At 38.2% G+C, this 120558-nt stretch overlaps 16 protein-coding genes, 2 long non-coding RNA genes and 2 pseudogenes across 29 annotated transcripts; 10 read left to right on the top strand and 10 right to left on the bottom strand.

Moving 5' to 3' along the window:
* Positions 1 to 811: 811 nt before the first annotated feature.
* On the bottom strand, positions 812 to 8375 carry LOC137949052 (BEL1-like homeodomain protein 7). 2 transcript variants are annotated; one of them, XR_011111680.1, is made up of 6 exons: positions 7670 to 8375; positions 5508 to 6656; positions 2998 to 3377; positions 2424 to 2484; positions 1205 to 2340; positions 812 to 876 (listed from the first exon to the last, which is right to left on the bottom strand). XR_011111680.1 is itself a non-coding variant. In XM_068795312.1 (5 exons), the coding sequence occupies exons 2-5, from the start codon at positions 6531 to 6533 to the stop codon at positions 1681 to 1683; spliced, it is 2127 nt and encodes a 708-aa protein (XP_068651413.1). In that variant the 5' UTR covers positions 6534 to 6656; positions 7670 to 8375; the 3' UTR covers positions 934 to 1680. The 2 variants fall into 2 exon arrangements, 1 of the variants encoding a protein (XP_068651413.1); XM_068795312.1 differs by lacking the exon at positions 812 to 876 and having other exon boundaries at positions 934 to 2340.
* Positions 8376 to 10867: 2492 nt separating this feature from the next.
* Positions 10868 to 22470, top strand: LOC137948125 (folate transporter 1, chloroplastic). 2 transcript variants are annotated; one of them, XM_068794083.1, is made up of 11 exons: positions 10868 to 11085; positions 11177 to 11253; positions 13707 to 13783; positions 16837 to 16933; positions 19102 to 19195; positions 20593 to 20666; positions 21332 to 21445; positions 21599 to 21670; positions 21764 to 21784; positions 21860 to 21927; positions 22193 to 22470. In XM_068794083.1, exons 1-11 carry the CDS (start codon positions 10989 to 10991, stop codon positions 22323 to 22325), a joined length of 924 nt encoding a protein of 307 aa, XP_068650184.1. In that variant the 5' UTR covers positions 10868 to 10988; the 3' UTR covers positions 22326 to 22470. The 2 variants fall into 2 exon arrangements, with proteins under 2 accessions (XP_068650184.1, XP_068650185.1); XM_068794084.1 differs by having other exon boundaries at positions 21335 to 21445; positions 22193 to 22469.
* Positions 22384 to 28668, bottom strand: LOC137948123 (uncharacterized). 4 transcript variants are annotated; one of them, XM_068794080.1, is made up of 11 exons: positions 28625 to 28635; positions 28329 to 28471; positions 27939 to 28036; positions 27319 to 27415; positions 27073 to 27201; positions 25934 to 26042; positions 25692 to 25836; positions 25149 to 25191; positions 24615 to 24788; positions 22842 to 22973; positions 22384 to 22589 (listed from the first exon to the last, which is right to left on the bottom strand). In XM_068794080.1, the coding sequence occupies exons 2-10, from the start codon at positions 28458 to 28460 to the stop codon at positions 22860 to 22862; spliced, it is 1041 nt and encodes a 346-aa protein (XP_068650181.1). In that variant the 5' UTR covers positions 28461 to 28471; positions 28625 to 28635; the 3' UTR covers positions 22384 to 22589; positions 22842 to 22859. The 4 variants fall into 4 exon arrangements, with proteins under 4 accessions (XP_068650181.1, XP_068650180.1, XP_068650182.1 ...); XM_068794079.1 differs by having other exon boundaries at positions 28329 to 28668; XM_068794081.1 differs by having other exon boundaries at positions 27969 to 28036; positions 28329 to 28668.
* A 2290-nt stretch (positions 28669 to 30958) lies between these two features.
* Positions 30959 to 32200, bottom strand: LOC137948448 (uncharacterized). The gene is made up of 4 exons (XM_068794532.1): positions 31916 to 32200; positions 31628 to 31810; positions 31301 to 31539; positions 30959 to 31202 (listed from the first exon to the last, which is right to left on the bottom strand). Exons 1-4 carry the CDS (start codon positions 32198 to 32200, stop codon positions 30959 to 30961), a joined length of 951 nt encoding a protein of 316 aa, XP_068650633.1.
* Positions 32201 to 35447: 3247 nt separating this feature from the next.
* On the bottom strand, positions 35448 to 36568 carry LOC137948447 (uncharacterized; annotated as a pseudogene).
* An 849-nt stretch (positions 36569 to 37417) lies between these two features.
* LOC137948430 (chlorophyllase-1-like) lies at positions 37418 to 39002 on the bottom strand. Its single transcript, XM_068794514.1, has 2 exons — positions 38618 to 39002; positions 37418 to 38438 (listed from the first exon to the last, which is right to left on the bottom strand). Exons 1-2 carry the CDS (start codon positions 38825 to 38827, stop codon positions 37764 to 37766), a joined length of 885 nt encoding a protein of 294 aa, XP_068650615.1. The 5' UTR covers positions 38828 to 39002; the 3' UTR covers positions 37418 to 37763.
* Positions 39003 to 43358: 4356 nt separating this feature from the next.
* LOC137948275 (protein LIFEGUARD 4-like) lies at positions 43359 to 45283 on the top strand. The gene is made up of 4 exons (XM_068794301.1): positions 43359 to 43836; positions 44405 to 44518; positions 44709 to 44866; positions 44952 to 45283. The coding sequence occupies exons 1-4, from the start codon at positions 43584 to 43586 to the stop codon at positions 45156 to 45158; spliced, it is 732 nt and encodes a 243-aa protein (XP_068650402.1). The 5' UTR covers positions 43359 to 43583; the 3' UTR covers positions 45159 to 45283.
* A 230-nt stretch (positions 45284 to 45513) lies between these two features.
* On the top strand, positions 45514 to 47604 carry LOC137948404 (protein LIFEGUARD 2-like). Its single transcript, XM_068794492.1, has 4 exons — positions 45514 to 46185; positions 46566 to 46679; positions 46972 to 47129; positions 47223 to 47604. The coding sequence occupies exons 1-4, from the start codon at positions 45933 to 45935 to the stop codon at positions 47427 to 47429; spliced, it is 732 nt and encodes a 243-aa protein (XP_068650593.1). The 5' UTR covers positions 45514 to 45932; the 3' UTR covers positions 47430 to 47604.
* Positions 47605 to 51806: 4202 nt separating this feature from the next.
* Positions 51807 to 56589, bottom strand: LOC137948489 (VAN3-binding protein-like). Its single transcript, XM_068794574.1, has 7 exons — positions 56208 to 56589; positions 55210 to 55335; positions 53579 to 53999; positions 53250 to 53456; positions 53104 to 53153; positions 52628 to 52685; positions 51807 to 52539 (listed from the first exon to the last, which is right to left on the bottom strand). The coding sequence occupies exons 1-7, from the start codon at positions 56496 to 56498 to the stop codon at positions 52337 to 52339; spliced, it is 1356 nt and encodes a 451-aa protein (XP_068650675.1). The 5' UTR covers positions 56499 to 56589; the 3' UTR covers positions 51807 to 52336.
* An 884-nt stretch (positions 56590 to 57473) lies between these two features.
* On the bottom strand, positions 57474 to 72858 carry LOC137948700 (uncharacterized). Of its 3 annotated transcripts, none has more exons than XR_011111642.1 (7): positions 72495 to 72858; positions 62548 to 62594; positions 62310 to 62436; positions 60388 to 61321; positions 60086 to 60279; positions 59855 to 59968; positions 57474 to 59743 (listed from the first exon to the last, which is right to left on the bottom strand). It is a non-coding gene; the product is annotated as an uncharacterized lncRNA (long non-coding RNA). The 3 variants fall into 3 exon arrangements; XR_011111643.1 differs by having other exon boundaries at positions 57474 to 59968; positions 72495 to 72618; positions 72694 to 72858; XR_011111641.1 differs by having other exon boundaries at positions 57474 to 59968.
* A 558-nt stretch (positions 72859 to 73416) lies between these two features.
* LOC137948814 (uncharacterized) lies at positions 73417 to 79079 on the top strand. Its single transcript, XM_068794990.1, has 6 exons — positions 73417 to 73608; positions 74098 to 74619; positions 76041 to 76351; positions 76445 to 76501; positions 77401 to 77819; positions 78468 to 79079. Exons 2-6 carry the CDS (start codon positions 74216 to 74218, stop codon positions 78831 to 78833), a joined length of 1557 nt encoding a protein of 518 aa, XP_068651091.1. The 5' UTR covers positions 73417 to 73608; positions 74098 to 74215; the 3' UTR covers positions 78834 to 79079.
* A 342-nt stretch (positions 79080 to 79421) lies between these two features.
* LOC137948177 (probable ribose-5-phosphate isomerase 3, chloroplastic) lies at positions 79422 to 80608 on the top strand. Its single transcript, XM_068794160.1, has one exon. The coding sequence runs from the start codon at positions 79526 to 79528 to the stop codon at positions 80363 to 80365; it is 840 nt and encodes a 279-aa protein (XP_068650261.1). The 5' UTR covers positions 79422 to 79525; the 3' UTR covers positions 80366 to 80608.
* Positions 80609 to 81472: 864 nt separating this feature from the next.
* Positions 81473 to 83482, bottom strand: LOC137949042 (uncharacterized). 2 transcript variants are annotated; one of them, XM_068795301.1, is made up of 7 exons: positions 83378 to 83482; positions 83113 to 83235; positions 82850 to 82996; positions 82389 to 82472; positions 82144 to 82269; positions 81945 to 82043; positions 81473 to 81824 (listed from the first exon to the last, which is right to left on the bottom strand). In XM_068795301.1, exons 2-7 carry the CDS (start codon positions 83231 to 83233, stop codon positions 81748 to 81750), a joined length of 654 nt encoding a protein of 217 aa, XP_068651402.1. In that variant the 5' UTR covers positions 83234 to 83235; positions 83378 to 83482; the 3' UTR covers positions 81473 to 81747. The 2 variants fall into 2 exon arrangements, with proteins under 2 accessions (XP_068651402.1, XP_068651401.1); XM_068795300.1 differs by having other exon boundaries at positions 83113 to 83482.
* A 6511-nt stretch (positions 83483 to 89993) lies between these two features.
* LOC137948446 (S-locus-specific glycoprotein S6-like) lies at positions 89994 to 90788 on the top strand (annotated as a pseudogene).
* Positions 90789 to 90868: 80 nt separating this feature from the next.
* Positions 90869 to 92168, top strand: LOC137948445 (wall-associated receptor kinase-like 20). The gene is made up of 2 exons (XM_068794531.1): positions 90869 to 91340; positions 91450 to 92168. The coding sequence occupies exons 1-2, from the start codon at positions 90869 to 90871 to the stop codon at positions 92166 to 92168; spliced, it is 1191 nt and encodes a 396-aa protein (XP_068650632.1).
* Positions 92169 to 92728: 560 nt separating this feature from the next.
* Positions 92729 to 94305, top strand: LOC137948950 (G-type lectin S-receptor-like serine/threonine-protein kinase At4g03230). Its single transcript, XM_068795181.1, has 5 exons — positions 92729 to 92895; positions 93059 to 93269; positions 93365 to 93602; positions 93696 to 93846; positions 93920 to 94305. The coding sequence occupies exons 1-5, from the start codon at positions 92746 to 92748 to the stop codon at positions 94220 to 94222; spliced, it is 1053 nt and encodes a 350-aa protein (XP_068651282.1). The 5' UTR covers positions 92729 to 92745; the 3' UTR covers positions 94223 to 94305.
* A 646-nt stretch (positions 94306 to 94951) lies between these two features.
* Positions 94952 to 96116, bottom strand: LOC137948951 (uncharacterized). The gene is made up of 3 exons (XR_011111671.1): positions 95863 to 96116; positions 95504 to 95767; positions 94952 to 95362 (listed from the first exon to the last, which is right to left on the bottom strand). It is a non-coding gene; the product is annotated as an uncharacterized lncRNA (long non-coding RNA).
* A 950-nt stretch (positions 96117 to 97066) lies between these two features.
* On the top strand, positions 97067 to 99748 carry LOC137948981 (protein IQ-DOMAIN 19-like). 2 transcript variants are annotated; one of them, XM_068795228.1, is made up of 3 exons: positions 97067 to 97797; positions 98432 to 98668; positions 98815 to 99748. In XM_068795228.1, exons 1-3 carry the CDS (start codon positions 97291 to 97293, stop codon positions 99508 to 99510), a joined length of 1440 nt encoding a protein of 479 aa, XP_068651329.1. In that variant the 5' UTR covers positions 97067 to 97290; the 3' UTR covers positions 99511 to 99748. The 2 variants fall into 2 exon arrangements, with proteins under 2 accessions (XP_068651329.1, XP_068651327.1); XM_068795226.1 differs by having other exon boundaries at positions 98806 to 99748.
* Positions 99749 to 102798: 3050 nt separating this feature from the next.
* On the top strand, positions 102799 to 112106 carry LOC137947823 (protein ROOT HAIR DEFECTIVE 3-like). The gene is made up of 22 exons (XM_068793618.1): positions 102799 to 103121; positions 104120 to 104186; positions 104340 to 104442; positions 105369 to 105439; positions 105611 to 105674; positions 105774 to 105839; positions 105924 to 105971; positions 106056 to 106118; positions 106626 to 106682; positions 106884 to 107042; positions 107134 to 107202; positions 107300 to 107391; positions 108369 to 108447; positions 108749 to 108914; positions 109229 to 109353; positions 109778 to 110040; positions 110146 to 110242; positions 110535 to 110702; positions 110823 to 110927; positions 111110 to 111204; positions 111413 to 111509; positions 111698 to 112106. Exons 1-22 carry the CDS (start codon positions 102974 to 102976, stop codon positions 111992 to 111994), a joined length of 2499 nt encoding a protein of 832 aa, XP_068649719.1. The 5' UTR covers positions 102799 to 102973; the 3' UTR covers positions 111995 to 112106.
* A 515-nt stretch (positions 112107 to 112621) lies between these two features.
* LOC137948222 (serine/threonine-protein kinase Nek2-like) lies at positions 112622 to 119057 on the bottom strand. 3 transcript variants are annotated; one of them, XM_068794227.1, is made up of 15 exons: positions 118932 to 119057; positions 117480 to 117614; positions 117327 to 117393; positions 116814 to 116879; positions 116223 to 116269; positions 116086 to 116131; positions 115867 to 115947; positions 115721 to 115763; positions 115587 to 115636; positions 115432 to 115513; positions 115293 to 115363; positions 114286 to 114359; positions 114100 to 114151; positions 113601 to 114017; positions 112622 to 113511 (listed from the first exon to the last, which is right to left on the bottom strand). In XM_068794227.1, exons 2-15 carry the CDS (start codon positions 117563 to 117565, stop codon positions 112927 to 112929), a joined length of 1767 nt encoding a protein of 588 aa, XP_068650328.1. In that variant the 5' UTR covers positions 117566 to 117614; positions 118932 to 119057; the 3' UTR covers positions 112622 to 112926. The 3 variants fall into 3 exon arrangements, with proteins under 3 accessions (XP_068650328.1, XP_068650329.1, XP_068650330.1); XM_068794228.1 differs by having other exon boundaries at positions 114100 to 114148; XM_068794229.1 differs by having other exon boundaries at positions 115293 to 115342; positions 118932 to 119056.
* Between the last annotated feature and the right edge of the window lie 1501 nt (positions 119058 to 120558).

Raw genomic sequence — 120558 nt, 5'->3', positions numbered from 1 at the left:
TTCATCTCCTATTGAGATGCAATAGGATGGAAGCAGCGCCCATGGAACCATCACGATCATTTCCAGAATGAGGAAAACCCTTCGTTGCTCCTTCACGGGACCCATCAAGTTCTTTCCCTTATATGTCTTCCTTCTTGATTATTCTATGTGATCATTAATAAGCTGTAAAGAAAGATCAGATCACCCTTCTCATCGAAGACGAATTTATTTTCCTCTTCTTCCTTCTCATCAAGTTCTTCTTCCTTTTTTGTTCTGCAATCTCGAGCCCAGACGTTTATTTTTGTAGAGGAAAAAGTAAGAGAGAAAATGGGGCGAAGAACGAAGAAGCTGAGATGATACAGATTACGACGGAGAGACAAGGACCTTGGAATCCAACACTGACCTTGATTTAGACCTGTCTGCCTGATGCTGCTCACCCACCAGGTGCCAGATGAAACTCGACGTGAGACTTCAATGAGTACGAGAAGACGCAAAGGATTGTTTTCTTCTTTGATGCCATTGTTTGTTTAGCTAATCAGAGACAAGCATGGTACGCGCCTTGCTCATATCAATTCGTCCTACAGGACTCTTTCGTCTTCGATGAGCAGAAAAGGAAACAAAAGCAGGGAAAAGAGAGAAAAAGAGAACCGAGGAATGATGGCAGTTATTTTATGAACCGGCACAGTGCAAAGATGGTGGGCTTTGTTCCAAGAGAATAACGTCATTCTCAATAAGTGCAGAGATGCATTAAAACCAGATTTCAAGTACGGCCCCATCGATGCATTTTAAGAAATGACGGGACCCTTCCTAGAGAGAAGTGCATCATCCCTCTTCAATTTCCTACGTGAGCTTGCAACCGTTTAATGAATGAAGGCAGAACAGAACATTTCTCTTTCTCTGAATTCACAGAAAGCATAACATGAATAATGAATCAGTTGAAGGCCAACAGCCATGAAGTTGTTGGGGAACCGAAAAAAAGAAAGAAAAAAAAACATGAATGTGATCATGGAGAGTCCAGAAAGCAATAATTCAGTCAGTCAAATGCCCATTACCCCTGAAAGAGCTTAGAAGTTGGCAGAGGTGTATTATTAAATGATCACTGTAATTGCTTTCTGGGATATGGATCCTGTATTAAAATGCCTATTATCCCTGAAAGAGGTATTAAAATTGGCAGAGTTATATGACAAAATGACCATTGAAAGAGAAGTTTGTTTTTGTTTCTTACCCCACCAACATCATATCATCAGTCAACAAACTGAGTTGGTAAGACTGTTCCAATATAGCATCATTTCATATATCACCACCATCATCATCAACAACACTCTGCTTCAATCCAAACCTCCAACATCGCCATCTTTATCCAAAATGAAAGTCACCATCAAAGATGCCATGGGTTAGACGTTACACCCATCTTTATCCAATACCACATGATATATCTTTCAGTCAAGTAATTTTACATGTTCCCTTCTTCAAGATAGTACAACAAAATTATGAATTCTATCTTTACAAATATGCCAACCGAGTTCTACACAAATATCTGTATATCCTTCCCACCATTTTATCTTCTTATATAATACAATCTTGTTCCTGTTCTTGTCGTGAAGCAGAGAGCCCTAACAAATAGCTTCTACAGCCAGCTTATTCTCAAGAGCTTAAGCTGCCCAACTGCCATTAACAGTTCCCCATTTTCACCCACCAATCTCAAGCTACAAAATCATGCAACAACTGTGAGGATCCAAACCTGTGCTGCCGGTTTGCCAGATTCAAACAATCAAAATTGTCAGAATCTGTGGGGCTTACAGGAGCAGCTGAACTATACATGCTGTCCCCTCGCATAGTAACAAAGTTCTGCTGACCCGCAGTGACGGGTGTCATTCCACCATCACAATGCTGCAATCCCAGTGTTAGTGAGACACCCCCACCACCAAACCTGCCTAACTCAGCCATCTGATAGGCCATGAACCTTCCATTTCCTTCACGTTGAAGAAGAGCATCTTGAAGAAGACTACAATCTTCAGTATTGGGTTTCATATCCCTTGGTTTCACATTCACATAACCATGGTCCTCCTGGCCTCCACTGTGGTGGAAAACAGATGTTGTGACAGACATTTCTACATCTGAAACATGATCAGATTTTGTATCATTGAACTGAGAGGTGGATTGGGAATTTTCAGGAGCTGAGGACTTCATGCTGTGGTTATCTTCCCTGTCCTCTGAGTTCCCTACTTGCTCCCTCCCTTTGGATGCATTTTCAGATGAAGAATTTGAATCCATCTCTACATCACCAATTTCCTCTTTGTACATCTCCTCAACCATGGGCTTCCACAGACGCACGCGTGCATTTATGAACCAGTTTGAAACCTGAACCAAAAGAATAAATCTTAGAAGCTTAAACTGTCAAAGAGTGGAAAAGAAAAGAACAACAGGTTATGATTATAAGTTACCTGACTTCTGGTCAAACCAGTCTGCCTTGCCAACATTATTTTATCAGAGTCCTTGGGATAACTGGTAGACAAAACATACCACATTACAAAAGTGAATTATCAAACAAGACAAGGAAAGAGATCTAGTCTCTTAATGAGATCAAACTAGGTGTAGGAAGCGAGGACCCATCACTTGATGAGCCAACACTGAAATGTTATAAATTACAATCGAGAAATCAGGTAGCCAGTTAAATTGTCAGAAAAAATAATGCTATATTATGTACAGAAATGCTAAAAATCAGGTCTTCTATGTATTACTCTATGGCAAATGTTAGAAACCATGTTCCCTTTCTAGAGAAGGTGATTTCACTGGACCAAACTCTATCCTCTAACTGAAAGTATAAGAAGAATATGAAAAGAAGCCTAGTTAGACTTTAAGTTAGTATTTTTGGAAAACAAACAAAAAGGCTGTCTGCCTTAATGATCCTGGCAGTTTTTCTCCTGAGCCAGGTTCTGGCTGTTCGTAAACATGAATTTAATTTGTGCAGCCAACAACTTGCTCAATTTGGACAATAAAGGTTTCTTCAGGACTTACGGGTGAAGGAAGTGCTCAAATAGCCAAGCACGAAGGATTGAAACTGAGCTCTCAGGCAATCCACGCTGTGGCCTCCATGCATGCTGTTGAACCATACCAATCTGCTGCAAGGCCCGCTGTTGCCTGAGCTGCTGATCCACAAAACGAAGGCGAGAGATCCCTCCACTCCCCTTGCTGTTTAACCCTTCTTGCTCACCAAGGCTTCTGCGGGCTGCTCGGATTTGACCATTTATTGCATCTCTCAAGCACCGGAAATGGCGAGAGATTGTTTGGAGAGCAAGTGCTGTGTAAGGTTTAGCAGCCCCAGCTCCCGCTATTATATCAAAAGATGAGACTACAATTTGCATCTGATGGAAATATTGCTTGTATCTTTGATCAACCTGCAATGAGTAAGCAGGATTAGTTATTCTCTCAGATGAAAATAGTAACCACATGACATTCATCAAATGAGAAAGTGATACCTTTTCCCACAAAGATTCCACCTCCAACAGGTAAATGGAAGCAGTCTCATTTTACAGTAGAGCAAAAAGAATCTTGATAGTATTTTAAGAAGAAAATAATAATGTTGTTCATTTATGCAATGAGGACATAGAGCTTGTACAGAAAAACATGTAAGTAGCCTGAGTTACAAAAGGCATATTACATATTCAATCTGGATTGTGACAGGTGAGTCTCACCAAATCAGTAACTGCTCTATAATTCTCAACTAATAAGGTCACCACATATATTCCACGACCTTACAGAATTGAGAAAGAACCTCTAGTCACAATTAATGTAAAACCAGTTTCCCTCATCTAAGCATCTGAAGCTTTAACGTTTTTTTTTTTGGTGTTTATATTACAACGGGTTTATACCTGGTTATAGACTCAAATTCGATACCTCTATTCAGAAAACCCCTCACAAGACCACTGAACCACAGCCTGAGTCTCATTTGAAGTGTAACTTTATAGCTAACTGAAAAGCATTTCAGAAATTTTAACGAAAGAGTGTGCCAAGTGAAATGGTATTAGTACCTACTGACCAGAAAAGGTTAATTACCATTTCTTGACTTTTCTAGAATAACTAAAGTGGCATGAAGGAGCCTAAAAAGCAAATGCCCACACATTCAACAAGTGATTGCTTCCACAGTTTATCATCCATGCGTATCATAAAAATTCTATGAAAATAACATGTTCACTGATTCTGGACTCACTTTTCTCGGCACACCGAACTTCAAATTGAACTTCACAAGGCTGGTGAGCAAATTAAGCGTCTGATTAGATTCAACTGAAGTTCCTTTCCTAAAATCTTTACTTTGTAGAAACTATCTAGTTGATCTGTTTTTCAAACAATGTGACTGTTTGAACAAAGTCTTGGACAGCATAGCTGTTTATAAAACTCTTGGCCCAAGAAAACCATATGGGACAACAACTTAGAAAGATTACTAAGTATAATTTTTTCTCCTATTAAAAATAGTAAAATTTATTATGCTTTTTGATGCTCATAATACTTTATTACTGATCTCACAGGTTAGAGAAGAAAGGAAAAGGCAAAATACTTCAAGTGGTTTCTCCAATCATATTCAAATCCATGTACGACCAATTAAAAGTTTTTTGTTCCATCTGATACTGGATATATGAAAGGAAAAGGCTAGATCTTAACTGGAAAAAAAAAAAAAAAGTGTCAAAACATGAGAGCAGAAAAGTAACGAGTTCGAGTGCTTAAAAGCTAAGACATGATAGGAGACTGACTAAAGACTAAAAGAGTTGAGTCTTGCAAATAGATATAATACAGGGCAACACATCTTTGCATTTGACTATCAGCTGCTCCTGAGTTCGTCCTTTTTATTCAAGACATAAATACACCAAACTGATAAAAGAAAAAACAGGGAGGTATCCATACTTCTTTAATTAAAGAAGAAAAACAGAAGGTTGCTTCTTTCCGAGCTGTAAGAGCAGAAACTCAAGAAATCTTCTATTATCTCCTTAAACTACTAACTATTTTACTCTTTACCCTTTGAACTGCAAAAGAATTTCCTTTACAGCTAATTATAGTAACTCAGTACATGCTGTTGACTCAAGAATTTCCTTTACTTACAATGTTTATCTGACTACGTTGAAGATAGAAAATGTCTTCGACTCAAATAATTTTCATTCTTCTAGTTACATTGTGAACTTATTTCCTGACTCTCTCCAACTCAAGCACAAAGCGACTCCCAAATTACTGCCCATTTGCAAACCAAACATATAAAAAAGAAGCCAACATTCTAAGACCTCTGAAGAGCCAATAGGTTTTCCTTTCAAGGGATGCCCACAGCAATTTTCTATTTGTCTTCTGATGATCCTCTTTCATTACTTCTCATGCTTAACAAAAAAAATTGTGTGAAGCTATTTTTTTTTTCCAAAACCAAATTTTCATGACAGGATGCAGAGAATAAATAAAGTATGCGATACAAGAAATTGAGATCCATTGTCCAAAGCCGGATTACTAAAAGTAAAGAAGAGAATTCCTTATATAGATGCAAACTTTACCTCATCTAACATTGCTAAAAGTTTTGACAACTTGTTCTGCAAATCCTGCCTTTCAGCTGGTGATAGATCAGTCATGGAGTTGGAAGATGCCTCTTGAGGGTTTGAACTCATTCCTGATGAAGATGGTAATGAACCTCCACCCTTGGATCCTCCATCAGACTCTTTCAGACCCTGCATACCAACAGACATAAAGTTCTGATGCCTCTCTCTATCCTGCTGCAGAGCCTTCCTCACATTAACTACTTCATCAAGCAGCTGTTGAGCTGCTTGGAGATATTTTGAGTTTGGAATTGTGCTTGTTAATGCATATTGATTTGGATCAGAATTTATCTGTTTAAGAGTGGTGGAATTTTGAAGATTATTAGATACATCTCCTTTCATTTCTTGATCAGAATAAGCAGGAAGCAAATCAGGATGCCTTGGCTGTTCGCCCCGAGTAGTAGTGTCATCTCTATCACCTGAAGTTGACTGATGTAGTCCCACAAAAGATATGTCTGTGGTACCTGGTCGGAACTGGAAAGATGACATTTGAAGGGCTGATGGGATTTGGGTGCCGAGGCTAAGAGATAAGCCCTGCCCTTGAATGGCTGAAACATTAGGACCACCATGAAAAATTCCCAACTGTGTCTGCATATGCATTGGGGTATCAGCTGCACTATGCATCTGTGGATCCAAAGCTTGCACATTCGATGAAGGCTGCATGAACAGCATCTCGTTTCTCCCATCCCTCCAAACTCCATAACCCAAATTAGAAAGGATTCCTTGATGAGTCTGTGTGGATTCTGAAGTCCCTTGTGATGGATCTTGTGAGAGCATTGCACTGTGAACTGGAATATCAACACATGTTGGCTGGGATTGCGAATTTCCACCTATATTATCTGGATGAGACCCAGCAGATGAATAATTCATGTAAACCATGTTATTGGGAACAGAAGATGACTCAGGATATGAAGTAGATTCCGGTTCCCTCAGGTAAAGGGTTGGCATGACATCTCGTTGATTGCCTGAGTTGTAGTAAGTCGCCATCTCAATGGTTTGGGTAGACAAAGTTCAGTTTTGACTAAGAATTCTGAATCAATATCCTGTCTCTTCTGGTATACGGTACTGAAGAAGTTCTGAAGAGTTTTTCCACTCTACATGAAGTTTCCACTGCATGAAGAAATAAGGATTCATGATGAACTGGAAATACAACGATCAAGATTGAATTTTTCAAACAAAATTTGATAAAACAAAAAGCTGCACAAGAACTCAGCAACATGAACAATTTCCCGATCAGAGGAAACAACTTGAATGTAAGCTTTTTGCATCACCTTCAGCTGTGAGTTAATTAACCAGAGCACGAATACGTTCGGACTTTCTTACCAAACATCAGGCGTTGTAAATGAGTTATTGTTTAATGTGATGGAAAAACTGTTGCGTCGCTACTAACCAAATAAAGAAGCATTAAGAGCGCTCATCACGAGAAGAGAATACATAAAAGATGGACCAGAAGCGGCGACCAACTGTCACCTTCTCCTTGCTTAAAGCTTCTCATACAGAAGCCTAAGCTGCAGGTAGAGAAATCTATTCACAGGAACAACTTCAACTATCCATCTGGAAATCAAATCTCCTCTCAAAAAGACAAAGTAACAGAATCCTTATTTTAAATAAGAAAGCAGAAAAATCCAGACCCACAAACCCCAATCCTATAATCGAGACAGATAAAACCATAAAGCAAACAAGAAAGCACGTCACATATAAATAAGAAGTCTAAACCACCACAGCAGCAAATAATTCAACAATCCCCAACTCCGAACAGGAACGAAGTAGAAAGCGGACATGCAATATCAGGAGAACAAACTTCCTGTAAAACCAAGTAACTGGAGAACTGGAAAGAGCAAACAAACCCCAGAAATCCACCTTTAAGAACCAAAAAAGCAATGAGCAATAATCAAATGTCAAGAAATATTGGAAAAAAAAAAAAAAAAACTGACAGACGATAAAACGACAGAATCCAAACTCGCATATAAGTCGCAGACTGTAACTAAACACGATGACTCTTCTCTTCTCTCCCTTTAAGTTCCGATCACTAGATATGCAGGCGGAAACACAGCCAGAAAAAAGAAAAACGAAAAACAAAAAAAAGGGTTTCATCTCAGGATAAAGTCAATAAAAAACAGTACCAGAGACAGCGAGCTCGAGGTTGTGCCTGTTGTGGGGAGCAGGAGAGCTCGAATTGGCATCCGATCCTCTGGGAGACAAGCCGATCCCGAGATCCGAAACAAGCCCTTTTCATCGGTCGAATACAAGACCCAAAAAAGTGCAAAACAAACAAAGAAAATTTTATAAAATTCTCACAAACCTATTTCTCCCTCAATTATTTAATACTCCTTCTCTCTCCCCATCATCAGACGACCCAACATTCCATACTCCCACGTGGAATCTCTCCCCACCTCTCTCCATCTTCCTTTCTCTGAAATTGTGCTTTTGATGCTGCTGCCGTTGTTGCCTTGTTGGTGTTGTTGTTGGTGTGGTTAAGGTGTTCAATCTTGTAACTACCAGTTGGTAGACCTAAACCTCCCTTAAAACCCAATTTCCTGCCATTCATCCCTTCTTCTACCTCCCTCTCGCTCTCTTCCTCCTGCCACCATCGCAGATCAAGCTGAACCAAAAAATCAAAAAAGCAGAATCAAGATGTACCATTCATTCTACCACACAATCACTCCATCAACACCAGATACCCTTTCCCGGTTCCCCCAACCATTAAAATTTTTTTTTACTAACCGACATTAAATTATCCGGTTATTTAATGGCGAAGGGACCCGCTTGATTCAGCTGATCTCCGCCGTGCCGTGTGCCCATTCAAATCCAACCCGGCCTTCATTTGTATTTTCCGTACCTTAGCGCCGACGTCGCGATACCCAAACCCGTCCAGTGGTCCTCATGTCTCTTTTGAGCTTCACCTGAAATCATACTCCCCCTTTTGTAAAACAATCATACACGGAAGGTCCATCATTAGTGGCAGTTCCGTGATAAATAGAAACTCAAGGGGTGAATTAGGGAAGGACAGTTCATTTTTCGAATTCTGACAAACGGAGCTGTATCTCTCGCGGCAGCGGATCTAGAGACGCTCATTGGGATGTCCGATTCGCTGTTTTCAACGGCGCGCTCAGTCCATCTGGGACATCAAATGCACGAATCAAATACGGCCACGTCTACTTTTGTCTTCCCCACGTGACTTATTTTTTATGTCAGAAAATTTACGGCGGAAAACATCTAATCATTACTCGTGCTCCATTGAGAATGTAACTTTGCTCTAATTAATTAAATTAAGTTCAATCATTGATTAAGAGACCTGACGTGTCAAAAATAATCCACCCATGCGCTTCAGCCTCCGGTCGATTAAGTGGGCCAGGGGACATGTCTGGTTAATCGGCTGATTAAGTTATAATATGACGTGCCGTCGACCTTCCAGTTGGTAAGATTAACGGGACCGATCAAATCGAGCGGCCACGATGAGATCAGTTTTCTTTATATACAAGCAAGGAATTAGTTAAGTGACCTAATTGGGTTTATTATTTTTTGGGGTTAACCATAGTAGGAGCTGATGATAAGATGACAATGATTGTCTAATCACCTTGATTTGTTCTTAATTAAAAAAACTAACGGGACCCACCAAAATCAACAACTTTTATCACCTCACCCCCTGCCACGTATTTTGGCGGGACCCGCATCGGAAATTATCTGAAATTAATATTTTCCGTGAATCTCACGCGATGTTTAATATTTTAAATTAGGGCTAATTTTTAAGTTATTTATGCGATCGAGGTATTTAATAAATCGAGTAGGTGGCATAGTTAGCAAACCAACTTCTTATTATAAGGGCTGTAGGCCATTATACCGGCCGGCTTTAGAATATATATAAAAATGCCATTAAAAATAATTATTTTTATTTTTTATATTAATTAAATAAAGATACGACGACTATTAATCTGCCTAATTAATAACAAATTATTTATTTATTAATATTATATATCTAGTTTAATATCCACCTACACCGAAGTCATGGTACATTTGGCGCTCGTGCCGTGACTCGTGTGGTTAGATCAAAACGTGACGGTCGCTCCTCTACTGGGTAAACGAACTCGAAGGAGAGAAAGACGGGTTGCTGGTCCAGTCGCGGAAATGACGTGGTCAATTACTAGAAGCGGGCCCACTGTACCTACGAGTCGTGGATCATGCTTTGTCTTATTTGATCGGTGTTTCTTTTACTCTCCAACGCGTTGCTTGTACGTATCCGGTGCTGTGTACGCGGGCGGTTCGCTTTTTTGCCCTAGACGGAAGCACGTGTGGGGTCCGCATGCACGGTAGGTTTGGGCCTATCCCTGAAACTATAAATGCATTTAAAAAAACAATACACGTTCTCGAAAAATAGGTTTAAATAAATTTATTTAATCATAAATTTTAAATAGAATTTTTAATTTACTATTTTTTATCCTATTCGTTAAGATTGATTTATTTAATATCTAATTTCCATATACGAAACCCAAATATCTTGAAATTAATGTACTAATTATCTATTTTAAATTAATATAATATTTCAAAATAAAAATGGCTTTGCCATGGATCCCTATGTGGTTGGAGTGAGGGAAATTTTCCATTCTTAAGAAAAAAAAACAAAGAGAAAGAAAATATTTATTTTTTCTTTTTGCATGTGAAATGGTGTTTTCTAGCACTTATCCGATTCGAAGGAAATGAAAAGGGCTTTATACTTTCTTTCACTAAAAAAATTATGTCAATTTAAAACATCTTATCTAAATGCCGCATGATAATGAGTAAAAAAATCGACAAAAGTGAAAGAGCATTATTTAATAAAATGATAAAAATTAGTTATTATTTAATATTCATTATTTTAATAAAAAATTGATCAATTTATTATTTTGATAGCAACATAAATATAAGAAAATTAGTTAAAAGAATTTTTTTATAAAGAAAAATATTGATAATAAAATTAGTTATTATTTTTCTTATAGTGGTTAAACCATTACACACCTTATACATTTTAATGTCATATTTAAGTATTTATATTAAAAGTGTTTCTATATTTATAAGAAATCAGTAAAAAAGTTGTAAAAATAAAATAAAATAATTTTAATAAAAATTGAAAAAAAAATTTAAAATCCATTTTCTTGAAAATAAAAAAAAATCCCATGAGAAAACTCATATTTTTTTTTTTTTGAAATGAAAGTGTACAATTTTTTTGATAATATTTGACATTTTACACTATTTCTTTACCGCCATATGCATTCTCATAAATGACAAAAATGATCCGGCAAAATCTCAGCACTAACAGGCGTTCCCCTCGCACTCGCAGTGTCCACTACCCAGCTGCTCATCTCTTAGAAGCGGAAGGCAGCTCCTTTTTGGTCGTCGAGTACATTAAGTTCCGGACAAACTAGTTCGTGAAGGATACCAGATCCCTAAATTCAATCTCGGTCAAAGATGTGGCAGTGGGAGAACGCGACTGCCGGTGCCATTGCTGGATTCGCCACTGTCGCTGTTCTACACCCGCTTGACGTTGTTCGAACCAGATTTCAAGGTATCTCTGTTCTTCCGTCTTCTCTTAATGTGTTTTTCATATGCGCTGGATGGAACGCTGAAAGAGGACTGTTTCTTGATCGAGGTCGCAGTTAATGATGGTCGTTTAATGAATCTTCCGATATATAAGAACACGGGACACGCGATTGTAACGATCACCCGGGCTGAGGTTAGTTTGTTCCGTTGGAAATCATGGGTTGCGTGAATATTTTGAAGCTCGAATCTCGTCGTCTTGGATCCTGCAAAATTTGTATGGTTTTGAAGATTACACCGAAACTCGAGCTTTTTTTTTTTTTTTGCTATGTATGGATTAACGTATTTCATTTTGAACTTCTCTCGATTTCAATTCGAAGAATGACCGGGGTACACCACTCATGTATCCATAATGGCGACTCACATTAATACCCTTCAAACTCTTGAATCTGATTTTGTAAGTCCACTTCAAATAATAGTAATGGTGCTTTGTCCGAAACAAACAATTAAGAATGTTCTATTTTAGGTCTGCACTTTGCAGTGTAAACAGTGGCAGTGGAACACTTAATCGTTTTAGCCATCGGTACTATGGTATTCCCTTCATCGTCTGTTTTGATTCATTGCTTCTGAAATTACTCTCTGGACAGATTTAGTGTGTCCGAGATGTTGCTAATGCTGGATCTGGAAATTATTGTACACACTTAAGTGGGTGAAGCTGCTATATCATTTGTATGAAGTGGCTGCAGGAGTTTATTTTTTTACTCGACATCTTTTTTTTTTTTTTTTTTTTTTTTTGAAATGATGCTGATTTTTACTCTATATCTTCAAAGTATAGGGTACACCTTCGTAAGTGATATCCTTCTCACGTCCCTATTGCTGACAAAATTTCTTAGTCACTTCTTTAGAAAAAAGATTTTTAATAACAACCAATGTGGCTTATGCCCTAATTGATAACTTCTGTAGAATTTCTTTTAGTTCAAGTAACGTTCTTTATCAAAATGTCACTATAGAGATACAGAATATACATGGATTTCTTTAGATCCTTGGTATTGAACTCTGGATCGGATTCAATGATTTGAAAATGGAAGAAACTGTAGCAGTCCGAAAATGTTGGACCTGTTTTTTGGTATGGATGAGATTTGGTGAACAGAATATAGAAGTATATGTCCTAAGGTTAAGCTCTATCTGTGCAAAGAAATAGCCAAGATAATCAAAGAAGAAGTCAACACTAATTTAGAAAATCCATGCTCACTTATTTAGTAGTCTAATGTCGTAGGTGTGCATGAGCATGTGTAAGTCAAAATGGTTGTAGACAACAATCAACATTCATAATGGCTTTATTGGTATTCCCTGTGGGTGGTAGTACGAGCACATTGATGGCAGCCATTTGGACATAGTGCTTGATTGGGAGGTTCTTATACATAAATAAGACATGTATCTTTTTTTCATCTTTTCCATATAACTCCTGTCAAAATCCTATTCATGGTAGAGTCCTGGGTTTAGGATTTCAGAGGTGAAAAGCAGTGGTTCTCAAAATCTAGAGATTTTTGAAAAATATGTGGTTTGGCCTTTGTGCAAAGAACTTATCTTTTTAGCCAGCTAAAAAGTTTCCAAAGCTCTTATTTATGGAGATACTAGCTTTGAGAATCTGTGAATCATTAACAACTGGCAATTTTTCTCTTAACCAAAATTTGTTTGATGACTTCTTAATGCATGATGTTCCAATGGTAGATCTATCTCTGTTTCCAGCAGTGAATGGGTGCATGGATTTGCTTTCTTTTGAAGGAGATGTTTTTACCAGTTAAGAAGAAGCTAGCTAGAGAAAATGGACCAAAGAAAAGAATGTGCAAGCTGCTAGAATAGGCATGATCTCATCCTACAAAAAGTTATTGCTTATTGACACCATCTGTAGCTAGAAAGTCTGCATAACCTTGCACAGTGAAGGCAGCGAGACCAAGTCTGGTTCTTGTTTTAATGTTATTAGTCATCACAGTACCAAAAGAATCAGAAATCCTCATTCTTGAGGGTGCTAATGGAGTCCAACTCTTTTTCATGTTCTTATATACGCATGCCACTATACTCAACTTCTGCTGTATCAATTGGTTTATTTTATGTGGAAATAAAATATACTACTCTACACTTGCAGTAAATCAATCATGGAACCTCCAAACTTTTAGTTCCAGAACCCCTTGTAGCATTTTTACTGGTTGAAATACTACTCTAAAATCTGTTATGAACTGTAGCCGATTATGTTGGTCATGTCTGGAATCGGCCGAGTGGAAACCTTGAATCTTGCAGATTTTGACACTCTTAATCATGTTGATGTGATTTAGATGGGTATACTTGGCATATGATATGGTGTTTTCTGATTCCAAAGGTTTGAGAAGGATTTTTTGTGTATCACCTTGTCAAGATTCTTCCTAGTTTTCTAATCATATCCAATAGCATAAGTGATTTATGGACATTGTAGATACACGTGCTTAACTCCATTTAAGGGTTACTGTTAAAGTTAGAACTTAGAAATTGAATATATCTATTCTTGTTTTCTTTGGCTTTAGTGCTCAGATTTTTGTTTACAGTGTCCTGTTAGGTTTAAACAAGGAAAGCTTACAGCATTCAAATACTAATTGTGCCTTTGAAAATTTGCAGGGTTTGAAAGGCCTTTATGCTGGTTTCTCTCCAGCAGTTCTTGGTTCAACTGTTTCTTGGGGTTTGTACTTTTTCTTGTATGTTCTGACAGTTCCTTTTCTGCTTCTTGCGTACAGCCTCTTTTTTTTTTTTTTGAATTTAATGCCTTCTTTAAATGGTTTCTTTTGTCCTTGTGTTGTTAATGGGGTGACTAGGATAAAATTCTTTCGGCAAGAAGGCTAATTGTCCTTGTGTTAGCAAAAATTTCTCATATTAAAGCCCTGTTAAATTTATTTGAACTCTCTTCTGGTCAGAAAGTTAGCCAGTCAAAATCCTCAATTACTGGCTTTAATATTGATCCTACTGTGTTAAATTCCATGACCCAATACTTGGGTTGTAAAATTGCAACGCCTCCATGTTCATATCTGGGATTGCCTTTATCACCTACATTACCCTCCAAAAGCTCTTGGCACCTTGTTATTGAGCGCTTGGAAGGACGTCTGGCCACTTGGAGAGGAAGATTCTTATCCAAGGCTGGTAAACTGGTTCTCATTAAGTCCTGTATGCGTGGAATTCCTTCCTATTTCCTTTCCCTCTATCGATGTCCTGCCTCTGTTTGCCAAAGAATTGAACAGCTCAAAAGAAAATTCCTATGGGGTGAACCAAATGGGGAAAGGAAGTACTCTTTGGTGAAATGGGCTGAGGTATGTAAATCAAAATCTCTTGGTGGGCTTGGGATCCGGGATACTATCATTACAAATTCAGCACTGTTACTTAAATGGATTTGGAAGTTTAACTTATTTCCTGAATTAATTTGGAGAAAATTGGTTGCGGCAAAAGCAAATAAATTGTTGGGTTGGTGGACTGAGGGTGGACGATGTAATAGGTTGTCTCCTGTATGGAAAAAAATTGTAAAGTTATTACTTGCTTTCAAATCTACTGTAAAGTGTTACTCGGGCATGGGTTTTGTGACAAGATTCTGGACCGACTGGTGGACTGGTGCACACAGCTTCAACAACAGCCACAACTTGATTTCAAAACTGGCAAGAAATATTGAAGCTTCTATTTTTGACATGCGAATTGATTCAGGAGGGTGGAACCTAAATCTCCGAAGATCACTTTCTGACTCTGAGGCCTTGGTAGCTTCTGACTTCATTACCATGCTCTCTTTGGTAAGTCTTAAAAAATCGCCAGATACTCTCATCTGGATGCCCAACTCGAAAGGTAATTTTTCAACTTTCACTGCTTATTGCTTCCTAAGCTCTACCAACCATCCACAAATCAATCATCCATCTGCCATTGCATGGACTTTGCATGCTTCCCCTCATGCTAAATTTTTTATTTGGACTGCATGCTGGAACAAAGTCCTTACTTCAGACACCCTAATTCGAAGAGGTGCCCATGTCCCTGACCCTCTTTGCCCCTTTTGCCAAACTTCTACGGAGACGCCCACCCACATCCTTCTACATTGCGAGTATGCCTTATCGTGTGGGCCAACCTTTTAAACAAAATCGGTCTCCAATTCTGTTCCTCTCAAAATCTCCCTTCAACCATTCTCTCAATTACAAATACTAGCCTTCCGAAACTTGGAAAATTACTAATATCTTGTTGTGTGGGGCATCTTATATGAGCATTATGGAAAGAAAGGAATAATCAAAAATTCAACCTAAAGTTTATTTCTAGAGAAATATTGGTTGAAAAAATTATTGGTCAAGTTACTTCGTGGATTTTATTGCGTAAGGAATTCCGTGATCTTTGAGGGTCAAACTTCTGAGAAAACTGGCGAATAGTAGCTGGAATGTCCTATCTTGCTAGGCCCCTTTGTATGGCAATTTGGTCCCCTCCCCCTATTGGCCATTTTAAATTGAACTTTGATGGTAGCGCGTATGGATGTCCAAGCCCTGCAGGTTTTGGTGGTGTTGTTTATGATGAAAATGGAGTTCTTCTCTTTTCCTATGCCGGGCCAATTGGAAATTCGGACTCTACAACTGCTGAATTAACCGGATTATTTAATGGACTTCAAAAATCGTGCTTCTGGGCCCCTTTGTATTGAAAGTGACTCAAAAGTTGTTATCAATTGGTGTGCAAATAATGAACATCCTCCATGGCGGCATTGGGATATGTTTTATGATATATGTAATTTAATTTCTACTTTAAATTGTAAATGGAATTGTATTACTAGATCTGCTAATCATTTAGCGGATGCCCAGGCTAAACTACGCGTCTCTCTCCAACACCTTGTTGTGGAAGGAGGCCCTGTTTAGCAAGGTATTGTAATATTTTTTTTTCTTTTTTCTTTTTAATACAGTTTACACATCTTATTTTTAAAAAAAAAGAAGGCTAGTTGTCTTCTAACCACAAGAATATTGCTTTGATCTATCAAGCTTTATAAAAGTCCTATGGGCTCTTTTCATAGAACTTATATTGTTGGTTGCTTATAATTTGGAACTTTTTTAACCCTTATTTGGTCATTTATCTATCTGGAAGTAAAAGTGTTTTATTTTAGTTGTTTGGACCATGTCCAGGAGAAGAGTAATTTCTTTTCTCTCAATGCTAAATTGTTTGTAGTAGTTGAAAAGCAAAAGCGTCATTGTATTAGTAATTTCTAAAAGCGTCATCAGCTTGTGTTTGTGAAAAAAATTTCCCCCTTGTCCTCATTGGAGTTGTTTTTGTAAAATTCAGGATCTTTCAGGCCCTTTTTGTAATTGACATCATGATCCTAGATCAGCTAATACTTTAGATGATTCTTTTGCTAAAGAGGGGGTTTTCCTTCAATCTTTCGTTGTAAGGGATTCCCTCATTTGACTTTTCTTGTAGTTTGCCTTTTGGCTCTTTATACATTCGCTTTTTCTTAAAAAAAAAAAAAGAAAAAAGTTGAAGCCTAGTGATATTGTTAGAGATGTCTGAGGGGTATTACAATTTACAGCAGACATCACTTCTTTTATATTTTTACTAGGCATTTAAATATTAAAAGGATGAAATATGCACCAGAAATTCATTGAGGCTTCAGGCAGTATTAACTCTTTTTTTCCTGTTCATTTCCATTTACCAAATTTTAAACCAGATAATTGTGTAAAAAAATGAGAATTTCTTTCACCAAAAAGCAAAAACGAATGTCAAAGTTTATTAATCATTTGTCATTCTATTGCAGTTATAATCGAGCTAAAAGTAGATACCTAAGACGAACTGAAAAACAGCAGCTCAGCCCGGGGCTTCATCTCATCTCAGCTGCAGAAGCAGGCGCTTTGGTGAGTAGTTCAACTGCTTCATGACAAAGGACTTCAATACAACACATTTCTGTTTTGCATGTACAATTTTCAATGAATTTTGTGCATTTTAAATTGCACTGACCCTCTTAACCCCTTTTGACTTTCTTCTAATTCATAAATACCTTTATTTTCTTTCATACACATCTTCCTCCCCACTGGCACTAATTAACTTTAATAATGGTTGAGAAAATGCTGAATTTTGTTAGAAGGATTTGTAGCTGAGATGCTAGCCTCCTAAGTTTTTTCAGAGAGACATGTTTTTAGAAAATTGGATGCATTAGTTCAAACAGTAGCTTTTCTGGAACATGCTTTTACGGAGTTGCACACAAATTAGTGTAGTTCTGGCTTCTCACTAATGATTAATGATGCTAAAACATAACCTCTATCATTTTGGCTAATTGTGGGTTTTTTATTAAGAAGTAGACTCATAGATCAAAGTGGCATAATGTTTACCACCACTTTTGACAGCCTTGTTCCTATTTGTACAAGATGTCCACAATCCTTTTCCACTTTAAAAAGTTTTGTTTAAGGTAAGCTTAAAGTGCTAAGCTGGAGGAAACAGTGCATCTTTATTTAGAATAGTTGTTTGTGTGTTGTATGACTCATTCTGTTTTTAAGTTGATAATTAGTATGAAACTGAAACAATGTTGTGTGATTTTGAAGCTACATATTTGTGCCGGGTTCAGATGACCCAGGTTGTCACTATGATTTTGCAGTAAAATAAGTGCTGTTGGAAAGAGTGGTGAAGATTATTGCAATTATAAGAACCTTTTCTTTAGGGATCTTTTACAACTGAGTTTCATAGAGATTGGTGAATATTTTTTAGAAGCTAGAAAATTGGTGTAGTTGTTGAGCTATTCGGTCACATTGTGCAAGAGGAGAGCCCCAAAGTGGGTTACCAACAAGTCAAATTGTTAGAGATTTTTTTCCAATCTTTCATTCTTCCATCTGTTGGATTTAGGGTTGGGCCTAAGTTGGGTTAAACAAGGAACTCAACCTGACCCGACTCGATTGTGGTGGGGATGGGGTTTCCCCTTACCCCGTGGGGCATAGACGGGGTGAGGGAAAAAACCCAATATAGATGTGGAGTGGGGATGGGTTTTCCCATCCTTGCCCCAAACCCGACTTTCAGGGTTTACTGAAATTGTATGTTTATATGATATATAAGTTTTAAAAAAGAGAACTTGTTATTGTTTTTGTTGTTAGAGGTCAATTTAAATGACATGGATCATTACAACAAACTATTGTAGGTTTAGTGTAATTTCAAATATCTTATTTTTCATCCCCAACTTGTGAACTTGATCTGAAACTTGTCCCCTCTAAAATCCATCCATCCCTGTGAAAGCTCATCACTTGTCCCCACTAAAACCCATCCCTGTGAAAGCTCGTCACAAAGGTGGGGATTGTGAAAACCCATGATAGGTTCAAGGGATGGGTTTTAGGTATGGTTCATGACGTGAGCTTAGGATCTAACTTTAGCCTTGAGACTACAAGGTGTAAAGTTGGATCCAGGTGAATCCCTAGATGATTGGCTGAAGTTAAGAGATCTATACCCAACTAATAGCCACAAGATTTTTCTGATATCTACCCATGTGAAATTATTCCTACTGAGACTCCTCATGTCTAGACCTACTCGAAAGACAATGGGCCTGAGACGTGAACAACACAAATGGGCAAAAATTGGGTCCATGAAGGCAAACGTCCTGCTTTAATGCCCATGTTAAAGTTAGGTCCAAGTCCATAAAAAATGACTAGTCAAAGTTAGGAAGCCTTTCCCAACTAATAACCACATGACTTTTCCTGATATTAGCCCATGTGAGATCCAGTTGATTTTCTTTTCTTGCAAAACAGCCTTCGTTTGTGTCCTTTACTTTCAAACAGCTTTGGATGTTCACTTTATTGGCAAGACTTTTACATGGTAGATTCTGTTTATATTTTTTGACTGGACATTCCAGGAACTGAAGTCTGTATTTTTATTAAGGTTTATCGGGCAGGAGCCTTTGAATAGCCAGCTTTGAGGAACTTTGAATTAATGTTTCTTCCTGCATGATGTTTTATGTTTCTTCAGTGTTTAATTTTCAAATGATGGAACTGCTACTAATTTTTTCAATTTGGAGCTGATGGCATTACTCTACGTTTGTTCAAAGGTATCTTTATTTACAAATCCTATTTGGCTTGTCAAGACGAGATTGCAGCTTCAGACACCTCTTCAACTGTCTCAACCCTACTCTGGGTTCTCAGGTCTTTTAAATTTCTCGCAATCAAATTATGCTTGCACCCCAGTTTCATGAGCACCTTTCCTTGTGGAACTTAAAATTGTAGAATAAAATCTCTTGGAGTTACTTACAGAATAAATTTGTTCAAAAAGCGTTTTTGTTTGATATATTGAGCATTCAACTGGGATCAAAATTCCACCATATTTTGTGGAAGTTTACTGTTTCCGTGGCATTATTGACATTTGATGATTGTTGTAAATTTCCTTTTCCATCCCAAACTCCTTTTACTGGATGGCCATATGGAGGTTTCCAGCTGGAAGTCTTGGGTTCAAGTCTTGTCAGGAGTTTCAGGTGTAGTATGTGTCTAAAATAAAAAAATAAAATAGATGCTTTCTGGAGTACAAGATGTTTTCTCCTGAAATTTGATTGATACACTTATAGAATTTTTTTTTTTTATGTTCATAGTTTTTTAATTGCTCAATCTTTAAAAAAATCAGTTTTCTTGGATCTGGCACTGAATTTTTGAAACAGTCATCAGTCTGAACTTGTTATATTCCAATCTTTATTTGGGGGAAGATACCCAGTTGTCAACAATGTTTTGGCAGATAAAAAATTTCACTTCATGGTGGACCCTGCCATTATGCATATCTGGTTTTTCTGGTGGGATGACAGCAGAAGAAAAATTTTGTGTGGGAAGAATGATACTCTCCTGCTGCATGCAACATATTTTAAGGACTTCTGAATTTGTATGTGACTAGGTTCTGGAAAACCCACAGATTAATCACAATTACAATAAGGTTATAGCATAAATGCAAATTTTTAGTGACTCCTAAATGATGTAACATATTGCAAATACTTGTTAGAAGAGAATTTTCGTAAGGATCCTATTGTGGTTCACAATTTGTGCATGTCATTCTCCTAGAATTATGTTGGAGTTTTTGGCTGAAAAATATTTGTTCCTTATCGTGAGTAGAATTTGTAAAACCCTTTTGTTATTATCAGGAATGTCTTGTAGAAGTAGTAGTTTCCGTTTTATAAATTTCAACCAAATATATATATTTTTTAATTTGAGTTTGATATTTGGCAGAGTTATCATTCAAAATAACCTTCCTAATTTTAAATAAACATTTTAAGAATTAAGTAGAATAGGAAATTCAAGAATTAAGAGACGATAAATTTAGGTGAATATTCGGAGAGGAAATTTTTTTTCCTTTCTTTTAATGTTTGAGTAGTAAGAGTTAAATGCAACCAGCTTGTGGTTTTATGATTGAAGAAAAGTGCAATTTTCTCTCTCTCTCTCTCCCTTCCTGCGAGTTTGTTTCTCTTAACAAATACCAGTATCCACAGACATGGAGTCACAAGCACAGACAGTGATAAACATATGATCATGTGTTTTCTAATATTTTTTTGTTTTTAATACAGATGCATTAAGAACTATTCTGAAAGAGGAAGGGTGGCACACACTTTATAAAGGAATTGGACCTAGTCTTTTGCTTGTAAGTTACAGATTATTGTTCAGCTTCTTACCACAATTACTACTATTAATCAGTCTGTGAGGCCCTTCTTTGTTTTAAAAGAATGAAAGTAAAGAAACAAATATGAGTCTTCAGTTTTTGGAAATCTCATTTTTTAATTTTTTTTCTTTCTGTTTTTGTTCGTTTCCTTATGTTTTCACTCCACTCTAGGTCATCAGATCCTGTTCATTTAGGGTGCCTTTTTTTTTTGTGATAGAAGCCATAGTTTATTGAAATCAGTAGAAATTAGCTCGATTAGTTTGTATGTCCAAGATAAGGGGCTGCAATTGTGAGAGTGGAAAGTTTTATCTTCTTGGCTTCAGCAGGAGGCTGTTTGTCTGGGTGAGAAACTTTGATCATCGACTTCCAGCTTTGGTCCATGTTCTACACCCTTCTCAATTTCGGATATTCATTGTTTTGGTGGTCATGCTTAGTTTCCATTTGTTAAATAAAAGTAAAAAAAACTAGAAACAAGTTTCTTTCCCTTTGTTTAACGATTTTCCCCATTTTATTCATCAAATATTTATGAAAGGACTTTTCTACCGAAAGCAATGTCTGATTAAATTAAACCTTCAAGTCGTTTTTCTCAATATAAAGATGTAATTCACATTGGCTCAACGGTTTTTCTTATATCGTTTAAATTATAGCAGGTTTCTCATGGTGCTATTCAGTTTACTGTTTATGAGGAACTACGTAAATTTGTTCTCCAAATCAAAAGTGACCGAGGAAAGGCTGCGCTCAGAGATCGTGAGAAGTTGTTGGTAGAATTCAACTCTTGCCTTTTAGAGTTTTTGAGTTCTGTGGCTAAGATGGCTCTAGATGAGTCTTATCTAATATGCGCATGGAACTTGTTGCACATTGACACATTAGTGGTTGAAATTCTGGCAATACCTTCATTCTTTTTTTGTACGCAGAACTCACTAGATTACGCTGTGCTTGGTGCCACATCCAAGTTTGCTGCAATGCTGTTTACATACCCATATCAGGTACTAGTTCCTCCCCCTTGCTTGCTAACATATCACCAGTACTTCAATTAACAAATGTCGATGTAGGCTAACGCTTTGTGAGTTGTCTTTCAGGTCATTCGATCACGCATACAGGTATGAGACTAATATTAATGAGAGATATTTGTACAGGTTCTCCGAAATTCTGATGCTTCTTCTTGAATACTGCAGCAACGCCCAAATACCGACGGAGTCCCAAAATACGCAAATAGTTGGCATGTCGTTAAGGAAACCCTAAGGTGAGACTTTTTCAGTTTGCTTTGTACCCCTCGAAATACATAGAACTCGACTGGTTTATTTGAAAGGGATCAGTGCAAGTTTGTCTCAATTGCAATGGGTACAAAAAGACTGCATGTATGGGTTATTTTTTCTTGGGTGTTTCCTATCCGTTATCTATGGCATTTCCTTGATCGAATTCTTGAGTGTTTTCTTTCAGATTGGGTTCTGTGTGGCTATCCCAGGTCAGTGAGTTTCAAATGCTGATCCTCTTCTTTTGTTTTCCAGATTTGAAGGCATCCGTGGGTTTTACAAGGGTATCACAGCCAACCTATTGAAAAATGTCCCAGCAGCTTCTATAACATTTGTAGTTTACGAGAATGTTCTCAACCTATTGAGATTGAGAGATAGAAACAATTGATTATTCAGCCATTTACGTCTTTTACGGTGTAAGATAGATTTAAGCGCATGGTAATTCATTGTTATCATGCTCATGCAATTTAAATTAATGCTGATCGTAGACTCAAAAGCAAATAAAGCAAAATGTTTTCAGCAATATTTTAAATTAAATTAAGCATTTTTTACTCCAATATCCTTGCAAGTGGCTCCATCATAGCTAAGAGCATAGAAGAGCATCAACCCAGAATCCTTTTCTGATGGTAACCTCAGTGATGGATCACTCTTCCTGAAAGGCAAAACAGAGAATACCATGATGAAAAAAAATGTCTGGTTCATGATTTGAACAACCAATCAAGACAAAAATAAACCTCCATATGTTATTTACTTCTGAATTGTATTTTAAATGTGAATTTACATAAGACAATGGTCAGAGCAGTTAAAATAATGTCAAAACAACAAAAATGGCAGTAAAACAGGGATTGTGTAATTAGTAATGTCACAACAACAACCTAGAAAATTATAAAAGAAAGTGGAATACCTCTCATAAGTGGTAAAATCAGACACAACTTGAATTATCATCAGTCTCAGCTTGTTTTCCAAATATTTTCAGTGCTAGTCCATAAACCGATTTCCTTTTCATGGAAGTTCCTTCAGAAACCAGCCTCACTGCCTATGTACAGCAAATATGTTAGACAATCACAATACTTCAAGATTATTTATGTTTTTTTCCTTTTTTTTTTGGAAAAATAACTCAAAACAAAAGTAATAAAAGAATAAGTTGATAATATGCTCCTAAGGTACTGGCAGTTTCTATTTTGTCAGACAAGATATAAGATGAATAATTGTTTGTTTTGCAGGCTGTAACACCATAAGATAAGATAGTAAGCATAGACTTTGGACCCATGATCAAATAAGACATTTAGTTGTGTGACATTGGATCAAGATTGAGAGTTTAGGAGAGAATAAAGGGAAGAGAGAATTCTAGGAATCTGTGTCAAAAAGAAGAAAGGAAGATCTCGATGAAGTCAATCCTCCTCTCATATGCTTTATTAACATAAACAACAGAAATGCTGTGAGGACATATTCACTCCTCGTTTAAGCAGTACACAGAATTCTGTTGCAGACAGGTGTGCCAAGCAGGGGGCCTCCCTCCTTGCCCCTCTTGTTAGGGGGGCGACCTGCCTAATCTTGTTTGTTTGTTTCTGGTTCAATAAATTCATCACTTTCTAAAAAAAAAATTAAAAAGTAAATTACCCATACTAGATATAATGACAATACTATTTTACAGTAAAAAATCCAAAAATACCCATGCTTATGCATCTAATCAACTCCTTTCGGACAGAATAATAAGAAACCAAGACTCATTTGGTTCATGACTCAGTGAACTCGTTTCCACAAGGGGTTATTGTACAGGTTAAATAACCCATACCATATTACTAGACATTGATAAGTCCAGAAAAATGGAAATGTCTCAAATACTGAAGGATTTATAAGCATCACCACAATTTTTCTTACCCAATTGGACAGGTTCACCCTGGGTATCTATGTAGAAAATGTTTCCTAAAAAACACTAGGTTTTCCCGTTTTCAAGAAGAAAAGAAAAAGTAATAGGTTTCTTCATGATCAGCAAGGAAGTGATCAGATGTGCACAAGTGCAAATTAGTAGATAGAGAAAATAAAAGAAAAAAGAGCTTTTCATTTCATAAATACAACTCCTGAAAAGCATACTTTTAGATTCAGGTATCCAATCACAAGGCTCATCCTTATAGCTTACCCCATTTGCTATGTCTATACTGCTCCAAGTGTGTTCTCAAGAGCAAGAAGGCAACTTCCAGATGTAAATTAGAAAGAGAATCCTAAACTTCTTCAATTCTACTTGCTAAACTTTGAAATGACTTTAGTTAAACCTCAAGCCGATATTAAGGGCAAGAAATAAAAACAACCAAACATGATATGTCAAAAAATTGAAAACATCCAATACCAAAATGCAAGTGGCCAAACAACTACTCCAGCAAAAGAGAAAATAACAGGTGGTTGACCTGTTTCGTTACATGCATTGATTTATTTAGGATATCTCAGTTCTTTTGTCTGCCCATCTTACAACTTGCTTGAGAAAAAGAAAGCGCTCCAAAATAAATCTTGAAAAGTTACCACTCTCACATTTTCCAACCACTCTTTGTAGAAAGAAAATCACGACAGCACTTCAAACAATTTTATCCAGGGTTGAATTCAGTTAAATCCTTTTCAAGCTCAAATGCTTACCATTGAAAGAAAATGACCTTTGGAGACTAGATTTCTCAGTTAAGCTTACCATCGAAAGACTATGACCTTCAGAGACTAGATTTCGCAGATCATTCTCAATTTCTGTTTCTGATGGAATATCTGCATCAAAATCTGTTTTCCCTTCAATTAAAAATGTGATTTCTCCCTTTGGTTGGTGACTAGAAAAGGCTTCCTTTGCTTCTCTCAAGGTGCCACGCCAAAACTAATCAATGAAGAGAAGTTGATAAACAAAGTAAGAAATCACTCATAGATAATAACCTCTCATAAATCATAGGACAGTAGAATTAATCCTCAAAATAAAATCTTTCACAAAAAAAGTATTCATATGATACAACCACCAGTTGAAACTTGCAGGTGCATGAATGATTTGCATGTTATGATAACAAAAAGTACGCTGACTACAGAAATGAAGGTAATCAACGTGTCCCGTTGCAGTCGAATGAAAAGCTTTCTGAATCATATGTAGGCACTTTAACCATCTTATATTAGTTAGGTAGGATGATGATCAACAAATGCCTAGAGAAAAAGGTACAATTAGAAAGGATGGCAAGCGAAGTGCTACCTCTTCATGAAGTTTTGTGATCTCCCGCGCTATGACACATTGCCTGGCAAAGTCCAACTAACATTAGAAAGTCTTATCTGTTAAAGAAAATTTTGTTCCCCATCTGAAAAGAGAAGATAGAACAATTGAATAACAAAAGAATGATAAACATAGCTAAAAATTCTGCCATTTTAGGTAAAAAATAGAGCTACTGGAGCTACTAGTTTCAGATTTTCAGGCGATTTTTTTTAGGTTTTAAATTTTTTTATCACTATCATAACCACTTAATAATTTAGGTCTAAACCAAGAAAGGCAATGCAAAAAAGATAAAAAAACAAGGACATAACTAAGTGAGGGAGGCACAGAACATAAAGACACACAATTATACTGTCCTAAGGTTTCTAGTCTCATGTGAGACAGTGACTAATTGCACGACATGTAAACTTGCAACCCCTCAATAGTAGCTTTTACTTTTATTCAGATGCAGAAAAAAAAAGTAATGTAGATTTTTACTGCCGGAATAGGTAATCTACAAACTATGTTAGGGGATTTTTCAAATGATACCTTGATTCATTAAAAATAGATGAAGCTTCCTCTAGAAACTGGTGAAGCTTGTGAGGAGGAACAAAGAATATCTGTGTCGCAGTTTCGTTGGCGGAAATTGCTAGTCTTTTTCGTCTAGATCCAGTGTTTTTAGGAAGAAAACCCACTGAAAAATCAAATCATAGGAGACATGAGCATGCAAAACTTTAAATATTTCAAGAGAATTTTAAATTTTGATAGAATCAAATGGCTGAGAATGTTACCAAAGGAAAATTCATCAGTGGGCAATCCAGATGCAGAAAGAGCAGCCACAAAAGCAGATGGCCCAGGGATTGGAATAACTGGAATATTTTCTTTCGCACATAATTTTGCCTGCACCCAGATATGTATGGGCATCGGTTAGCTTAAGCAACTAGACTGTTCAATGATTTTTGGTGAACAATTGTATATTATCAATCATTTCAATCAATTGTTCTCAACTGAAGTTCATTTTTAAGGAAAAAGGTTAAGTTATATGCACAAGCTGTATACAAAAATCAAGTACAATGGGAGAATGATTAGATAAATGGTAACTTAATTAATTAGAGGATATTTCTTTAAGGACAACAGAATGAAGTCCAATGAGCTCAAGTTGAGGAGCAGTAGCTCAATTAAGAAACAGGAGCAGGACTGGATGAGCCCTTCTAATACATATGTATATATCCACCTCAAACTCGATCCTTTTCAGATGTCTCTATTCCCTTCTCTATTATATTATTATATTCTTTCTTTCTCAAAAAAAAAAAAAAACATATGTAAATATATAAGCACATTCATCAAGTGCAAATAAACAACATATGAGAGAAAAGAGCATACAGGAAAGCAAAAAACATTCAGGCTTTTGTGTCATGATAATTTTTAGAAAGCTTGGGGAATGCATAGTTTCAAAAAAGTTAAAATTCTAAATATTTCTCTTTTGGTAAGATTAAAGATGAAGCATAGTGGATACATGATAGCTGGAACAATTCTAGGACAAGAAAACGGTTTATACTTTTTTATCTCTTCACCACAAGGAAACATAATATTTTGTATCCTGAAAACATCTATTTGAACTTTATAGAGGTGAGACCCTTCAATCTTTACTTACTGACTCCTGTGATCGTATAGGCCTTCTTGCCCATTAACAATGACATAAGTAGGCTATCATGTTAAATGAAAAAATATAAAATGATTTGTTTTGTTATTTTCTTAAGGGTTGTGAAATGAATAAATGGCAGTTTTGATGTATTCCAAGTTGATCATAAAGAGACAGAGCCCTCGTAGAACGATAGGACATTCTTTATTCAAAATCAATTTTCAACCAAGTAAGACACATAATTTTACGTTATGTAAACGAGGATTACCCAAATAAAAAAATACTCACCAGTAACGTACCAGGATCACTAATGCCCGGAGTCCCTGCATCACTGATCAAAGCAACGACTTCTCCTTGTTGCAGCCTCCTTAAGACCATCAGTTCCCGTTGAGTTTCATTGAATTTGTGATAACTTAGCTGGAAAACTATATGACTGAGTTAATATGAATAAGAAAACAGAAAAGTTGTTTATGAAATCTACTTAAATAGAGCAGAACTGTTTATAATAACTGTACGAGGTGAAAATGCACTCACAAGAGGAGTACAAATACTGTAATGACGTAGCAATTTCCCAGAGTGCCTTGTGTCTTCTGAAAGTATGACATTTGCTGATCGCAGAACACGCAATGCACTGCACCAGCACAATTGGGGTCTTGTAAGATTTAAAAATGGCAGTGGACAGCTCATGAATCTTAAAAGGTAGTATAGTAAAACTGATCTCTAAGCTTTTTCACAGTTCCAAGTGGATAAAGTATATAGGTGTGCAGACAACCTCAACTTATTTTACATTGATCTTTCCTACTTAGAACTTTTTAACATTCTCCAATAATGCATTTGAACTCCAAAATTAGGTTCTCTTTTGCTCGGGTTGAGCATTCAAGCTGCTATTGACTGTGGCATTTTGTACTTAACTTTGATACACAGGCTGCAGACCAAAAGATTCAATGCAAAAAATTCTATTCTATCTCATGCAGTGGACATGGTTCTTTCATCAACAAATTATGATATACTAGGAATTTAGTGGTTCAACAGATAGACTGTGGTAGGAATGGCTAAGACAAGAATTGTAAAGTATGTCTTTGCACAATTATATCTATAAAAGCAAACTACGTGATATACATAGTTTACAATCAAAACAGATGTTATTGGTGTACCAAAAATAGTTCTTCTTATTTGACGCATACCGCAGAGTGATGTCTTCAAGATTGCCAATCGGTGTTGCCACAAGATATAAGCCAGCTTTTAGAGGACTCTGCAGAAAAAAAGTAAAATTACAATCTGGTCGAATCAAAGCTTGTCATTTCCACTCTGGTGTACTGGGTAAACTAGTCAACATTAGAAATCAGAGAAAGCCAAAAAGAAGATTAATTTGACTCTTCGTTTTGATCAACTTCAAAGATATTTATTCTTCATGTACAAGATATACATAAACTCGAATTACATTCAAAACTACCAAAAGGGAGGAAAAGAAAATAACGAAATCAGCGGTTAACCGAGAGTAAAGAGAAAAGTAAAAGAAAAAAAAGAAGGCCAGCAGAAATAACCAATTCGAAGGATACTTCCGCTTTCTGTTCTGGGTTACTTGAAGTAGCGAGAGTGCGATTGAAGGCCGCAGCTGACCGGATGGCCATAGAAGGAATCCTCGACGGCCATGAGAGCGCGGGAGAGCTGAGCATTTTGTATCAATCTGGGAATAACAGTGTCATAAGTTGGACGTACTTCAGAAATCCAAAACGCGGGAAATCAACATTTTCTCAGGAACTTTGAGACTGAAAGTGGATGACTCTGGACTCGAATAAATTCAGCTCTTTTCTAGCAATTTTACACTTTTTACCCGTACACCCGTCCTTATGTTCCATCCGCCATTTTACACGAAACAGAGCGCAGAACTGCCCGATAGTGAAGTTGCTGGCGTTATAATCACCGACCTGAAAGTTAAATAATAGAGAAAGGGGAAGTCGAAGTGAATTATGTTTTTTTGGTTGCCGTGTAAATTGATTTTTTTTTTGTTAATGTTCACAATAAAAAAATATAGTGTAAAGTGGATAAATAGTTTATTAATAAAATATTTGATAGACTGTTTGAGAACTTGATAGATACAAAAAAATTGGATAGATTTGATTGAAAAACCCAAGATTAAGAAGACATGATCATAGTTAACCTCTATCACGGTGCAACTCCTACTCTTTCTCGGTCATAATAAACCCTAACAGCGGTGTCCCTCAATTATAAAGAGAAAATTAAGGCAACCACCATACAAAGTAAAATTCCCAAACTGCACTTAATGAAATAATAGTTAATATATCATGGACTAGGCAGGGGGTTTCCCGCCTCCCTTCCAACAACCCCCACGGCGATCTTACCGCGAAGGTTGATTTGTGTACTAACTCAACGTAAAGTGTTGATTAAGCTCCATAACTTAACATGAGTCAACGATGGAAAAAAAACCTTATAGGTTTAAGGGCGAGAGATAGGTGTCAAGAAAGCTTTAGAGTGGGGCGTAGTATTCAGAGAGAGCGAGTGAAAGTGAAATCAAACCCTTGGATTTTACTTTCACTTGTTTTATACAGAAATGAGTGAAAGTGACTTACACACTTAATTCACTTTCACTTGTTTCATTGGGTGCACACTAACGATTTTGAGCAAGTGAAAGTGCATTCAAATTAACTTTCACTTTCCCTCAACGTGCACTAACAAGCCCTCACTAAGTTAAATGCATTAGTGTGTGTTTTCATGGGCGGGTAAAAGTGAATTACTTATTTCACTTTCACTTTTATATATTATATATAATTAATTATATAAATAATATTTAGTTAAAGGCAACATAATTATATATTTTAAATATTTCACAATGATTTTATGTTATGTTTTGGTTCTAATAATTTTATTATTATTTAAAATAATAACTATAAATTAATGTAACGAAGTACTATTTACTTGACAAAAGCTGGTAATAGAACAACCTTAATATTCAATTTCTTATCTATTTTCATTTTAACATCTCTATTATTTTATTTTATTTTCAATGATTTTAGGTGGTCTATTTTGTTTTAAAATACTATATATATATTAATATAATTCCAAAGCACAAGCAAAAAAATCTTACTTGAGAAGAGAAAAATATTGAAATAAACTAATAATGCTAAATCAATTGATAATTTTTTAAGTTAACAACTTAATGTGAGGATCTTGTTTCTTCGTTTACGCAACTCTTATTAAACGAAATTCCAAATTGAGTCAGTTACACTGAGTGTCTCTTTAAAAATGCACTAATCCACGATAATTTAAGGAATATATGGATAACTCCGGGAAAGAAATCTATACAAATTGTGATACAAAGTTTAATTGAATAAATATTTATTACTTAATTTTTATTATTTTATACACTATACAACAAATGTTGCATTAAAACCTCATGAACTTTTGAAATTTGATCCTACCATTTGCCCATTATTTTATAGAAGTTAGAGTTGTGGTCTTAGTTTAGAGGAATACTTTAGAGGTGATATGAGTTTTTTTTTTAATAAAAATTCATCAACTTTATAAAAATAAACAAAATATGAATGGGTTCATATGAATATGTGCTAGTCCAATTGTAGTGATTTCTATGAGGTTTTCAATCATTTTCTCCACCAATTTCATTTAGGGTATATTTAGAATGAAACGGGAGAGAAAATTATTTTTTGTTGTTTGGCAGCAGAAAATCATTGAGAGAAAAGAAAATAAGACATGAATCAAATCCTCTATGCCTTCTTTTCAGGCGTCGAATCGTTGAAAAAACCGACAAAAGAAAGTAGTCTAAAGACTCAATAGAAATATGCAACTAAGATGTTATGGTCCTCTAGGCTCAACCTACTCATTGGGTTTGGATACACTATGTTCAACATGACTCCTTCTAAGAATCTAATGAATAATTAAGATAACAAATATAGTATGTTTACCATGAAATAAAATGATTAAATGGCCCCTTTTAAAATCTTAAAAACAAAAAACGAAAAAAAGGGCTATCCAATCTGATAACTGTACCCATCATTCCACAAATTTAAGTGCTTTTACAATAACAATACTAAGAATTGACGAAAACAAAGATGAGATGAGGAAGAAACGGAGAGACTTCCATCAACAATTCAAAAACAATTGCTAAAACAGACTTGTAAATGCGAACTTTTTGTCTCTAATAAAATTTACCAAAGAACAACAAGATTTCCTCAGAAACTTCTTTCGCTCTCTCCTGCTGGATGTAGTGATGTCCATCGATGATCACAACTTCGAGGTTGGGAACGAAGCTCTTGAAATCGCCCCCTGTGATATACTCCTCTGTGCCAAATGATTTGAAGCCGAGGTCCTTATCACCAACTATGAACTTGGTTGGAACTGTGATTCTTGATCCTTGCCATTGCGCAAGAAGATCCCAGCTCCTGCGTTCAGAAAAAAAATCGATGAAGATGCCTAGCAGAGAAACAAGGGTAACTGAGAAGGTAAGACAATTCAGAAAAAAAAGCTTTTCAGTGCTTACTTGTCCATGGCACGATAATAATTCAGGGCGCCGGTGAAGCCTGATATCTGGAACTTGGAAGCAAAGTACTGGAGCTCTTCCTCGGAGATCCAGTCAGGGAGTAACGATGGGTTGTCAAGACTATTGATTATTTCCTCCCCTGGCGGAGCGATCAGGTCGGATTTTTGGGTTAAGAGGAACTTTTTGATCACGGTATACGAGTCGTACCGAGCGAACGATTTCTCTGCTCTTCCTAGCTCCTGCAGTCAGCGAATTTTTCTCGTACTCGTTGGTTCGAGCTGGATAATCTGCCTTCGGAAAAGAAAAGCAGAAGAAGAAGTTGTTTACCTGGAACTGGTAAACATACAGTCCTCCTCCGAACATTCTCGTCAACATCTCAACTGGTTTTGCAGCCGGAAAGCGAGGTCGGAAGGGAACGCCCAGATTTACGAGTGCTTTAACTCTGTCCGGGCGGAAGAGGCAGAGATTCCACGCAACCTCCGCCCCCGTGTCGTGTCCCACCACAAAAACCTGCTCGGGTTTCCAAATTCCAGTCAGAGTACCCAAAAGAAAAAAAGAAAAAAACAAGATGATTCAGTCGCCAGCTCGAGCAAAACGTATTGGAATTAGAATTACCTGCTCTTGGCCGAGGGCATCAAGCAAGCCAATAACGTCGCCGACGAGATGGAGAAGGGTATATGATTCCGGGCTCGCGGGAGAATCTGTGTCGCCGTAGCCTCTCATATCTGGAGCAACGACATGGTAGCCATGTTTCGCGAACTGGGTAATCTGATTCCGCCATGAAAACCACAACTCGGGGAAGCCATGGATGAGGAGGAGGGTCGGACCTGTTCCCTGCTCTGCTACGTGCATCTGAATGCCATTTGTTTGGATCATTCGATGCGTCAGCTCACCTCCCATCGCGGATTCCAAATCTCCAATTCTTGCGACCTTTTTCTCAGTGTCAGTGCCCATTTATTTAAGTTCATGATTTGACACGCGGGGAGAGTCGAAACGTTAAAAGAGTCAAAAAAAGGCCGCTAGGAGACTTGGGTCAACATGCGCATACGTATGTTGAGGTTCTAGACATCAGACGAGAAATCGTTATCCTTGCTGATATTATTGAAGAAAAGCTTGTAAATTTAGGTATAGCCATAGACAGATAAGGATCAGTGTAAATAAATGAGATGAGATATACGAAAAAAAATATTATCATAATATCAGAGCAGGTGTTGGAGATCGTCGTCTTTCTCCCTCTGTCAGAAACAGAAGATTGATCCAGACCCTCTTTCATTTTCTACTGAGATAGACTGATCTTCTTTCCCCCCTACCTCTTGTAGCAAGGACACCCGATCTTGCCATTTCTTTTGCTCCGTAGCTTTACTGGAGGGTTATCGTCTGAGAACTTCCTTGCTCCTGTCTCCAACTTCGATGCCTTCGTTTCTCTCCATGGTTCCCAATCAGATTCCAAGCAAGAACTATTTGAATTATGGCTCTTGCGACTAGGAATTTAAACTAGGAAACTGTACAATGCAAGACAGAGAAGCGTGCAGGAATAGGAAAGGCTGATATAGTTGTTAGTTTCCCGAATTTCTCGAAGAAACGAGTAGATTCAAACGTGTGAGCTAGATTCTATCTCTCTGCATGGTGGGAAATCAGGTTCTAACTTCAAATCACAAGTCACTTTTGTTGGAACTAGATGCTTGTATTGTGGGAATGCAAATCATACCTGCGACACCTGCTTCAAACTACATGGGTACCCCGAGTGGTAGCACAAACTCCAGGTTAGAAAACATCGTGATGTAGTTGAGAATAATGAAGGCACATGCAAGGCTACGTTGGTTGCAGGAGAGCCACATCTTTCCCTCTTTCCAGTCGATAGTTCAAAATCTACTCCAGCTAATGCTCTCCTCGGATCTACTAGAGAGACTGATTGCAGCGCATGGATACTTGACTCTGGAGCAATAAACTATATGACATTTGATGCAAATGATTTTTCTCAACACTCTGCTCCTCAACGGACTAGCATTGCCAATGCTAATGGAGTTATTTATTCAGTAACAGGGGCTGGAACAATGATGTTGTCACTAGCCCTACCACTATTTAATATATTACTCACGCCTTCTCTTTCTCACAAGTTACTATCAGTGAGTCAAGTTATCGAAGACTTGAATTGTGTTGTTCTTATTTACCCTACGTTTTGTCTTATTTAGAATATTCTCACCAAGGAGATCATTGGGCGTGGTACCAGGGGGGGGCGTTGTGCGCTCAATTATATGGAAGATTTCAGTGTAGGCCGTGCATATTACATGCAGAGCCCGAGTGACCTCAAAGTGGAACAAACTTGACTATGCACCATTGGTTAAGTCATCCTTCATTTGGTTATTTGAAACATATGTTCCCTAATTTTTGAATTTGTCATTTTTGGACTTAAACTATGAGACTTACATTCTAGCTAAAAGTCATCAGGTCAATTATTCATTAAGTATGAATAAGAGTGATGTCCCTTTTACTTTGATTCACTCTGATGTGTGAGGTCCTTCCCTTAAAGCTACTATGTCTGGTTTCCGTTCGTTGTAATATTTATTGATGATTTCACTTAAATGATTTGGATTTACTTGTTGAAACATAATGATGAGGTATTTCATACATTTCAATCATTTCATAAGATTATCCAAACTCAGTTCTCCACTAACATGCGAATTCTTCGATCTGATAATGGTGGAGAATATGTGAATCTACAGTTTCGTGATTATTTCCAACATCATAGATGGATTCATGAAACCTCATGCCCCCAGACTCCTCAGCAAAATAGTATCGCGGAGTGAAAAAATCGTCACATTCTTGAAACAGCTCGTGTTGATTTTCAGGACTCCATGAATTTAGCTCATGGAGAAAAAAGAAAAGAAACCCATTGGAAAAAAAATAGGAGGAAGAAGGGTTATGGACTTGATGATCCCTAACCCTCCCCCTGAAGATCTATTTATAGATTTATGAAACTACAATATTATAATAATACCCCTGAACTTAGGGTTTAGGGTTTTAACCATATAACTTTAACTTAATTACATCAATGTCATCTCTATGAGATGACCCTTTATTTATCATCCTGCCATCTTGTATGACTTTTTTGTTTTGATTCTATAGAGGATTTCCTCATCTAAAAGAAAGCTCAGACAACTCACGCCAACAGCTCAACTCTTTTACTTGGGGCTCACGTACCTAGCCTTCATTGGACTGATGTTGTTGTTACGAATGTCCTTCTCGTTAACCGCATGCCTTCCAAAATTTTTGAGTTTAAGACTCCACTATAGGTCATGTCTAAATATGTTTCCTTACACACAGTGATGATACTTCCACCTCAAATTTTTGGTTGCGTTGTGTTCGTTAGTCTCCACAAAAACCAGCACTCGAAGTTTGATCCTTGTGCCATTCGATGTCTATTTTTGGGATATGAGGTACATAAAAAAAGGTATTGATGCTACGATCCAACTACTCGTCTACTGCATCCAATTCTTCCCTTCAAGGGTGACACGAGAAGAAGAGATGAATTGGCTAACATTTGACTGGTTCAAGGACACTAATACATCAACTAATGTTCTTCAAGGGACCATTGTGGAATCGAATCCAGAGACGACATATTCGAAAGTTGATGAAGTTGTACTCCTCCTCTCCTCAATATTCAATGACCATCTCTTGAGAATATCATTAAGGTAAGTACTCCTATCACACCTCAAAATTTTAATGATGTGGACTCTCCTATTGGCTATGAATACAAATAAATTGTATTTTTAAACTCTAAAATAACTTTTTTGTATTTTTTTAATTTATAAATATTTTAAATCTAATTAATTTACTTATTTTATTTTATTTTTTAAAATATGAAGAAATAAAAAGTCTAACAATTTTTTAATTAATAAATATTTTAATTGATATTAAATGGTGTTAAATAAGTAAGAGTTAATTTTTTAATTGTTTATTAATTTTTTTAATAATTTATTATTTTAGATATATGGAAATAAAAAGTGTATTTGATTTTTTTAAATTTATTCAAAAATTTATCATGTAATGATGTGGCAGAATACGTGTCAACTATATTGACGTGGCAGACGATGTGTTAATCTACAATATCCCACTGATGACGTAGCGACGCATAAACAGTCAAAACTTACGTGTCGCCTTTGACTGTCCACATATATAGTGGACTGGTTAAAGTTCGGTAATTTTGTAAATAAGTTGAGGTATCTTTGTTTTCATAAATAAGTTTTTCAAACTGGTATTTTGGTAAAAAACCCTTAAATTTATCTACAAAGTACCAGAGCTTTTCCTCGGTAAGCCATGCAGGCAAAGAAGGCGGGGCATCAAGAGAATCAATTAGCTCCATGCCAGGAGGCGCAATAGGAAGGTCCGGTTGTTGATCAATAGGAACTTTTTCATGACCACCGAGGAATCATGACGTGCAAAGGCCCTCTCTGCTCTTCCAGGCTCCTGCAATTGTCAAGTTGACTGTGTGTAAGAGTATCAAGAATACATCGTTTATCCCAAATAGGTTCCTCCTTCCGATATTTTTCAGAACATTTACTGGACATGAAGCCATGAAAGAAGTGGTTAAAATTGCTCATAGAAGAAGAACAGCTGAATGAGTGGAAAGGCCATTGAGAGCTCACCTGAAACTGGCATATGTAGAACCCTTCCCCCAAACCTTGCCTGAAATTCTGAATTGGTTTCACCGTTGCAGAACGGGGGAAGAATGGAGCACTCAGATTAATGAGTGCACGAACTCGATCAGGCCGGAAGAGGCAGAGGTACCAAGCAATCAGAGCTCCCCAGTCATGGCCTACAACGAAAGCCTATTAAACAGGCATAAGGGGTTAGAAGGCGCCATTCATTTTCTTTCTCCATCAACCCACAAAGCTGCTACCTGGGTCAACTTCTCTTCCACTTCCCGACTGGGATCTCGTTGCAGATAATCGATGGTAGATATGTTATAGAGAAGCTTGCCTTTGGTTCGCCGAGCGAGTCGAGCAGGCCGATGATGTCACTGACGACATGGAGACACGTATAGGATTCGGGATCGGTCGGAGAATCAGTATCCCCATAGCCCCTCATATCCGGTGCAATGACGCGATAGCCATGCTTAGCCAGTTCGGGGATCTGCTTCCGCCATGAAAACCAGAGCTCAGGGAAGCCGTGGAGAAGAAGAACCAGAGAGCCCTCCGACCCCAGCTCGGCGATGTGCATCTAGATACCGTTAGTTCGAACCATCCGGTGAATCACTTCCCCCGCCATCTGCATGCAATTTCTCCCCTACTGCTTCCTTTCTCTGGTGTAGAAAGAGTGAAGCTTGTCCTCGTCTCCTCTGTCCAGAGAAGGGAGAGGGAACCTTTCATGTAGCGACTGGCCGCGCTGGTTGTTTCTGGAAAAAAAATCGTACACACCCAAGTGGAAATATGAGATATTTGAGTATTGTTGTGCCAATTGAACAAAGGCAAAGAAAATTTTAGATAGTCTCATCCATACAGATGTCCACTGAAACGACGATTTTGCAGAGATGTTGTCTCATATAGATAGAGCATAGCGTACACTGAAAATCCAAAACTTCTCGTTCTTTCCGAAGAAATCTCAAGTCTTAACCATAAGTGAAATTCCATTGCTACAGCAGCAGATTGGATGTTGTAATACAGCCATGTTTTCACAGAAGAAGCTCGATATTTCTGAGGAGCAATTTGAGGCTCTTCGCACTCAGAAACTCAAAATCTCTTTTCGAGTAAGCTCTCATAAAGGCAACAACAACCCCTACAAAAAACTCAAAATCTCCTTTCGAGTAAGCTCTCATAGGATATTCTGGAAGGTCTTATGTGGCCGGCCAAACACTGTAAACTTAAGATTACTCTGAATTGAGTACACCAATTGTGATGGATAAGACCTATTGTTGAAATTCTCCATTTGATTGATTCTACGAGCTTTTTCCTTATAAGGGTTTATAAGGAACTTAAAAACTAAGTCTTAAGAATCAAATTCATTTACTAACCGAAAAGAACATTAAAGAAAATCGGGCATCAGCTGAAAAAAATTTCATCTCATCCCAGAAAATCTAAAATAGGGCCTGCATATTATAACCAACAATATGATGACCACTCGAAGAGAACATTATCTTTTAAGAAACAATCCAGGAAGGGAAGCCAAAAGAAAACCATAGAAACGATCTGGAAGAGGATAATCTGTGGTCATCCTTTCACAGTATTGTGGGCAGGGTTCAGAGTAGTTATTGGGATTGTGTAGTCTTTTCAGCCTTTCTTTATCTGTTGGTAGATTATAAGTTACAGAGAGATGGAGGGGACAATGAAAGATTATCATCCAACGGAGACAAGATAGGCCTGGACTAAATTCTCAGATTACTAGAGCATAAGAAACATACTTAAGAACATCAACAACAACATTTTGACATCCTTGAATTGCTCAGTGCAAATTAACATGAATCGTCTTATTTCTTTTCTACTACGATTTTGGTTGGGGAGATCCCAGGGTCACTGTAAATGGCTGCAAGTGCTTTTCCATCTTTTTCAAGAGCAAACCTCAAGAATGCAACAACCAGTCCTCCAACACATTTCCTCATTGTCGCTCTGTCTTTGCCATTCTTACATATCTTGTAACTCAACCTCCCTTCCAAAGAGTCTTCTCCGTCATCCAGCATGTCCATATGACCGTAGTCCTCTGCAACAATATGATAACACGGTGAGCTGCACCTCTTGTAGAACTCAACATGGTTTAACCCCTTGGGTGCGCAAGAGCAGGCAATGGAATACTTTGCCTTCCTTTCTCCGCCCAAGCCGGTGCCTATCACAAGCACCGGCACGTCGTTGCCGAAAGTGTTCGTGTTGAGGATCTGGGGAGCGATTTCTATGCCACATTTTCCGGCGACAGGGTCTATCCCGATCAGGGCACTGAACTTGGCTACTGTTTTGGCGTGCCCAAGGAAGAGACAGAAGGCGTTTTTTCCACCTCTGCTGTGGCCGACGAGGGCAAGCTTGTTACTGTTGGCTGTAATGCCGGCAGGTAGTGAAGATTGGAGGCCTCCACATATCCAGTCTGCAACTTTTGCTGCCCAATCGATCTGTGTCTCTAACTGAATTGGTGGAAAGGCTAGACTGTTGAAGAGCTGAAGAAAGAATATGCAGTTAAATGCCAAGCAGAAGAATGACAAACAAAACTATGAAATTCTTTTTATCGGAATTCAATCGTTTAGAAGCATCTGGTAAGAGGATACGAGAATCATGAACTTGGATTTGGAAACAGACCCAGAACTGGATTTTAATGAAAGCAAGTGAAGCAAACAACCTGCGGCGCAACTGCGATGTATCCATGAGAAGTGATGCGCATGAGCAGGTCCGTGTATAGGTCACTAGAAATCATGAAGCCATGGACGAAGAGAATTACAGGGTGCTCTCCTCCTTCATCAGGAGTGAATATTTTCAGAGGTGACGGCGGGTCACTTGGAGTGCACGGGACTGGCTTATGCTTCCCCCAGTCGAACACATTCTGATCCATTATCGCTCCCTCTCTCTACGTCTCTGATCACCCTCTTCAGTTTCGATTTGCTAAACTGCGTTCCGTCTGAGGCTTAAATAAAAGGTAATTTCCTACTTCGTGTTTCGCGTGGTTTGAAAAGATAAAGACTGGGAGGCTAGAGACATCAATGGCGGGAGGAATCAGAGGCGCGTGGTTTGAGACGACAAAGACCAGGAAGACATCGATGGCAGAAGGAATCTTTTACGCTGGAGAAAAATTTCGCCCACGTAGGTCCAAATTATCTTCGTACCTTTGTCGTTAATCATCAGCTTTCTTGTCCGCCCAAAATTGGTTTCTCTCTCTCTCCTGGGTTGAAACCTTTACGAGTTTAGTTTACGTCATCAATTGTTTGGCCACGTTAATTCCTGGAGGTAAATAAAGGTTTGAACTTTTATATAGTTCACTTTTGGACTATGAAAATCTCTATCTATGTGGTTGTATTTTCATCTATTTGGTTGTCTTGTTTATTGTTGTTTATATGATTATATGTCTAATAAATTTTTACATTACAATATTCCTTGCATTTTTTTAGGTTATAGTCCTTCTTATAAAGTGTTTCTCAATCTTTATCCCATCACCTTTAGGATCTATATCACTCGCTATGCTCAATTTGATGAATACAATTTTTCTTTCATCAAAACGTCTTAGGTTCAACCCTATTCGTCTCTCTATTTTTTCAATTTTCTAGAACCAAGTCTTCTCCATACAAACACCCCTCCTTCCTTTGCACACCATTTTCGATGCATTACTCAATTCGGATTTACCCCATGTTCTATTTTTAATGATCAGGTCGATGAGTCCTTGTAGGCAATTGATTATGTGGCAAATCTCTCCTCACTACACTAGTCCATAACCTACTGAGACACGAATCACTCCTCCTACACCTGCTCCTACACTACAATTGGGTTATCACCGTATACTTACACGAGTTAAAGTTAATATTTTCAAACCTCGCCATCCAACCAACTTTGGTATCGTAGGATCCTCTAGACTTCTCTTCGCTCTCCTAGTTTTCATTGTGCCTAAAGATTCAAATATATTGCTAAAGATACTGCTTGGGTTGCTACCATGGATAAAGAAAGTTCAAACCCTACGACATAATCGGACCTAGATTTTATTCCATTGACCTGCCAACACTAATATTGTGGACTCTAAATAGGTATTTCAAACCAAATATCTAACTAATAGATCCATGAGCGTCTCAAAGCACGCCTCATTGCCAAGGGCTACACTCAAATACTTGGTCTTGACTACTGGCACCACATAATCAGTCAAAACTTACATGTCACATTTGAGTGCACACATGTATAGTTGACCGGTCAAGGTTGGGTATTTGTGATATTAAGTTGAAAATTTTGTTATTTGTATTATTATTTTAAAAAATATTAGGTAGTAAAGTAAAATTCCCTTTTATTAAACTAAGTACTTTAAATAAATTTTTTATAAAATACTTTTTAAAATTAAAAAAAAACCTATATCAATAATTAGAGCCGATGTGGTGCATTGATGATGTGTAACCTACGTAGTGGATGATGTACACGTGTTGGTGGCGTGTCAGATGATGCGGCAGATAGTACCTTTGGTTGACAGTGTGGCAGATAACGTGGCGCCATCTGCACGATTAATGTAAAGATATTTCGTTGGACTTTCTAGGGTGTTGAGTATTTTTAAAATTAAGTTTTTGAGTTAATTATTTTAATAAATATTTTATTAAAAATAGTCAATTTAATAAAACTCCCTCCTATATATTACTGATGTGATTCGTTGTATGATTGATAGCAGAGTGTACGAAAATTAAGGAGGAACGGCTTGTGCAACAGAATCTTCCGCATATGGGGATTGCTTTGTCCTGAATCCTCGAGTTGAAAGGCTGCTATTGGATTCATGTATAGAAGCTACAACTGATCCGGTGAGTCTCCTTTCGAAAATTACTTGCAGTAAATAGTGTTGATGGGTGGGAATATATTTGCCAGAAATCCTTAGGGGGCGTTAGTCTACAATAAACTTGAAATGAAGCGAAGAATTTAATTCATCTTAAATTAATTGATTCAACTTCAACTCATCCTTGGGTGTTAGTGTAGATGAGTTCAAGTGCACTAGAAACATATTTTAGTGTTAGTGTAGACAAATTCAAGTGCATTAGAAACATATTTTAGTGTTAGTGCCCCCAAATGAAAAGTAACAAGAGAATAAATAACTTTTATAATATACTTAAATAAAATATATACCTAAACAGATAATTAACCAAAATAAACATGGTTACTACACTTATAAGTGATTTAACGTGTAATATTAAAATCTATTAATATCCTAATTAACGAAAAAACTATATTATATTACTTAATGATTATAGTTTATTATAAATTAATACAATAATTACATGTGACTAGATTTTTTTTAAAAAATTAATAAAACAATTAAAAAATAACATAAGCTAACATAATAAATAAGTAAATTATTTTTTAATAACATAAGACATATTTTAACATTAAAACTCACTAATTTAATACATTAATAAAAAATAAATATATTAATTTATCAATAACATAATATATATTTTTACATATTATTAATTAATAATATATTTACACAAAATGTAATTATAGAAATGGGATAATTAAACCAATTAATGATTAAATTTTATTATAAATTAATATACTGATTACGTGTGACTAAAATAAATTATTAAAAATAAATTAAAAAGTTAAAAATAACATAAACGAATATAATAAATAAATAAATTATTTTGTAATAACATAAGATATATTTTAACATTAAAACTCACTATTTTAAACAACAATAAAAATAAATATAATAAATAAATAAATATATTAATTTATCAATAACATAATATATATTATTACGTATTATTGATTAATAATATATTGACACAAAATGTAAAACCATTGGTTTAATTAATTATAGCAATGGGATAATTAAACCAATTAATTATTACAGTATATTATAAATTAATATACTAATTATCGTGTGATTAGAATAAATTATAAAAAAATTTAAAAAACAAAAAAATAACAAAGCGAATATAATTAACGAATAAATTAACTTGTCGTAAATAGATTACTTTTTTAAAAAAAAATTAGATATTAATTTTAGTTATTTAAAAATTTAAAAATAATTTTATTTAAAATTTTTAAGAATCTAGATATTAATTAATTTATTATTTAAAATTCTATTTTTTTCATTTCCAGGGTGAAATTAAGGAAATATTAATTAGTTTTTGTTTTCACAAACAACTTCTACATCGACGAGGTTCCAATCCGGGAGATCGTTCGTTGCGAAGCGACTACCCATCGAAGCCCATGTCCCTCTACACCACCATCTGGGACTGCTCCACCTGGGCCACCTCCGGCAGCCGCTACAAGGTCAACTACAAGTACGCCCCCTTCGTCTCTAAGTTCCACAACCTCACCCTTTGCGGATGCCGACTCAATCCCATCATGCAGACCCCCTCCGACGACTTTGATGACGAGGAGAGCGAAGACGAGTGGAAGAAGAGGGGGTGAAAAAAATTGTCAGGAGTCGAAGGTCGAGGGAGGGTAGGAGGGAAATGAGGGGAGAAACGGAGGATGCGCGATTCATTAAAATGAGTCGTAAAATAGTTATGAATTTGATTTCCCCAATTTTTTCCTGATTAAATTAACTGACGTGATTCAAATGAAGTGGAATTCATTCCACACTAACAACTTAATCTAATGAAATAAATAATACCGGAGTAATTGAAATCCACGTCATTTTGGACTAACCCACCCTCAATCTCGAAAATCCCTTAGTTGGGTGTTAACGTGTACGAAGCCAATTCACATTCAACCACGCCACTGTCTAAGTGGTCAAGAGTTGTTAATTATTATACCAATTGTTTTTATAAGTTTGAAGCCAATAGAAAACATTTGATTAACTATTTTGATGTAATAAAACTAAGTATTTATTTAATTATTATTTTTAAATATTTAATTCATAAATAAATTATTTAAATTATCTTTTAAAATTTCAAAACTTAAAATCTATCTTATTTTATTAATCTTAAGAGCAAATAGTCTAATTTTATATAATATTTTTTAATATAAATTATTGATGATTAATATTATATTTAATTATTAGGAGTGAGAATTTAGATATTACAAAATAAAATTTTAATTAACTATTTTAATATTATAAAACAAAGTATTTGTAATTATTATTTTTATATATTTAATTAATTAACGAATATTATTTATTTATTTAAGTACTTGGTAATTTAATCACAAATTAAAATCTATCTTTTAGTTTATTAATAAAAATTAAATAAAATTATAAAAGTCAAATCTGTCATGAAAGAAGCTTCTGCTTTACTTCGCAACGAAGCGAGAGAAAAACCCAGAAGCTGGTTCTTCCTTTGCGTAAACGAAGTATATGCCACGTGTCATATATTGTACTGGCACGTGGATACGCGTCGGCGTATTGGAATACGGAACCCCTCCCAACTACCGTGCCCCGTCTCGAAACTTCTACCCTTCTCATCCGCCCTTCTACTATTTATCCCGCCGCCGCGGCCGCCCTTTTTTCCGAAAGTTACAACTGTGACTACCTCTTCTGCGGCGTTTTGAGCAAGGAAGAAGGCGCAGTCCGGAACTGAAAATCTTATTTCTCGTGCTTGCGCCGGACTGGTTTGGGTTTCTGTGCTCTTGAGGTTTTTGGGTTGTTTGGTGTGTGATTCATTGGAAGTGGTGTGGCGACGATGTGGGAGCCGCTGTACAGCAAGAGTGGGGATGTTGAGGCTGGAAGGGGGGTTTTGTATCCGATGATGCTGGAGCCGCCGGAGTTAAGATGGGCCTTCATTCGGAAGGTGTATTCTATTCTAGCGGTGCAGTTGCTCTGTACGGTTGCCATGGCGGCTGTTGTAGTCTCTGTTCGTCCCATCGCTAATTTCTTTGTCACGACTTCGGCGGGGCTCGGGGTTTATATTTTCATCGTCATCCTGCCTTTTATTGGTAATGATTTCAGTCTTAATTCTTGCAATTGTTCACTTTCATTTTATCGATTGTAGTAAAGACCATTATTTTAGTTGAAGTTTTGGCGATGAAATATGAGCAATAATTTTCCCCAATTGTGGCTTTTATTTAAATTTATTTCGTCTTCCTCTTCTTTCATTCTCCTCCTCGATTTTCTTCTTTAATGATAATCTGCTCTCGGCTTTTTCCCTCTGAAGATGCTGGGTTTCTGTCATTTCGTGCAATTGTATCATTCCCTTGATCTTCGATGTTTCTCTTGTGACTGCCCGTAGATTGGCTGCACTGAATTCTCAACTCTCGTCTTGCTTGTCGATTTGATTTTTAAACTAAAATTTCAATTTTTTCCTTACTCTTTGGACAGCGGTGATTTTTTCCGGGGTACACGAATGTGAAACGAATTTCGTTGTTCAGATATCCTTCCTAGGCTTTCTGTTGTGTATATGTAGTACTTCATCTGGTTTTTGTTTCCTATCAATGGCGCAGCTCTGTTCCTCTCTCATGCTACAGTTTCTAATTCCAGTTTTTTGTTATCATTCTATTACTGCAGTTCTCTGCCCCTTATACTCTTACTATCAGAAGCACCCCGTCAACTTCATTCTCCTTGGCCTCTTTACGGTGTCTCTGAGCATGGCCATCGGCATCATTTGTGCATTCACAAGCGGTAAGGATCCCATACTCCTCTCTCCCTTTCCATCATCTTCGCTGAAGCGGCTTGCCTTGCCATCATTGATGTAGCTGCATTGCTGGTCCAAATTTGTACTTGTACTGATTAAAAATTGAGCTCAGTACTATGTTGTCCTGTGCTCTCTATGATGACATCTAACTGTTCTGTGGAATGATTTACGAAACAGGATTGGTAATTCTGGAAGCAGCTATTCTCACTGCTGTGGTGGTAGTAAGTCTCACCGTGTACACATTCTGGGCGGCGAGCAGAGGCAAGGATTTCAGTTTTCTGGGGCCATTCCTGTTTTCTTCTGTCATCGCTCTGGTTGTGTTTGGTCTGATTCAGGTAATAATCCGAGTTCCCACTAGCTGTAACTGTTGGGAAAATTGGAATTCCTGAATATTAACGTCTTTGCTGTGTAACCTTGCAGATGCTGTTCCCGATGGGAAGGATCACGACCATGATATACGGCTGCGTGGCCGCTCTCATCTTCTCTGCATACATCGTCTACGACACCGACAACCTAATCAAAAGATATTCATACGATGAATACATATGGGCTGCTGTGTCTCTGTATCTGGACATCATAAACTTGTTTCAGATGCTTGTACTGGTTTTCAGAGCGTCTGAGAGTTGAACTCCATTTCTTCTCTCCGTCGTTGTATGGAAGTTCTCTGAATATATTTCTCCCTTTCCTTTCATTTATGAAAAATGACCCACGAAGAGGGTGTCTTTTTATTTTAACTATCATTTGGATTAAAATTTGTTACATCAGTAGGCTTACCCGAGTTTTTATTTTTACGAGAAATATTTAGAATTCTAATCATATTTGAAAATTGGGTTTGAAGAGAGTTATATTTAGAATTACTAAGAATACAAAACTAAAACAAGCAACAGAAAATCAACTAAGTGAATCAACAGTATAATGAAACTCTGGCGTACATCCGGAATCCTCGGAAGCATTTCAGCAAACAGGTGCAGGAAATGCCCAATTCTAGTATTCCACGCACCAGTAAGACATCCAAGTCGAGAAATCAGCATCCTCACCGCACATAACGAATTGTCTAGGATGTGGGAAACGAGTCATCTCCTCGTCAGCATCCTGTTCTAACGGCCCTTTTGGCAATGCCACCCCTCGATCACCTCTGCTTTCTGCGTTCTCTCCTCGTTGGAATTCGATAATCAGTTGCTTTTAATTGTAAAGCTGCCGACGCAGAAAGCACCCAATTCTTGCACCCTTCAGAATTTGTTCCTTGTCGTCCCCACGTTCGTTTGAAATCCACTCTTTCCTCAGTTTTCAAATCGTCGAAATCCTGTAGCCCATCTTCCCTGCTGCTTCTAAGACGCTTAGGTTCTCTTTTGTGGCTTTCTTTTCTCCCTTTTTGTGCGTCTGTTGCTGATCGCCGGAAGGATGTGGCAAATGCCCGGTGGGAAAGGGGGTGACATTGAGACTGGGAATGGCGCTCTGTATCCGATGATGCTGGAGAGCCCGCAATTGAGATGGGCCTTCATCCGAAAGGTGTACAGTATCCTTGCGATCCAGTTGCTTTTGACGGTAGCTGTTGCGGCAGTCGTCGTCACCGTGCGTCCCATTGCGCTATTTTTTGTCTCCACTCCGGCTGGGTTGGGGCTCTATATTGTCCTCATCTTAATGCCTCTTCTGGGTAATTAGAATATTGCCTTGGAATTTCTTCTTTTCTCGATTGTCTGTCGCTTTTCTTGTTATTACAGGGTGCATCATTATTTGTTATATGGCAATTTGCATCATCTTTTTTCTTAATTTCCCGTTTGCTGAATGATTTGCCCTCCTTTCATGGGACACTGGTTTTCTTTCGTTCGTTGGTCTTGATCATTGAGTTTCATTTGAATTTGTTCTTAAATTCTCTGGAAACATTTCTGCGACTTCCATGCAATTCAAGAATTGGGTTTTCATTTCTCATCTTCTTCAAGGCTGGAATTCTTCACGGTTTAAAACGGAATTAGGATTCTTGGGTGTTTTTCTTCTTTGCAGTCTCTGACTCTACTTTCCTCTCTAATTTTGCAGTTCTTTGTCCACTCCACTATTATCACCAGAAGCATCCCATAAATTTCATCCTTCTTGGCATCTTGACGGTGTCAATTAGCTTTGCTATTGGATTAACCTGTGCCTTCACCAGTGGTAAGACACTCTGAAACCTGAACTACTCACATTGGCATGAAATTTAAATTGTAGAATCCTAATTATGTCTCAACCATCTTGAGATTATACATTTTCTTCTGATGAAGATGGGAACCCATGAATCAAAAACACCAATTTGGTGCTTCCTTACACCAATGCTGATAACTCAGACGAGAAATCTGTAACCTTGATTATCTGTTTAGTCCCTATGTTATTGATGGAATTTCTTGAACCCAGCTTCCATTGTCGAGGATCCTTTTAGACTGATCTTGGATATGCTGGTTGCCCACAGGGAAGGTCATTTTTGAAGCAGTGATTCTAACTGCTGTGGTGGTTGTGAGCCTGACTCTTTACACTTTCTGGGCAGCCAAGAGGGGCCATGACTTTAGCTTCCTGGGCCCCTTCTTGTTTGCCTCAGTCATCGCCATTATGGTATTTTCCTTAATCCAGGTAAGTTAGTAATCAACATTCAGCAACTAACTCATATGATTCCATACCTCTGATCGTTCTGAACTGATTCAAATGGTTCTTACGAAACTGCAGATCCTTTTCCCAATGGGGAAAATCACGACGATGATCTTCGGATGCTTGGCAGCTCTAGTTTTCGCAGGCTACATCGTCTATGATACAGATAACCTGATTAAGCGATTCTCATATGATGACTACATCTGGGCTGCTGTATCCCTCTACCTTGACATTATAAACCTCTTCCAGATGCTTCTTTTAGTTCTAAGTGCTTCGGACAATTAGAAGGTAACTCCATTTTCGTTCTACTCTGTAATTGAGCTCGTCGGCAGTAATGTACAGTCCTATTGAACATGCCCAAAGATTGAACAGCTTGTCTTGCCCTTCTTGGCGTACAGTTTGATTAGAAACAGAGAATTGTAAATTTTGATTGTATTGAAATGGAACTTTTGTTTCATCACTGTAACTGCTGTTATGATCTTGCATTTCAATGAAGGACTTGGTGTTGCAACAGAGAATATTTTTTGTTGTTTCGCAACAGAGAATATTGAGAGAAAATCACTCTCTTAATAAATTTTCCCTCACATTAATCACTTTCTCTGGCCCCTCTCCTCTCTACCTTCCTTCCTTTCTCTGGCATCTCTCCTCTCAACCTTCCTCTCTTTCTCTGTCCTCTCTCGGTGGAACTCGGTGCCGGAGGGAATCGTAGCGGGTGTCTCGTTTCTGGCCTGGCCGATGGAGGCCGATCAGTTCGTGGGTGGAGGTGCGGGTGTGCGAAGGTGCAGAGACCATTCTTGACCCGAAGGGTAAGCCTACCGTGTTGAAGAAGCCCCTCAAGAAGACTTTCGCACTGATCAGAAGTAGACAACAAAGTTAAGAGAACTACATAACGAAAAAGTTCTACAGTTATGAATGTCAAATTTGAAACTCTAGTTTTCATATTCTCACCGTCTTATCAAACGTTCTGCAACAATAGCGAGAAACTTGGGAAACCGGATTCTGTGAAGGATATTATCAAACAGTGTCATGTATTGAGTGATAACCTTCACTTGTACTCCAAAACCACCTGCACCAAAAAAAAAAAATCAAAATTTTACAAACCCAACAGTCATAAATGAACAAAAGCCATATAACCCAATTTTTCTGTGGAGAATGCTTGAACACAGTTGTGCTGGATTAAGACCAGTACACAATTCTTCAACTGCGCATGTGGAAGCTCCGTGTATTGAGCTATCTCTTGGATAGTTAGAGGCCCACTACGCAGGCAACCACATACTTTCTGCAGATGCTTGAGACATGAGTGTTTGAAAGACGAGGTGTAACAAGCTAAGAAGAGATGAAAAATAGAGTAACTTTGAGAATTTTAGAATCATACACGAACTTGATCACCAAAGTGGGTGGTGTTGATGCCAACCGCCAGTAAGACCCCATGCTGGGATGGCATTTCTCCTCCGTCTACCTCTGCCACTCAGAACGAGGTCTTTCTTCATACTGGAACTACACATATCTAAATGCAACAAGCCTACAACTACAAGTAGGATAGTCACTAGCAAAGGGCGCAGCAGGCCAGTGTTGCTAACTCTTTGTACTGCTTTGAGATCATATGACAAGAGGTTCCATTACAACGAGAGAGGACATAAGCAAAATGCCAAAGTTACAAACTAAAAAGATATAACAAGAACATAGTTTAGGGCACATTCAATAATGGGTGAATCATGTATTTTTCATCAAGTCTCATATGAAACCTTAGTGTAGTCATTATGAAAGAAGCCGAAAGATTTGTATGAGAGAAAGAGGGTTGAAATTATAGTTTCTCATAAGAAAGCTTGCGAACTTGAAGTACAAGAACAATAGTTCTACCACTGAACACCTCAATAAGAAGAACAACATTGTTAATTAGTTCTCATCCATAAAATTGATGTTAAATAATGAACTTCAACTCCTCTTGTTATATTCTCTACTAGAAAGTTTGGGGACTTTGGTTTTTTCTTTGAGAAACTTTGCCCTGGCTGAAATTGTGATTATTAGTTTAGTTACTAGTAGTTTGTTAAATGAAGAGACTAAAAGAAAGTCACTAGGTTAATCTCATTCTTATACACCTATGACTAAAAGAAGAGGTAGAAGCAAGAATCATAAGCCATAACAAGTAAAAAAGTCTAGAGGAAAAGCTAGGAAGATAATGGACCTTGAGTGTTCCTACAATCACAAGAAATGGCACATCAAGAGTGAGTATCGTTATTTTAAGACATCATAACAGAAAGGAAAAGATAGTGCCAATGAAAAGGAAAATGAACAAGAAACAAGTACAATTGTGTTGGATAAGGAAGTTTCTATAATGACAAATTGAAATATAGACTACTGAGTGAACTTAGAATAAGTTGAGTTATTGACACTGGTGCCTCCTTTCATGTTACACCTTATTCGAAGTATCTCTCTACTTTTCAATTATGAGACTTAGAAACCATAAAGATGGGGAACACAGGTTCTCTAGAATTAAAGAAAAGGGAGACATAATCATTGAAACTACTCTTTGGTGTAAGATGGTGCTATGAGATGTGAGATATGTTTGGAATGTAAGGTCAAATTTTATTTCAACCAATATGTTAGAAGAAGAGGATCTTAAAAACCTTTTTGGAAAATGGTAAATGGTAGTTTTATAAGGGGTCTCTTGTAGTAACAAAGTGGGCCAAGTGTTGCACTTTCCATAAGACTCAAATTGAAGTCCTCTATGAAGGTTCGATTGCTGCTAAGCTAACTCGTCAACTTTATGGCATAAGAGATAGAAACATGAATGAAAAGGGGTTGGAGACTCTAACAAAGAATCAACTTCTTCCAAAATATATGACTGTTTCCCTTTGTGCTCATTATTCGTTTGTTAAGGAGCATAGAGTTGCCATTGTTAGAAATGATCTTATAGAAAATACAAAGCTTCTTGGTCTTGTTTATTTTTAATGTGTGTTTTGTAGATGTCAAGACTCTTGGTGGTGCATTATACTTTGATATTTTCATAGATGATGCTTCCAAGAAAGTGTATACTTATATTATGAAATTCAAAGAAGTTATGTTTGAAATATTTCAAAGATTTCATATCATGGTTGACAAGGAAATAGGTAAGTACCTTAAATATTTGCATAGGGACAATGTAGGTGAATGTATATTTAGAGCATTTAAACACTTGTGTTAGATATGGAATTAGCATGAGTTGACAATCCCAATAACCCCTCAACACAATGGTGTAGTTGAGAGGATGAATCGTATCATTGTGAAAAGTTGTATGCTCTTCATGGCCAAGTTACCTTATCTGTATTGGGGGAAGTTATCAGGACTGTTGTTTGCTTGATTAACTTGTCACCCTTATATACTTTAGGAGAAGATATTCCCTAAAAAGAATGCATTGGAAAAGAGGTTTCTTATTCTCACTTACATATATTTGGTTGTAAATCCTTAATACATGTGCCTAAAGAAAATATGGCAAAACTTGATGTTATCAATCCTAAGTACTTTTCTTGGGTATGGAGATGATGAATTCAGATATAGACTATGGGATCCTGAGACAAGGAAATTGCAGAAAAATAGAGAAATGGTATTTCATGGAAACAAAATCGTTGAAGACTTTGAGAAGGTTGACAGAAGTCAAAGTGCTATGAAATAACTCTCTCTATACCTTCGTCTATTTCCCTATGCCAGGAATTGAAGTAAGCAAAAAATCTCATGAACAAGATGGTGATGTTAACCATGAGAATGATGCTCCTAATTAACTGAGTTGGGGGTGCAACCAAGTGAACCACCTCAAGAACATCAAGAGGAAGATACTCCTATTGAACAATCCTTAATTGGATTTAAAATTAAGAAGATCTCAAAGAGGTAAAATTACTTCTTAATAATACTTTTCTAATGAATATCTGACCTTGATGCAAGTAAAGCCCAATATTTTCAAGAAGATTTGATAGATAAAAATAAGAAAATGTGGGTGAAAGGTATGCAAAAAGAAGTAGTTTTTAAATAAGAACAACTAAAATGAGTTGGTGAAATCGCCCTAAGTAAGAAATCCTTGAAAAATAAATAGGCTTACATAATAAAAATCAAATCATGTACAGAGCAAGCAAGATAAGAGATCAATGACTTTGAGCAATAGAAGGGAGTTGATTTTGAAGAGATCTTTTCACCTATGGTGAAGATGCCATTAATTAGGTCAGTCTAAGGTTTAACTGCTAATCTAGACTTAGAGGTTTAACAAATATACGTTGAAGTAGCAGTTCTATATTATGATTTAGAAGATGAAATACACCTAGAGAAGCAGAAGGGTTTAAAGTTAAAGATAAAGAACATATGAAGCTTTTATCCATGCAGATTGAGGAGAGAAAAACGTCCAATCTCCAAAAATACAGTACGATGAGGAGAGAAGAGAGAAACCCTCCACAAACACATAGTACGATAAAACGAAGACCAGAGACAGGATTAGGAATCCACCCCTGGTATACAAACTTTATCCTCGTCCCACCCTTGTCGTAAGGACGGGTACACCCACCCTTGTCCCAGAGTTGCATCTGCAGCTTCACTTTAGGGCAGTAACCAACCCAATCAAAAATTTCAAAAGACAAAAAAAAGCTACGCCTGCTCCAGAGCTGAGGTCTCAGACCATCCAGAACTCTAAAAAGCAAATGCTGCAATCATATCTTTGGCTTTATTTACATACAAGCATAACCAAACCAAATATAAAAAAAAGCTGACCACATTTGATAATTTAGTATATTCATACACTTCCCCCGTTCATTCACCCATAGAGTTTCACTAAGAACCAAAACACAGATTCAATCCGAATCCCCTTCACCATCTGGGTGTTCTTCTTTCTCCCCGTCAAAGGGGATTAAAGAAACAGCCAAGAGGGTCCCCCACCCACACCATGCCAGATTTCATCTCCTCTTTTTGACTATAACAGGTCCAAGATTCTTTCTTTTGTTCTAGAACAGTGAAAGTGCTCGACGTGGTCCTGTCCAGACAATTCTCTGTGCTTCACAGACCAAAAAACAAAAGTCTCTGGGTAAGCCTACTCTCTTTTTTTTTTACTTTCTTTACAGCTGATCATGGACCCAACTCAGGTACTCTTCTGTATAATTCTGTTATTCAATCTTGGGAGGACGCCAACTTTGCCATTGTAATCAACATAACAAAGACATTTTTGAGCATTTCTCTCATCTCTTTCTCTCATCCACTATACTCAGAAGGCGAGACACTCCCTGCGTCCAGATCTCATATTCCCTTTGATTTGAACACTCAAATTCGATTACTCCACGCATTGTTGTTCGCAGTGCAAAGTAGCGGCGATCTTCTCCACCTTCAAGTAAGTGCCGGCCGGGCCAGGCTGGAACGTCCTTCATCACCTCTAACACAATATCTGAATGTGAAACGAAGTGTTGAGCCACCTCGAGAGACAAACTAAAGTTAAAAAGTAAAGAGTTGGGAAGGGGTTTCAAGAGACATACTCTTTTTCTTTTTGGTGAAAGTTCCTCCTACATGTCTGCTCTTCATCTTCAACATCACCTTCAAGAAAAACAAGTTCCAACACTTTTAATAGCTTTGATTGAAACAAGTTCCTACAGTAAAAAAATCAAAACCCACTTCGAGATCACTGCCATAACCAAAAACAATGGCTGGCCGACTTCCTGTGAACTGCCACTCATTTCATTTGGTCTTTCCCGCAGAAACAGAAGACAGGACCACAGATTTTTAAAGAACTTACAGAGAAACTTGGGATTATCAAACTTCAAGCAACTAATCAGCTTTTGCCAAGTTTAAGAAATATGCTTGGCACGAAGGTTGAAAATCTTAAAAGGAACTTCCATTGATATTAAATCTGGGGGTTAATAAAACGGCACGAAGGAAGGCTCGATCATGGCTTCTGCTAATGTGATGAACGTCAAATATACAATAGACGAATACAAGAATTCACCACCCTCACCTGCCCCATTCTGTTAATGTAGACGGACACTATCTTCCAGTGTAGATCCCCTGCAAACCACAATCCAATTAAAACATATTATTGGGTTGATTATGGGAATGTATGCAAGTCTTTGTTAGAGCAGTTTATGATGACGATAATAGTACCTTTTCTGGTTCGCTTCAGAAGCTCGGTGCCTCTTGCAAGGCGGTCTTGCGAGCAGAGGCCCAGGAAGTTGTCCTCCGGAACAAGCTCGCCGCTGAAATTCCCGCTGCCTGCCTGATGAATCATCCCCTTCTCCACTGGTATCACCGCCGCTATATTCCATACCTCCTTCAACACTCTCGCTTTCAACGTTGCCGCCCCACGTAGAGCTGGAGATTGCAACATACCCAGAAGCACAACACATTACTCCATATTTAAACGGTAATGTGACTAAAAAACATGAGATTTTTAAACGGAACAGAGAAAATTTCCCCAGTTCGATTATCTTTACCTGTAGCGGCAGCCGCCGTCAGTGTCATGATATCGCCGGCTGTTCTGACATTGACAGCGGAACTAACGACGGACGCCAGGTGTTCCCTCTCTGCCCCCAAAGCCTCCGCGGCCTCCACGCACTGAGCCGCGACCAGCGTCGCTGCAGAGGCAACAGCCATATCCGTCTTGGCCATCTGGTCGTCCTTCCCCGGTGTTGCAGCAGTAGCGGCAGCGATAGCCGCCACAGCCGCAGCCACCCCAGCGACAGACACTGCCGCATGGAGCTGCGCGTTTTGCGCACGCGCTTCTTCTTTCTTCTTCTCCTTCCGATCTTTGAGCCACCGCCCGACTGTCTTGCCCCCGCCGGCGGCGGCACCGTTCCCCACCGGAGCTCCACCTCTGTATTGCGCCTTCGCAGCATTATTCCCCGCTCGCGAAAACTACCAAAACAAAAAATGCGCATTTTAGCAAAAAAATACAGACAATTCTAAGCAATACCAGAGCGAGAAACCCAAAACGTCCCATCCGAGAGAATTCCCAGTTGTCCAGAAGTTCCGTACTGCAGGAGCTCAGTTTAGCCAATTAATAAGAAATGACATTAACCTGCGCCACAGGCAGTTTCGTACGACATCGCACGACGGATGGGACGTAGAAACAGTTGAAAAACGATATATAGCCGTCGCTTGCCGAGGACGACAAACACGGCGCCCAACCTCGTGTTTCGCTAAAAAACGAAAAAACGAAAAAACAAAAAATCGCGAGTCTCGAGAAAAATTGTGAAAAGCAACCGACAGTAATTCTAACCTGCGCGGAGGTTAAAACGCGCAAAGAAAAGATTTCACACGAGTGCAGTAGAGCGCACCAGGCGCGTAGTAAGCACCCCCGGAGGAAACTGGGTAATATGAAAAAAGTGGAAGGGCAATTAAGACATACAAAGAAAAAGGAGGAACTCGTAATCGAATTGAAACGGAGGAAAATAATGAAAAGGTCGAGAAAGGCTGCAGAGTTGCAGAGACTAATCAACAGCAAGAGAGTCAGGCAGGGTCTCTCCTTTAATGGCGAAAAGAGTAAACGCGGAGAAGTTATTGTAGAAGATTCTGTGCCCAATCAATGAATCAATGCGACTTCCTTCGTCAAGACGCCACAGGCGAGCCAACAGCTACAGGCTTTAAAACACCCAGTCGGAAATTATCTGGTTACCCTTTGAGAAAAACTACGGACCAGACACAAGGACCTCCGATCTCCTCGGGCAAGCCAACCTTTTCCTTTAACTCTCAGTGCTATTCCGATTATGGCGTCTGTACGCTGCACCACTCGGTTCTTAATTACTTCAGATAAAATGGGTGTTTTACAGTTTTACTGGGTTTCGCTCAAGGGTACTAATGATTTCTTTCGTAACTTTCTGGGATTGAGGAGATCGGCAGAATCCAGGAACTGCAGAGTAGAGATTTGGGTAGAGAAAATCTCGTCCGAGGAAGAGTAATTTCAGGTACGTAGGGGTTTTTAGGAAGGAGACAGAATACACTCCGACACACGCTCTCTCTTATTTCGTGTTAAGCTAAAAGAGCTCGAAGAAATCCCACTTTAGCAACGTAGGCTTCTGATGCAGAAATGAGAAAATATGAGAAATGTGTAGAGAACAGAACACACCTTGACGTCGTCAATTTCAGAGGGAGAGACTGGAGGGCTATCTGTTAAAGAACCGCAACTTTGACCACCGTTCAGAGGGCCGCTGCTGTGAGAGAGTCGTCCTGAAGTGAGAGGCGAGACATCTTGCTGCAAAAAATGGAGAAAAGAGAGCTGTGAGAATCCATTCACGAAAGTGAAAATGTCCAGTACCAACTACCAACACACGCTACCCGAAATCCGAAAGGAAAATTAAACAGTAAAAAGAACGAATAGTATGCAGATGCTCTGATTTTATAGAGAGTTGTTTCTCACTGAGAACAAAATAGATCGACGATTTACTGTTCCGATCTTCTAAAATCAAATCAACAACCAAACAAATCCGAGAGCCAATTTCATAAAACGGAGACGTGAATATCAAATGATATGAAAGACACGAAGAGGATTGCTCAATTTCTAGATGGATTTTTTAGTGCGCTAAATTGGGCAAGGCACTGGAAGCTCAGGAACTGGTAGGAAGACAGTTGTAAAAAAAGTTCAAATGCTATCAAATGTGTACAATCAAACAACGAAGCAGGGAGTCGCCAGAGAAACAAAAAGAAGCACAAAAAGAAAAAAATGAAAATCGACGCAGGGAAGCAGCCCAAAAGCAGGAGAAAAAACAAGACAACAAGACCCAGAACAGAAACATACAAAGCTCACCAAAATCCAAACACCGAGACAAGATAAAAAAAACAACCGAATAGTACATGTAAAAACCCAAATACCCCCGAAAAGCAAGAGAGAGCACAGAAGAAAAAAACCGCTTCAGACCAGTCTCCTTCTGTCCTTTCCTCTTCCTCTTCCTCTCCCTCTCCCTCCTATCACGATTGCAACGTCGCCCAAACAATTTCTACTTACAAACGCTCTAAAACCAAAGCAGCTATCAAACCCACTCAAAACAAGACAGACCCAACAATGATTACTAAAACCCAGTCTCCCTTAATCTCTCACCCTTTTCCTCCCCCATCATTTCCTCTTACCGACTGTGACATTATTCGCTCCATGATAAGCTGCGACGTCGCAGAAGAAGCAAAGGTAAACGGATTCCCAGGAACTACAGCATTCTCCTCCACTTCCTCGTTAGCATCTTCCGGGATCGACTCGCCGAGATTAGAGGGTTTGACAGGAGGAGCGAGAGCTTTGGAGACTTCAAGGGCAGACATGCTCCAGGAGCGAGACAGGAACTCCATGGGCTCCCGCGGGGTTTCCGGCGGTAAAAATCCGGCGACGGACAGCGTGTCCGGTCGCCAACGGTCGCCGGCATCTTCCATCTCCCGCTCGGATTTACGGAGCTCGGTTAGGAGAAAGCTGCAGAGGTTAAGAAGGAGGAATTATGAAGGGTTTTTCAGGGCGGGGGATTTATAGAGGAGACGGGGAGAAACAAAGCAGCCGGAATGTCAGAACGGTGTGAATAATATTTAAACAGTTTTTTTGGAGGAGAAAACGCTCGTCTCACTCTAAACGTGAAATGACTGAATTATCCTTTGCTTAAGCTGTGTTACCTGCCGTGTCCTCTCATGACTAACAGAAGGAAGAAGGGGGTGATTTGTCATTTGACAAAGCGGCATTTTTAAATTCTATTAAATTGTTAAATATGAGTCACTTTAGCTCGTGGTTGGATTGAGAGGAAGCCACCCGTCTAATCCAGAAGGGCCCATTCTTATGAGTCCAGTGTCGAACAAGACAGAAGAGGTCAAAGACGACTTAGCCTCCACATGGGCCCGCACATGTACCAATATTGACCCACTTTGACGGGCTGGGCCCGTTCTAGCACGTGCATGCACCACGCTCTCAACCAAAATAATAATGGAAGCATTATCGTAGGCAATACAATCATATAAAGTTCCGAAACAATGAGAATTTATTAATTATTTTAATATTTTAAAAAATAATAATTCGAGGTGAGTGACTCACTCAAGGGTGGGCATTGGTCCGGTCCAGGGTCGGGTTTACTAAAATCTGAATCCCATCGTGATCTTTGACTCTAAAATCCCCATGGGTGAAATTAGAAACCCAAACCGGGTCTTTCCTACTCCAAATCAACAGACTTTATTTATTTATTTATTTATTATTTATTATTTATGATAATAAATAAATTAATTAATTAATGCTTGCCCAAATTAGTCTACAACATCATTAAATCATAATTTAATGAACTCCCTACCAACACAGAATAGTTTACTCCACCAAAGCTGATAATTTAAACTGATTAAACCCAAAAAAAGGGATTAAGCATGGTACATGATTCATTCTTGTTTTTCTTTTCCCTTAAATCTAAACCAGATTGAATTAATTAATTATAATGAGAACAATTTGACGAGTACAGTGGGGAAGACAGGTTCTAGGTATGGGTGGGTCCCTACCAGTTGTACTGTACAGAGAGCTACGAGGACAGGGAAGTGTTGGTGGCAGAGGAGGAGACGGTGGCCAGAGTGATTGTGTCGACTGCATTTCCCTGTCTCGGCTCCATCTTCCCCCGACAATTTTACCGATGCCGACAAATTTTAAGCATCCTTCTCAGGTCCTTCGGCTCTTGGGTTTCACTTTGGGTGTTCTGAGGATGAGATAACGATCTCTAATGGCAGTCTTTAATGCAGAGGAAAAAGAAAACCAAGAAAATAACAGGAGAGAGGAGGCGTGCGTTTGAGTTTCAGATGCACGGCGTCATCCTTCCTCTCTTTTGCTTTATTCCTCCTTCCTCGCTTACTGTTTCTGCTTCGTCTCGTTTCTGGAGTTAAAACTTTTTTTTTATTCACTTTTGCCTGGTTTACTTCCCCCACATGTTCAACGAGCAACCTCTCTCTCTCTCTCTCTCTCTCATACGGAGAGGTGAATTTTCAGCAAATATACTGCATCGTTTTGCTTCAGCATGAATGATTTACCTGAAATCTACCCATAACAAATAAACCAGCAAGCTTGTTGGCAATGGCTATATCGACGCTGGAACTTCTGTTCAAGGGTCAGTTGAAGTACCAATTTGTGTTTATCTCCACTGCTGTGTGCTCAAATGGTTCTTTCACTGTTCATGTGTTTGGCTAATAACAGCATTTTCCACTCACTCCTTTTCAGAGACATAAATGCAAACACCTTAAGAGGAGAAACACACCGCCTATCAGAAGACCCTCCATATGGGTAACAGCAATCAGAGACCTTACGGATTCATCCCCTAGTGAAGATCAATTATCAGTGGCTACAAAACGAGGAAAGAGGTGAGCAGAAGCCGTCACATTCCAACCACCGCCCCCTTCAGTTTGCTTGGCAACCCTAGGGATGGACTGCTGTCAATCAATTGAAGAGTTAAAGCTTTGCCTCTACGATTTGTTGCAATGCCATGTGAACCTCAGCTGTCAACAGGAAATGAAATCCACGCTAGAGTTTTACTCCTAGTCCGGATGTTTGTTACATTTCCCAACCAACCAACCGCTGGCAAGAGTCAAGACCAGGAACCCCTTTCAAGATTTTAATAACCAAAAGAGAAGATGAGAACTTGTTCTTGTTGACGAGTCAGAAAAACAACTTAAGAGAGAGAAAGGATATTTGGGGACTTGTGGTAGCCTCTTTTTATCTTTTTCTGAGAAGGCAACGACATGATAAGTTGCATGATTGGGAGTGGAGGTATGATATCTGCAAAATAAATTCAGATTAAAGGGAAAGCAAGCTGAAGTTTCTCATTTGAGAGAGATGGTTCATTGTGGGTCCATCTATCGTATTCTTTTGACGTGCTAGCACGTGGACTTCAAGATTGTATAGTGGCATTTCAGCACTCACCATACTTGGACCCTATTTTTTACCAAAGCATCGAACTGAAGCTTCTGGGTGTGGATGGCAGATGACACTGTCAGACACTGTAAGTCCCACTTCCAACCATTACCTTTTGGTTTCGTCTCGGTGTGAACTAAACAACAGTTTGGAGCTCAGATTGGATTCTCAGTCTCTGTAGGGTTCGTCTCCCTCTCATGATCACCTTTTTTCTAGTCTAAAATTTGAACTCCTGTTAAACAAATCCCAACATCGATAAAAGAGCATTTTGTTAGACTGATCCAGAACCCAAAGTGTCTCAAAGTGCTTTCCACAAACACCTTGTGGGCAGTGGTGTCGCCCACTTTTCCATCTTCCCTAGGAGTAACAAATTCGTAAGGTCGGAAGAGGAATCTAAGGGAGGTTTTATACTTTCAATCTTTGGAACGACAGCCTGAGATTCACTGAGATCTTAACCCATAAGCCTTTGCTTCTCCATGAATATGAAATGTGAACAGGACTACCTCAACCACTGATGGGAGCAGTTGGGTCCCACGTCAATGATGAGAAGCCTACTCGAGATAAAAAAAGGACCCGCCACCAAGTGAGGCTCATCTCAGAGACTGTGTACGCCATTGTTTTCTTGAAGTGACATAGTGACTTATAACGTGACCTCCATCAATCAATACGGGGGAGGGGGTGGATTGGAGCCCTGGAAAAAGAAATGCCTCAACAAACAGTGAGCCGATGGCCCCCATTGCCATTATGAAGGGTTTGTCTACACGCACAAGAGATATAAAGAAACTTCTCAAGGACCCTCCAGTTAAGGCTAAAAAAAAAAGTAAAGAGATAACAAAATCATCTGTTTCTTTATATTAATTTAACTTACAGATTAGCATCTGGGGAAGAAGACGATGGGACCCAGAGGCTGTGGGTCCAAATCCGAGGTTCCCCTTAGTGGCATATGGAACCAGTTGTTATTCTCCAGAATCTGCTGGTGGTGCTGCAAGTGGAATGAGGGAGAAGGGAATAAAAATCAAAGGAATGATCAAATCCCATGTAGAAAAAAAGCTGTGTTTATACTGTAGATAAATATTGGAGATTGATGAGGCAGCCTCACCTTAATTGCGACAACCACAAATTGCAGTCAACAAACCCATGAAAATGAGTTGAAAATGGTATTTTAACAATAAATGATGCACGATAGCAACATTAGATTCCAAATAATGGAGAGCATTTAACGTTGATGAACAGTGGACTAGCCACTGCGGGGGACAGGAACCCTCTCCAGTCTAAAGATAAAAACTGGCATGCCTGTAATAGTTCAGCAACAAGTAAATTTCTCAAGCAGAAATCATGAGACGAGCAAGCATTAGCAGCAGTAGAGAATTTGGAATACACATAAAGAATTTTTACTTTTACCTTTATGAATGAATACACATAAAAATACAGGATGAGGCAAGGACTTTCAATTGAATTGGATTATGGACGTTGGGGTTTTCAAGAACGTAGCATATTTTGAAAAAACTGATGGGAATCAAGGTGACGAGATGTATCTCTCCAAGTAATGAATGTGATTTTATCCACATCCAAACCTGTATTTAATGCCATATTAGATATACTGGCAACCATTATCTTTCACCAAACAGCTACAGAAAAGGTTAAAGGAATCTCTGCTTATATTTGAAAAAGATTGGGGTACATTTACTGTTTAAAGAGAAACATTCCGTCAAATTTGATTTCGCTGATCAGAGAATAAAAAACATTCCGACCAGAACCATCCGCTCTAAGAATTATTGGACAGTTCACGTTCACAACCGAAGATGAAGATGAAGAAATAAATAAAGGTACAAAAGGAAGAAGTAGAGCATGTAGAGCTCTCCTTTGACAACAGGAAAAATAAAAAAGAAAAAGCAATTAAACCGCAAAACGAGGTGATAAAAATAAAAAAGCAGAGCTGCTGGAAAATAAAGAAAAAGTAGCACTACTCTTGACCAGAGATGGAATAGGAGAAAACCAGAAAGTAAGGAAACAGTCAATCTAATACGAGAAATGCTCCAGACGACAAGTCGACGCCCATCATAAAATCTTCTCAACGGGATTTCTATTCTCACCGTAACAGAAACGAGTAAAGAGCTCATAGAAAACCAAAAAGTGTTATTTTTTTTCTTTTTGGATTATCAGAGCAACGTATATAAATAATAGCAATAAGACAAGATACTCCCATGAATGTCGAATTCTTTTCTTGCTTCTGCCTGTTCTTTGGCGTTTTAAGCATATTCTTCTACGTTGATTTCTAAGGACTGCTCACTGATCCTCAATCTTCTTCAATCCCTTCATGTCCGTGATTTCTACCCTGCACAAGAAGCTTTTTGGCAGCAGTGAGATTTGAACCCTTAACGAAAGAAAAGATGCAAAGTGAACTGTCACTTGATCTGTGAAATTACATAACCTTTACGGTCTAACATAATATTACAAAAGAATATGGAGTTTCCATTTTATAGTACAATATAAATGATTTAAACAAGACAACCACAGCATCCACTTTAATTCATAGACAGGCAAAAAATAATTCTCTCAGTACGAAAACTTCACCAGGAAGACATCTTAAGCTCGAATCTCCTCTTTGCCTCCATTAGGACTCAAGTAACTGAGAGAAGTTTCAGAATGGAATTTCAACACCCTGTTGACTTGGTCATTTGCTATTAAATGCTACAACCACCAATTTGTCAACAAACCAACAGCAGAGTTACTAATGGGACACCATTCTTGAGCTGAGAATGGCATATTTACATTCATAATGGACACATAAAGAGTATAATTTTCAATTAAATGACACTGGACCCCATGCGTTTGAAAACAAAAACATCAACAACAACAACAACAAAACTTTTTTTGAACGAGAACAAATAATTTGCCCAATCATTTTGAGAAACCATACTCTCTCTATGTATTCCACCTTCTCTGTTTACATATGTCACTCTCCATGTAAGCAAATTACAGCAAATATACTGATACTCAGATAAAAATATACTAGAAAAAATCATATGGCACATCGCCATTCATGATGGATACCTACAGAGTGTCATCCTCAATTAAAGGGCAATGGACACTATGTGGTCAAGTCTACTTCATGTCCCCACTGACAAGCATATAAAGAAAACAACTTTTTTTTCTGAAAGGCAATACAAAATTTTCACCATCCTCCTTTTTTAGGTAGGATAAAATTTGCCTGTCAGTTTGGGCAACCATACTCTCCATGTATTTCTTCATTGTTTTCATACATCATTCTACGAGCACATAAATTACAGCGCAAATATACTAATATTTAGATAAAAACTTACAAGAATTTTGAAGTTCTTGACTGCAGAATAGGTGGGAAATAATACTTATGTTGTCCCATAGAGGGCCATCTTATGAACGTTGGTTATGTCAGAACCAGATTGATTGTCTTCAATGAAAATGGTCAAGCTGCCAGGGGTTCATTTCAACAAAAGATCATATTAACATTAACTTCATCCAGCAATGACTGTAATCAAGCAGAAACCCATCTGGAAAGGTGTTGGATACAAAAAGAAGTACCTGCGAACATTCTGAAACTTGACATACTTCAAGGTTACAGGTTTTCCCTTGAAAAAGAAAACAGCAACAAAAGTAATGTATATGAATCTACTTGACACTAAAACTACAACAGTTTTCCAATTTGAAAAAAAGCATGTGACAGAAGCACATACTTAAGATTATCAGCAGATAAATTAATGGAATCACTAGGTGGGTAGTCATTGACATTACTAGAAAAATTTCAAATTATTTCATAAGCACTTTCATTTATGTAAAGGAAGTAAAAGATCTTTCTGATAAGCACAGCATACACATCATAAGACAAAGCAACCTGCTTTTCAAAAAAAAAAAAAAAGTAAACAGGCTCAAATGGATGTACCTCAAACCCATATGCTCCTTGTTGGCAAAAAGTTTAACAAGCCTTGGACCCGATGAATATGACCATTATGTAAGAACAATCCCTCATAGTTTAAAATCAGAAAAATTTCTATGTTTAGCTGGGAAAAAGGCCATCTAAATTTGGTTAACCATTTGAAGATGGACCTGGGCCCAACATTAACATGGTACCAGAGCTAGACAGCTATTCTATTGAGCCTCATTCTCCATTATTGATCCATAACCTGTTTATACATCCTAAGTCCATTGTCTGTTTGTTTAATGTTTAGGCCTGATTGTAAGGGGGATTATTAAAGAGAATAACCCATATAAGTTAATATCAGGAAAATCTTGTAGTTTTTATTGGGAAAGGACCCCCTAACTTTGACTAGTCTTTTTGAGATTGAAAAAGATTCAACTTTATAAGGAACAAGAAGATACTTATAGAAAAATAGAGCACGGTGTTGTCAGAGTGGTTCCGTCCACTCTGACACCCACCTTGCCCATTCTGGGGCCATCTCTCACTGGATTCGAACGCGGGATATGGCGTGCCCAGCTCTGATACCATGACAGCGGCTAGCCAATACGCCCAACAGACCGATCTATTAGGTGCGGAAAGCTACCGCCTACAAGAGTGGACGGAACCACTCTGACACCCACCCTGCCCATTCTGGGGCCATCTCTTACGGGATTCAAACGCGGGACGTGGCGTGCCCAGCTTTGATACCATGACAGCGGCTAGCCAATACACCCAACAGACCGATTTGTTAGGTGCGGAAAGCTACCGCCTACAAGAGTGGATGGAACCACTCTGACACCCACCCCGCCCATTCTTGACCGCCTCTTACGGGATTCGAACAGGGGACGTGGCGTGCCCAACTCCGATACCATGACAGCGGCTAGCTAATACAACCCAACAGATCAATCTGTTAGGTGCGGAAAGCTACCGCCTACAAGAGTGGACAGAACCACTCTGACACCCACCTCGCCCATTCTTGACCGCCTCTCACGGGATTCGAACGCGGGACGTGGCGTGCCCAGCTCTGATACCATGACAGCGGCTAGCCAATACACCCAATAGACTGATCTGTTAGGTGCAGAAAGCTACCGCCTACAAGAGTGGACGGAACCACTCTGACACCCACCCCGCCCATTCTTGACCGCCTCTCACGGGATTCGAACGAGGGATGTGGCGTGCCCAGCTCTGATACTATGACAGCGGCTAGCCAATACACCCAATAGACCGATCTATTAGGTGCAGAGAGCTACCGCCTACAAGAGTGGACGGAACCACTCTGACAGGTGCACAATGTAAACTCAAGAAAACTGGAAAGTACCATCTTATTTTTGGAAGGCATTAAATGAATAAACATTTAAAAAAAAAGGACCATAGGAGCCCATGTTTCAAGATTCTTTGGCTCACAAGCATAAATAAAATGCAAAACTGATTTGATTTGATATTTGTAGTAAAAATTAAGACGCTATAATTGCAATAAACTCAAAAGCTATTAATTATATACTCACCATACATAATAGATTCATGTCCCAATATCCACCCATAGAAGACAAAATCATAATTTCTCGATGATTTTAAATGATTTGGATTCACTATTTTCCCAAGGACGAGTGTGTTGTACACCCAAAGTTAAAAGTTGTACAATCCGGACAGTAAGAAGATTGTAATCAGTCGAGACATGGTGTTTGATGAAGAAGGATTATGGGATTTTGGATCTCATAAAAATGACTTCAATGTCTCCCCTCCATCTGAAGATGAGCCAATATCGATAGAACAAAATGGAGAAATGCAACTAGAGCCAACGACTCCATCTACTTCAACTACACACGAAGATGAGTCACCTTCGTCACATTCAAGTGGGAGCCAAAGAATTGCGCCACAGATACGAAGTCTCCAAGAAATATATGAAAAAACCGAGTCATCTGGTAATCTCACACTTTTATGTCTTTTTGCTGATTGTGAACTAGTAAATTTCCAAGAAGCCGCACAAGAGAGGTCCTCTGATACCACTGTTGGAAGTAAAACGACACTCTTCTCTCTCTGTAAAAAATTTCACGCTCGGACAGGAAGAGGCTTTCTCTCTGTAATTTTCTTCTTCTTTTTCTCTTATCGTTTTACATTACTTACACAACTATTTATACATGTCATGGGTGAATAATCACCACATAATCCTTTGCTACATGGAAAATTCTTTGCCACACACGTTACTATTTCGTTGGCTTCTTCTCCAAGCTTCCTGCCAGCACATCTATCTTGCCAGCACACTGTAAATTTTGAAGCTTCATTTCGTTGCGCTTTGATGATGATCATGGATCAAGTTTATGATCCAACCCCCCCCCCCCCCCCCCCCCCCCCCCCCCCCTTAAACTTGATCTTGTAACTCCAAGTAGATTCCTTAATCTTGTGAAGTCTTCGTTTGTCAGTGGCTTGGAAAAATATCAGCAACCTGATCTTGTGACTTCACATATTCAACTTGCACATCCTTACTTGCAATGCACTCCCTTATATAGTAGTAGCGAATATCAATGTACTTGCTTCGATCATTGAATACTGGATTCTTTGCTAGAGCAATTGTTGACTTGTTGTCAACATAGATTTTGGATGGCTCTTCTTGTGTTACGCCTATCTCTTTCAATAGATTTCTGAGCCAAATTGCATGACAAATGCATGAAGTAGCTGCAACATATTTTGCTTCACAGGTGGACAATGTGACAATCTGTTGTTTCTTTGACATCCATGTGAAGGCAGTATTTCCCATGAAAAATACGATTCAAGATGGAAAATTGCAAGCCAACAAACACACCGATGGAATACAGAATCAAGATGTCCAACCATGAAGAAGGAGAAAACGTAGATCCAACTTTTTTCAAAAGTTTGGTAGGAAGTCTACGTTATCTAACCTGTACAAGGCCGGATATCCTTTATGCAGTTGGATTGGTCAGCCGTTACATGGAATCTCCAACAACCACCCATTTCCAAGTCGCAAAGAGAATTCTTCACTATTTGAAAGGTACAATTGACTTAGGCTTGTTCTGTTCAATTTCTAAGAAATACAAACTTATTGGATATGGCGATAGCAATTGGGGTGGAGACATAGATAACCGAAGGAGTACTACTGGATTCGTATTTTTCATGGGAAATACTGCCTTCAAATGGATGTCAAAGAAACAACAGATTGTCACATTGTCCACCTGTGAAGCAGAATATGTTACAGCTATTTCATGCATTTGTCATGCAATTTGGCTCAGAAATCTATTGAAAAAGATAGGTGTAACACAAGAAGAGCCAACCAGAATCTATGTCGATAACAAGTCAGCCATTGCTCTAGCAAAGAATCTAGTATTCCATGATCGAAGCAAGCACATCGATATTCGCTACCACTATATAAGGGAGGGCATTGCAAGAAAGGATGTGCAAGTTAAACATGTGAAGTCACAAGATCAAGTTGCTGATATTTTTACCAAGTCACTGACAAGCGAAGACTTCACAAGATTAAGGAATCTACTTGGAGTTACAAGATCAAGTTTAAGGGGGGGGGAGGTGTTGTTGGATCATAAACTTGATCCATGATCCATCATCAAAGCCCAACGAAAGGAAGCTTCGAAATTTACAGTGTGCTGGCAAGTTAAGTCGGCAAGATAGATGTGCTAGCAAGAAGCTTGGAGAAGAAGCCAGCGAAATAGTAATATGTGTGGCAAAGAATTTGCCATGTAGCAAAGGATTATGTGGTGATTATTCACCCATGACATGTATAAATAGTTGTGTAAGTAATGTAAAACGATAAGAGAAAAAGAAGAAGAAAAGAAAGAAAATTACAAAGAGATAGCTTCTTCTTGTCTGAGCGTGAAATTTTTTACAGAGAGAGAAGAGTGTTGTTTTAATTCCAACTATTGCTAAAAATGTTATACCAATTTAAGACTTGCTTTGATCATCTCAATACAAATAAGAGCAAAAACCAACAGTTTCAATTGGTGCAAGTCGTATGAATTTTTCAGCCTTAACCTCATTATAAATCAATATTTAGGCATAAAAGCTTCTTAACCTTTTCTTTTTTTAGAGAGAAGTGAGATTTTATTAAACCAAAACAAGCAAATTACAACACAAGAGGGAGGAAGCCCAAGACAACAAGGTGTTGAAAAGCCGCCCCCTCCTTAACAAGAGAGTCAGCCAAATAATAAGCTGACCTCTGCACATGAAACCGAAAACATTAAAATGGGAAGAAATATAAAGGATCTCATGAAACATCTGCCAATGACGCCAAGGAAGTTTAGATGGACAAAGCATCATCCAATGACGATTTGGGTCCCCTTCAATCCAAAGCTATTGTTGAGAATGATTTCCAAGGTGCTCAGTGAAAGTGATAAGGCTCCAGAAGGGGAAGGAGACAACTCAGTCTTGGGAATAGACATCAGATCAAGAAGCTTCCAATTGTCCCGAAGAGAGGAGGTAAAACAACTCTTAAATCTCCATGGTCTCCAACCCACTAGTAATGGAGCCGGTAGTTCGATGAATGGTCTCTTCCTTTGAGCTACTTTTGTTGCAGAAACACCTACAGTTATACTCAAGCCAAAGCTCCCAAGGGATACGAGAATATTTGAGACCCTCATGTTTGATCCTCTTTCAATCTCTTATAAGGGGAATATTCTATAATGGGACATTAACTTGAGGCATGCTCTGGCTAACTGAAGAGACTCTTAAAACTTGTAATTTGTGCACCTTGATTGAAAATCTTACATTAGAGCAATGGGAGAAGAAGTAAAGGTATGAAAGTGTTGTTCCTCCATATCATTTAATTCTCCTCCTCTATCAACTCAAGCCATCCCATCAAGCATTTCGTGGGCTCCAAAAGTCACTTGCTTCCTCTGGTGTGCCACAAAGATGAGATCCTCAACTTATAAACAAAAAGTAAATTGAGATCCAAACCTAAAATATTTGCAACAGAAAAGATGAAATAGATGCTCATCTCTTGCTCTTTTTCCCTCTCACCTTCCAAGTATAGGGTATCTCTCTTCATAAGTTTAATTTCTATTTTAGCCTTTCCCATTCCTTCTTTGACCTCCCTGACAAGATTAAACAACAAACCCTTCTTGGCAATTCCATGGGTAGCCTTGGACTAGCCATGTTGGATTCGAGTCATTTTAGCTACTTTTGTCTTTGCATTTGCTCCCAGGATCTCAAAATCATTCAGCCTTTGGCCCATGCACACTTGCTATCCTAGTGCACATGCCTTTGGGGCCCAAGGCCATGCGAACACTTGTAAGTGCAGTGCTTTAGCCTACTATAAGACAAGTCAGCTTGTAGCAAGATGGGACACTTGATGCTCTCAAGATAATACTCGGTGACCCGTTTTCTCTGTATCTCCCAATCACTTTGGTTCCTAGAAGGCATAAATAATAGCCGTATTCCAAGATTAAAATCTATGTCAACAGTTGCTATGATCCCCTATTGATGGGAGTGGATTGGATGATTATTATCAACTAGGTTTTAGCAAGTGGTTCTTCTAGGTGCTTCTGATAATTTTTGTAACACCAATAATAACTCTACCCCTTAACCATCATCTGAATTCGCATTGCACAAAGTGCTACTTGCCTTGTTGATTCCTTGGCCAGGAGTGGTGCCTCGAGTTGTGCCTCCCAACAACATCATCTTGAGGAGACGCACGTGAACATGACACTATAGACTCCCTTGAGGGTCTCTTTTACTTCTTTTATCAATATAATTCATACTCATAAAATAAAATAGATCCAAAACCAGATTGTTCTTTTAGAGACAAACTGGAAATATTTTACAGTTTCGTAGAGTAATCAGTAGAATAAAAGGAAGTTGAACCAAGGACCTCAAGGAAAAACATTCAAAAAAATAAAAGGTCATGAAAAGCAAGAGCCTTCACTTAAAATGCATGAGTCCAATTGAATTTGTGCAACAAAAAGAAACGGCTACCTCCAAAAATGCTCTAAGATGCAATTTTCAAATCAAGTTCCCATGTGAACTAACATAAAATTTGTCATTACTAATTATCACCAGGTTGTTAAGTTGTGGAGCCTAACCAACGCCCTATATTGAGTCGGTACGTGGATCGACCTTCGCGGTAAGGTTGTCGTGGGGGTTGGAAGGGGGGCAGGAAGCCCCCCCTCCAGGGGATGTGGGGGCTGAGCCCCCGCCAAATCCACGATATATTGACTATTGTTTCATTAAGGATAATTTGGCGATTTCACACTTGTAATCCGGTTGTCCTAATTTTCTCTTTATACTTGGGGGCGCCATTGTTAGGGTTTTATCACCTGGAGTAAGATCATCACATGACGTAGTCTCACCTTGAGGCGAACCTGTATAAATCTTGTTTGTTTTCTTTCCCCTTTTTCTGCAATTAGTATTATTGCTCTCGTTAGTTTGGAATTAGGGCGTCTAATTCCTAACACGGGTCTCATCCCGTTTATGCCATAGTAGCTAATATAATCCTATTCATCATAGAATCCATCATGGGCCAACTTCACTAGAGAACAATAGTATCAAGTCTTTCCTCACAATTTCCTAGCACATCATTTTCACCTTTCTCTACTTCTTGATAGTCTATCAATGCAAATTGATAAAACACTTCTACCGAAAAAGCTTTTACATATACGTCACCACTTCATCTCAACTCAAATTACTCTTTCTTACTTTCTAATTTAGTGGTGCTTTCTTGGGCACATGCATTTTTCACTTTATTCATGGTTTACAACGAGAATATTTATCTTCTATAAATGTTGCTTCTTAATTATCAATATCTCCCACCATGCAGCATAACTGGTCAAATAGTTTTCTGGTAAAATTTCGCCCACAACTTTTTCACTTCTCCTATCAAATAAGACTAGATGCTTGTCTCCACTTTAACATCCAACAATTATTTTATCAGCAATTTTCTGCTTCGCTATAAGCACAATGACAAGACAATGAGAAAGAATCTCTCAGTTCTGAGTTTGCATAGAATTATTTTTGAGACAACTGAGCTTGCATATTGATGCCGTATAACTTGTCAGCTATAATTGCACCTCATATATTCAATTCTGGATGGGCTTCTTCATCCTTGATAAATGCAAGCAGATAAGGCTTATAGCTGATCATTGGAGTAAGGCCATACTAATTGAAAGGAAATCCGTTCCTCCACCAATTTCCCTGCACTAGTTACAACATGTCAAACATATATCAGCAAGCTTACCTCGCATACAATTCATCTCTGAAGACCCACCAAATGTGATATCTAGCCATTCTACCATAAGCTTTCTCTAAATCAGTACAGATTATGTATATGCTTTTATTTCCTTTATTGACAGTTTTCTTAAGCTTTTTACGGGGTTCAATTGCAAGAGTAATTGATTTACACAGAATGAAACCAATTTAAGTTCCACTACACCATGGTTTCACAACACTTTTTTTATTACTCTCAATAGTTTCATACCATGACTCGCTTAATTTAGTCCCCTAATAACTACTGTCCTTTTGCATTTTTTTCAACTTTAGCTTTTTATCAGATTGCCTAGTTAGCCATAGCAAACAAATGTCATTGCACCTCCGTTTGGATGTCATGATGCCATATAGCCTTCTATTTACGGTTGTACAGGAAACAACCGTACAATTAGGTTTTCATTTATCAAATGGGATAAGACAAACTTACCTTAGGAGCAAACATCGGGGTTCATGTGTCTCACTATGTGGCACTAGATATTCAAATGAACTCCCATTTTTTATTTAAATTAAAAGCCATTTTCTTTCAGTCTTACTGGTACACATAAATATCAGTAATACCAGGAATTTTTCTTGTCTGAATGTTCTCCAACTACATTCAGAAAACAATAACTGGCACAGCGGAAAGCTAAACATGTTTGTTGCTCAGGATGGCACATAGATATGCTATTAGATCATCTAGTTCATTGGGCAGGTAACAATTTCTCAGACCTTCTCAAAATAATGCTCCCATGTGGTTGGACCACTATTACAATGCAAAACAATTTCTTGAGGTATTTCTGGTTGGATTATAGTGAGATAAACTCTTTGAGATCCAACGTAAATTCTCACGCGACACAAAGCATACCAGCTTTTCATGGATTCATTTCATGCACATATTTATGGGTCTATATTTTTAATCTTGTCACTGATTTCCTCCTTCCCCTGGTCAGATCCAGCTGCTCAGTTTTACCCAACTCTTATGCTGCCAAGTGACCCAACTGGTAAGGCCATTTATGATTAGGGGAAATTTGATTAATTTTGAGGACAATAAGAATATATAGTGTGGCAGCATATTCTTCTCCAAACCTAGAATTAGACTTTTCCTGATACCTACTCTATATATTAAGTAAAGACTGGGGTTCAGGTCCAGGTGCAAGCATTTTCTTTGTGGTAGGCTGTCTGCATATGGGCCGTAACCTGTACGGAGCCCAATAAAGTTGATCCAACATGTTGAAGATGAATGCCAATAGCCATATAGCTAATCCATTCAGATCAAGCATGATATTCTGCAGTTAAAACCATTTGTATCGCTTAAGCCATGGAGAGATATACTGAAATGAACTCCTTGAACACTTTGATGAACCCAAAAGATTTTCTCCTGGACTCACTCATCAAACTAATCCACTCTCTAAAAGCCTTCCACACTCATCGATGACCAATTATCAGATGGAGATCAATAATTTTCCAGAGACACAAATCCCCAAGCATTTGAATGCCAGATTTTTCTTAAGTCCTTTCATTACCACAACCAGAACTGAAGATCTCCAGTTTCCTCGGTGCTAGAATCCATCTGTATCCTATGCACAAATTTCTTGAACAAACACACATCATCCACCACTCACATAAGATGCTGGCTTAACCATTCACAAATTTCCAATCATGAATTCCTGCTACATCGCAAAATTTTCCCAAAAGATTAAAGGAAAATGCCAACTCCCGATTTTCAGAGGATTTTCTCCATCTTTTCTACGTATGACTTTGCAGGGAACACTGTGAGAGTTTCAGAGAGGACCAGCTAGATTAAGTTCAATTTCTAATGTAATCAGTACTTTAAAGTCAGATAAGAGCTTCACAGACCCGCATAAGTCTACTATAGATTTCAGCAATCCCCAACAGCTAGCACCTAACCCATAGCAATCATAATAAAAAAGGAAAACAAGATAGACACTCAAAGTACCGTTGGATGCTATGTACTGCATGGTAACATGGGACGTATATTTTACATTGAAAAAAAGTTTAAAAGCAAGCAGCAGGACCAAGCATTAGTAAAATGGGTCCATCCAATTTTTAGCAATTTTTTCAGATAATCCAACCACTGTTTGCGGGCTGGTTCATTGATCGGGTCCAGGACTAAAATAAAGGAGCTACATTAATAACAGCTAGTATGTATTTACACGAACTGATACAATCACAAAGTACCGTGGAAAAGTATGCAGAATGAGCTTTCCGAAGGCTTAAACCAAAAAAATAACTCAAGAGGCAAGAGAAAGTAAAGGAACTATAACACGGTTACACAGCAATTCAGAGAACGGAATAAAAGGTATGCAGTAAGCAATGCACACCAGAAAGCACGTAGACAATGCACGCATACCATCTTGCTCCCATCCTTCAATAACAATTGAAAGCAGCTTAATAACTAGCGTGCAAGGGATGTAGATTAAGAGCTGTTCGTCAGCATCACTCTCGAGATATAAACCCTCGTCTTCTCTGTAGCCCTGAGAACGATGAAGTGAAGATCACGTGACTTCTCCAGTACAGAAAAAGCCCGGGAAGAAAAGGGACTCCTCTACCTATGTGAGAGCATTGTCGTATGACTCCGCACCAATTGACAAAGTCAAGAGTAGATCCACCTGGACGAATCAATAGAAGAAAGATAGGGGAAAAAACACGAAACTATCAAACAGCCATATAGAGAGCAAGGGTTTCTCAAGGATCACTTGGCATCGCTGGACGGCTGTAACACATTCAACAGACATAGCGAAGAGAGGAACGAGAATAAACCGGAGGCGCTGTCGTTTCCGGAACCGGACGAAAATAAACCGCTCGGGTTCCATATTTTCAAATATGGTCTTGTAAATTGAATTAAATATATGATTGTGAGATTATAGAAAAACTAATTATTGATAAATAATTTATATTTTTTTATAAATAAGAGATAATGGCCATTATCTTAATTATTAAACCTATACGTTTATTATTGGGTGGGATTTGGATTTAATTTTAATCAATTAAGTTAAATTTTAATTTTAAATATTTTTAAAGGATTATTATATTTAGCCCATAAAATCAAATTAAAAATAATTGTTACATAAATGTATCAATAACGTGTCAGCCACCGGGTTAGTGTTTTTTCTCTTGTTCTGGTGGATAAAGATTCAAGCATGAACCGGACCCATGTCGGTTTACTCCTAGAGTAATCCGTAGTGGGGCCCACAAATATCGGGAAGACCCGAACCCAAAATGCTTGCCTCCTCCCTCTCTCTCAGACCAGTTATGCTGTCAGACTAGTTGGACGAAAAAGAGCATTTCTTTCGTCGACCATGACTCTGAAACGAAGTAAACGTTCGATGGTGGGCTAGGTTTCTGCAATTTTGATCTGTTTTCCGGAGAATTGTGATTCGTGTTGCGGAAATGGCTGCGACGTCTGATATTATCTCTGATACCGGTGCAAATTCTGGTTTGTGTGAACTTAATTTCAGATGTCTGTAAGTATCCTCTCAGTCGTTAGTTTCCCTAAATCAGTTGAAGTTATTTAAAGGAAGTATGTTGTTACGATGGACCGAAGCAAAATTAAATAGAAACGAGAGAAGAAATAGTGAATAGACAAAAAATGGAGAATGAAGAATTTCGTTTTTGTTTAAATGGGACGAAGTTAGCCTCTCGTGGAATGAGTGGCGTTTTGGCGTGGGAATTGCTAATTTCTTATTGAAAATGTTATTTTTTCATCTCTCTATTTAGCGAAAGTTTCATCATAATATAATCTATTCCAAGTTGGTGGATAAATTTGTATGCATCAAGAATGTTTATTGGAAAAAGAATTGATGTCCCGCAACATCAAATTACAGAGTTCTCAGTTGGTGGTTAAATTTGTATCCGTCAGGAATATTAGTTGGAAAAACGAATTGATGTCCAGCAACGTCGAATTACAGAGTTGTGTTTCTCTTTCTCACGCATGTTTGCTTTTCTCCTTATAGGTAGATTGTGAAACTTTGGATGCGTGGTGGAAACACGTCATCATTTTCGAGATTGACGGAAGGTGAATGTAGCTAGCGTGAAAATTAGTTGAAATCTGCCGTGAGTGTAACTGGCAGCATGGCTTCTAGCCAGGCATTGAATGGTGAAGATGCTGAAACAGCTGAAAACTCTCTTTCGCAAGGAGAAAATGAGAACATTTCCGAGGTCAAAGATGATAAGAATTTGAGGTGTACAAATAATTGTGAGGATAACTCATTTGAAATAGAAAGAGCACTCGATGAGCATGAAGTAGAAGACGTAGGTGATTCAGAGGTTGATGTTACCGATTGTAGAGATACAGCTAGCGAAATATTCCAGGAGGAAGATCCTGAGGCCACCGAATATTCAAGTTCTTTCAGTGGCAGTGTATCTGGATCAGAAAATGGTTTTGCCTCCAGTGATGTTGAAGTCGAGTCTCACTTCAATTCTGAAAAAGAATCTTCAGCAGTTTTTGATGGATTTAGGAGGTTTTTACCAACAAAGTATACATCTATCTTTTAAGTTTTCTACTGCCGGTATTAGTTATTTTTATTGTTATTTTTGTTGCTGCTAACATGAACTTAGGATGTCTATGACATAATTTTTTAAGTATTTAACTACTAACATGAATTACGATGTCTATGATATAAATTCAAGTATTTACCTAGTTTAGACAAGGACTACAACATGCATAAGTGATGTCAAAGAGTTGGTGGGTCTCCAATGCAAGTCAGAAATTTCAGCAAACGTTCTTTCGTGTTAGATTTCCAGTCCTTGAGCTAGCTTCGGGCTTTTGTGATAAGCAGTCATCAGAAACATGTGTTGCTTGAGGAGACTGTCAGGGAGACACCTTCTCCCATGCCCAATGTTTCTTTGGGGAGCAGAAAAACACTTCTTATTTGTGTGCAGAGCATGATGTACTGGGCCTCAAGACTCTCCTGTTACTTTTAATTTTTTCTGAAAGATCTCTATTCTTTTTCTTCTCCCCTTCGTGGGCTCTTGTATTTTTCTTCTTTCCTTTGGGCTGCTTAATAAAATTGTAATTTTCAAAACAAAAAAGATCCCTCTTATTTTTCCTCTATCATGTCCTATTCTTTTACTGATTCTCAGTTAAGAATTGCCAACTACCTTGTAAAAAAAGTAAATGAATGAAATGGTAGAGGAATTTTCTGGAGAGATTTTTGTTCAAGTATCATTTTGTGGCTGCAGAAGTAAAAAAGTTGTGTTTAACTGATTCTCTCGAGAGTAAGCAAGTATTTTTTTTTAGTGACTTGGTTGTTTATAAAGAATAGGTTAGTGTACACCAAACTTGGATTAAAAACTCCTGCTTGAAACATCAAAGGAATGAAGTAGAGATCAGATGAGGAGCAACTGGGCTCCAAAAATTAATTTAAATTGGTATCATAATGAGCTGTCATGTTTTTCTTTTGTATTTAGAGATTTCCTTCCTATTCCAACAGGAAAGGCTGAGGCTTGACCTGGAAACCATTAATTTGGAGCTTAGAATGGGGACAAAATGTATTATAAGGCATCCTTTGATCTCGTCATCAACTTTAATTGATGACTATATGCAAAAAGAATAGGGCATCCTATTCACCATATGGCTATATGCAAAATGAAATCAAGTTTCTAACTTAATTTCTTTGTTATATTGAATTTGTTCATTCAGTGAATTATCTATTGGGTTATATACTTTATAAACAGTATCACTTTCTCAAAAAAAAAAAATCTTTTATAAAACAGAATGTGACTTGCTTCGGTTGGGTTAATTTGGTCTATTATTAATACTAAGTTATACCTTACCATACAAAATCGCCATAATGTTATTTTCTGATTGTCACAGTTGTTGGCCAATGAATGATTTATAAAGTCTTTAAGGGTTTGAAATACTTGAATTCTTGATCTTGTGTTCATTACATTATAGGAAGAAAAGGTTGACAGCCCAATGGAGACGGTTTATTCGTCCCTTGATGTGGAGGTGCAAGTGGATTGAACTTCGAGTAAAGGAACTTCAGTTGCAGGCATCAAAGTATGACCTAGAGCTTTTAGCATATGCTAATGAAAAGCAATTGAGGATAGGGCAACTTGCCTCTGTGAGTCCTGTTGCTAGGTCAATGCCTTTTTCTGAACCAAGTGAGAGGAAACAAGTCATGAAGAGGAGAAAAAGGAAAAGAATGGAAGAAACAGTCGATATCCCATCATACATGTCACGCCATAGTTTATTTGCTTACTATGGTATTGTGCCTAGTTTTTGCTCCTAGGTTTCTTTGTGATTTTTTTTCTTTTTGGGAATAATGCAAAATTTGTCATTCTGTTGATAATTTGTAGAAAATAAGAGGCATCAAGCTGAAGGTGGGACCAATGATGATGATTGTGGTAATCAAGGTATAGCATTGTGCTTTAGGCCTTTGTTTCTTTTGTTTTCCATGAAAAGGTAATCTACGTGAATAACTTTTTGTACATGCACAGGAAATGTTTTTCACTGTTGGTGGAGGCCAACATCATTGTAAAGCAACTACCAATCCAAACAATTTTAATACGAATTAAAGTTTGGAATGTACAAAAATCACAGGTTACTAATAGGTTTCCTCAAAGATAAATCCAACTAATAGGTGCCTACTTTTGTTTTTTTCAGTAAAACCTCTCTGCAGCTTCCTCCTGTTCTTCTTCTTCTTCTTCTTTCTTTCTTTTTTTCCAAAAATCTTTAGATAAGAATGTAATTAACTTGAATCAAAATTGGAAAAATAAAAAAAATTTAACAACTACTTATACTGGCTTTAATTGAGTCTCCATTTTTTTAGTAGACAAATGTAACATTGACTCCTTAAATTTTGTGTACCTCTCTCTCTATTACTCCCTTACAGTAATGTTTTGTTGCCCATTTTCCCACGCTGCGGGGAACATACACCATTCATCACTCTGTCTAACATGATCCTATCCTTTTGTAGGAACTTTTTATTGCCCTACTATGGTAGCTTACTTTCTTTTTCTTAAGTCATTTGTTCAACAAGTATGTGATCTCAACCTCGTTTAAGGGACACCAAACCTCAATTAACTCTAAAACCTACAGTATGAAATTCTAATTAAAATTATGGACTTGACTAAAGATGGCCAAGTGTCCAATGTTAACGCTTTGGGATTTTGGTAAACCACCTAGATCATCTAGAGATAGCTCTTTGAAAATATTGGTGTCTCCATGTTCAGTTTTGAATTGAATGTATGAAGACCTTGTTTTAGTTTTGATTTCTTATTATTTATTTATTTATTTTTTGTGACTCTGGCAGATCTGAACAAGAAGACTTGTGATGTCTTTGGGATTTACTCTGACTGGCCCCTGCGTCTGACTGGAGAGGATGATTCTTCTTTGGAGCTAAGCCTTTGGAACATTGAGCTCCTTCAATCTCGTGTTGAGAAGCTGAAATCTCAACTTGACAATGTGATTGGCAAAAATGGTGGACTATCCTCTTCAGCGGAGAATTTGAGCAACTTTCTACACAGTGAACTTCCACATCGCTCGGCATTGAGCCTTAGTATTGCTGCTACTAATGGAGGTCAAAAGGAAGGCCTCGTTGGTCCTGAAAGTGCAATTTCAAGTTCTAGAGCTGTCACTCCTCTTCCAGATGTAATTGAAAGCACGGTTGGTCTTTTATCTGCTGTTGGTAGATCTCTTGATCAGCCCCAGAAAGGAGATTTTACTGAAAATGTAAGCTCGTTACTTTCTGTTGGTGCTTTCTATTTTAAGTGAAAAATACGAAACTGATAGAACCCTGAAAAACTGTGAAACACAGTTTGAGTAGAAGGTCTATCAGTACCTATGTTATAATGGTATAAAAGCTTCAGTAAGTTAACCTTTTAAAAAAAGTAGTTGTACTTGTCATGTGTTGAAATGTAGGAAGACTGGTCTTTGGTTACTGGTTTAAGTACGGAATGCAATATATAATGTATATACTGTATATCACAAAGTCAAAATTATCAGAATGGTCGTTCTACCACTTCTTCACTTTGCTGGAAGAATTAGAACTTTTGGCCTGATTTTGGTGCTCATGCGCTTTTACTGCTACTGTGCTTGAGATTCATATACATTTTTATCCTTGTCAGATCTTTGGCAGGCTGCAAAGTCCCATATTGTCTTGTTCTGTGGAGCAAAGATGTTCTCCTTTAATGGTTTAGGTGTCCACTGCTTCCAGTCTTTACTTTGGAAATTCGAAGATCTGTGTGATAACATTTTCTTGGAAAAAAAAATAATATGCTGAAAATTTTTACTGACCAACACCCTTCCTTCTTGTTCTTATGTGAAAATTTGAAGATGAAAAGCTTAATGGTGGTTGATGGTTTTCTGTACTGGCTGCAGGTTGGTGATGACATTCTGATAAATAATCAAGCAATGAAGGAAGAGTCGAAGAATTTTGAGAAGGTTGCACAGTCCATTGAGAGAAAACAAGAACCTGTCAAACAATATGAAGAAGAGAAAGCCGTGGTCAATGTTTTAGAGCGAGATGTAGTCACTGTGTCAGAGCTTGCAGCTGTTGAAGAACCCGAAACAGGTATTACTCCGAAAAGGAGAAGATTGAAATCGGTTCTGAGAATTGGTCTATCACCTGAGATTTCTATTCCTAAGAATAAGAGAAAGAGGCGGGTGAGGCGTAGACCTGGTTCAGGACGGTGGAGTCGCGGGAAAGTTTACAAGCGAAGGTCTAAATTGCCAGATGCCAAGTGATTTAGACAATACAGGTTCTGTAAATAGGACTAATATTTTGTATAGGCAGTACAAGTGCAAGGTTCTTACAGCCTCCAGCTACCTATTTCTTGCAATTAGTAAACCTCGTCTGTATCAGTTAGGAAGAGAGCATTTTACAGCCCAGGAATGTTATTTTTTTGTGTAGTCATAGATGGTTTTATCTATATGTTTTCCTAGTAATTGCTTGAAGTTAAGATTTTTCTTCTCATCTGATCATAAATGGTCTTGTACAGTGAAAATGTTTGTGAATTATTATTTTTTTTGAAAAGAATGAACACTTCGAGTAAGATTCATTTTTATCTAAAAATTAAAAGCTCATAATCATGCTTGGCCACGACATGAACACTAAGCATGGCTGGTAGCTAATGGCTGGTCTTTCCTTTCTCACCAAACCTGAAACACTGGGACGAGCTGCAATGAGACCTTCTGAATTCACTGATGAAAGAAAGAGAAAGGGTGTGTCCCACGCTAACCGGTGACTTTCGAAACAGAACCTACGCGGGCACAATGAGAGAAGAGGCCAATGGCAGTTGGCACCACAAGCCAAAGATGAGAGAGATCATATCTTCATGTATATAAAGCACAGAGAAATCCCAGACTTCCCATTCCCATAAAACCCCCCTTTTTTCGTCTCCTTCCGAACCCCATCTCCACCACCACCACCAATCGCTATGGCGGCTGCAGCAGCGGCAACCTCCTTATCCCTTCTCTCTCCTCCCTCCCTCAAATCCTCCCTCTCTCTCCGATCCTCCTCCCGTCTCCGAATGCCCACCCCTATGTCCATCAGGGCCTTTTCCGCCCCCGTCCTCACTCAAGACGACCTCAAGAAAATCGCCGCCGATAAGGCCGTCGACTACGTCAAGAGCGGTATGGTCCTTGGCCTTGGCACCGGCTCCACTGCCGCTTTCGTCGTCGATAAAATTGGTCAGCTGCTCAAGTCCGGTCAACTCAGTGATATCGTTGGAGTACCCACCTCCAAGCGCACGCAGGAGCAAGCCGCGTCTCTCGGCATTCCCCTCTCCGTTCTCGATTCTCACCCCAACATCGATCTTGCCATTGACGGCGCAGACGAAGTGGACCCTTTTCTCAATTTGGTCAAAGGGCGGGGTGGGGCGCTTCTCCGTGAAAAAATGGTGGAGGCGGCGTCGGGCAAATTCGTGGTCGTGGTCGACGAGACGAAGCTTGTGGAGGGTCTGGGAGGCAGCGGCTTGGCCATGCCTGTGGAGGTGGTTCAGTTCTGTTGGAAGTATAATTTGACGAGGCTTCAGGAGCTGTTCACGGAAGAAGGGTGCGACGCCAAGCTCAGGGTGGATTCAGATGGCAAACCATATGTGACGGATAACTCGAACTACATTGTGGATTTGTACTTCAAGACGCCGATTAAGGATGCTACAGCTGCCGGAAAGGAGATTTCTGCACTTGAAGGAGTGGTGGAACATGGGCTTTTCCTTGATATGGCCACTGCCGTTATAATTGCCGGGAAGGAAGGAGTGACTGTACAGACGAAGTGAAAGGAGAGGTAGAGTCTAAATGGTTTCATTATTACTACTTTCTTTTGCTTCACTTTTACTCAACTGAACTGAAATGGGTCCTTGGTATTTCTCTGTATTTTTTTTCCTAGTTTTTCTGGGTTTTCTGACCCTTTTTGTTGACAAACTGGATGTGGGGAATAAAGGAGGATGATTTGTTGTATTTCAATGAAAATGTAGCCTTTATTGCAGATGAGGTCGCGAGTTTTCACTTTTTTGTTTCAAGTTTTGCCGTCGAATCGTAGCACTGAAACTCTCTTTTCGAAATGGAGGGTCTTTCTTCTATGCCTTTCGATCTTTATTTAGAGAACGATTAACTTCCAGTAATTGCTGTTTTCCCTTTGTGCAGTATCTATGTGAATTAGACATCCGAGTCTTCACCTGAATATTTTTTAGCTGACTGAAGCTTTCTTCGTTATGACTTACAAGGTTTTCACTGGATTTATACTTCCAGATTTGTTTTAAAACAGAAAGCTTGAAATCTGTTTCACAATCAAGGAGCAATACTGATCCTTCAACCCCAAGTTTTAGCAAAACAAGTCTCTGTATCTTTTGTGAAACAGATTGCTATAATCCAAATCGAAAGGGAAACTGATTTAGTTGGTGAAAAGAGTCTGTCTGTTAACTGGGTGGGACAATCCTTTGATTGCAAATATAAGCATCAGATTCTGTCTTAAGGTTGATGATCCTTTCTTCCATGTCCTTCCCTTCTAAAGGAGGGAGAAAACCCAGAACTTTTAATGCACCAGGGCAGTATTCTACCCTCTGTATATGTCATATATGGATTTAATTTTCCCGTCTTCTGATATACTACTTCCTGTAAGACATCAACGTGTTCCCTTCTCCATTGGAAGTATATTTCCTGGACAGAAAGCTACAAGCAGGTCCTAATATGAAAAAGAGATGAAACTTGACCCTGCTTGCACTTGACCTTCATCTGCAAGTGGTCTTACTCCTTGTCTGGCATTTGCATTCCAAAACATGTTTTGATCCTCCGTTTTGATTTTTAATCTCCATGACATGTGTATCATTTTCTTATATTCTCTGAATTAATTCGAAGTAATTCATCAATTGCTTCTTATGGTTTGACTGAAGAGATCAGCTCCAGATAAGAAAAAAGGACTAAATAAAAGGAGCAGGCAAGCCACTGCTTTATTACATAATATACATGCTCCTGTCAAACAAGGAACCCCCTGTGCTTGAAAATGAGAGAAAACAACGGGGGCCTTCTCTATCCATCCAACAGAGTAGTTCTAACAAAATAAATAGTAATGAAGAAAAATGGTGAAGAATATCATCATGCAATCACTCTGTGAATACGACAGCTATCACCAAGGGTGTCTGTCTTTCAACTCTTCGTGTTTCTATAACCACGAAGCTATGGCCATGGAAGTCATCAAGATCGTTGTCCAGAGCAGATTCCCTGGAACCTTTGAGCTAGCTGAAAGAATGAAACAAGAAAAAATCGAAGTTATTCCCCAAATTCTACTGATTGCAAACTTGATTTTCCCTCTTGATTGTAACTGTGTTCAACAAATTAAGATTGTGCTAATCCTCTCACCAAAGTTTTGTGATGATTCGGATAAATTTGGCGTTGTAGATGCTGATGATCGATTTGATAATCCAATACCCATGTTCTTGCATTCTCCTTCCAGAGCACCTGTAAGTTGATTCAAGTATACCATCTTAGTCTTTTATGAGAACATTCAAAGGCTGATATGCTTTGTTTGCAAAGTCCAATAGCAGAGTTCTCTTCTTACATTCACTGAAGCAGGGGAAGAAGGTGATATTGAGCAGGTTTCCATATCCCTCTTTGCAGTCGCACTTGTGATTGAACTCGGCTGTCTTCATGCACGATCCTTGTCCACAGTAAGCCCAGTCACAAGCTGCAAATTCCCAAGGAAAAAAGAGTTCTGCTGTTCAGAATCTGGGTTTTGCGGAGAAAAATATAGAAATTTCATGTTTATGATGGTGAATGATTCTTGGTGTTGGAGAAGAAGATTACGATCGAAGACAGAATGGTTGGTAGGATGCTCTGGGACTGATGGAGCTGGACTGCTTGAATTTGTGCATGACAAGTCAAAATCACCTGAAACAACCACGCCAAAATCAATACAAAACAATATAGATATATAAAAAAAAAAGCTCCAAACACGCGCTTTTTTCATCTGGTTCTTTCATATTCTTGGAAATCCGTGAATTCACGATTCCATGAATCAGACTAATTTTTTTTCTTGTTTCAGGATATCTTTAATTCAATTCACGGATAATTGAATTCAATTCTTCAAATCCGTGCAATAACCATCAATCGATAGAGGAGAGACTGATGAATGTCATATGTGGACTTTTGTGAGTAATTTGACTGCATGAAACTGAACTTAAATGACCATAAAACCCATATCATCACCACCAATACCAGGAGCTTTCACCTGTGAGAGAGGGGAGCAGGGAAGAGGAGAGACTTACAGTCGGGCACGACGCAGGGAAGAAAGGGAAAATCATCATCCGTGTGTAGCCGTTTCCACCCTCGATCGCACTCGCAGACAAACGGGGTCGTACGGTTCGAAGATTCCCTGCAGGTCCCTTTCCCGCACTCAATCCCATGGCATGCATCTTCAAAACAGAGAAGAAGAGATTAAGTTCAGTAAAAGCACGGAGAAGAGAAAACCGTTTGTAACCCATCAAACAGAAGTAGTTAAAATAGGCATAGATGGAAGAATCTGGCTTACTGAAGCGAGGAGGTAAGATAGGTGCTAAATCGTCGAAGGATGCGGATATGGGTTGCTGAAGAAACAGCAAGATCATCACAGACGACAGTGTCACGACACAAGCAAAAGACGACGAACCCATGTCTGTTGAGAGAGAAATGAAAAAAGTGAGAGAAGATGGGTGTTCTGTCTGTTGAGAGAGATTGAGAGGGGGAGCGTGTATTTAAAAGGGTGACTGGGGAGACAGGAGAGAAACGCGAGGAAGGAGAAGAGTTTGAAAAAACACCTCTTCTCGAAGATTATTTTTTCTGAGACTTTAAAGCGGGTCGTTGGGGGTGAGTTGATAAGTTCAATATCGGATCAAGTGAAAGCGATGACGGCCATTTTTCTTTCTTTCTGCTTCTTCTTCTGTTTTATTTTCTTTCCCAGATTGCCGCAGAGGTTACGTTGTTTCGAGGTCTCCTCGCCGTCGGTCAGGCTGAAAATCAAAGGAAGAAAAAAGCTTCGTTTTCGATTGGCTTTGAAGGATCGCCACGCGGCTTTCTCGAGAAAACCAGATCAGAACCAGGACCATCAAGTCATGATTCTGTAATAAAGAATTCACACAGAGAGAGCCTGACGAATGCAAATCTTAGACGGCAGGAACCAACGGGAAAAACGAAAATGCTTCTACCCATTTCACTCAGGGAAAAATGAATTACTAATCTTAAACATCATTAACTAGTGCTAATTGGATAGAGACTCAGATTAGAATAGAAGGAAAAAAACCATGACATATATAACTATAATCAAAGGGTATTTTACAAGATTATAATTTCATAGAGAGAGTTTTTAAATTAACTTAAAAATTTTTAGTTTGTGATCTAATCTCGAAGCATTCGCTAGTAGGGAAAGTTCCTGAACCAATTATATCGCAATTCACACATTTCATACTTGAGTATAATTTCTCCTTCTTCGAAGTGATCCAAATCTTAATAATTGGAAAATATTACTCAATTAGTGTAGTTAAACACTTCTTTTAAAACACCATTAAGCTCTAATTAGCTTTTATGCTCTTTTTTATTCTTTCAATCCATTTCAATCTATTTAAGCTACAATTTTTATTGTTTATTTTTGTAAGGTGGATAATGGGTTTGTCCATATTTTATTTTATTTTTTATAAAATTTTATTTAAAAAAAAAAATTAAAAAGCTTAAAGAAACATCCATGAAACTCATAAATATTTCACACATTTACACCTATAAAACTGTAGTTCAAGTACTTCAATAAAAAAACATTTGTTAAAATAAATGATTAAGAGAAATATATTGTAGTTAATAAATTACTCTAAACTTTGCTTAATACTTATCACGATTAATTATTTATTATTAGTTTATGTGGAGGACCGACCACGCCACATGAAAGAAATGCATAAACTTCGATTTTTTTGACCCATTCATCTCAACTATAACAATGTCACTATTAATCATATTCATTTGATTAAGTGGGGTTCACTTATTAAACAATCCTTGTCTCTTGATACGCAGTTTGAAAGTTATAACACCTCAATAATTATTTTTTGCGTTATTTTGACTTTAGGGTTTTCTTGTACAAGTCGTGAGTGAAGCAGTGACAAAAAATATAAATTATTCAAAAAAATTAAAATTAAAATGATTTTTAGATTGACACAAACTAATACGATGTGATCCTTGTATATCTACAACCTATAGAAGCTTATGTCTAAGTATTATGAGCTTAACTCCACATTAATGTTACATAAAAGGACCAATTCACACCATTTAATGCTTAATGTACAACTAATTTACTTCTAGATGTGTGGATGGAAGTGACCCATTGATTAATGAATGAAGGGCAAGACTTCATGAGGAAATTTCTTCTTTGAAACTTGGAAGTTTAATTAATCCTAAAGTATGAGAAAGGTCATAAAGCTACACATGTGGGCATTGAAATGTACATGCTTCTTCCTGAAAATGTAAAACTCACATAAAGGTTATTTATTTTTTTGTTATCATTCTTATGTAAAACTAATAATTTCTTAGTAAAAAAAATCAGAACAAGGATTTGGGGTAGAAGGAGAAGCACTATCAATGAACTTTTGTTTAGGGAAGGGGTTGAAAGGTCTCTGTAATTCACATTTAGAAGCTAGCCCAGTTGTTCAATGTTACTCAAACTTGATCAAATGACACTAAAGTTTAAGGGAAAATGGGAGCAATTTGAAGTGACAAGAATTTATAAACTATGAGGAACTTCCCTCTTTTTGGGCAATTATCATTTGGGGACCAAATTCATGGAAGATGATTGATATGTGCATTAGGCAACGTGCCTGCAAGGAACCAATTCAATTGAGTGGAGGTAGGTGATATGTGCATAAATTGAAAGAAGACCTACCGGCATTAATTAAACAAATTTAATAATAAGAGACGTGCTCTGTGTAGGTAATTGGTGATTACCCAACAATCAAATGATAAATAAGAACAATAAATGGCATCTAATTTGGTGGCAATGCAAGTAGGAGTGGCATTGAGCCGAGCCAAGCTCGAACCTGCATGTATTCGAGTTTGGTTTAATATGAATACTTCGAACTCGAGCTCAGTCTCGAACCCAAAAATTTTAGTTAAGTTCGAACCCGAGCTCCAACCTATATTTAAAAATAAAAAAATTAAATAAAATATTGTGAGGACGTTGGTACCATATAACTCCAACGTATCACAAAGGAGTCTAAAGCTTTGTAATAGAGCATACTAAAGTATAACAATCAACTTAATAGACCTAAAAGAAAGAGCAAATACCTCCATCAATAATATTTATTTCATTGGTAAACAACAATATTAGATGTTGAAGGACCCAAAAGGCTTGAATGATTGATTGTCTTTGAGGTTTGAAGTAAATAAAAACTATCAACCAACTAAAGAGGGAATTGACAAAAGCAATTAGAGTAACGGATACTTTCATACAAAAATATAGGTTACTGAGTCGACTCATGAGCTAACAAGCCAAATTTGGCTTGTTATACTTAACGAACTTTATATCGAGTTTGGCTAAATCTGAATATATTAAAACGATTGATCATCTTTAAAGTTTGAGGTAAATAAAAACAACTATCAACCAACTAAAGAGGGAATTGACGAGAATAAGAGGTATTTTTATAAAAATATATGCTAACAAATCGACTCACAAGCTAACAAACTGAGTTTGGCTTGTTATACTTAAAGAGTTTAGTTTGAGCTCAAGCCGAATTCAAGTAAAAATTAAACTGAGTGAAACTTTTTTCGAGCCAAACTTTAAAGATTTATGAGCCGGTTTGGCTTGTGCCACCCTTAAATACAAGGACCAAAGTTAATGCTAGCCTAGCTCTAGAACTTACTATTTCTTTAGTTTTCCTCTCCCTCATTGCCACCTTCAGTTCCTCTTCTTTCACCCTGCATACCTCAGTTTCAATCCACTTAAAACGAAGAATAGTACAATTCAACCATAAATAAGTATACACAGAAGCAAGCAAAGAGAAGCATTAACACTGGATGGTGGTTCTACAGTATGGACAAAGGGAATGGATGGAAAGCCAGGGGAGAAGACAATTGGAGTGGTATCTATGCGAACAGGGGAGATTCATCACTGCTTGCTGGGCCTTGAACTCGTCCAAGCAAATCGAGCATTCTTCTTTCTGGGATTTCCTCGTAGGCACCTGCCATTTCACCTCCTTGAACATACCGGCGTGATTTTCATTTGAGCTCCTTGTGGAGGAATCTGGGCTCCTGCTTTCTATCCTCTCATTCTTTTTGTCATTTGGCCTGTCATTAGTAAATCCCCCTTCAGGTTTTCGATTTGAATTACCACAATCTAGCAATTAACATACTAAGAACAGAGTAAAAAAAACAATAATTTCTCGGAATTTTCTTTGGAATTAATACAGAAACAAATGAACTCCGTTTATCAGCTAGCGGTTATGGCTGCAGGATTAGAACTTAAAATATCCTGACAGAAGATTGTCTACGGGAAGAAATTTCCGAGAAGCAGAAGACGCCTGTCAGGAGTCAACAAAAACGTCAAAGTTCACAGCCGATACACGCATACACCGAAAAATCGGAACGCTAGTCACGGCAGGAGAAAAATAATAATGAAGGATTTCATATGGTATCCTCATGATGAAATAGCTTTAAAAAACTCTTGAACTAAAAAATTGGATGCTGTTTCGCCCTGGTGTACTGGGCAGATCTAGAACGACGACAGTCCGTTCAAAAATCGAAATCGAAATGGCTGATCCAGTTATTCGTGCTCCAAACACCGAAGGGAGAAAATTCAATCGATTGATCATGCAGGTGATAGAGAGAACGAGAAAAGGAAAGGGAACAAACCTGGAAGATGGGCAGCGCAGTTTTTTCTCGAGCCTGGAGCGAGCTCTGAGCGCGGACTCGTCCATTGAAGAAGATCCATTCCGGCGGCGAAGGGAAGACAACTCGCTAGAATTACGCGATAAGAGGCAGGCGTCGTGGTTGTGAGTCCTTCTCCGGCGTGCCAGCTCCACTCCCGGCAGCATTCCGGCCATCGCCTCCAGACGGCCAGGAGAAGGAGATTATGATGGAGAATCAGAAGAAGACAGAACGTAAGAGAAATATAAAGGTGACCATGGTCAGCATCAAAACGCCGAACTTCATATATAATCCTCAGAAGTCAAGTTATTGACGAAAATGCCATCCTCGAGTCAGGGTCGCCGAAGACGATCTGAGCCCAGCCGAGCCGAGCCGAACCTGCCATGGCTCAGACTCCAATCTTGTACACAGCTTGGGTTTGACTTGAGTGAAACTCATGGGGCTTAGAGTTTAATTTTACCTTTTTTAATTTTAATGTAATTTTGAGTATGCAAACTCAAATAAGAGCCGAGTTTACATCCAACTAAGCCGTAGCCGATCAAATTTGGTAACAAAACACAGTCACAAAACAAACAGATATGACAAGAACCGGCGTGAATGGCAGTTTCGTAGTTATGAAATGGCGGTAGGAACAATTTCGGGAAAAAAAACATAAAGTGGCAGCGAGGAAGCTTCTCACTTTCCCAACCAATAGCCTAGAAAACTCCGCGAAGGTGCCGCCATCTATATTCTTCTTCTCTTCTGCTCACCCACGCCTTTAATTCCATTGGATCTCGCTTCCCTTCCCTTTGCCCTGACCGTTCCTTCTTCTTCATTGGTGAAGCTTTTTTTATTTTTTTTATCTTCTTTGATTTAAACTTAGGTATTATTTGATTAACGAATAAATAATATTTATTAAATTTAGGACATTTATAAGTGTTAGTTGCTTGGTTGTTTCTTTTAATACATAATCAGTAATTATTAACTAGTAATTACTACTTAGGCGATTAGTTGTATAATACATATTTTGATTCTTTTGATGTTGTTCAATAATGACAGACCAAGAATAAATTATTAGTAATTAAGATAGTACTTAATAATTTAATATCAATCAAGTAAGTAATATAATAAATTACAAAATTATTAAATAAGTTTTAAATTTATTATTTAATAAGTTATAAATTATTTCAAAATTTTTGAGACAACCAAAGAAAGACTTTATTTTGGGAGAATATCTTTAAAAGCATTTCCAATTTTATGTAGAGGCCATCTTCAATTTTAAGTAAAATTTATGCATAATTTTATATACAGTTTATTTGACATGTATTTTATACAAAGTTTTAACTATAGGTTTGAGCTCCAAGTTAAAATTATTGGGTTCAAGCTCGATTCCAATTTTAGACTTGAGCTTCAATTTAAAGTATTTATATCAAACCCAACTCGAACATATGCAAGTTTGAGTTCGCCTTGACTTGATGCCACCCTAACTCCAAACCCTGCCCACCAAAATTCCTCACTACAAATCTCTCTCCAAATTCAAGTTTCTCCCTCTCGGCTCAAATTTATCCTTATCAGGTATAATCTACTTAGGTATATTGATGGCTCCAAACCTTGTTTACAAAAACCCTCACTGTAAATTTCTCCCCAAATTCGAGCATCTCCCCTCTTGCTCAAATTCATCCTTATCACATATGATCTCATTATAAAATCATTGTCACATTCACAATTTTAGTTAATACAACCCTTAATCAATGCAAATGTGTAGTTGAATTCGACATATCGTACCCTGGTCATTCTCCTAGGACCAATACCTCTTATTACCTTGTCCTAAGATTTTTAAGTTTGAGATCCATTTGGGATGAGTGGGAGACCCCAATGAACCCGCCCTATCCATCTTGAGTACATGATAAATCTGTGTAGTTATTGGCTTGGCCATGATTAATGAACACCAATCGCTACTGATTCCATGTGTTCATGGCTTGTCATTTTCTTTTCTAAATCACAATCATGGTGGAAGTTCAAAACTTTCAATTTATTGTCATAAAACTATTGACTGAATCATAATAAATTCACATCCATCACCTAAGGTTCTGCCCTTTAGCTACTACGTGTGAGTCAGACCAGTTTTCTTTCAATCATCAGGTGGGAAGAGGAGAAGCATCAAAGATTAAAATCAGTGATTTCGACCAGTATGATCACAGTCTAACCTCGCTTTTGTCAACCTCCATGCCCTTCCTCCCACATCTGAACTTTCAATTAATAAAACGATGACGAAGATGGAAGATGGAAGATAAAGGGCTCCTAGTTTTACTAGGATCCAATTGACTGGAACATCCATGGAGCTCTTATATTTCGATAAGCATCGGATCCGTTGACTTTGACTTTTTAATAAAAATTTAAAGATGGTGAAGAAGAGTTAACAGATTCCTTTCAAAGTTCAATCTTCTATCAGGCAAGTTGACTATGATTTTTGAGTTATTTCCACAGAAGGGGAGCTCATTGCCGGAATTTGTTTGTTGGAAAAAGAAAAGCTGGACCTCTGAAACTCTCTCTCTAATGGGTCCTTGTTCTGTCTCTACTCGAATTTCTCTCACACTCGTTCTTACCTTCTATTTGCTTTTCCTCTGCAATGTGGAAGCAGCTGCAGACACCTTGACATCAGGTCAATCCATCAAAGTCTGGGAAACCATAGTTTCTGCAGATGGGGTCTTCGAACTCGGTTTCTTCAACGTTTCCGATTCCCTCATTCTCTACTACGTGGGCATATGGTATCACTGGGGACTACAGAAGAGGCCACTGTGGGTGGCCAACAGAGAGGATCCATTGACGGATGGAACAGGAAGTCTGACAATCGGGAACGATGGAAAAATAGCGATTCTGGATAGAACGAACACGACCGTATGAAGGACTGGTCTTGCACTTTTGTCATCAAGCAGTACCGAAGCCGTGCTCCTGAATACAGGGAATTTGGTCGTGAGAGGTGGGAACGGCAACCAATCGAAACAAGTTCTGTGGCAAAGCTTTGATTATCCCTCCGATACTCTTTTTCCAGGTATGAAGATTGGAATAGATTTGAAAAACCATAAATCTCTAACGCTTGTATCCTGGCGGGGTGTCGAAGACCCTTCACCAGGGATATTCTCCTTCGGAATCGATACCCAAAGCTTGAAAGATGCCTTCATTTGGCGGAACTCCAAGGCTATCTGGAGAAGTCTCTCTTGGAGAGGAAAACCAATCATGCTTGACTGTTTTCTCCTTATTTCGAAGTCTCCAGCAACACAGGAGAGGTGTACATCTCCTATTCGGATAAATCTTCTTCCCCAGAAAAGCACGGAACTAGCTTGGTGCTGACTCCCTACGGCCAACTCCTCTACATCGACGAAACCTTCAACGACTCTTTTACCATCCGCATCTGGTCAAGAAAGGAAGAAATGTGCAACCTGAAGCAAAATTGTTTTGCCATAGACGACTGCGGTTTGGACGTTTGTGGGGTTTACAGCAGCTGCAACGACAACGACAACCCCATCTGCAAATGCTTGCCGGGGTTTCAGCCAATATCGGAGAAGGAATGGGATTCTGGTAAATGGGACGCCGGGTGTCTGCCAAGCACTCCATCGGGGTGCAGGAACGACGACGGATTCGTTCAATTGAAGAGAATGAGAGTACGAAACAATCCGATTTTCACGTCGGCTAACAGTTCGGACGAATGCAAGGCCTATTGCCTGAGAGACTGCGCCTGTGTGGCATGCACGTATGGCCTCAACAGCAGAAGCGACTGCGCCGTTTTCTATGGGGAACTGAAGGGTGTCCAGGAATTGGAGGAGGGGGAAGGGTTGCACCAGAAGAACTCACCGATATCAACTCCTGTGGATCTTCATGTCCGAGTAGCAGCTGCCTCACTAGGTTTGGATGATTTACCTATTAATCACTTTTTTCCCCATTAAACACAAATATATTAAATAAAATATAGAATTATCATATCATAATGCATACTAAAAGAATCTTTTTGCAGAAAATATTACCGGTGGAAAACGTTGCTCGAATTGTGGCGCCAATATCATCCCGTATCCATTAAGCACTGGACCCAATTGTGGAGACCCTGCTTACAGAGGCTTCTCCTGCAACGACACCGTAGGTCAACTTCGTTTCAGAGCACTTGATGGCGCTTCTTACGCAGTTACAAGCATCAATGCAGAAAAACTAACATTCGTCATCCAACCCGAGCGTATCTGTTGGCCTAACGAAGCAAAAAGCAGGGATTTGCAGCTAAACAGTACTCAACCATTTCAAATTACCAGGAAAAACACTATCCTCTTATTGAGTTGTTCTGATTCCCCAAGTCTATCATCTCTTCGATGCACTTCTGCAGAGGTTTGTAAGAGATACATGTCCGGGGATGATGCGCTATGTTTTGCTTCCCGGAGTTGTTGTAGTTACACTGCAGGACGCTTGCCTTTGACATCGCATTCGATAAGCATATCGGGTCCGAACTGCAGTGCATACACGAGTTTCGTTAATGCAAATCTTTCACAATTGAAGGATCAGTGGGTGGAGGGAGTTGAGATTAGTTGGAAGGCTTCTCTGGAGCCTGTGTGTGATTCCTCAGCAGATTGCAGATCATGGCCAAACTCAAGATGCAGCACCACACCAAGTGGACAGAAGAGATGCATTTGCAATGCTAATTTTCAATGGGATCCATTTCAACTGATGTGCACAGGAGGTGACCACTAGAATAACACTGCAAAACCTTTCCCCATTTGAAAAATGTTAATGAACTTCCGTTAAGTAGTAACAACAGTTTGACCTTACACTGAGGGTAACACTTCATATACTTTTTCAAGTCATTTTGGATCTTGGATACACAATGGAGATCAAGTCTTTCAGGTCAGAATCTGCTGAAACTTGTTATAGCTAATTTCATGAGTGATACTCATTCACGGGGCATGGGTTTTGACATTTTACTGAAATATGTTTCAGCAAATTTTATTCCATGCTCCTTCTCTATATTTTCTTTTTATCCAAATGTTTCTTTCCTATACTAAGACATAACAAAAAGCACCTTTGATTTTTCATCAGGACGGGATAGCAAAAAGTGGATTGTGGCTTTGATAGTCCCCCTAGCAGTTGCAATTGTTTTGTTGAGCATATGCATGTACTTTTACCGAAGAAACATGCTAAAAAGAAGTAAGTTCAAGAGCATTTTCTGCACAAAGACAACAATATTTGATCAGTTTACTTTTCATTGTCATTCACATCTATCATTTCACTCAAATCAGGAAGTAGAAATGGAGTATCAAGTGGACCCAATATGAAAGACTTCTTCTACACAAATAACCTTGATGGTGAAAAAAAAGTGCATGAAGTAACATTCTACAACTTTGAAAGCATAACAGCTGCGACAAATAACTTCAGTACTTCAAATAAGCTCGGACAAGGCGGATTTGGGGTTGTATATAAGGTAAAACCCCTGTTTTGAGTTTTCTACATCTGAGAGTATAACATTATGTCAAGATTCAGGCACTTGAAGGAGATGCTATTATTGAATTTTTTTATGTTCTAGTGCACCAAAACCGAAAATTTCTTAAAATTGATTACCTCTACTCCCCTTTGGTGTTAATTAGGGGCAACTACCTGGAGGACAAGAGGTAGCTGTGAAGAGACTTTCAAGGAGTTCTGGGCAGGGTTTAGAGGAGTTCAAGAACGAAGTAGTATTGATTGCCAAACTTCAACACAGAAACCTAGTTAGACTTTTGGGCTATTGCATTCAGGAAGATGAGAAGATGTTGCTCTATGAGTACATGCCAAACAACAGCTTAGATTCATTTATATTTGGTTGGTTTGAACTGAATTCCTTCTGTCTTACATGATTTACATAATATCAGTATGTCTTCTCAGCTGTTATATTAATAAATGAGAGCACCTGACAGATCAAGAACGGCAAAAATTGTTGGATTGGGAGAAACGTTTTCTTATCATACTGGGAATAGCAAGAGGCCTTCTGTACCTGCACCATGACTCAAGGTTGAGGATCATTCATAGAGACTTGAAAACAAGCAACATTCTTCTTGATGAGGAGATGAACCCCAAGATTTCAGACTTTGGGTTGGCCAGGATTTTTGGAGGAAATCAAACTCAAGAAAACACTAACAGAGTTGTTGGAACATAGTATGACCAAATGCTCAATAAACATTTCGGAGCAATATATTCTTCATTCCTGTTAACTGTTATCCAAAATCTTATCTGATGTTTTCAATGCAGCGGTTACATGTCACCTGAATATGCATCACATGGGCTTTTCTCTATGAAATCTGATGTTTTCAGCTTCGGGGTTATACTACTGGAGATGATCAGTGGGAAGAAAAACAACAGTGTATATGTATCAGAGCATTCATTGACCCTTTTAGGACATGTAAGTATCTCAAACGTTTTCTTTTTTGGTTTTTGTGTTTACTGTGCTCTTACATAACTCACCAATGTCTCAGGCATGGGAGTTATGGAAAGCAAATAGAGTGCTGAACCTGATGGATCCATTCCTGGCTGAATCTTGCAATTCCAGTGAAGTGCTGAAATGCTTTCAGATTGCCCTCTTGTGTGTGCAAGAAGATGCTGCTGACAGGCCATCCATGACTAGTGTTGTTGCGTTCTTCATCAATGAAACTGCATCTCTCTCAGAGCCTAAGAGACCAGCATTTACTTTGACGACAAGCACCCAAGACAGTTTCAATGGGAGAAGCGCTACACTTTCTAAGAACAAGGTCACAATGACAACACTAGAGGGTAGATAGTCGGGAAGAACTAAAAGATGTTCAGCTAACACATAATCCATTAAGCTTTATTTGGAAGATCTTGAATATAACAAGTTAACAACACAATCTATATCAAATTTAAAGATACTGTATTTCATACAATATGTATTTTAAAGCAATTTCTCAGCTGTTTTTTGCTTTATCTAGATTGCAGTTGTCTAAATTACTCATCTTCAGAAAAGGAAAGGACAAATAATGTTTTTTTTATATTGTTTTTCAGAGTAATTTTTATCCTACTAAAAATTTTAAAATATTTATGAAAATTGCAAATTGATATGTCAGTTTCAGATTAATTACTTTTATTTATGTTAATTTCTTATGTTATTTGGGTAGAAGGAAAGTACCGGTAGAAAATTTTCCTTTTGAGAAGATGCGTGAGTTATGTGCTTGTAAGTAGGGGGTATGGATTAGCATGAGAGCACTTGAGGGTATTTACATCATTGGGATTGATTTTAAATATCTCATTATAAACCTAACCAAGAAGAATGGCGAGGTATTCAGCAACTCAACACAGTTTTGTTATTTCTTGATGATTTTGTCTCTTCTATCTCGAGAACTCAATCTCTTTCTCCCCCTCACGTATACTCAATTCATATTTCAGGTCGTTCAACTTACCAGAACACATCATAGAAATTCAAAATTCTTTCCCAAAAATGCAGATTCAACATTTTCTGATTTGATTAATTCACCTGATGAACAAGCAACAGAGTGAAGGTGACTAAATTTTTTTTCTTTGCAAATGAAATGGGTGGCGGCCAAAGAAAGGCTGCTTCCAATATTTACCAAGACAGACTAGCGGGGAATGTAGGTAATTCAAGTGAGATTAGAAGGTTAAGTACGTATTTATACCATTATTCGGGATATATTAGTAGTTAACATTTAAGCATTACAGATATTTAACATGTAGATACTAATTGCACAAATAATTCAGTTTACAGCAAGCACATGCTCCAAATCTAAGCCCGGCACTGTCAATCCTAACAAATGCAACACAGGTTTTTTAACAAAGATGAGAAGAAAGTATCACCTAAATACTGCAAATTGTGTCTTGCGTGTATGTAGAGGGATAGAGGGGTAGAACGTGATCCACGACCTGGAAATCTTTAAGATCAACCCTGTCTAAAATCCATTAAGACAAAACAAGTGCATGTTTCATGCAAAATGAAGGAGACAACAAGGAGATGTATCTCTAAAAAGACAGTCATTTAGTTAAAATAAAACAGAAGAAAGCATGTGCAAAAAGTGGATCGAAAAGAGCACCTCTAAGCCTATTTGGGTGCCATGACAAGCAAAGCATATGCATCTTCACCTGATTCTCTTCCTCCCTTCCCTTTCTCTTTCTTGTTTCTCTCATCTAACGTGGTGCTCACTTTGCTTGCGCAGTTTTCCACCTTTTTTCTTTATCTTTGGCGAACATCAGTCACGGGCTTCACCAAATCATTGTTACTGGAAGTTGCTAGCTCCCATCTTATTTTCCATGTCTATCATTGTGCTTGCTTCAGATTTGTGTAAAGAATACAAGTTCTGCTTTTGCATGACAGGGAAAGAAAGCTTCAGAACCAAGTTCAACGGCCTTTCTGAGGAGTCTTTCCTCGGGCATAAGGTAACTACTTCCTCACCTTTTCTCCCCTTCTTTTGCTGCAGTATATTTCAGTCGATACTGTATAGTAGAGAAGGTCATTAGAGTCTAGCTCGTAACCTGCTCGTCTTTCTCATTGTCAAAACATCAAACACCCCGAGATCAATGCACTGTTTGTTGGCCACTCGGAGATCAATGCACTGATGGTTGGCCATGTGAGCTTTTAACTAATTAAAGACGACGAAACTGGTGAGTAGAAACAGATGAAAGCATTTAAGAATTCCCTTAACGAAATAACTACAAACATCATTTAATCAAAGCTGAAACAACACCTGAACAAGACCAAATAGCTTAAATCAATACCCCCAACCATACGCTGCTTACCTAATCCAAGAAAAGCAACCCATGTGATTGCCAACTAGCCATTTATTAACAAAACAGACCCACTTGAAGATCAGAAGACTCTGATCGGTTTTAGTGATCTATAGAGGGTCCCCAAGTAGGGCAAGCTAGCACCGTTAAAATAATCTAAATCAGTAATCAAACAGATAAAAAATCAAAGACGGCTGATTCTTTTCAACATTTTTGCATAATGCCAAATTTTGATCGTGTCCCAAAACAGATGAAGATAGAGGCTCTGCTCCCGCGGGGTCCTCTGGAGAAACTCCTGTGGGCTCCTGGAGGTTCAGTTCTCTGAGAGAGTACGGGTACCTCCCTGTGGCAGCATTCAGAGAGGCGTGAAGTGACAACGTACCATCCATGATAACATTGCACCAGCCCATTTTGTCTGATCAAACTTTAGAAGTCGTAATTTTTTAAATACTAAGAGAGGAATTGATATTCCAGTCGTTCAGTCATCAAATCCAACCATAGTAACATTAATTCGACCGACAAAGGTCGGCGACACGTGCGGAAGGCAACCAGATGGGTTCCACCACCACGCCTCAAAGACGACCGCTATTGGACGGTGGTCCACTGACAAGAGTATTTTACACGGATTCTGCAGTTCACGTCCTTTCCACATGGCTTCTGACTCTTCTTCAATTAGTATTTTATCCATACCTTAGTTACAATACTACCCTCAATCTTCTTCTGGTCATTTCCGAACTGAGCGGGGTAGTTTCGGTAAGGAGACAAAATCCAAGACACGGACCGTATCGATGATCCAGAAGCTGGCAAATGGCTTATTTAGGAATTATCCTACAATTTTCCATCTCCATCTACTAATGGCGGGCCTGCACAATAAAGAATCACGGAACAGATCATCGACTGCGAGAGCAATTGGAAAGAGAAATCAATTGCAGATTCCCATTTAAAAACAAAACGCTTCAGAGGCTTCAAATGGATGAAACTGGAAATCGTACAGAGACGACGCGGTCTCAGTGCCTGATATTACGCCCATACAGAGGCAGTAGTACTAGTATCGCGGTGCTGTTTCTTGCCATGACTTGTTAGAGGATTTGCAGCAATGGGGAAGACGGGGAAATGGATTAAGAGCTTCTTGACGGGGAGCAAGAAGGAGAAAAACAAGGAGAAGAAGAAAGAAAAGGAGAATAATCGCTACCAGTCGTCTCCGTTGCCTGCAGAGAACCGATCAAATACTCCAATTGCAGTTACGACTTCGAAGGAGAAGAAGAGATGGAGCTTTCGGAGATCGTCGGCCTCCAGGGAGTCGAGTAACTCGATTTCAGCGGATCCAGTTGCTGTGACCCCTTCGATCTCGGTGAGTAAAGAGTTGAGCTCTGCCGAAAACATCGCTGTGACACCGTCTATTTCTGCATCGTTTGAAGCGGAGAATGAACAGAAGAAGCACGCCATTGCAGTAGCTACTGCCACAGCGGCGGCGGCTGATGCCGCTATCTCGGCCGCACAGGCTGCTGCGGCTTTTATCCGACTGACCGCAGCCACCCCGAAAACCAATCCTGTTGAAGAGGCTGCAGCAATCAAGATTCAGTCTGCCTTCCGATCTTACCTGGTACACACTATAATCCTACAAAAAACATATTTTACTGTCTTTCCTCGAACACCTTTTTCCTGATAGACGGATAAGTACAGACTGGGTAGAGCTACAATCCGAACCAGTTTTCCAACTGTAGATCGACACTCCCCACAGAGAACTTCAGGTTGATGACGATTTTTAATTAAATATCTTGCTAAATATAGTTATCTCAAACATCTATTAGAGATCCCATTCAGATTTGCTTGATACGTTCATGATTCAAGCAGATATTTGCTTCCAACCAAACGTTGAGATTTGCCATACCTGTCCATGAATCACCTCCCAACTCTTGGAACTTCAATTCAGTTAGAAAAAATATAAGAATGCGAAAGAAAAATAAATGATATAAAGGAAAAATTAGATCACTGAGAGATACAAAAATGGGAATTCTACTTTTTATTATATTTAACTAGCTGTACCGACCTGATTTTCCTCCAGTTCTTTTTTTTTTTTTTTTTAACGAAGTTCCTTCTGTGTTTCATACTAGAGGTCCCAATTCTAATCCATTTTCTTTCCCGACAAAATCAAAATCATGAGAAAAAAAATTACCAAATTCAGTACAAATGAAATTACCACACAATTTTAGTAGTTTTGTGTTCGTGGAATACAGGCAAAGACAGCACTCAATGCATTGAAAGGATTAGTGAAGTTGCAAGCACTCGTGAGAGGTCACCTGGTGAGGAAACAGGCCACAGCAACACTTCGGTGCATGCAAGCACTTGTGATAGTTCAAGCTCGAGCCCGTGCTCAAAGACTTCGATTGACAGATGAATCCCACTTATCCAATCTGCACAGGCAACCAGGTCACAGGAGATCTCCGCAAGAGAACCGTTTCAGACAATCATATGTATGTAACCATTCAATATTTTGCAGCAATTTCCTGATCCATGGTGATGAATATTCTTGTTTTCTAAAGTTAAAAAAGACACAACTGAACACTGGCACAGTTTGGTTTCGAACCTGTTTAATATTTCCTTGCTTTAGTTACTGCAGGACGCAGACAGAGGCATGGAGGAGAACATTAAGATTGTGGAGATGGATCTTGGCGAGTCCAGAGGAAGCTTTAAAAGCAGGAACAGCTACTCAAACCCACAGTTCGAGAGAGTAGATCACAGATTGTCAACACACTATACCAGCAATGGTTTGCATCCAAAGCTAGATTACCAGCTCCAGGTTCCGCCCTCTCCGTCTGCATTGACTGATCTAAGCCCAAGAACCTGCAGTGCACACTTTGATGAGTACTCATACGCTACTGCACAGAGCAGCCCGCAGTGCTTCACTGCTTTCTCCCGACCTGATCCCACAAATTTTACATTTCCTCAGCAAGAGTATGCAGATTCGATCTCACAGGACGACCCATTATTTCCTAATTACATGGCGAATACCGAGTCCTCCAAAGCTAAAGCCCGGTCACAGAGTGCTCCAAAGCAACGGCCAGATTTGTATGAAAGACAAACAAGCAAGAGGAGGCCTTCGGTGGAAGGGAGAAACATCCCCCGCGGGGTCCGGATGCAGAGGTCGTCTTCTCATGTAGGTGCAGCCATTAATGGATATCATTACCCTTGGTCGATCAAGCTCGACAGATCCACAGTCTCTCTCAAGGACAGTGAATGTGGTTCGACCAGTACCGTTCTCACAAAAACCAACTATTGCAGGTCACTGGTTGGTTTTGAGGTTTCTAAAACTTGATCTTTCGAAAGCCAAAGCAAACAGTAGAAGAGGGATCATCAATATCGATTTTCCTGAATTTCATGTAATTTCTATGGACACAGACTCATGGAAGCAGGTTCTAGCAATTCCTCACTCCCAGTTATGCAAGTGTGATGATCAAGATGAGAAGTCTTCCATGGGGGGTGACTTGGGAATCGGGGACTTCCCAGTGTAAAGCTTTTGGTTCCACTTATCTAATTTCTGCAGTTCCTCTTTTTCCCCTTTTCCTTCGCAGGTGACCCATTTTGTTACACGTAAAATGTAATTGAATGGATGTGTTTTAATTGATCACGATTTGGCATTACTTGTTGAGAAGGATGCTAAGTTGATTTCAGAATTCAATAATATATACTCTTCAAATTTGCATAGCCCCAACCCTCCTCCACCTACTGTCCTACCTAACAGTGATAGGTGTATATAGTGGAGTAAAAGAAAGTATACTCTAGTGCTCACCATCATAACACTGTTCATTAGGTCCAAATTGTTATAGATTACAGCAGTTCATAAAAAGAAACAACAGATGACTCCACAATCTAAAATTTGTAAGTTTTCAATAGCAGAATTTCTAGACTAAGTATGAAATTCATAAAAAATTGAAAACAAAAACTCAAGATACATACCTCCACCATAACTTGTGTTGTCTATCCAAAGTGCAATGGATGGAGACACAGCCTTCTTTGCTAGATCAGATCCTCTTTTCACGTATAACTTTTCAAAAAGACTCTTTCCGAGACAAAGCTCACATCAACATGCACAATGGAAGTGTTCAATAACTTGATTGTTCATACACAGACCAACTAACTATTGATAAAAAATGAACTATGATCTGGCCTTGAAGAATGAAAATTTTAAATCCGGAAAATTAAACTTTCATTTATCAAAACAATTCTCCACTAGACCTCTGATGTATTATTGTTTATAGTTTTAGCAGCAAATTCACCGTCTCCTGGAACCTTAACTTTGTTTTCTTTCTGCTTGCTGCACAAATGTAGTTTCAATTTTCACTAAAGGATGGAAGACAAATGAAAAAGGACAAGAAAACAAGTTTTGCCACCATGGAATTAAAGACAAGATTTATTTGTGTTTCAATCAGTTATATGAATTAGTCACCTGACCATGTTCTCGAACTTACTTCCTTTGGAAAGATATAACAGAAGACCTAGTCAAAGAAAGATTTGTTTACGCAACAAGGACTTATTGAAAAACATACCGTTCCACAGATTATCCACTAGATTTTGACGAAGATCCGAACTCCATTTGCCCTTCAACAAGCAAAGTTACTTCACTATTGCGAAGAGATGACAATCGACAAAAAAGGAATCCTCAAACTAGTCTTTAGTCAAGAGCTGGTCAGGCTCAACAGCAAACTAAACCTTGTATTTGCCTAACTCCAGTCTCTTTCAACAGAGACGCGTGACACAGAATAAATCAAGACTTCGACCTCAAACAGCAAACACCAGAGCCTACTCTTCTAGTTTGAGCTTTTACCTTGAGAACCCGACGACACTCCTCGTAGCTGAGAAGCGCGAGAAGCGTCCACGAAGAGTCCGCGATCGACAATAGACCGGGTCAATTATCGTCCTCGATATTTTCTCGAGCATCTCGAGCTCGGTGGAGAAGTAGATGACGGTGGTACCGCGAGTAAAAGACGGTCGGAGAATCGGAGCTGGAAGGGTTGCAGAATTTCAGCTTCCGCCATTTCGCGCCCCTGTTCCCCTCTCTTGCTCTCGAGTTTTAAATGTCCCGCGAATTCGACCCTCCTCACTAGGCCAGCAAATCGATGGGGTCGGGTCGGTTACCTGATCCATGTTATTACGGATCAGGTCTCTAAACATTTGACTCATATATTATTGAGGATCGGATTGGGTCAAGTTTTTTTTATTTTTCCAAAACACTTATCTACTGGACCGGGTAACTAAAATCTAAATGTGATCCCTTTCTTAGGCACGAATTAGAATGATTTTTTTATGATTTATTTTTTTAATACAATATAAAATATTTTATCCATTTTTTTATTTTTTTTATTTTTTTATTAATAAGTAAATAGATGGATTGTTTTTTTATTAATAAGTAAATTATGATTTTATTATTAATAAGTTACTCTTTAATATCGATTAGATGATCTATGAAATCACATAGAAAATTTTAGAAAAATTTAAGGAAATTTAAATGGACTTGTTAGCGCCTTTTTTCCAATAAACTAAATAAAAATTAATAATCAATATCATATATTACCATACGTATTCAATAAATTTTTAATAAAATTAAATATCAAATACAAAATTACCTTGCGCTAAAAGTATCACAACATCTAATGTCAAATACCTATTCAAAAAAATAATTATTATATGGTTTTTCAGTCCATCTTGGCCAGAAAATATTAGCTGGAAAATTATATGATTTCCTTGGTAAGAATTTTGAGCTATAAAGTTTTTTTTAGGAAACACGAGACACTAATAATCCTTAAAAATGTATTTTACTATAAATATTTTTTCAACATTTCCTGGAAAAGGTACTATCAGGGTTTATATTTCTCATAGTACTAAATGTCCACTAATTAAAGTGGTTCATATTGAGTCTGAATCCCCTTTGAAAACTGACCTAATGGCATGATCTTCATTCAATGTGACATCTACCCTCTTGCCTACTTCATGGCAAAATAGACCTCATACGAGGTTATCATTCAAAATAGTAGTCGATTTTGTATTACTCAAAAAAAAATTAAAAGAGCATTTTCGTTTGCATGTAAATAAATTATATATATATATATATATATATATATATATATATATATATATTTAAATAAAATCTTAATTTATGTATAATTTGATCAAGTAAATGTAATTTTTTTTAAAAATTTTAAATAAAATTTGGTTTTTATTAAAAATGCCATGGATGAAATGTTATTTTTTAAAATTTAATTTAAATAAAAGTTGGTTTTCTATAGAAAAAACGAAAAAAAGTTCTTAAACCATTTATGAGTTATGACCCACTGAAAATCTATAATACGTTCAGTGGAGAGTTTGCTAGTGATAAAACAAACGGTTGAGATTCAACAAGAGCATTTAATATTGTTTTGGATTGGCGCTTTGGCCTACAAGATCAACGGTTGAAACACTCTTAGAGTACGTGACCAAGAAGAAAAGAATATGTCCATGCGCTGCGTCTCACTCATGCCCGAGTAGTGACGGGTGACGGGTGACGACCCTTTCCAACATTCTTCTTAAATTCGGAGCCTGTGTTCGATGCCTGTTAACACTACCTCCCCCTCTGCTCTTTCATGTCATCCTTGGTTTCCCTTTCTCCTTCGATACCCTCAAAAAGGGGCATTAGAGTTTTCGAAACGTGCTCAAAGATCTCCAAATAATTTCCTCTCTGTTGTTGGACGTCATCACATTCTTGTTTTGTCACTTCATTTTCCGTGGATCGATCTTGATTGACGATGGAGCAAGATTGCTGTGCCACGCAGCTGATTGACGGAGACGGTGTGTTCAATATCTCCGGTCTGGAGAATTTCATGAAAACCGTCAAGCTTGGGGAATGCGGCCTTTCTTATGCCGTTGTTGCTATAATGGGACCACAGAGTAGTGGTATGTTAAGCTGATTTCATTCTTTCTGTCTTCCTTCATGTTTCTTTCTTCTTTGTCTATATTTTCTTGCTGATAAATTGTTTCGTTAGTTTGTTAGAATGGAAGATGAGAAGCCTAAAAGTTCTTTCGCTGCTTGTTAACGCAAATTAGACCAATGAAAATAGACTGTACTGCAAATTTATTTGGGTTTTGAATCATTTCAAGTGTCATACTGATATCTGGTTCGAGTACCAATGTGAGGATGATGTCCATCACATTTTGGTCCTTAAGGATTATCAATGAATTGCGAGGAAAATGCGTCAACTCATTTTGGGAACTGAAGTACATCTACTGGCCAACAGGAGGAGGATTTCTCTGCCAACGTACCTGTCATTTCGATGGCTTCTTTAGGGATTGTTTATTGTCAGTCACGGTGCCGAGTTGGACTTTCTGACTCCTATATTGTGTCTTTAATGGCTTGGTGTGGGCTCATGAAATGGCTCATCCCTTTTTACACGTTTAAACCCAACGTATATATGTTGTCTTTACCTGTTTGAATTGGCTCTAATTTAGCTTCTTATGCCTCTAATGGATGTTTTCTCTTGACTAGAGGCTGCTACTTATTGAAGTAAGCATATTTTTTGCTTTTAGTTTTCTCTTTAATAGTTACGGACTTATCTACTCTACCTCTTTAAGCTATTCTACTTATGGCTTAAGTCATTTATTGAGTGGAAAAATGAAACCTCTCTCAATACTTTGAAGTTTCACATACTTTGGTGTGAACAGTCTTTCTGCCTTCTGCACTGTCCTCCGACCCCATCTGTAGGTTGGGTAGATCGGACTTTTTTTTTTTGGATCATACTATGTAATCTTTGCATAGTTCCTAATTGTACTTTAAAGCATTTATAAACTGTCGTGTATTACTTTACAGTCTTTGGTGTTTTCAGAAAAAAATGAAAGAATCTGAAATTGTGAGAATTCTTAACTGCAACTTAGTGAATGGCTCCTTTTTCTAACAGGTAAGAGCACCTTATTGAACCATCTTTTCCATACCAATTTCAGGGAGATGGATGCTTTTAGAGGAAGGTCAGGCTTTTATCTGGCTTCATTTTCTCTTCCATTTCTCATCTTTCATTCAGGAAAATAAAGTAAAGAATAATGCTGTTTGTTTCTAGGCATGTCTTCTTTAGTGTTCTCTGCATTTTGAGGTATTCAGATTCTGTACTTTTCCTGTTTCAGGTCCCAAACTACTAAAGGCATTTGGATAGCGAAATGTGTTGGTATTGAACCTTGCACAATTGCCATGGATTTGGAGGGTACTGATGGAAGGGAAAGAGGGGAGGTAGTGATACTAACTAATCATGGTTTTTATCTTTCCATACAATGCTCGTAGAAAATTAATTTCTTTTTCTCTCTGGTTTTAATTAAGTTTCTATTTGTCACGACACTGGTCATCATGGTTTTCAAAACTGAATAGCACATATTTGTGGTTAAGTAGCATGGTGGAATAATCACATTAAATCATCTGCACTTGTTTCAACCTTATACGCTTTTGTTGTCTTCTCTTTTACTTACCTCTGCTATTATCTCTTTATATTTCGATTAGTTTCTCTCGTCCTGCCTTAATAATTACATATGTACTCTTTATGTACACTCACACATATATGTGGAGAGAGAGAGAGAGAGAGGAATGAACTGATTTTTCTTGCTCTTTCTTCTCTTTTACATACTTTGCCATTTCAAACTAATATAAACAGAGTCATGTGGTTGGGGTTTTGGTTGTGTTAGTGTAAATTTTTGTAAACCGTTACTCTCAAAATATCCATTTAGGATTTAGTCATTCGTCCTAGCTTTCTATAAGTGAAATAAAGACCATTATAGTTAGTATTAAATGAGTTTAAATGCAATGTCTTGCTAGCAAGTGATAGAGTGGAGGAAAGTGGTTTTGCTGCAAACACAAATAATCGGGGCAAGGCTGCGCTAATGATGATAATGATGATTAAATGCAACATTGTTGTAAACTCGGCCTATGTAAAAATTTTCAGTTCTCTTTTATGAGTAATAAAAAAAATATATTTTTTATATTGATTGCATGAATACAAATATGCAACCAAGTATGACTTGAACACGAGGCCTGAATGCGAAAATTATAAAATGAATGGAATAAAGAAACATTTATTACTATTTATTTGAAGCTTCTCTTATTTAACATGGAATTTTAAGTTTCTTTTCTTGAAGTTCTTTATGTCTTCCTGTTTCTTGTATCAGGATGATACAACATTCGAGAAGCAGAGCGCTCTTTTTGCTTTGGCAGTTTCAGACATTGTGTTAATAAACATGTGAGTCTGTTGCTTGAGCAACATCATATCAGCTCTCTCTCCTCTCTCTACTCTCTCTATATGTATATGTAATGGCAAGTGTGAATGAGAGAGAGGGGGTGGGGGGTGGGGGTAGGGGAGTAGGTGATTTAGATATCAGACATTACTAAAGACCATAAATGATGCATACAGGTGGTGCCATGACATTGGAAGGGAACAAGCTGCCAACAAACCTCTCCTAAAGACTGTGTTTCAGGTACCTCGTGTTTCCTATGGGGTGCTTTTGCATTCATCTTGAGATTTTATTTTATTTTTAACTTAATATTTTACTTGCCTATGATTCATGAACGGACAGGTCATGATGCGCTTATTTAGCCCTCGTAGAACAACTTTACTATTTGTTATTCGTGACAAAACTAAGGTTAGTTTTTCTCTAGTTGTTGTCTTTTTTCTGCATTATTCTTTGTCCTATAAAATATTTATTCTGTTCATTGTTTTGGTACAGACTCCATTAGAGCATTTGGAGCCGGTTCTGAGGGAGGATATTCAGAAGGTGCCTTTTCTAACTATAATTGAGTGCGTAAATCACTTCTCCTTATCTATTTCTCTGTGAACTAATTAGATTAGGTTTCTGCAGATTTGGGATTCAGTACCTAAGCCTCAGGGGCACAAGGATACTCCTCTTAGCGAGTTTTTTAATGTGAGTTGCTTGAGAATTTACTACTTACATATCATTCAGAAAAAAAAGAAAATAAAAAGGAATATACTACATACAGTTTGGTCCTGCAGTTCCTTGATCTGTTTAACTGATTCAATTGATTGACATCAGATGAGTGAGACATGATGGTAGTCCTATTGAAAGATAATAGTGATACTTGCCACATTTGGTGGGTTTTTATGTAGGGTCTATTCCCAATTTGCTAGATGGTAACCCTGTAAACAAAAATGTTAACACTTGAATGTCTTTAGTCTCGCAGAGAATATGCAAATATGGTATATAAATGGAATAGTATCTACATCTACGGGCAAATTGTATTGCATCTAGTGGTGACCTTTCTGGGCTTCCACTATCTACTTTGATTTTGGAAGAAATTTGGATGGGATATCCTTTCAAAGTTGTGTCAGGAATATTATGCAAGCTGTCTTAAGTTCATTTATCTCTTTTCGTTTTTTCTCTGAAAGTTTTCAAGCTGTTTTCATGTTATAGGTGGAGGTAACGGCTTTGTCCAGTTTTGAAGAGAAGGAGGAGCAATTTAAAGAGCAGGTATGTTGTCTACTTTGGTGTTGATGTCCATTTATCTTATTAGTCTTTCTGCCTTTTAAAGAGATGAACTAGAAAAAGTGAGCAGTTTTCCTTAAAGTGGAACTATGGTAGTGCAGTTTAAATCATATGGAGTATCTTTTTGTTCCATATCACTTACACTTCGCTTACCTTTCTTTCATGGTTTTTTTTCCCACCTTGCAGGTTGCTCAGCTAAGGCAACGATTTTTCCATTCTATTGCACCTGGGGGGCTTGCTGGTGACAGAAGGGGTGTAGTTCCTGCTTCAGCTTTCTCTTTCAGTGCACAACAGATATGGAAAGTTATACGGGAGAATAAAGATCTTGACCTTCCTGCTCACAAGGTATTTATTTTTATACCTTTATTTAATAAATTAGAATGAATTTTCTCAGATATTGAGGCTAAAATTTCTGTATTTATTTGTTATTGTATAGGTGATGGTTGCCACAGTACGGTGTGATGAGATTGCAAATGAAAAGCTCAGTCACTTGACTTCTGATGAGGTACACTATAATTTACTACCCTCAACGTCTTATTAGTATTACTCTTATCTTCAAAAATGACAGTCAATGCTTATGGAACTTTCAAACAATATTTTAGGGTTGGCTTGAATTGGAGGAAGCTGTTCAATCTGGTCCAGTCCCTGGATTTGGGAAAAAACTTAGCTCCATCTTGGAGACTTATCTATCAGAGTAATTTTTGACCTCTGCTGCAATCAAGAATTATTCATGCTTTCTGAAATGTATTATGGTGGTGGGCCGAGGACAATCTTGAGCCATGAAATACTCATACCCTGTTTTACTATTACAAGAGAGTTGGTGTTACTTCCATTTCTGTTTCTTTTTTCTGCACATTTAGCTTGGACAAGATAAATGTTCCTCAGACTGTTTCAGAGGAGCATTTTTGTATGGAAACTTTTGTAGTCACAGCTGAACACCCCCGAGTTTTATGTTTAATACAAATTTTACTGTGCTGCATTACAGTATCTTCCTTTAGTTCTTTGACAGTTATAGTTTTCTTTCTCAAAAGCTGTATGCTATGGTTATTACTGATCTAAGCAATCTAGTGAACCTTTGCTTCCTGAATTTTCTGGAATCTGAAGTGTATCTTGTTCTTGCATTGAACTCCATTTGGATATGATATATGCCTGCTTTGTTTGTTTGCCTATCTTGGGTTTATAGGGTGTTAATATTTGTAATAGGCCAGCCTTTTCAAAGGAAATAAGGCTGTGTAGATCTAGGGGGTAAATCTCAAGTCCCTTGCTTGTTGTCATGGAAAGACATGATGGAACTGCTGATACTTACATGGGCAGTGGTGACAAAGTCAGTGGCACCCTTGCATCTCCAATCAAGTGGTAATGGGATTGTCTCTGAGATGACACCTTTTTCCATATTGAACTAATTTTCTAGTGGGAGTTGAAGTGTATAATCTGCTCTTAGAACATTGGGTTTTATGTTTTGCTACATGTTTCCTTCAATTAGATGTCTATCATGGTTGTACATTTTCTCTATGGTGTAAACATTTTTTGGAGATGTAGATGGATGCTAGTTGGTGCTTAATAGGGCTTCATTTAGAATTGGTCATATTGTTTGCTAGGACTAAGAGTCAGTCATTTTTGTTATGGTTTAATTTCCTTGATGATGCCCTTATTTGTTTTTTTTTACTTCAGATATGATGCTGAGGCCATTTATTTTGATGAGGGTGTGAGGACTGCCAAGCGGCAACAGTTGGAATCCAAGGCATTGCATGTGAGGACATATATCCTTTCCCTTCTTGCCTCTTTAAGCATATATTTTTTTTAAAAAGCATAATTAACTAAAAAAGTAGAAGTAATGAAGCATCACAAGGAAGGCTGTCACTTGAGAAACTCAACTGTCTAGACAGTATGTGACCTTTGTTGGATTTGTTAAATAAACTCTGGTGATTTTTGAAGATATGGCACAAGTCAATGGTAAAGGTCATCACGTAAATATATTATAGGAAATTTCCAAATTAAGTGATAATCTTCTATATTCCACTCATGCACATTTTTTGTTCTTCTGTTTGCAGCTTGTGCATCCAGCATATCAAGCCATGTTGGGGCATCTGCGTTCTAAATCTTTGGAAAATTTTAAAAACAGATTGGAACAGTCACTTAAGAGAGGAGAAGGGTTTGCTGCATCTGTTCGTGAATGTAATAGATCTTGTATGATTGATTTTGATCAAGGATGTCAAGGTAATTCTTCATAGATGTTACAATTTTCAACCTTTTAAAATATATGGTGCATTCTTGGATTATTTTTTTCACAATATTTATTGCTCAATTTTTTGGCACTTTTCTTCAAACTCAGACATTCATTTTGGGTTGTTTCTCTGCTAAAGCTGTGATTTTAAATAGTTTGTGAGCTATACCTTAACATCTTTTAAAAAACTAGTACAAGTTACTCTTTGAAGATGATTACACTTCCTTCTAGTGTTGTATTAAGCTCTTATGCTGAATTAAATCTTTCTTTCAGTAGCATCCTAATTAAATGAAGTTGCTTCTATTAGATGTAGCTGTGCAACTAGCAGATTGGAACCCATCTAAAGTCCGAGAAAAACTGGGTCGTGACATTGAGGCATATACAGCGTCTCTCCGTACCGAGAAATTGTCTGCATTGGTTGCAGATTTTGAGGTAACTCAGATTCAGGCAGAACATTTGATTTAAATTTTTTTATCTTTATATCTATTTTTATTTTTAGGATTTTGTGATTTCTTCTTCTTATAAAGCAATAAATTTCTTTTTAGGAGTATCTAGGCAATCTGCTTCTGTTTCACCAAGTGCTTAGCCCTGTTTTATCGTTTGGAATATGTGCATGCCGTTTGCAGTTCCATTCTCTGGAAGGGACCTCATTTCACAATCCATTATTGCCCAACCATTAATCAGGATAAAGGGCCCACATTATTGAGACAGATACTGAAGCACCTTTTTTAAAATTAGGCCTTTAGCTTCCTGTGAGGATGTAGCTTTCAAAAGCATCACATGGTCCAGTTTTTTTCTCCATGGTGAAATAATCAACCTGCTGTAACTCAGTAGTCATGTTATTGTGGACCTGCAGAAACAGTTAACAGAAGCACTTGCTGAGCCAGTAGAGTCACTCTTTGATGCTGCTGGGAAGGATACGTGGGAAGCCATTAGAAAGCTTCTTAAGCAGGAGACTCAGCTTGCGGTGTCACAGTTTTCAACTGCAATTGCAGGTTTTGAATTGGACCAAGTAACATTTGATAAAATGGTGAATAATCTTGTTGACCATGCACGGGGTGTGGTGGAGAAAAAGGCAAGAGAGGAAGCTGGAAAAGTATTGATTCTTATGAAGGATAGGTTAGCAAATTAGTCCCCTGAAAATGATATTCTTTTTTGTTTATTGGTTTAATTGTATTTTTTAACTTCGATTTCTTGAGGTGTTAACTTTGGATTCTTGTTCAGGTTTTCGACTGTATTCAGCCATGACAAAGATTCAATGCCAAGAGTCTGGACTGGGAAGGAAGACATACGGGCAATCACAAAGGATGCCCGTGCTGCGGTATTTCAAATTATTACTTTTCTAGTGCTTATTGTTTTCTTTCCTTTAATGCTCACATAAAGTCAATGGAAGCATTATTGCTTTTCAAATCTACCAAGAAATAAAAAGAGAACTTCAGTAGAAGAATTGTTTCTCTTCAGATTCTGTTTTAGGAGAGGTGTATGAGAAGTTTTTTTTTTTTTTTTTTAATAAAGCGTAGTTTTATTAGCTGAAAAAAGAAAAGAAAACAGAGCTGTATGAGAAGTTGCAAAACATATTGTGTTTCATCACCATTTATTGGTATTTACTTCAGGCGCTGAAGGTTTTATCTGTATTGGCTGCTGTACGTTTAGACGAGAAAAAGTCAGATAAGATTGAAAAGGCACTTGTTGCTTCACTTGTGGAAGGATCTGATGTGGTCCAAACTACTAAAGAAAGGAGTGCTTCTCCAGATCCCCTTGCTTCAAGTACATGGGAAGAGGTATTTTACATTGCAAATGATGGTACAATGTATTTTTTTAAAGATCTAGTACAATGATTTATTGTTGCTGTCTGCCTCTCCTGTTTTGATGATTTTACTGCTGTGTATATTTTGAGACAGGTATCTGCAAAAGATACATTAATTACACCTGTCCAGTGTAAATCCTTGTGGAAGCAGTTTAAGGCAGAAACCGAGTATACTGTTACTCAAGCTATCTCTGCACAGGTATATGGTGTATGCTTTTATAATTGTGTGCTTTACTATTTAAACATAAAAGCAAAAGATTTACTGTCTCAACATTTGGATTTTTCTGGTTTATCTCGGATGCTATTGTTACCTAGTTTTATTTATTAAATATTTTTATTACATTTATTAATATATATATTTTTTTGTCATTTTGCCTTCAGGAAGCTCAGCAGCGCAGTAACAACTGGTTGCCTCCTCCTTGGGCAATTTGTGCAATGCTTATTCTGGGGTTCAATGAGTTTATGCTTATTCTGAGGTGAACCATTTATTCCAATCTTTCAAGCCCGAAACAAAATTCACTAATATTTCTGCTATGCTTGTTCTTTAAAGCAGGAAGAGCAATTTATTGATTTTTTTTTTTTTTTGTTGAGGCATCAATTCACAAGTATTTTTTCCTGAAAAGTGTTTCTGTCCTTTTTTAAAATTTCTATCTGACACCATGCTTCTTCATTTTGCATAAACAGAAACCCTCTATACATCTTGGCTATATTTATCACATATTTGATGTCCAAAGCTCTATGGGTACAACTCGACATTCAAGGAGAGTTTCGCAATGGATTTGTAAGTGCAGTTCTTTCTTGGCATTCATCTTGGAGGACCATATAGTCAACTGTAATACATCATCAATTATGATTAGAATAATACACCATGACCCCTTCAACCGGGATAGCTTATTGGCATGGAGATTCTTTCTTTTCAAGTTTTACTAAACAAATGCTGAAAGTGAATCAATCAAACTTGTTTGGCAGCTTCCTGGACTTTTTTCATTGTCCTCAAGGTTTCTCCCAACACTTATGGACATCCTCAGCAGACTAGCAGCGGCAGGGCAACACCCGGAGAACCCCGAACGTCCAAGACCGGCTGCAACTCTATACTCTCAAAGCTACAGGAGCCAAACACAGAGAACAGAGCCTGTTGTTGACTCAGTTCCTAGCTTACATTCTGATATTTCCTCCCAAGAATCATCATCTGAAACTGCAACCGATTCCTCGAGCACTCTAACACACAGGAATGTCATTGATGCCATGGCCACAGACCGAACTTGAAGATCGGAGAAGCTCTATTGTTAAAGTCTCTCAATGTACAATATTGAGGTGATGTGTTCGTCTCATCTCCAATTTGTTGGAGATTTCTTGTTGAATTCGGATTGTTACTTGTAATTCTTCCTCAAGCACGTCAGAGGTTTGTACGTGTAGGTTTAGACCCATTTCTTTTTCATTTGTTATGTGCCTCATAAAAGTTTAGCAGGCTCTCTTTAAACTTTAAGATAGCGTGGACGAACTTCATATCATCCTGATTTGAAGAAATGCATCCTACATTTTGTTAAGGACAAGAAATATGGCAAAAATGAGCCTAGATTCGAGTAAAGCAAACATTCTATGATAATATAACAGCTTGTTTAATGTTTCAAACTTTTTATGGAAACCGCTTAAACCCAATAAGAAACTTATAATGAAATTTACATGGATATTATGAACTCACAATTCATTTTGAAATTTATATTGAAAACATGTAAGAGTTCGTAATATCCGTTAAAAATATAATCCACGAGTACTTTTCTTAAGTACTAGACGTCTCCAATAAATAACTACCTTACTCTAGCCAGGGATAATGCCAAGAACCATACCACATCATGCGGTAGAGCACAATCAGGCTGGTGGCAGGGACCCAAATTTGGCAAAAAAGTTTTTAAGAGATACTTGATCTAATGGAGTTTCCAATTTCTAGACACTATACAGAGGAGAATGAAAACTCAATTACAGAAATGAGCTGTGCTCCTATCCACTGCCCTTCGTAGAGGAGCGCTTTTCAAACAAAGTTTAAGCAGGCTACTGGATGCTGGGTTGAGAGGAAAAAACAACCCAAAGGTTTCAATCCTTGTAGAACACATCAGGTGGAACCAAATCCTCGGGATCACGGGAAATCAACTCCTAATAAAATGAGCGTGGTAGCTATATGCAAGTCTACTGGTCTCCTGCTAGGATCGCTCTTTGAGGCTCTTAGCCAACCAGATAGCAGTTTCTCTGGGGGAGACCTTTCCAGGTCCAAATGGTTTCAACAACACCCCAAGCTCCTCAAACCTCTCTTGCTGCAACAACCGTGCACTGTACTCTAACAGCCCTTCTAAGGCCTCTGCTCGCTGCTGGTATGATGAGGTATCAAACCGCTGCTGACGCGAATCAGAAGACCCCCGGCTTGAAGCAGCCTCAGCTGATGGATTGATGTCTGAACAACAATCACTCCCTCCTTCTGCATCCATTCGGAATATCTGAACAGTGCATTTATCTTTTGTGATGGAGCAGTCCCCATATTGTGGAGAGAGTGACAAGTGTTTCCCTCGGAGGGGAAAGAGAGGATCTTCAGATGACGCTAATGGAAATTCAGCAATTTTATCAATGCGTGGAGCATTCACCGAGACATCTGGTGAGTTCATTCTGTAGAGGAAACTAGAGTTGTGTCTGCATGGTGTTTCCACAGTTGATGATCTTCTAGGTAATGGAAGAGATGCTCGGCGAATAGGGTGACTGGAATTTGTCTCAGCTGGGGTACATGAAATGGGAAGCTGCAAAAAGAAACAAAAAAATTAAATTTTGCAATAATTACAGAAAAAAGGTAACGAGAACATGGACAACCACTATCTCCTTGTCATACCGATTCTCGATTTCGACCAGCATGTAGCATTTTTGATGGTTCTGTTTGTCTCCTAGGAGTTGAGAAGGCTTTAGCTGAAATTGTTCTCGGGGTCTTTGCCACACGTGGAGTTTTCCAACTAACAGGTTTATAAATAATATTCTCTTCTATGTGCCTACTACCAGCTGATTGTTGATCGCTCTTTGAGTCTTGTTCAGTTGCTGGACTGCCTGGTTTCAGATACCTATCATTGCTGAAGGATCGTCTTTTCTCTTCCTCTCTGCACGGTGATGATACTTCTGGTCCAGAAAATCTAGTTTTTCTAATGCTACTGCTTGCTGGCTGGTGAATGGGCAAAGGGCTGCAGGTGAGCCCAGTTTTTAGGTGGATTTTGAGGACATATGGTTGAAGATGTGGATGTCGGAGAAGTTCAGCAGCCTGGCAATTGGTTTGTGGTACATAGTTAAAATGAGAAAGAAAAACAGTGAGAGAGAGAGAGAGAGAGAGAGAGAGTGAGTACATTTGGTCTGTGCTCTGGATTTTTCCGTAACATGCTCTTAATGAGTCCTCTACTGCACAAGAATTCAGGAACTTAGTGAATAAGACATAAAAAAAAGAAAATGCAAAGGCTAAATGGTGTAAAGGGCACTAAAGCACAATTTGCTCTAGTGCTTCAATAGTTACTGGTTTGACGATGATAACTTACAATGCACCAGAATACATTGTTGGCAATGGGGCAACTATAGATTTGTTTATTTTGTTGATTAGTGCTTGCATATCCTGTTGCCAAAAAAAAAAAAAAAAAATGCAAATCAAAACAGAAGAACAAAGACACCTGAATTTAGTTAAGTAAACATACACATTGCAAAGAAATGCAGAGGTCAATATCTTATGAACCATTAAAGGCATGCCCTAACACTGACAGCTATCACAGCACTTAAACTCAGGGCATTTTCCTTTTTCAGATGAAATCTTAGAAAATAAGCGACTGGCATTTGCTACCAAGCTCTTACAGCTCAAAGAACTTACATTCTTCAAGACAAACTCCGAGAACAAACAACTCAATACTATCAACAAAATGAAGAGATTTCAACAAAGATAGATGAAACCAAAAAGAGTTGAAAGAGATGGTGCATTTACAAAGTGAACAACTTGGTAGTTCATAAAAGCAGAAAGATAGGCAAGCCGTGCTCAGATGCATGTTTCACTTTCCTTATTTGCCTCCCAAGTCCTAACCCCAATCTAGAGCCAACGTTAAGATATGGACTGATACAATTGATATGTCAAGCCACCAAACCTCAAACCATTAAGTTATCTAAATAAAACACTCAAATGATGATGTTAAGAGAACATTTAAAAGGAGCCAAGCGACACAACACATCTATTTTTATCCAAAATGTAAGACCTTAACCATCTAAATAGATGGTGCTGCAGATAATTGAACATTCCTAGGGCTGACCAACAGGGGTAGCTTGAGTTATGGCTAGCTTGTCAGTATGAAATGACAGTCTCTATTCTTGGAGCATATCAGATTACAAAATGATAACTTGTGACAGATAAATGAAGCCCAACAGAAAGCATCTGCCCAAACTAAGCAGAAAAATGCCACAGAAAAAAAGCATATGACAAATTACCTGAAAAGGTCAAAGCAAGGAAATAACTTAAAAGGACAGAAGAAGAAAAATAACAGCATAGGAAAAAACTGAGACATACAAATGCTTTAAATGCAGGCCTGAGGGCAGTCATTTCATATATACAGCACCCTGCATCAGAGGAGATATCATCTAGGAAATGTTAAAGGAAGAAAGAAACAAATTTTGACAATTTTTTTGGAAAATGAAATAAGGCTGACCTAGAGACCAAATATCAGACTTCGAACCATAAGGGATATCAGCAAGGAGCTCAGGGCACATGTAGCTGGGAGTTCCCACAACCTATTGCAAGCCAAAGAGAAGTCACAAATTAAAATTTGAGGAAAAAATAACAGGTGCAAGATTAGATACTCACAGATGAGGCAAGGTCATCTGAAGTTAGCATTTTGGCAAGCCCAAAATCACCTGCATAAGTGAATGCTTTTAAGCAAACTGTACATTCAAGCTCGTAAGTAACATTGGAAAACTTCAAAGGGAATAGATGTATACCTAGACGAGTATCCAGATCTTTGGTAAGAAATATATTTGAACACTGAAGCAATTTTAGAACATTATTAGTATACAACAGAGGCCTTGAACTTTATACATAACATCTACTGTTATTTCTAGGACTAATTCCATAGCTATTCACTGACCTTTACATCACGATGGAGAATGTGATTTAAGTGCAAGTAATCAAGAGCCATTAAAAGTTGTACAAGCCATTTACACAATTTCTGTTCAGAATCCAACATTATAGAATAAAGAAAACTCGTTAGTAATACTAGTTATACAAGGAAATATGATAAAATGCTCCCCCCCTCCCCCCTTCCCAAAAGAAAAAAAAAATGATATGGTTGATATGAAATATAAACCTCTTCAGAGAAGTAGACTCCTTTGGCCTTCTTTATGGCTTCTGCCCTGGAAGACGAAAAGCAACATAAAAGAGCCAAATTACTCAAACACTTAGTATAATTCTTGAAAATATTTGACTAGTAACGAGGCAGCTTACATGTCACCTCCTTCACAGTAACCTATGATAATGCACACATAGCATCCCTGGAAGACAGATATCGGCTGGGTGAATACATTTACAACAACTAAAAGTGAAATCGAAATGACCTTCTGCACTTGTGAGAAACTATAGCAGGGAAGATGGAGGCAGACAGAGTAATCTTAGTGGATTTATGGCAGGAGATACTGTCACTTTTTTCTTTTCCTGTTAGCAGATAAGTAACAATACCTTAATCCATGGTAATTGATGCTTCAATGGAAAAACAAAATATAAAATCAAAATAGGACTAATTGCAGATATGGGTAGCTTGAATGATCTTTGAATACACATAAAAACTTGAATTGGACGTAGGCATCTCTTCTACAGCCGAAAATATCTTATGGTCCACCACATACATATTTTAGTATAATACTGCCACAACAAAGGCAGTCAATGCCTCTCTTGACAATTAGTGAATACAGAGTGCTGCAAGTAGCCCATTTATCATGCCAAAGAAATTGTCAGTGCTAGAGGAGGTTTTTATCAAATATAAAGTGGAAGAACTACTCAACCATGTAAAATAGAGATGACTTCCGAAAACTTACTGACCTTTTCAACCCAAGAATCCTTGTACTCCACAATGAATGGATTTCGCACTTTGGATATCAGCTCCATCTACATGAGACATGAAAAACCAATTATTAGCATTTTATTAGCTCAAGTAGCATTGAGATATCAAACAGATGCAACACATTATGTGTTCAAAGATATTACTAGAATTCCAGGTTCTTGTGTAGGGTTGAATCTCAAAGCACATCATTCATGTTTGGGTAATTTAAAAATCAAAGTCATGGTACTCATTCACCATGCTTTCAAAGTTGTTAATTTCTTTGATATCTTGTTGCCAATGGGTAGATTCTAAGGCTTTCCTTCTAGCTTTCGCAGAATAATAGCAAAAATTTCATTAGTAATCTTCATAACGTGAAAAATATAGTCTCCAGCCACTTTCTTGACATGTACAGATGCTAATCAAGTTATAGAAGGAAAGTAAACCAATGCAAAAGCAGACAACATGAGAGGAGCAAATACTTTTTTGAACATACTGAGAAAAATAGAACTGACCTCCTGATGTGCAGACCGACGACATCTATCAGTTTGGCGAGCAAGACGGATTTTTTTCAAGACATACCTTTTAAAAGTTAAAAGAAAGAAGAAACATCAGAGCACTTGTATTGATAAGATGTAGTACCAATAGATAAACTGGGGAGATCTTACTTCTTCTTTTCTTGTTTATGCCTCACAAGAAGAGCAGAACCAAATGCCCCTTTCCCAATCTGCTCCAGTACCTCATATTGCTCCATTTTGGGCTTGATAGTATCCCTTTTTTAATGCAACTAGAGGTCTTCAATCCTGTCACAGTACATGCACAAACCACACATTGGACCGAAGTTCTGCCTTGGCGTAGTAAATGTGAAAGGTTAAGCAAATGAAAACTGAAATGCGACTAGAGAGGCCGTTGCCCGTTAAATATGGCTTTGTACATCTCAATATAATGGAGAAGCCCAATATGGTAACAGTTTTGCCATTTAGGCAAACAAATATCACCACTGCAAGCGAAAATTGGAGTGCGCGTATCATCATTCCATATAGCACTAGGTAATCTCGAAAATAGTCATCAAACATTCAAACCCGAAATAATCATTAAACCGTAGACTAAAGTATGGAAATGGGAAGAGTTTGAGAACAAGAAGCCGAAATGACAGGGGAAAATGAGGAGATACAGTATTTACGATACATCCAAACAGAAAATAGAAAATTAATAAAGAAAAATAACATTCCCAGCGGTCAATGTTGCACTCTAAACGGACAAGGAGACGAATCTCGCCAGTAAATCCATACGAAATCGTAGAATAAAACTAACCGAATTTTCATCCGAAAGGTCGAAACCTTAATATGGCAATGCGACTCCAATAATAATTTACACCAGACACTTACAAGTTACAACAGTCGACAACAATCACAAGTATACACACCAGACATGAAGCATGCACTTTTCCGAGAAAGGAAAGATTGAAGCTACAGACCACAACTACACTCATAATAAACAGCCCTGACCAGATGACCTAAATGGCCTGAAAATGTAAAGCAGTCGAAGACGGTGGAGAAGGATATCCGAACGGCAAAAAGATCACCGAATCTCGGCACCGTACTATTCACTGTAGCAGCAGAAGTAAGCGGTAAAAATGAAGACAACCACCTGATCAATAACCGCCAGACTGAAATGTCCAGGAAACTAAAATGCCGACAGCGAGAAATATTTACCTCGTAAAAAAGCACATCGAGAAAACAGAAAAAAAAATAAAACAAACAAACAAACAAACCGACAATCGGTGACCAAAAAATCTCCACACTAACAACTTCTCAAAAAATCAGAAAAGAACTTCACCGCAACACAAGAGGAATCCAGCAGTCTAACGTCCAAAGCAAATGCAGTTGCCAAAAACCACCACAACAAAATCCAACGCTAAACACACTCATCCGACGCTAAAAAGCCTCCTTCCCTACGAAATGCAGGCCCACAAGAACAATGAGGCCTCAAAACACAACAACCGCACAATCTCGAAGCACTAAACCAACCTCCAGTTGCTAAATTTAGCCCGAAATCTGAAGTAACAAACAACAAGATAACATACATAACAAAGAAATAAAGAAGAAGAAAATCCGAACCTCAGATTCTTCGCGCAGAGAGATCTGCCTAGACGTGGAAGAAGATGAGGAAGACGAAGAAGATTCCGATATGAGAAACGGGACTTCCTCCGCCTCCATGACCAGAAGAGGCGCCAAGCAGGGTTGAAACGAAATTAGAACGAGAGAGAGAGAGAGAGAGAGTGAAATGAATAGTTGAATTCAAAGTTCGAAAACGGCAAAAGCAGACAAAAGACGGGAAATTAAAATAAAAATTAAAAAAGCGGAAAGGTGGTGGTGAATCTGGTGATCGGCGCAGACTTGTAACTGGTCAAATCGATGCTTCTCCATTAAATATAATTATAAGCTGAATTAAAGCTTCTACTTACAATTAATATTTTAATTAATTAAACGCTTAAGCGGGTACTTAATTGAAAATTTGGCAGCTTTCGCTTTTGGCGGTGGGGCCCACAGGAATGGGGTTCCCCCTCCCCATCCGTCACGAGCTGTCTGCGGTTTTGTTACTTTTTTAATTTGAGGTACCACTGTCTGTTGACGTGTGCGTGAAATGACGGTACTGCCCGCGACATCAGAAAGTGGCTTTCGAGGATAAGGACAGTAATAATAAATGCCATTGATCATAGAGTTATTTTCGATTATGCCACACCGACAGGAAGAAAACTAAACGCGCTTTTTAGTGTCCCCCGGTTCGTCCCATCAGGTGCATGAACTTGACCCTGGTGGGCCCCAATCAAATGAGTCAATTTATTCTTCGATAGAAGACTGATCCAATTATCTCAGCCGTTGATATTGATCAGATTTGCATGTTTTTGCAGTATTAGATCAGCCATCCAATTGAGTATATCTCAATAGAAGAGAGAACTTTGCTAAAAAATATCTCTCTCTCTCGCCATTGATGGCGGTGGAGGAGCCTCCTTCCTTACTCTTGATTTTGTCAGGATAAAGGGTTGATTCGATCATTCAAATGACCGAATCAATTTGAGCTGGCTGGGTAAAAGAAATGGATTGGTCAGGGGGGGATATGAACTTTATTAATGGAGAAGAGCCTGGTGTTTGTGGTGTGCATACAACACAGAGAGAAAAGAAAGATTCCAAAAGATATAATTACAGAAGAGACTCTGCGAATCAGTCCACAAGAAACGATAACAGATAGGACCCAAGATCTGACAAAAAGCCACACAATCTATTTTTCTTGGTGCCTGCATCTGATGGCAGCAGGAAGCAGAAAGATGTCTCCCATTTGGGGAGATAATAGGACTCTGAAGGAGTCATGGATCCCCATTGTAATCTGATCTGCAACCAAGTCCTGCAAAGAGGATAAAAAAAGGGGACCCAACGCTCTCCACTCGGTTTTTGTAATGAAAAAGTCTTAAATCCATCAAAGTAGTGCTAACCAAGTCTCTCTTTCTGGTTTTCTCTTAGTTCTATAAAATAGGCTTCTGCTTTATGTTTATTTAAAAATTTTATTCTAATATTATTATAAGATTCTAAAGAAAAACATGATCCATGAAACAACGAAAGAGATAAGAACTGAATGAGAAGGGATTAGGGTTCAAAGTGAAGATTTTTTTACACGAAGTTATGAATGACAACGGCTAGCCAATGCAACCCAATAGACCGATCTATTAGACCGACCTATTAGGTGCGA

The sequence above is a fragment of the Aristolochia californica genome, unplaced genomic scaffold (genome assembly GCF_029961685.1).
Source record: "Aristolochia californica isolate CCGP_79_NKW_82.1479 unplaced genomic scaffold, dmAriCali1.0.hap1 SCAF_13, whole genome shotgun sequence".
Lineage (NCBI taxonomy): Eukaryota > Viridiplantae > Streptophyta > Magnoliopsida > Piperales > Aristolochiaceae > Aristolochia > Aristolochia californica.
The sequence above is the reverse complement of the archived record's forward strand: the minus strand, read 5'-3'. Positions and strand labels throughout refer to the sequence as shown.

Coding starts and splice junctions, on each gene's coding strand:
- LOC137949052 (XM_068795312.1), bottom strand. CDS start 6,533: ATGGCGACTTACTACAACTCAGGCAATCAACGAGATGTCATGCCAACC. Junction 3,378..5,507: donor TTTTAGCAATGTTAGATGAG/GTAAAGTTTGCA, acceptor TACTCATTGCAG/GTTGATCAAAGATACAAGCA. Junction 2,341..2,423: donor CTGGTTTGACCAGAAGTCAG/GTAACTTATAAT, acceptor CTTTTGGTTCAG/GTTTCAAACTGGTTCATAAA.
- LOC137948125 (XM_068794083.1), top strand. CDS start 10,989: ATGTGGCAGTGGGAGAACGCGACTGCCGGTGCCATTGCTGGATTCGCC. Junction 11,086..11,176: donor TGTTCGAACCAGATTTCAAG/GTATCTCTGTTC, acceptor TCGAGGTCGCAG/TTAATGATGGTCGTTTAATG. Junction 21,928..22,192: donor GTCGTTAAGGAAACCCTAAG/GTGAGACTTTTT, acceptor TTTGTTTTCCAG/ATTTGAAGGCATCCGTGGGT.
- LOC137948123 (XM_068794079.1), bottom strand. CDS start 28,460: ATGCTCAGCTCTCCCGCGCTCTCATGGCCGTCGAGGATTCCTTCTATG. Junction 25,192..25,691: donor TCTATTTTTAATGAATCAAG/GTATCATTTGAA, acceptor GGACTTTGCCAG/GCAATGTGTCATAGCGCGGG. Junction 24,789..25,148: donor TCACAAAACTTCATGAAGAG/GTAGCACTTCGC, acceptor TTCATTGATTAG/TTTTGGCGTGGCACCTTGAG.
- LOC137948448 (XM_068794532.1), bottom strand. CDS start 32,200: ATGGGAGGTGAGCTGACGCATCGAATGATCCAAACAAATGGCATTCAG. Junction 31,811..31,915: donor ATGCCCTCGGCCAAGAGCAG/GTAATTCTAATT, acceptor AAACCCGAGCAG/GTTTTTGTGGTGGGACACGA. Junction 31,203..31,300: donor TATTATCGTGCCATGGACAA/GTAAGCACTGAA, acceptor TTCTGAACGCAG/GAGCTGGGATCTTCTTGCGC.
- LOC137948430 (XM_068794514.1), bottom strand. CDS start 38,827: ATGGATCAGAATGTGTTCGACTGGGGGAAGCATAAGCCAGTCCCGTGC. Junction 38,439..38,617: donor ACATCGCAGTTGCGCCGCAG/GTTGTTTGCTTC, acceptor TTCTTTCTTCAG/CTCTTCAACAGTCTAGCCTT.
- LOC137948275 (XM_068794301.1), top strand. CDS start 43,584: ATGTGGGAGCCGCTGTACAGCAAGAGTGGGGATGTTGAGGCTGGAAGG. Junction 44,519..44,708: donor CATTTGTGCATTCACAAGCG/GTAAGGATCCCA, acceptor TTTACGAAACAG/GATTGGTAATTCTGGAAGCA. Junction 44,867..44,951: donor TTGTGTTTGGTCTGATTCAG/GTAATAATCCGA, acceptor GTAACCTTGCAG/ATGCTGTTCCCGATGGGAAG.
- LOC137948404 (XM_068794492.1), top strand. CDS start 45,933: ATGTGGCAAATGCCCGGTGGGAAAGGGGGTGACATTGAGACTGGGAAT. Junction 46,680..46,971: donor AACCTGTGCCTTCACCAGTG/GTAAGACACTCT, acceptor GGTTGCCCACAG/GGAAGGTCATTTTTGAAGCA. Junction 47,130..47,222: donor TGGTATTTTCCTTAATCCAG/GTAAGTTAGTAA, acceptor ACGAAACTGCAG/ATCCTTTTCCCAATGGGGAA.
- LOC137948489 (XM_068794574.1), bottom strand. CDS start 56,498: ATGGAAGATGCCGGCGACCGTTGGCGACCGGACACGCTGTCCGTCGCC. Junction 53,154..53,249: donor TCTGAAGCGAACCAGAAAAG/GTACTATTATCG, acceptor TGTGGTTTGCAG/GGGATCTACACTGGAAGATA. Junction 52,686..53,103: donor ACATTAACAGAATGGGGCAG/GTGAGGGTGGTG, acceptor TTTTTCTTGAAG/GTGATGTTGAAGATGAAGAG.
- LOC137948814 (XM_068794990.1), top strand. CDS start 74,216: ATGGCTTCTAGCCAGGCATTGAATGGTGAAGATGCTGAAACAGCTGAA. Junction 74,620..76,040: donor AGGAGGTTTTTACCAACAAA/GTATACATCTAT, acceptor ATTACATTATAG/GAAGAAAAGGTTGACAGCCC. Junction 76,352..76,444: donor TAGTTTATTTGCTTACTATG/GTATTGTGCCTA, acceptor GATAATTTGTAG/AAAATAAGAGGCATCAAGCT.
- LOC137948177 (XM_068794160.1), top strand. CDS start 79,526: ATGGCGGCTGCAGCAGCGGCAACCTCCTTATCCCTTCTCTCTCCTCCC.
- LOC137949042 (XM_068795300.1), bottom strand. CDS start 83,233: ATGGGTTCGTCGTCTTTTGCTTGTGTCGTGACACTGTCGTCTGTGATG. Junction 82,997..83,112: donor TATCTTACCTCCTCGCTTCA/GTAAGCCAGATT, acceptor TCTGTTTTGAAG/ATGCATGCCATGGGATTGAG. Junction 82,473..82,849: donor TCCCTGCGTCGTGCCCGACT/GTAAGTCTCTCC, acceptor TGGTTGTTTCAG/GTGATTTTGACTTGTCATGC.
- LOC137948445 (XM_068794531.1), top strand. CDS start 90,869: ATGTGCAACCTGAAGCAAAATTGTTTTGCCATAGACGACTGCGGTTTG. Junction 91,341..91,449: donor AGTAGCAGCTGCCTCACTAG/GTTTGGATGATT, acceptor ATCTTTTTGCAG/AAAATATTACCGGTGGAAAA.
- LOC137948950 (XM_068795181.1), top strand. CDS start 92,746: ATGAAAGACTTCTTCTACACAAATAACCTTGATGGTGAAAAAAAAGTG. Junction 92,896..93,058: donor GATTTGGGGTTGTATATAAG/GTAAAACCCCTG, acceptor GGTGTTAATTAG/GGGCAACTACCTGGAGGACA. Junction 93,603..93,695: donor AACAGAGTTGTTGGAACATA/GTATGACCAAAT, acceptor TTTTCAATGCAG/CGGTTACATGTCACCTGAAT.
- LOC137948981 (XM_068795226.1), top strand. CDS start 97,291: ATGGGGAAGACGGGGAAATGGATTAAGAGCTTCTTGACGGGGAGCAAG. Junction 97,798..98,431: donor CTGCCTTCCGATCTTACCTG/GTACACACTATA, acceptor CGTGGAATACAG/GCAAAGACAGCACTCAATGC. Junction 98,669..98,805: donor ACCGTTTCAGACAATCATAT/GTATGTAACCAT, acceptor TCCTTGCTTTAG/TTACTGCAGGACGCAGACAG.
- LOC137947823 (XM_068793618.1), top strand. CDS start 102,974: ATGGAGCAAGATTGCTGTGCCACGCAGCTGATTGACGGAGACGGTGTG. Junction 110,243..110,534: donor CAAAGGATGCCCGTGCTGCG/GTATTTCAAATT, acceptor TATTTACTTCAG/GCGCTGAAGGTTTTATCTGT. Junction 111,205..111,412: donor GAGTTTATGCTTATTCTGAG/GTGAACCATTTA, acceptor TTGCATAAACAG/AAACCCTCTATACATCTTGG.
- LOC137948222 (XM_068794227.1), bottom strand. CDS start 117,565: ATGGAGCAATATGAGGTACTGGAGCAGATTGGGAAAGGGGCATTTGGT. Junction 117,394..117,479: donor CATAAACAAGAAAAGAAGAA/GTAAGATCTCCC, acceptor AACTTTTAAAAG/GTATGTCTTGAAAAAAATCC. Junction 116,880..117,326: donor GTCGGTCTGCACATCAGGAG/GTCAGTTCTATT, acceptor TGTCTCATGTAG/ATGGAGCTGATATCCAAAGT.